The following is a 144,179-nucleotide window of genomic DNA, read 5'->3' on the forward strand; positions in this document are numbered from 1 at the left end:
AGGTTACGAAATTTTATTTATTTTGAGGTCAACTTAAACTTTATAGTTAATTTTGAAACTAGTGTACGGTGTGAAATGGTGGTAGTCGAGTTGTGTGGACTGCTGACTCTGAATCGGAAGGTTGCAGGTTCAAATCCCACAGTGTATTTTTAAGTTACAAATTTTTTTTTTATTTTGAAGTCAACTTAAATTTTATAGTTAAATTCTAAACTAGTGTACAGTGTGAAATGGTGGTAGTCGAGAGGTGTGGACTGCTAACTCTGAATCGGCAGGTTCAAATCCCAAAGCGTATTTTTAGGTTACAAAATTTTATTAATTTTGAAGTCAACTTAAATTTTATATTTAAATTTGAAACTAGTGTACGGTGTGAAATGGTGGTAGTCGAGAGGTGTGGACTGCTAACTCTGAATCGGAAGGTTGCAGGTTCAAATCCCACAGCGTATTTTTAGGTTACGAAATTTTATTAATTTTGAGGTCAACTTAAACTTTATAGTTAATTTCGAAACTAGTGTACGGTGTGAAATGGTGGTAGTCGAGTAGTGTGGACTGCTGACTCTGAATCGGAAGGTTGCAGGTTCAAATCCCACAGCATATTTTTAAGTTACAAAATTTTATTAATTTTGAGGTCAACTTAAACTTTATAGTTAATTTCAAAACTAGTGTATGGTGTGAAATGGTGGTAGTCGAGTAGTGTGGACTGCTGACTCTGAATCGGAAGGTTGCAGGTTCAAATCCCACAGCGTATTTTTAAGTTACAAAATTTTATTATTTTGAAGTCAACTTAAATTTTATAGTTTATTTCGAAACTAGTGTACGGTGTGAAATGGTGGTAGTCGAGAGGTGTGGACTGCTAACTCTGAATCGGAAGGTTGCAGGTTCAAATCCCACAGCGTATTTTTTAGGTTACGAAATTTTATTAATTTTGAGGTCAACTTAAACTTGATAGTTAATTTTGAAACTAGTGTACGGTGTGAAATGGTGGTAGTCGAGAGTCAAAATTTCTTGAAAAGGGCACTTGCACATCGTGCTGAAATGTAGACATGTTTTTTTTTCCGGACATTAATCCGATGATTATGCACACTAACGGACAATATATGGTCCTTTTCAGGACAATACATGCGTGAAGTAAAAAAAAGGCACCCGGAATGGCCGCAGGCACATGGAAGGGCACGACATCTTTTTCAAAAGGGCATTTGTTCAGAAAAAAAGGGCACTTTGCAAAAAAGGACACTCTTTACAACAAAATGAGGAAGGGGTAAGCACTGGTGAAAAAGCATTTGAATGGAAAAGGGCAGTCTTGACACAAATATTGGGGGTAAAATACCTCCCCCCCCCCCCCTTGCTACGCTGATGGACACTACATGTATATATTATGCTTGTTAGTTTGTACCCACATTGGGGAGTTGTACGTTCTTAATAAGCCGAGTGTGCAATTTGTTTGCACTGTTGGGAATGAGTCCCACAGAGTTGGTAGGCTGCGGGCGTCCTCGTCTCCTCGTCACCGTCAATAAAACACAGACCAGGTTATTTGCCATAACCTGTAAGTACTATTATTGCTTTGCAGATTCCAAAGTAACATTTCAAAGTGCAAATTGATATTGGTATAACTGTTGTAAAACATTGTAAATGTGCCTTGGCAATAACTAGTTGTTTGGGTTTTTGTGTATAAAATGTACCTTGCATTTTATGGTATGTTAAATGATATTGAGCTGCTATGGACGATGCATGTAATAATCTTGTGTAGGAGATGCATTACTGGTGACAATTTGTACTTAATTTTAAACCAGGGTTTTTGGGTGTAACGTCTGGTGTGACAAACTCCGCAGTGAGACAGACATCCTCGGCCGACCGAAGTTAAGTCCACCATTGACCAGTCGGATTGCCAGACAGGTCACGCATGCTATTCATTGTGTAGAATAGTCACTTCAGGTTCTGGCACTCACGCCGTATATCCAACCCTTATTCGTCTTCCATTGCTTACGGTATTTACTTACATAGTTTGGCTTAGTTTGCGTAATGTCGACAGAGGCAGACCACTCCACGAATCCTGATCCGTCGGCGTTTATGTTCGACAAATGTAAAGATTACTTTGACAAGAAGTTTAACGCTATCTCTGCACCGAAAGAGGACTCCACCTCCATTCGGGAACTCAAGAATAAACTGGACTCCAAAGAGTTAACAAAACCAGGCAACTTGGCCCGATTTGAGTTTTGTGGGAAACTTCAAATTGCCCTTGGCGACATCAAGACGGCAATTATCGTTAAAGGCGATACAGACCAAGCCAGCTGCTGGCAGAACACAGATTAAGATCGCCAACTCGAGCAAGGCAGGGTGGATGACCGTCTCGTATATGGACAAACAAAAAGGAACAGGCAACTTGTCTCCAGATCAACAGAAAATCATATAACAGCGGAGAAAGAAGTTTTTAAGGACACTGAAGCCCGAAAAAGAAGAAAGCGAGACTACCAGCATGGCCCAGTCGGTTAAGATGCTGCTGATCGTCGCCTTTTTTGAGGTACATGTATTGACCCTATTATCTCTCCCCCTTGCATACTTTGTTATTTCAGCCTGCATGCCTGTGTGCAGGCCAGCACCCATCATGTATAATAATAAAATTCTGAATATGAACAAATTGTGTCCTCCTTTTCCTTTATAACGTTCTGTAAAACCTAACTGTTTTTCATGCGTATGAGCGAAGCGAAGTAGCATGAAAATGTGTTCGTATGTTACTTACAAGCTTGATGCTTGAGTGATCATGATAAAGAATAGGTTAAATTTGAATAGAATGTCATTGAGGACGTAATTGAGTAAATTAAAGGGAAAATACAACATTTGCAAACATCGAACAACAAAACTACCAAGTTTTTACGAAATACACAACAGGATGTTGGTAAATGACAGTCTAAAGCATCCTGTAAAATTATGGCACCTGGTGTGAAGTCACTTTCAAGAAAATGGTAATTTTGTATACATTTCCAACGGTGGTCGGCTGACCACCGTTGGAAAAACCTAACTGTTTTTCAACTACTGCTCCAAATGTACAATTTTTTTTCAGTCCAAATTTTGTTTGCTATTGGTTGCATGTTCTGAATAGGTGCAGGCCAGCTAGACTGGTTCCCTAATCGTACAATTTTCCGGCATCTATAAATTAATCCATTTAATCTTCAGTGGAGTCAGGGAACCAGAATACTCAAACATTTTTGTTTTTCTTAGTTTTTCCAGCAATTTCCAACACAAAACTTCAGACATGTCAGTGTAACAATAATTTGATATATTATACTAACCCCTCAAGTAGTTCATTTCTGAAAACTAATGCAAATGCCAATGATGTACATGTACATGTACATTCCCTTGAGTGATCATGATAAAGAATAGGTTAAATTTGAATAGAATGTCATTGAGGACGTAATCGAGTAAATTAAGGGCGTGTGTGGCTGTAGTATGGCCATTCTAGCCTGTGTTCACCACGTCGCTAGGTCAGTAATTTTCATAATGACCACAATACATCGTATATTTTAATTTAAAAGAAGAGGAGAAACTCGGAGTATGTAAGTATTAAAGTTAATGTATAAGGGATCGGCCACAAGGTTTTCCAGAGTTTTTACCTCATAAGTTTTACCTCTGGTGTTTCACTCTGGGCACTTGACAAGTAATAGAATGAAATCATAGATCTATACAAATTCAGTATTAATTAAAATTTTAATTTACAGCAAACATAAATGAAAGCAGTGGCGGTTCTACCGGGGGGGGGGGGGCAACAATTTGGCAAGCCCCCCCCCCCAAAAAAAATTCCATACAAAAAAAAAAAGCACTAGCAAAGTGTAAGAATTTGATGTACAGGGGAACGGTCTCCCCCTAAATGAGAAGGGTGCATTTGTACACTTTTAGTTAATAGGCCTACAACATGTATAGTGTGCCTGATTGTAGGATTTTATCAGCGCTCCCCATAGAAAATATGGCACGAGCCCCCCCCCCCCCCCCCCCCCCCCATCTTTCGAGACAATTATTTCTTCTTTCTTAATTATGAAAACATAATTCCTAGTTTCAGGGGCAAACATAAGTAACTCTACTGCCATGATTCTCCCACTTATGAAGTATGCAGACTAATAAAACGCCGGGAGATGATGACTTGCCCAAAGAATTCTACGTTCAATTTTGGGATCTTTTATGCTCAGACTAGATCTTCTGAAAGTGTATCATAGATCTTTTGACGATAACATCTCGCCAACTTTCAAACACAGAAGTATGATAACTTTGCTTGAAAAAGCTGGAGATCAGCTGAATCCTCAGAAAAAAAGACTAATTTGGTTACTCAACGTAGATTACAAGATTGTCTCTAAAGCTATTTACCTTCGTCTGGGCAAAGTTATCCCTTTTGTTTAATATTAATCCTTTCCAGACCTGCAGGATCAAAAGGCAGAAGTATTCACAATAACGCCAGATTTGGTCGACTATATGAGCTCCATGCGCTACCAAAAGAGGGCGCCCTTTTACCTAGCAACGACGTCCCATGGGCGGTACATTTCGCTGGTTGACGCGCACCGTTCCTTGTGTGTGACACGCGTACACCAGGGGATTTGTTCTATGTACACGCAGTGGCCGCGCACCCCCAACTGTACTTCCTTTGCCGGTGAGGGGGTACTTGTGAACGGAGCGGATAAGTTCAAAGGGTATTAATTCCTTGGTCATTTCATATCAATTTGTTAGCGCTCCTTTTCAAGCGCCCACACAGTCCCTGATATTCCGCTATGGGAGTTGCCATCAAAAACTGTGCCTCGATGTCTCTTTTTGTACACCATTGAAAAACGGAACAACGCTTTCACTTCTTAAAAGAATACAAGACAGACAATAATATTCTACATCATACTGATAAGAAATATTGAATTTATATTAACAGGAAAGCCTGTACTTTTCAGGATTTATATTGTTGTTTTAGCAGAATTTAACACGATTATGTGTAAATCATAGTTTTCAGTAAAACCTGCACCATTTCAACTCGCCGTAAATACAAACAGCGCCACCGTATGGCCTTCTTAAAAAAAGCATTGTTAGGGAAGGTTCTGGTCTAACTAACTATGTATTCTGATTAGACCTTGTTAAGACCTGTACTTTTAGGATTGAAGAAGATGATCGCCAATCATAACCCCGCTCACATAAGCCATGGGCATTGCATTTTGTGTGTGCGTGCGTGCTATTCGATAATCAGGTCCAAAGATATAGCGCACAAAGTACATTCACTTCCACACACATGCGTGCGCGCATTTGTCTTACATTTTGTTAAAATTGAGCAATGCGCAAAATCGAGTTGAATCAAATAAGATAAATAGGAGTGCGGTTTCGGCCATAAACAAATTGATATGCCTTATCAATAAAAAACTTTTGAAGGGTTAATTAGAATTTTCATTTTAAAGCTTTGGAACCTGTTTCGGCCCTGTTTTTATTCATTATATTAAGGGTTTTAATTAATGGTTTTATGTCCGACCCCTTTCAATTTTCAAAGGTGCTAAGCAGGGGTGTACATTATCCCCACTTTTGTTGAGAATTGAGATTTGAAGTTGTTGCTGATATTTTTAAACTGATAGTTACAGTAATGTCTTTTTATACTAGTGGGAAAAGCAAATGAAAAGTACCAAGCCTATTGCGTTCTACTTTAAGTTGCGCATAATCAGAAACTAAAACCAGTGATTTATTTCATTTCACAATTCTTCTTTTTGAATTGTTTGAATTAAGAGTTCATAACTTAGAAATATACCGCGTTTATTTTGCGATATACCTTTATTGTTTTCCACCTTCCTAGTGATTCGGAGCACTGCATAAGTTGACGTACATATGTATAAAGTTTGACAACAGATCTTTTTATGACTTAATAATAATTGTAAATACTGCAAGTGGAAGAATTAGACTTGCAAATTATATTGCACATAATAACGTGTACATAGAACTGAACTTGTCCAATATTTGGTTTTTGTATTCTGATCGTCTTGATCTTTTCAAGCTCCACTGATGTGCTACTCTCTGGCATTCATGCAGAGTCAAAACAGATCAACCTAAAATCATCATATCATGCCTAGCTGTATTGACAGGCAATTATGACAAGCTCACTACACCCCATCTGCAAGTTATCCAGTTATTCAGGGTATCTACGTGACATGGTATCATCACCCTGTTCCTCATTGGTGTTTGTCAGCAAAATACATTGTAAACTTCACCAAGACCTCATGGGCTGCAACTACAATATAGTGTCCCTGCTTAAGAGGGCTACACACGTAGTTCTCATGTTGCTATACAAGAAAGTAATTATTTCAAAGGATTAGGCCTATATTTTCAGGTTCTGCAAAAAAAAATACTGGCAGTGCAGAGCAAAAATAAGCATTCTGCACACAATACAAAATTGGTGAAAACTTATCAAAATAACACAGCATTGTTGGCATAATGATGCAGCGTCCCCTTTTGTTTCCTGTGGGGATACATGTGTTGGCCCTGTCACGATTAATTCCAGAATAAGAATTATCTTTGCCTGCGTTACAGTTGTATAGCAGGCAAATGTGTCTAATCGGTTGAGGAATGAATTCTGGGAGGCGGAGTTACATAAGGGTAGAAAGGGTGTGTCAAATTTGCATAGGAAAGAACGTGCGTTTAACATAGAACGTACGTAGAACGTACGAGGCGAAGGTGTGGTGGGATCATTCTAGCTTGCGACTTCAGTTCAGTTAAGGACAAACTGAGAATGGATCAGCTTTAAAAATAGCTTTGTGTAAACGTGCGAAATGTTTTGTTTTGCTGGCAACCACAAGGTTTTCCAGAGTTTTTGCTCATTGAGTTTTATCTCTGGTTTTTAATCCAGTGGGTTTCTTCGGGAGTTTGTAACAGTGTTTAAAAAATTCAATTACATGGAATTTGTATAATTAGGCCTATTGTTTGTATTTAAACAATTAAAAATCCAGCACCAACTGGTTGACTGCCCCTTGGCAAGCCGTACCCTATATGGTGATATATGTCGTATATTAATTTGGTGTTGTGTTCATAGGAAAGGATGTATCATTAGAATAGACTGGCAAGAGCAGTCTTGTCTGCTCAAAGAACAAGAGATATATGATTGTAGACATCATCAAAGCAAGTCTTACCCTGTCCAGATTTTGTATCAGAGGCTTTGTTGAAGTTAAGGAGAGCAAAGAAAATGCAAGAGGCAACGTGAAAGATATCACAAAGGGTTCAACTGCACTTCCTCGGAATCTGAACATGAACCAGCCAAGAATATCTTGAAGGGTATCTGCTAATAGCTCAATGTAATTAGCTTTCATAATGGTCAAGTGGACAAGATTTCTTTGGCCAAGAGTTTGCCATGGAATCGTTCATTATGAACAACAGAATATTAAATATATTTAAGACTATTTCAGTACCTGTTACGCGAACGACCTTAAATATTGCAAGGGACAATATTCAACGGATGCGAAAGGTGATTCAAAGGATTGAATGATGAAGACCTGATTTATGATTGGATAGTTTGTCATTGTGGGTATATGTACATGTACAGGTACACCAGTGCTTTCTAAGAGCTCGGTAGGAAAAAAATCACAAGCTTAGTCAGCTTTTAGTGAACAAATGACCTCCTGTTTATATTCAAATATATTTAGCTCAAATAATTAGGAAATTTGGATTGCCCCAAAAGACAAAATTGCAAATACCTAATGTTAATATTTACAGTGACTTGACACAAAAGTTCATCTAGGAAATCAGCTGACTAATTTTGTATCAAAGAAAATGACAGTATTTTATGCATTCCTTCCTGGTCATATTTTAAATAAATGTTAATTCCATCAGCACTTGTACTACATTGTGTATTTTGTAATCAATAAACAATTAATCAATAAAACCATGGAGTGCACAGGCTGTTTCAGGCGCTACAGTGATTAGGCATTGCAGTTTTGGACACTACAGTGATTATATAGTGTCCAAAACTGCCATGCCTAATCACTATAGTGTCCAAAACTGCCATGCCTAATATTAGGCATGGCAGTTTTGGACACTACAGTGAATAGGCATTGCAGTTTTGGACACTACAGTAATTAGGCATGGCAGTTTTGGACACTACAGTGATTAGGCATGGCAGTTTTGGACACTTCAGTGCCTATGAAAGGGTTGGGTAATTAATTCTTTAAGTAATGAAGGCTAATCCTTCTTATGGATGTACATGTAAAGTTTACATGTACATCCATAAGAAGGATTAGCCTTCATTACTTAAAGAATTTTTAATGTAAACCCCATTCACACTTTTATCAATAAAATGCTAGACTATGGAAAACTAACATTAACTTTAAAAGCCCTTGAACTCATTACTGTAATGAGTGAGGTACACGGTCAGAAAAAATATGGCTTTACTTTGCCTTCAAATAAGGTACCGGTACATGTAAAGCTTTAATAAGCAACAGATGAAAAGCATGAGTTTAATGAAGAGTAAAAACAGTCAACAAGAGGCTCCTAAACCGAAGTGTAGGGTCATCGACGCCTTCACCGACAGCTGGAGATACCCCCAGTGTCACCCTGATGTTGGGTTATTCCGAGGATTGGGCGCCTATTCCTTATTTCCACATACCACACAAAAATGTTGTAGAAAATGGCATCATATTCATGGAAAGCACATTCACAGGCAACACAAACCACATTGGCATGATGAACTTTCATGTTCAATTTCATGAGTTTATGTTTTCTGTGTTGTTTCTAGATGGTTTGTAGCCCACACATTTTAGGGGCCTTGGCTTTATGGTTGGGCTATACAACAAACCACCACCTCGGCTTGTGTTTCCCACTAAAACTGAAAGGAATATTTAGTTAAAAATATTTTTAAAAAAATTGGTTGTTATCAAAAATGAATCTTCAGGTACATGTAGGTTGGCAGGCACAAGTGAATTAAATTAATTAATGAACACAAATTAGTTAACATGTTTGAATGTAATCAGTAGCATAGCTTTTTGTGGCGGGGGGGGGGGTGTCTGAACTATCTTAAAAGCTCTTAAAAAGATTGTTCTTTTATGACACCATTAAATGCTGCCAGGGGCCTTCCCCCCACCAATACCACCATCCAGCTAAATAAAGGCCACTGTACTTTTTATGCATCAAATTAGTTTTTACAAAGGCATTTGGTCTGAACACCTTCATATATTTAAGCCAATATTTCACTTGGTTTTGCCCTCACCTGCCGTAATCAGTGAAGGGCAAATTCAACATTTAACCCTCCTATGCAAACATACATTCTGTTTAAAGTTGTCCTTTCAGTCTAATTCTCACAAGTGACTGTTTTCAACAGTTAAGAGCTCCCAGCCCTTATAAAGCAGGATTGACTGGCTGTGACTGTTTATGTAACTTGATACAGCTTTACTTTGACTGTAGATGATTGATAAGACAGCTGTGCCTACTTCCTGCCTGCTGTTGTCTGATGACTGAATTTGACTAGTCACTTGCTAGCTTGCTTGAAATATGATCTGACTGTTGGTGACTAGCTTAGGTAAAAAGCATGGCAGAGGAAGAGGATTTTTTTTTTTACTGTCTGTGACCGTTGAAACAGCAGGAGGGTTAAAATTGAGAAATCGTGTCATTGTGAAAAACCTTACATTAAAATTACACCAACCTGACGCAATTTCCATCAAAAGTCTCTACTACGTAAACTATCAATTAAAAAGAATTCATCACAATGAAAAGTGACCACAAAAATATACAATTGCTAAAATTATAACAGCTTTTAAATGCTTTGTTTCATAAAGTATAAAAAGCAATACATTTAAATGTTGCTGGATCAAATATTAAACTGTCACTTTCAAGAATCTAATTTTTTCGTTCTAATAAAACAACGGATGAATTATGCATATCATGTGATACTTCAGTCTCAAACGACAGTATGGATTACGCCTTCACCGACAGCCAGATACTGATACCCCACTGTCACCCTGATGTTGGGTTATTCCAAGGATCAGGCACCTCCTCTTTTTAACTCTACGCTGATTACAAGCATCTCGCTTTTATGCCAAGTGCCACTGCATTGTTTAAGGGTCTTGATCCAGCCGAGTCTCTGTACTGCTGAAGAGTTCATCAGAAAATATCATTATCAGAGCTGAATCCTTGATCATCTATGCCAAGTCCTGCTGCAAAGTTTCAGGTTCGGCGGATTTCTGCAGAGTGACCCAGACCCACAGCTCAAATGAACCTAGGACATGCACAAAGCTGCTGTATCAGATGTCCCGCTGCAATACTTGAGGATAATGAGCCAAAACACTGCCTTCACCGACAGCCAGATACTGATACCCCACTGTCACCCTGATGTTGGGTTATTCCAAGGATCAGGCACCTCCTCTTTTAAACTCTCTGCTAATTACAAGCATCTCGCCTTTATGCCAAGTGCCACTGCATTGCTTAAGGATCTAGCTGAGTCTCTGTAATGCTGAAGAGCTCATCAGAAAATATCACTATCACAGCTGAATCCTTGATCATCTATGCCAAGTCCTGCTGCAAAGTTTCAGGTTCAGCGGATTTATGCAGGGTGACCCACAGCTCAAACTAACCCAGGACATACACAAAGCTGCTGTATCAGATGTCCCGCTGCAATACTTGAGGATAATGAGCCGAGCCACTGCCATGCAAACGAGCTCAGAAAACATCAGAACAAAATCATCGACATGCAGGTATTCCATGTTCTGCTGCAAAGTTTCCAGTTTTAAGCAGAGTCTCTGCAACATCTCTACAGCTCAAGAAAACATGTCCACGTACAGTTTTTATTAAGCTACTTCAATGGCAGAATCTCTGATGTACAAGCACAGCTCCGATTTACATCATCTCTGGCTTTGAAGTACATGTATCCTAGGATACAGACATCTTTAAACGGCCAACTAGATGCAGTGTTACACCGTTAGTGGAGGTTTGGCAGGATTACCGATGTGACAACTCGGGGAAAACAACCATCTCACTAGGCGTATGTACAGTTAGGCCTACCCAATTAGCTGTAAGCAAGGGGCAGCTTGTACTACTTGCAATCACTTCAGGCCTAGTTGAGTCTGCAGGTGTTTATGCCAAGTTTCTTGCATATCATCCAGTAAGGCTTATCCTGGATTTCTAATACTGCAGGTGTTCTGCTGCATAATACGGGTAAAAGTCGACCAGGATCTGATGAGCTGTCACTGTCATTTCCCTGCTAACTTAAACTGTACGTGAACAGCTCTGCTGTGTTTCTTTAGAGACAAATATTCCACCGTGCATCAATGCCTCGTGTTGATCAGGGATGGCGCAAAGTTCACCTATGATCGTTTCCACTGCACTGTAAACTTGTCACCCTGAGATCGAGACCCTTTTTATTATCAGGTACTAGCGACTGAGTCAGTTGGACCTGGGGATCGGCACGGGAAGGGTCCAAACTCCCTGAAGAAGCAATTGCAATGACACAGCTGCATTCACTGCTTATTAAATTACTCTTTAGAATCCTTGCCGGATCATACATGTTCACATTTGCATTTATTTATAAATCTGATAAATTTGGCTTTAACCAAGGGTAAAGTTTTTACTTTACACCGAAATAAACGCACAGTCATATCATGTCTTGGCACCAAGATGCAGGAAGTAGTGGCTTACTTTTGGCACAAAAGCCATCTTGCCAACAAATAAATAAATGTACGGCATTGCACATCAATAATGTGTAATAATTGTATCTTGCACACACCAAGGAGGTCATCCTCTTAAATATGACTTGGGTGCCAATGCTATCTCACTTTTATTTTCAATGTACCCTGCATTGATCACGGTATAACGTGTACAAGCAGTGAATGGGCAGATGGCCTCTGGTACAAAATTGGATCAATATTGTAGTGTGTGTGTTTTACCAAGACCAAGTGCTCCATGGTACCTTCAGCTTTGTGTTTGAGTGCCATGCATCTTGAGCAATAAATGCCCCACATGAGTAAATACACAGTATTGCATTGACATGCTGAGCTATACTGGTCAACATACAGTTTGAACAATTTCCCTATTTTTAGACATATTTGTAAAAGCAGACTACTGTATGTTAGCATACTTTTCATTGAAGAGTTTTGTCATTACTTTTTGTCCTGTAAAACTGACACCAGGAATTCTGGTGCAATCCACTTCTAACATTCTAACTGCAACATACCCAAGGGCTGTTACAATTACAAGACCATACTCTTACACCAAGCCACTACAATTGCAAACATGTGGGCTCTCTTTCCATTCATCATTAGAAAAATTACACTTTGTCAGTATTTGACTTTTGATGGAATTTGCATCAGGATAATTTATATTTTACAAATAATGAATGTTTCACGTTCGTGCAATGGTAAGAATAATTCCATTCGGTGACAGATGAAAAGTTCCATTCCACTATTGAAATTATTCTTACCATTGCACTCACAAACATTCATTATTTGTATACTATAATTACTGGCACTGTATAATCAGTGCTTTTCAACAGAAATTAAAACCAATAGCAAAAGCTATCTTGAAAGGCCAATAGCATCATTTGCAATTACAGAAATGTAAATAAAATGGCTGACTTTTCAGCTCAAGTGTCATGTATCTTTTAAAAAGATCATGAACACAATTTGTGCTTTTATTTAACAGGTTATTTCAAAAGGCAGATTTTTGAGTACTTGCAAATGATCCTGTCAAGCCATGTTACTTCCAACCTACATGTAGGCCAATGAGGCCTTTACTTTTAAAAGATATGCCAGGCCTGTACAGAGCATTTTCAAATGAGTGTCATGTATCGTTTCTATCAGAGAGTGTTCATATCAAGTAGCAAAGACTATTCATAAGATAGAATTTGCATCAATATTAGGTTTTGTCCTTCATCGACGTACAAACACTGTATACTCAGTGTGTTCAACCTGAGTGAAAGTCAGCAAAAGCACTCGGGTGGGAATCGAACCCACAACCTTCTGCTTTGTTGAGCAGACGTCTTACCACTCGACCACCAAGCACGTGAGGTTGTTTAACTTTCACTCGGGTGTAACACACCGAGTAGACAGTGGTTATATGTCGGTGAAGGGCAAAACCTAATTATTGCAAATTGTAAAGACTTAAATTGTGGAAGCAAAATGTATGCAAGATATAAATCACACAACAAAAATATGATTTAGCTAAATAACACTTTTCAAAGGTACATGTATTAGCACCCATCTCTGGTGCAGGCCTGCATATTTTATTTAACTTTTAGTCACTGTAGCGCCCAAAACTGCCCTGCCTGTTACTCACTGTAGCACCAAAACTGCCCTAGCACTCTTAGGGTACATTCGAGTACAATGTACATGTAGCTCACCCGGATCGATGTCTCAGGTTAGCCCCTTGCCGTTCAATTCGCTCCAACGTCTCGAGTCAGCCACCACAGAAACTGCTCAAGGACCAAACTCAGTGGTGGAAACAGGTCCCATGCATACAAGTGTTGTTCATTTCAAGAAACGAACAAATTTGGCGGCTAGACAGCGAAAAATGTCGAGCGGACCCAAAAATCAACTTATTTCAAGCAAAAGGGTAATTATTTATTTAGTTAATTTCAACTTTAGAGGCTGTAATTCCAGCCCAACATTTTACTTTTGCAACTCTCTAAAAAGCAGTAAATCTCAAACTTAACACCCAGTCTGAAATGGGCATTTTGTACGGACATCACGTGAGGATCGTGATGGCCCACGGTTGAATGTTTGATTAGTCCGGCTGTCATAGCTAACGTCTCCCTTTACAGAGTCGATCCCAGTGAGCTACTTAAAGGCACCCTATGATTAATTTTTTTTCAGTGAATAAATACACTGTAATAAAATACAGACCAAGATGCTAATGGGTTAATTATATTGAATGACAGATATAAAAATCATCAGTTAAAAAAAGATTGCTCAGCCATTCGGAAGAACATAAATTGCAATTGGTCTCAAATTAAAGCTGATGGTCAAGTGCATTACACACTACCAAAGCTTATATCATCATAGTTCCTTGATTGTTTATTTAAGCACAGTTTTGTAACTGATGCATTTTTTTATGCACACCCTGTGTAACAGCTATATTTAAAGTGCTTTTGGGCAGCCAGGGGAGAGTAGGATTCTCAAAGGGAAGAAAATGGCGTATATCGCATTTTGGAAATACACTCTTCATATGTTCATACATACACCACACAACAAACATTTCATATTACAGCTTTAGCTAGAAAATATTCTCACTAATAGGAAATTAGATCTTCATCATTCAATCCTAACTATGAGGTGTTTTACGTGAAAAATAGGGAGGGGGACTTCCACAAATGACTTCTTTTATCAAGTGACTTTTCTTTCATTTTGTTTTTAAGTTGTGCACCATGTTACACAATTGTTAAAAACCCGATTAAAAACTCTTTTCTTTTTACATTCTTGCAATGGTTGACATGTACATAGAACTCTCTGAGAAGTTGCAGTTGTATAAAAGAGAAGAGATATAAGCCACAGAAAAATCACTATCTGATAATGCTTGTCCAGTAACTTTACAGAAAACGTTGTTGCTGACCAAGATTTGGTCAGTGACGGATGACATAGTTTGGTTTGAATTAGCATTTTAAAGAGATTTTACACTTCAGATCAAACGTTTGTTTGAAAGTGATATTTATGGGAGTATGCACTCTGTATGCCTAACAGCAACAGTGACACCTTCCCTTGAATATGGCCACATTTGGTCATTTTGTCAGGCAACACAACCTACATAATGACACACTAGCAGGGCAAATTCATCAAGGCAACAGAAAGGGACACAGGGGAAAAAAGTGGCCTGAGTGAATCAAAGAGGACCAAGCTCTCGGTGAAAGATTGATTCAAACAGGAAAGAGGTACAAGCATATAAGGGCAGCCAACTTCCAGACTGGACAAAGTGCTGGGTGGAAAGGTACATAGTTTACGATGGAAAAAATATCATGTTTTCACTACTGTTTACATGCCAACTTAGTTGGACGGAAAATGAACGAACATAGATATTGACTAGATGCGTATTGTGATTTGCAATGTTTCAAAGTCACGACCAAGACAATTAATCCACAAGACAAAAAGAAAAGTAGAGGCCAACAAGCACTGTGTTATTCAGATGAGTTTTCACCATGGGAATTACACATTTTTCTTTCGAGATATTTTCTTTTAAGAATGATTAAAAAGTATGGCACAGTCTTACCTAGCAACTGCAATTGGGACAAGCTCGTGTTTCCATGACTCCTGGTCTCCATTCTGTGCATCATCAGTGACAGGAGATGCTAATGAGACGAGAGAAGCTGGGGCTATCCTTGAGGGCTGGATGACTCCTGACTCCTTGGCTATGGAGATGCTCCTCACAGAGTACAGTCAATCATTACTGCTCCTCCAGTGAAGGTAAACGAAGCAGGTCTATTGTCCCTGGGCCCAGCACAGGAGTAAGATGCCATGGGTATAGAAGACCCGTAGGCTTGCTAAAGTGGGGAAACATTGCTATGGGTGCCGAGTCCTTGGGTATAGGTGACCCATCGGACTGTCCAGTGGGGATGGGCCAAAACAGGGATCTTTATTCACTGAGTCCCGTAGGTGATGTCTTGCACTTCACCACATTCGCAGCAGATTCTCAAAGTCTGCACTTCAGGTCCTGCTTGTCCTTGTGGGATTGTAAAAGGCTGTGAATACTGATTAGTGTGCCCTTGTAAAATAATATAGCAAACCACCAAACAACTGGCCAGTGGTAAGGTGGTCTTCCAACTGACATTCAATTTGGCACTATGCTGAAGTTTCATTGGAGTCAACATTGATTTGAATTTGTTGACTCTCAAGCAATTTGATCGTCAGAGAAAGCAAATCCCAACTTAAGTGTCCTACATGTATATATTAAGACCTGTTCTGTATACCAATACTCTAATATAGTAAAATGCCATTTTTAATATATTTTCAAAGAGTATGGTGGCATATTGATCTCATCTAATCAATGTTCGCAGTAGCGTTAATCCTTCATCATTGCCTTCAGTATTATTCCCATGCAATATTCACATGCAACTAAACTTTCAAAGTTAAGCTGATGAGTATAAAGTATTGACTCAGACATATTCAAGTTGACTATGAAAGGACAATAAATATTACCATATTATGCTATGAATTATCAATAACATATATGCGTACGAGTAATAACTTGAGTACTATATTATTCAAACATTTCCAGAGTTTTCTAATTTAAAAGAATAATTTCACATTTTACTGGTATTTTCAATGGTTTTTGATAGTCGGTAATTGAAGAAAGTAAAATATTTATGGTTAGAAAGTTGGCACATGATCCATATGTGAGAAGAATTAGATTACCATTTTTATTTGTCAAGGTAGGTCTATATCGTGTTTAAATGAAATAATCAGAGAACAGTTTCCAAATTACATTTTGATGAAACACTGAGGCACACAGAGTATGGTGGCATTAATGTTAAATCTATTTTTGCAGTAACATTACCCCCCCCCCTTCATTGCCAAAGGAATTATTCCAACGAAATTTTCACATCCATTTTTTTTATTTGCAAAGTTAAGCTGGTGAGTATACAGTATACATGTAGATTCCGACATATTAGAGTTGACAACTATAAAGCATGTGAAGTGCTGCTATGAAGCGCGTCACCTTTTCAGTTTGGTAGCGCACGATCATTGAGGGCGTACTTGTGGGAAAAAGAGGCGTTGCGCATTAGTCTGTTGCTAGCCAGGGAACAGAGTGCTGCATAGACTCAAATCGGGGTAATAGCACACCAGGCCCGTCATTTTTAATCCTTGTTCTGTTCTTTCAGTAAATTTTACTTTATCAAGAATGTGGTGATTTTGTGATGTGAACATGTTTTTTTTTCTTGTTTTGTTTTGTATTATAGTGCAATATTGTGGCACATGTATCTTCTGTGCATAATTCTTATAATTTACTATTTCACTGTATTGATGTCCTTTATATTATTATATTGTTATTGTAACATGTGTGTGTCACTATTTATAGCTATAGCTTCCTATGGTTGTGAGTCCAAGGGCAGACTAGCGTAGAGTGGATGCCTTTGAGATCTGGGCATACAGACGCGTTCTCCGAGTGTCGTGGATGGAGAGGAGGACCAACCGCTGGGTATTGGATACCACAGGGAGTGAGTTGATGCTGAGACAACAGATGGCTGTGCGGAAGATGCATTTCTTTGGCCACGTCATGCGCCGCGAAGGAATCGACAAAGAAATAATCCAGGGATTGGTCTATGGGAAGAGACGTCATCCAACAACATCATGGAACCAACGACATAAAGCAGTGGACCAGACAGGGACTTGCAGCAGCATCAAGATCAGCAGTGGATCAAGATTGTTGGCGTAGACTAGTAATGGCCACTGAGCGCAAATTGCGCCATCGGACTGAAGAGAGAGGGAGGTACTTGACCGTGATTCATTCATGTGGTATCCCCCATTCAACATGTGGTATCCCCCCTTCGGCCACTACGTTCACTGTTTAACCAAGAAGAATCGTGATTTCATATGGGACGAGTAGTGTGACAGCTCTTTCAACACCCTCAAGACAGGATTGCAGGAGGTCACTATCCTGGGTTACTCTCAACTGGAGGGCCAATACATACTCGATCTGATGCCAGCAGGGATGGGATCAGTCAGTTCTCTCGCAAATTTAGGAAGGGAAAGAAAGAGTTATCACCTATGCAAGTCTGGCATTGTCCGAACCAGGTGCCTACCTATGTTGCCCAATACCTACATGTTCCACAACCCTAACCCTGGAAGCATCTGCATCTGAGGCCTTTACTTTTAAAAGATATGCCAGGCCTGTACAGAGGATTTTCAAATGAGTGTCATGTATCGTTTCTATCGGGGAGTGTTCATATCAAGTAGCAAAGACTATTCATAAGATAGAATTTGCATCAATATTAGGTTTTGTCCTTCATCGACGTACAAACACTGTATACTCAGTGTGTTCAACCTGAGTGAAAGTCAGCAAAAGCACTCGGGTGGGAATCGAACCCACAACCTTCTGCTTTGTTGAGCAGACGTCTTACCACTCGACCACCAAGCACGTGAGGTTGTTTAACTTTTACTCGGGTGTAACACACCGAGTAGACAGTGGTTATATGTCGGTGAAGGGCAAAACCTAATTATTGCAAATTGTAAAGACTTAAATTGTGGAAGCAAAGTGTCTGCAAGATATAAATCACACAACAAAAATATGATTTAGCTAAATAACACTTTTCAACGGTACATGTATTAGTACCCGTCTCTGGTGCAGGCCTGCAATGGTGATTCATTCATGTGGTATCCCCCATTCAACTACTATAGTGGCATGGTGGCAACGTTGGAAACATTTCCATGCACTTTTCAGCTCATAAAAGGACTGGTCACAACAAACCGCCGACTTTGAGTGCTACATTTGGACTTCCGACCCGGTGCATCATTCACAAACAGGTGAACAGCTAGCCAGCTGATACTACAGCTGCGTAATAACACTAACTTTCAGTTTTTACCAACAAGAGTGTCCTTACCCTTCCAATCACCATGGCCAGTTCACATCGAGCACCAAAACAATGGTGTTTGGACAAGAATGAAACTGTCAACTCCTTCGACATCTGGAAACACAACCTACAATACATATCATTTCAAATATTTCAAGCTTCCTTGTAAAGTTCACATGGAACTCCACCGAGTAAATAAAACCCAATCCCGAGCTTATTTGGCCAAAAACAAAAACAATGAACACGTTATATTCAACCTATCATAAGCTATCCATCTCCACATCAGAGAAAACAGCCCTGAGTAAAGATTTAAACTTTGTTCCCACTCCGGCCAAACCACTACCAAAGACGAATGAGAATTGCATACCTCATGCAAAACAAACCCTTCAAACATACAAAGACCATTCAAACCTTTGTGAGGAACTTTTCAAAGTCTTCTTCCTACTGGAAGAACGAGATACACTCACTACAAGCACGGCCACTACGTACACTGTTTAACCAAGAAGAATCGTGATTTCATATGGGACGAGTAGTGTGACAGCTCTTTCAACACCCTCAAGACAGGATTGCAGGAGGCCCCTATCCTGGGTTACTCTCAATTGGAGGGCCAATACATACTCGATCTGATGCCAGCAGGGATGGGATCAGTCAGTTCTCTCGCAAGTTTAGGAAGGGAAACAAAGAGTTATCACCTATGCAAGTCTGGCATTGTCCGAACCAGGTGCCTACCTATGTTGCCCAATACCTACATGTTCCACAACCCTGACCCTGGAAGCATCTGCATGTAACCCTAAGCATCTAACCCTAAGCATCTAACCCTAAGCATCTAACCCTAAGCATCTAACCCTAAGCATCTAACCCTAAGCATCTAACCCTAACCTAAACCCTAACCATCTAACCCTAACCATCTAACCCTAACCATCTAAACCTAACCATCTAAACCTAACCATCTAAACCTAACCATCTAACCCTAACCATCTAAACCTAACCCTAACCCTAAGCCTAACCCTGAGGATTTTGGGGAACATATATAGGTATTGGGGAACAGGTATTGGGGAACATCGGGTAGACCCCGTCCAAACCCAAACCTAATTACTGTGTAACAAGGCGTAAATTGCTAGCTGTTGTCCAGCTTCCTCAAGCATCGAACGCAACACCTCTAGGGCCGAGTCACCAGTAGAAGAAGCCATGCAGGCGGGATCTCTACATGCAGAGCCAATCAAAACAAGTGAGGCCCAACTAAAGAACGACACCATAACCTGGGTTCTGAAGGAGAAAAATGCAGCAGTCGACCATACCAGAGTGCCGTATCAATAAATGGTCCAGCATCAAAAACTTACTGGTCCAACTGGGACCAGTTCGAGTGAGCTGGTGCCAGACATCGATCTTGAGGAGACATTGAGCTGGACTGCTACCAAGAAGGTAACTTTTCATGTTGGCAAAATTGTTATTTTTTATTAATGTAATTTGTGAGTTATTGTGTATAAGCTTTCAGGTCGGGACACCCTGGCTTAATTAAAGAGGGCCCATTGTAATGCAAATCATACATCGCTACGAGTGTTGCTATGAAGCACGTCACGTGAACAGTTGCATAGTGCGCTTTCATTGAGGGCATACTTGCATGAAGAGGCGCAGCACATCAGTCTGTTGCTAGCCAAGGCACGGAGCACACGAACAGTTTACCCGATGGTAAGTCTACACTACACTATGCTACTGTCAGAATTCCCCTTAGATTTGAAGTGTTTTATATATTTCCAAATGTGCTTGTAGACTTCTTCATGTTTATTCATTAACTTCTGACTCTTATTTACACAGGGCCATGGATTTCTTTGCCAACATGTAAATAACCTACTATTTTGTTTAGCAATACAGGACTGACAGGAGCAGTAGAATTCTCTTCCTTTGTGTTACCCATACCAATAGCATGTAATGCCTTTTGTGTTTAATTGAATAAGCTTATCCAATTCGTCCTCAATCTTTGTGTTTGAATTCCTTGAGGTTGTAATGAATGAAGCGGAATGTTAGGTATCACGGTTGGTTTGCAGTGATTGCTGGTATAAGAGAGATTTTTGGGTGTGCCACGGCAGAGCACATTTGATTTTTGATAGACATGGATGTCAATGTCATGCTTTGATCCTCTGAGCCGCGCGCTTTCTTGCAAGCCGGTATAGCTGCCGCATTTGCTGCAACTTGCAGAAGCAGATATTACAGACTGCTTAAGGGCAAATAGTGGTGTGGAGCTGAGACCAAGAGCGGCTGGATCAGCGAATCCAAGATCGTGAATGACAAGGAAACCATGGCCCTTGGCCCTTGTAGCCTGTAGTGCAAATTTGAGGTAGATGGTTGATGAGCCGGGATGCTCAAGACGTGGATTAAGCAGTAGCAACCGTCGAGTTTGAGGTAGAGTCGCAGAGACGACAGAGGACACCGGAAGGGCTGTCATCTCTAGTGTAACACCACTGAGAGGCTGAAATCAGCAGCAGAACACCAAAGGTTTAAAATACGGTGAACTGTATTTCTTATTATTTGCAATAACATTTAATTGTTATTGAAATCTATTTAGATAGATTTGTTTGATCATCTTGATTTACAAGACATGTTTTTTTGTGATTTATAAATTGAAGAGGTATTTTTTGGCAAATTTGACTGGAAATTGAATTTGGAAGTAGTAGTTAACTGGTCATTGTTGTTTTTTAATAGATCCTTTGGAAAACATCCAAAGTTAGTATACATTGCTTTTTTTATGACTTAGTGGACAAACGTAGAAGTGGTTTTGAAAGTATCCACACCTAGCGTTCTTGTTTGAGTTTAATTTGTTCAGAAAGTAAAAACAGATATTCCTTTAATTACTATTTTTTTGGTTGAGTTGTGTTTCAAGTTAAGAGTTTAAAACTGAGAAGAAAGAATACTTATAGTTTATTTTGTGAGATATTTTTGTTGTTTTCCGCATTAATCATCCATTTTATGACTTAAGAGAAATTTATAATCCTTTTTATGACTTAAGGAGAAATATTGTAAATACTGCAAGAAGAAGTGGACCTATAAATTAAATTGTAAATAATAATTGTGTAAATAGAACTGATCTTGTCCATTGTTGTGATTATTTGGTGTTTGCAATCTAATCATTTTATCTTTCCAGCCACAGTCCCTAAAACAAAAGGGTAACTGTGACAGCTACGAGTCATACGCTGCACTGTGTACAGCTGGAGGTCCAGACTGCACCGCCATATCAGTGTGACGAGCCGACATGCTTATTGGTTGGGCCTGTGACTACACATTTTCATTATTTAATGCGTGGCTTGGATGCGCTGCATAGCGAGCGCTGCATTGACTCAAACTAGGGTAGAAGCACATACTGTGGAGGCATGCAATCGTTTTTTTGGCGTTCATTATTAATAAATGTGTTGAATCTAGTAACTGCTGTCACTGTCTCTTTACTGCATTGTCCACTGACTCATTCAGTTTTCTTGCCTATAGATGGGGATATGTTTTCTCTAAACGGTGAGGATTACTGGTGACCAACTTAAAAATACTAGTTTCCTAATTCATGTAACTGGAGGAACATAGGGAGCAAATTGCTAGTTCAGGAATATTTTTCAAGCAAAATAATTAATTGAAATAAATCATATTACAGCCTAACATTGTACTGAATCATTTCTAAAAAGTCAAACAAACCCTTTTGAAATACTGTGTGCCTCAGTGTTTTATCAAAAGATATTTGGAAACTTTTTTTCTAATGATAATGATTATTCAAATGCTTATGTACATTACTGTTTTCAGGCATGCAACTGGCATTTTAGGGGAAAAAAAGAAACTCCAAAACCACACAAGACTTTGTATGGTATTTTCAATTTGTAATAGCATTCACGAAAAGTTAAAAACAAGGAAATCAGCAGATCCGAGGAAAAGTTGCATGCCTGAATTTTGACTTAGTTTAATTTGGTTTTTCTTGATTTTTAATACCAAAATAAAACGTAAGACAAAGTAAAGTAATAAACTGCTGACAATTATTTAAATTCGGTCATTACTGTTAAGTAGACTTCAACACTAACTTTTGTTTGATCGGTCACAGACAGTCAAAATTTCAATTCTTTTCCCCTGCCATGCCTTTTACACAGGCTAGTCAACAACAGTCAGATCTTGTTTATAGGCACTGTGTGTGACAGTCCATTCCATCAACAGACAAAAGCAGGAGATTCAAAGGTGTTCAAGTTTTTTGTAAAAAAACTGATGGAAATACCAAAAAAATATTTAAATCAGAAATCATGATTTGGTTTCGACATTTATGCCCTCGCACTTACTACGTGGACAAGCCCAAAGCTTAGACTTGAGTAGGCCTACTTGAGGCAACACTCACACTCAATTAATAAGCTAGTGAAAACACCATAATTCTTGTTACATGTAGATGGGTTTGCCTTCTCTGACCCCAAATTCTTTAAAAGATCAAGAAATGTCAAATGACACCAACAAATTGCCTATCAAAAAGAATCAACAATAAAAAGTAACACAAATTTGAAGTTATAACAAAAAAGGATTGAAAACGTTGAATGTATTTAAAAAGTAGAAGTAATTTTTTATCAAGTATCAAAGATTTAACAAGTGTTGCCATGCTGAGTCACAAAGTCATGGTTAGGATAAGGGTAGGGGTGTTTTGGGGGAGGGGGGTTTCATAGACTTTTTTTTTTTTTTTCAAACAATTTCTAATTCAAGGGCTCTGGTGAACATGTTTTCAAAGGAAGTGACAAAATTAAGTGGTTACTCACCATATGCATGCATGTGCATTACTTGTGTGGTCGTCCACATAAAAGACAACTGGTGCCAATGGTTTGGCTTTGCATGATTTACCTAATGTGGGTGATGACCTGCTTGCAACAGCAATACTAGCATCCAGTACAATTAATTGAAATAAAACAACGTAAAGGGCTGTGGCTTTCAGTGTGAACTTTTACCCAATTTTCTGTATGACTAAACAAATTAGCAAGGGATTACTTTGAATTAATCTTAACCTAAAAAAACCTAATGAACTAGACCTTCAATCCAGCCATTGACTTGAAGTTGAAGGCAACTAACTGAGGTTAGAACTAGAATTGTGTGTCTAGAATGGGAGTGTACATGCCTGGCAAGGAGGGTTGATGCATGGCAGCTTTGATTGGAATAACATTTTGCACGTAGGACAGTATCGGTAAAGAAGGGATGTAATTATGGCAAGTGATGGCAATAGGCCTAGAGACATTAGACAACATGGCAAGAATTATCACTTTAGGCAAGAATTAATTGGCACTTTAGGCGAGAATTGGCACTTGAGGCAAGAGTTAGCACTTTAGGCGAGAGATGGCACTTTAGGCGAGAGATGGCACTTGAGGCTAGAGATGGCACTTTAGGCAAGAGATGGCACTTTAGACAAGGATTGGCACTTTAGGCAAGAATTAATTGGCACTTTAGGCAAGAATTAATTGGCACTTTTGGCAAGAAATAGTTGGCACTTTTGGCAAGAAATAGTTGGCACTTTAGGTAAGAATTAAGTGGCACTTTAGGCAAATATTGGCACTTTAGGCAAGAAAGTGGCAGGCAAGACAGGACAATTAACATAAGGCAAGAAAGGGCAATTTTTGTTCACTATAGAATGTCAAGTGAGTACATGTACATGAATGTTACTTACAGAGCTGAGTTTTGAGGACAGACACCCACAGACAAGCTAAAAGGGGAACTAGATGTTAACTATTGGTGGAGTGAGTATTGGAGGCCTGTGGAATATTGAGATGCTAGCACAGCAAAGGACTCCAGATATCACTGATGATGGAACTGATGTCCTGCAGAAAAATCCTGTGCCAGACATCCAAGGCCTTTCAGACTCGGCAAGGATTGTGGCACTCAATACTTATGATGAGGTGCTACCGATCGGTAAAATGCTGAATTATCAAAAATTTCCTGCAATCTCCCCAAAGAACCATGCGCCTTGTGTTCATGGAGTCCAGCGCTAAGATCCTCACCGATGTACCCAATGCAGACCTTTCTGTATTCACAGGTGTTACATCAGGTTAGGTCTCAGAGTCTTACTCATCCTTGTAGGCTATTGCAGATCATGTTAGGCATGGAAAACCTAGATGCCAGTGTCATTCAGGAAGGACTAAATGCAATAAGAGCTGCCTATGAAGGGAAGTGTAATGGACCAGATGAACCTGATGGGTAGACTTTGAGTATACGAAACACTTTAGTCAGTGAAAGACTTCGGATCAAGTGTCTCAACTTGATGTACCCCAAATCGGTCGTGTTGGATTGTTGCCTTGACATAGCAAAGTTGTCGCAGCAAAGGATCGTGGTCAATGATGAAGGATTGCCAGACAAGGGTGCCAATGACTGATGAATAGATCCCAGGGCACTGGACAGATTGATTGTGGAGATGCCTATCAATGTGTGGCTCTCTGATAGACAAAAGGGCTGAGAATACTGCCAGACTGCCTGGAGGCCTCAATATCCAGGAAGAAGATTCGATCCAAGGTGAGCCAGATGCTGCTGTGTGTGAACCAGCTGAAGTGTCTCAGGAACTGCTGGAGGTACTGTGCTGTGTGATAAAATGATGAAAGTGTCATCCACAAACTGAAGATAACTGTTGCTCTCAAATCCACGAAAGCTGTACAGAACTATATGATGATATTGGCCAGAACTGGAGATGGGGTTAATCCTGTGGAAGTTCCAGCTGACTGCTTGAAGAATTGACCTGTCCACTGGATGAAGGACGGCAGGATGTAGATGGGTAGGAGATCACAAACCTAATCCAGAGAGAGGGTTTCACACTCACACAGCTTGTCTTCATGAAGGTTTCCTGACCGAGACCTTGAGACATGCCTCACCCATGGGATTGGTGATGAATACCTGGAGTCTCCACTGAAGCTGCACATGGCTTTGTTGGGATCACAAGTAAAGGTTTTCGCAGCAGCAGCAGCAGCGCAGCGCAGCGCAGCGCAGCGCAGCGCAGTGCAGCAGCAGCAGCATGATGATGATGGTGATGGTGGTGGTGAGGGTGAGGGGGGTGGTGGCGGCCGCCAGTGGGGGTGATGGGGATGGTGAGGGTGATGATCCCAATGACACCATGAGCGCAACCTCACAGTGTTCCCAACGACACCATGGTCAACCCCGATGAAGGCTACCAGATATTCACTGCCATCCCCACAGGCTACTCATGCCTCGGTGCCAAGGGGGACTCCGACTTGACTACGCCCTGCAGAAATATGAAGCCCCACACTCCAAACCAGGTTCATGATCTGCGACCCACCTACATCCTGCTGTCTTTCTTCCAATGAACAGCCAGTTGTCCAAGCAGCCTTCTGGAACTTCCACAGGATCAACTCTATCCCCAGTTTTAGTCAATGCCTTCATATAGGAGTACTGCCTTCGTAGATCTGAGACCAAGAGTTTGTCTTCAGTACATGGATGAGACTCTCATCACTTCATCATACAGCATGGGACCTCCAGCAGGTCCTGAAAGACTTCAACTGGATTTACAGCAGCATCTGGCGCAGTGAGGATCAGGCGCCTTGAATCTCATCCCCGGATGCTAAGGTCTGAAAACAGTCTGACAACACCCTCGACCCCTGAGTCTATTAGAGATGACCGACAGACACTGACTGGCAACATCGACAACCAATCCTTCCTGCACCCGGAAATCCAAACACCAGTCAAAGAGCAACCTTGTCCGGGAAGCCTGCATCAGCAACCACAATCCTGGCCGGCAACAACTTTACCATATCAAGACAGCACTACAACACAACAGATTCAAGGCTCATCCAGTCAAGACGCAAGATCCAAAGTCTTTCACCTACCAAAGGGTCCCCTACACCCAAGGTCGAACCCACTAGGCTCACCCCGCCTATTACACAGCCCAACACAGGCAGTTCTCATCACATCCAGTACTTCCTAAATGACAAAGGTATCCGGGCTTTCCACACCCACAAGATCCACAATAGCCCACAGGACAAGCAAGCCTCCAAGACCGAACCTGATGCATCCCCTGCGAATGCAGAAGGTGTACACTGGGTACACCAGCAAGAGAACTCAACGCCAGACAGCACAAACACAGAGCACATGGCAGATGGGGAGAATTACAGGAAATCAATGAACACCCAGCACTCACCAAAAGGGACACCATCATCATGAGTATCAAGCAGCTACATCCATGCTCTGTCCGTCTAGCAATGAAGGTCAGCAAACAGACGATAGCTCTGCAAAACTTCAGCATCACCATCAGAGACATCTGTTACCCTCTACATGTACGTAGTAGCTCAACATCCACAGACCTCCAATTGCCTTCCTCCTCCAATTTCTTAGACCTCCTCCTCCAATGTCTTCTAAGGATGTGACGTTTCATTTTGTAAATGTTTAGCAAACATTTAAAGAACCATCTCAATGTTGAGCCCTTTCACAAAGACTGACGACTGCCCATTGTGCAGACCAACATGATCGACACAACAAATAATAAATGAGTAACATAATAAAAAGAGGGCTGTCATTGAAAACAATAAAAAGATGAGCACGTAGCCTGAAAGTAATCTAGTACTGCAGTTCTCCTTAGCTTTTAGCAAATTGAATAGGTTTGGATTATTTTTGTTATGCATGCTCAACTCAAAGGAAGATAGCGGAAAATAGGTTCCTGTTTTTAAAATTTGAGTTTTGTTAAAACTTTTGGAAAAATACGATTTAGAATTTTGTTTATTATTTTAAATGTTTAAATGTGTAAATGTCACATCCATAATTTCCTCACTCCACCAATACATAGTTCCCCTTTTGCCTGTGGATTTCAGTTTAATGTTTACACTCAGCCTGCAGAGGACAAAAATACTTTTTGATATCAGATTTTATATATTTATTGAATTTGTTAAAAGCACAAGTAAATTAATATGCACAGTTTAAGTAGCTAAATTAAATTTATGATATACATCTTTTTTCAAAGTGGATTTTTGTTAATTTTCACCTACTGCTTCTAATTGTTTCAGCTTCTTTTCAAAAAATTAAATGTACCCACTGACACCCTATAGTGAACATAGTTAAACAGTACAACTGCCAATGCATCAACCTTACGCTAGAATCATTCGTGGGTTTATCTCTATCCTAAATGCTGGAGATAGTTTATCATGAATTTCTTCCCGCATGTACACTCCCAGCAAGTTTTTATTAAAAAGGGGCCTATGGGTCATTCTTCAGTATCAAGTGTCTACTTTCATGTCCCGACACTTTAAGGCACTATAATTCGAAAAAATATAGAATGAAAATTAGATTTTTGAGCAGTGAAATTAACTTAACACGACTCCTATTATGTGCAGTGTTAAAAACTCTTTAACATAATGGACAAGATGCTCATTCTTTACAATACTCCCTCAAAACCCCCTCAAAATGCATGTCCCCATGTATTTCTCAATATGTACCTACTGCCATAATTTGTAAAGTAAACAACTTGAAAAGGTAATTATACTTCCAAAAGCCAAGTAATATAATAATTGTCATTTCCGTCACAAAAGGTGTGACGGATATGACTTTTGCATTCTTTTCACAATCAATATTTCTTTGGGTCCTATTGAAAATAAAGGAACCCAGCATTAATTAGTTCCTGTAGAAAACTACTTCACATCACCACTCCAATACAATAGAGACTAAAATAACAGAGAGAGATATGTTGCAAGGATGAATGAAGTCCCTGAAAGCCATCAGCCCTGTTTTTGGTACATAATAATTGTCAATTATCAGATTGATCTTCGATCAGGCCAATTAAATATGTTGAACACTTCAAGTTATTCAACATGGGAAAATGCACATGACGAACGTGAGAAACCACTAGCTTAACTGTCACTTCCTTAACATGCTCAAAATCCAAAATGTTTAAATAGGATTATGTGAAAATTTTAGATCTACGGTTTACGGAAAATTGTACGTTGATTCGATTGCAAACCCCGCGCTTTGTGAATGCACATCGCCATGATCGCAACCTTGGTAATACGATTCTTTCCCCGTTAAATACTCACGACCAGGCCATGAACTTCTTGCAGTTTTTCAGGGGTTAAGAAAATCGAGTTGACGGCGGACGCACTGAACCAAGTACCTCACAAATTAGCAGAGAAACAACCATAAAAACATCCGGAGAAAGTGACCCAACATGGCGACGACACTTGCGAGACGGGCTTGAGTACAGGGTCTTTTCATTGTGACATGTGCATGCAGCACTGACATGACAACAAACCGCCACGTGTGAATTCTAACCATTCATTTTGCACCTGTCAGTGTCACAAAACAACACCACCTGTATGCGCCCTCACGTGGGCAATACGTCATACCTTGGGAATTTTCGTAAACATTGGTTTCGTTTGAAAGATTTAGCTTTGACTTCCAGCGATGTTATTTTGTCACTTTCGGGATATACTGGTATCGGTCTTTGTTTTGCTTTGAACATTTCTTGTTGTTGACAGCCCAAATGTTATGACATGCTTGTATCGGACATGTAATTAGTTGTGGAAATGATTACGACACTGAGCCGAAGCTAGTCCGAAATTTCAAAAACGCCACTCTCAAAGATTTGTTTAGAGGGCGCTGTTAAAGTTACCGGTAGAAACTTTTTAACATAGACTTGGTGGCAGGATTACCCCCAGAGAGATTGACCCCTGAATACCAAAAATGCTACCTCAAAATGAAAAGAGTTCGAACAAAGTTCCTTAAGAACGGTGTAAAGATTATGTATTTTTTTTGTGTTTACTTATAATATATGTATAATATCCTGGGCAAATGGCAGAGCTGCAGCTCAGTTCATTATTTTTTACCAGATTGGGGTAAACGCAAGAAATGTGGCCTACTGAACCGAGATGGGCTAAGAGTCATTTGAGGGTACTCACCCTCAGATGCAATTCTACCGGGGGGGGGGGGGGGGGGGGGCAGGAGCGCCCAAACTTTTGACGAGACCCCCCCCCATTAAAAAAAAAGAAATTCCTTAAAAAAAAAAAACGGTAGCAAATGGTAGAATTAAGGTGATGTCACATTCGAACGGTCTCCCCCCCCCCCCCCCCCCTAAAAGAAATAGTTGTGAGCAGGGGCCATGAATTGTACCGTACACTATTAGGTAATGTGCACGATTGTAGGATTTTATCAACACTCCCCTGGGCACTCCCCATTGAATATATGTACAAGCAAAGGAAGATACTTATTATTAAATTTGGGTTTTATTATTTTGCTTGAGTATTTTCCATTAGCCATGATATCTACTTGAAAACATTGGGATTCTGTAACCAAGAAATTAAGCGTAACACAATGAAATAAGCCAGAGGAAAAAAATGGTCAATCTTTCACACACAATAATTTGACTAATTAATTAAGTAAATTGGGTCAGATCTACATGTATTTAATATAAAATTTGCCAATGAAAATACAATTTTATTAAAAGTTCAAAAGAGTTAATTTCTAACATCATGTTGCCAGAAAACTAGAACATTTACAAAATAAAAAGTCTGATTCACTTTAAACACCGCATCCACTTTAATAATTTGCCATTGGAAATATAGTTTTTTGAAATATGAAAGAAGTGACGGTTAATTTTTAAAGCAAGTCACAAAAATCCAAAATTTACAGCACAGTTTAATAACTATATGGTGTACATGTATTATAAATGACAAACACAATTACATGTACATTAAAGTAGGTGAATCATATCCACATCATCTACGTTCATACCAACATCCATGACAGAAAACCTTATCGCATTTGCATAAATAATCTCAACAAGGCAAATTTGCACTTCACTGTAACACACATTGTTTTGATGTTCAAATGTATTTCACTCTCGAAGGTTATACGAAATGACAAAAACACTTCTAAATTGTATATAAATTCTTTGGAAGATTTGGCAACTTAAAACAAAGGGAATACAAATTCATCTTGATGTTTTCTAATTACACATTGCACTCAGATGAATACATGCCTTTCATGATTGCATGTGCTGTCCAAATCTGGTCTCAGATTATCATGATCATGACTAATCCTACACATGCAAGAGTCATTTGACCAACTATTGAAAATGTTCACATTTGATGTTTCCCATTTACCATCAGAAGCAATGAAATACACTTCTTGAATAATCCTAATGACTGCAACTTTCTTAAAAGGTACATATGATTATTTGCTTCTTGTGCCTTTACTTCATTTGAAGCAACAAAATTGCTAAAAGTCTGAAGCAGGGTGCATGACAACTAACCTGTTGAAGGCTGATTGGATAGTATACGATTTAAGAAAATTGAGAAAATACATTCACTTTTTTGGGGTGTCTTGTAACTGGATTCCATTGCTAATGCATAATGTGCCGTGGACACCCTCTTTCAACACCACCTCAGTTTTCATCCACACGAAACAATTTCAGCTAGAATATTTTCAAAGGGTATTTGGTACCACTCCTATCTTGACTTTGAGCAGAGTTTTGTCATTAAATCAATGCTTCTCCAGGTCATTGCAAATGATGCACATGGCTTTGAGTTAACAGTGTTTCAATTTTATCTGTGAATGTACATTGGTCCAGTAAAATCATACTTTCAGGTACTGTAGTCCAAAAATTTTCACACAAAATTTGAGCCCTGCTAACGAACTCATTGCACACAGTAAGATGTGACAATAGCTTGTAGATTGACAGCTAGTCTCTGTGGTTTCAGTAAAATATATAAAAAACATGTTTACATAATAAAAATGTATATTGCATTATTAATTAAGAGCACAAAATTGCATCATGACAAGTTCCAATTTAAGAGTACTGATTTCAACAATGAATTAATCATTATTTTTTTTTTTAAATATAACACTGTCTCGTTATTTTGTTCCAATTGTTATATTATGATAATGCAATATATTTCATAATGCACTAATAGTCGGTTTCCCTTTTTGGTTTATTGGAACATTTGTTTGTTTATTTGAACAATCCTTTGTACTGATCCAGTGTAACCGGCACAAATTTGGACACCATGTATTGGTTCAGTTGAGCTTGCCATTTGGGGTCGAGATGCATGTTGAGAAGATGCCTGGTGATAGATGTCTTGAGATCCTATGAGGAAAAAATGACTAAAGAATATTCAAAATGAGACAAGCAAAATGGTGGTTAATCTAAACGCAGACTCAAAACGGCAGGTTCTTGCAGGCCGTTTAAAGTCTGATACTGGCAAGCGTGTAGATTGTCAGATCGACCTATGATGCAGGGTTCAACAATATTTAAATATCTAAAAGCGTACTAAATATCAGAATCATGAGGCCCTTGTATGTCCTCATGTACACGTGTCAGGTCAGATCTTCTGTTTAACGGTGGTCTGACTGTCTGAGGTACTTTCCTCTTCCACACAACAAATATCTTTACGCAAAGTATGTAAATGTGTATCACTAATTTTATTCAGTATTCATAAGATTGAATTTTGCGTTGAGGTGATGTAAATTAAATTAGGTTTTGCCCCTCACCGAAGTATAAACGGTTGGTATAAACGGTCAGTGTGTTACCTCCCGAGTGAAAGTTGGAACAAAATCACTCGGGTGGGACTCGAACCCAAGACCTCCTACTTTCTAGTGCAGATGTCTTACCACTCAACCACTGAGCTAAGGGAATCAGTTGGCTGGTTCGAATCTGATGTACATAGCAGCAGGTATAGCATTAACTGTTCATAAGATGGAATTTTAAGTTGGGGTTATGTAAATCAATTTAGGTTTTGCCCCTCGCCAACATTTTTTTCCAACTTTCACTCAGGAGGTAACACACTCATACTGTGTTTATACATGTAGTTCGGGGAGGGCAAAACCTAATTTGATTAGAGTTTTATTCAGCATGCCGAGTCCTGTGTTCAAAAGGTTCCTGTGTTTGACTCATGCACGATGTTATGTTGAGTCAATCTTGACAGGGGACACGGTGCTAGTGTTCTTGGGCAAGATACATTACTACAACTGCCTCCATTGAGTACATGTGGGGGGGGGGGGTGCAGACCACATAGGGCTGATCTCGAGCTTATAGCAGGAAAGTGTTCTCATGGCCTGATGAACAGGGGTAATAAGTGTGAGCAATCTGAGAGTGTTGTATAAGAGTGCTATATGAACACTGCACTATGATCATCAAATATCTTAACATCAGCACAAGGTGTTGGGCGACAGTGCGTTCAAGAGTTCCACCTAAACCTTTTCTTAAGAGGGATTACTGGGCAGTGTTGTAGGACTCGAGTCTAGGACTCGGACTTGAGTTGGACTCTAGTCACATTGGAAAATGACTCGGACTTGACCATGACTCCTCGAACTCGATGACTCGCGACTCGAGTCACATAATTTCAACAAAAGTAAAAACCTAACGTAGGGATGGGAAAGGATCATTGAGGAATACTGTTTGGATGATCAAACATGGAGGGAAGGGTTGGAGGAAGATTTTTTAGGGATGGGAATTAAAAAGAAAACACATTTTGGCTCTAAACAACATGTATCACACAACTATATACACGGGATTTACTTAAAAGGCAGAATAAAGGATTAAAAAATAATTTTAAAAAACGATTAGTTCGGTGAACAACTAAGAACAAGTGACTTGTGACTCGGACTCGGAATCGAGGCTTGTGACTCGAGACTTGGACTCGGACTCGACGTTGGTAACTCGACTACAACACTGGTACTTGGTCACAGAGTCCACTGTACCTACCAGGTAATTCTGAGTTGACCACCCCAGGGTAGACAGGCAAAGGCCCCAAGAGGTGACGACATGAAGCTTGTCCCTCAGCTCAGGATGGCCCTTCATCTGTAAGGCCAGGGTGTTGGAGTTGATGCCTGTACCGTCTGCTGTCTTATTAAGGATCATCTGGATGGACTTCAGATGGGAACCTGGGCAGGAAAAAAAACATTTATGAGATGTAAATTAACCTTTTTTATATTTGATTTTTGTTTGCCCTTCGCTGACATATTTTGTAAACACTGTGCACTTAGTGTTGTCCGAAGGCTTAGGTGGGACTCAAACTAATGACCTCCTACACAAACAAAGTTGGGTTAAGCGCTGCTTCATCAGACTCCAAACGGCCAGCTTGCCACAGCAAGCTCAGTGGTCGAGTGGTTAATGCGTCTGCACTAGGAAGCAGAAGGTTGGGGGTTCGTGTCCAACCAGAAGTAAGCTTGTTGATTTTTTTCTTGCAAACCCTCGGAAAAAACTCAATGTTTACAGTGTTTGTAAAATACTTCAGGGAAGGGCAACAAAAAAAATACATATATGAAAAAGAAGATCAAATATTATATGGATGAAATCGAATACAGTTGATTCCTACTTTCTAATTCACAATTTCGAATTTCACAACTATGATCTATCCATATAGATTTGAGATGCAGACCAATGCAAATGAGTCTTCACAGATGTTTGTCTTACCTGACTGGATAATTTTACCGAAGAAACTGGCCTTGTTCTTCCTATCTTTTCGAGTCCTCGATGGGTAATCCCAAATCCGCTCAGTGAATGGACGTAGTTGTAGGCCCAAACAGATCCAGGTAGGTCCTCAAACATTTGATATCTATCATTGAAATATCATCAATACAATTATGATTAGCATTGAAATATTTACATAGAATCAGGGGGGGGGGGGGGGGGGGGGGGGGGAGGGATGTCAGGGGAAGAAAAGGGGTTGGGGATTATATCCCCCCCCCCCAAACAAAAATGGACAAACACACTTTCCCCTTCCCAATTGTCACATTTATGGAAGACAGTGTTCTAGTGAAGGTTTGCAGTTTGCAGTAACACCATGTAGGCATGCAGAGTCTCTTTTGGGAAGATGTGTGGATCTGAAAAGAACCACACATCTTCCCAAAAGAGACTTCTACATGGTGGCATCGCAAACCTTTACTAAACCATGCCACTACGTAGTTAAACCAAGTAGTTAGCTCTTGCAAATTGTCTTGCAAAGATGTTCCATCAACACAACTGAGAATATGACAACATCAACTTGATCGTCAGGCAAGGCAGAGACTGATTGCGAATGACAACCCCAGAAAGTGAAGAAGAAACTCTGATCAGATGACAACCAACATTTGCCCAGGAAAGAAAAAAAAGGCAACTGATGAACAGAAATCAAATTGTGATTTGTGAATAAAAACTTCCATTTGACATCATTCCTTATCAGATCAAATTGAATATCAAACAGAAGGGAAGTACAGAATTGTTGTATGGGTAAATAAATCAACATCCAGGGGAAGAACACAATTCATTTTGGGGAAAAAAATAACAAGGATTGATAGAAAAGAAAATCTCCTCTTTTTTTGCTGTTGTTTACATCTACATATACCTTTGTACAAAGTAATATTAGTGCTTAAAGATGATTTGAGTGAATGTTACTTTCCGTCTTCAGTAACATGACCAAATTGAAACCAACTACATGTACCAACTACCTGCTCCTCCTTCCAATCACATCCATATACTGTCACTATCCCCAAAGGCATTTTCAGGATGTATTCATCAAGTTTATTCCCACGTGACCGGTTGAACCAACTACAGGATGAGTCAAAAAGAAAGTGACCGAATTTGAAAAAAATGTTTAAAATATTTGGCTCGTTCTATCTTAATAAAAAAAAGAAGATAAAGTACATCTGATCAGACTTGTATGACTCGTGACTCGGACTCGAGTCCGACTCGAGTCACATTTTTAATGACTCGGACTGGGACTCGAGTCACTTTGACTTACGACTCGGACTCAGACTCGGGGCTACGGACTCGGACTTGGACTTGAACTGACTTGTGACTCGACGGAAATTACCGCACTGCACACGCGCACATACCGGTATATAATTCGATCGTTTTCTTTACTGTGCAATACATGTACAGGGCGCTCGATGTGGTGCGTGCGTGGCCGTGGCCGGTTACCGATATACAATGTACATGTATTGACTTATAGAAATCAATGTACTGAAACTTGTACCCTGCCATCAACACGCAATACTGCATTGGTGCAAGATTGATAGGATAAGGTACCAGACTTTTCTTGTCAGACGTCCTGTCGTTCACACGCATATTGCTGTCGCATCGCGATAACGCGATATGAATAGTCTGCTGATCTGCCCGTTTCGGTAACGTTACATGAAGGTCCGTCTACATGAAGGTCCGTCTAGCAATGAAGGTCAGCAAACAGACGATAGCTCCGCAAAACTTCAGCATCACCATCAGAGACATCTGTTACCCTCTACATGTACGTAGTAGCTCAAACATCCACAGACCTCCAATTGCCTTCCTCCTCCAATTTCTTAGACCTCCTCCTCCAATGTCTTCTAAGGATGTGACGTTTCATTTTGTAAATGTTTAGCAAACATTTAAAGAACCATCTCAATGTTGAGCCCTTTCACAAAGACTGACGACTGCCCATTGTGCAGACCAACATGATCGACACAACAAATAATAAATGAGTAACATAATAAAAAGAGGGCTGTCATTGAAAACAATAAAAAGATGAGCACGTAGCCTGAAAGTAATCTAGTACTGCAGTTCTCCTTAGCTTTTAGCAAATTGAATAGGTTTGGATTATTTTTGTTATGCATGCTCAACTCAAAGGAAGATAGCGGAAAATAGGTTCCTGTTTTTAAAATTTGAGTTTTGTTAAAACTTTTGGAAAAATACGATTTAGAATTTTGTTTATTATTTTAAATGTTTAAATGTGTAAATGTCACATCCACAATTTCCTCACTCCATCAATACATAGTTCCCCTTTTGCCTGTGGATTTCAGTTTAATGTTTACACTCAGCCTGCAGAGGACAAAAATACTTTTTGATATCAGATTTTATATATTTATTGAATTTGTTAAAAGCACAAGTAAATTAATGTGCACAGTTTAACTAGCTAAATTAAATTTATGATATACATCTTTTTTCAAAGTGGATTTTTGTTAATTTTCACCTACTGCTTCTAATTGTTTCAGCTTCTTTTCAAAAAATTCAATGTACCCACTGACACCCTATAGTGAACAAAGTTAAAGAGTACAACTGCCAATGCATCAACCTTACGCTAGAATCATTCGTGGGTTTATCTCTATCCTAAATGCTGGAGATGTTTATCGTGAATTTCTTCCTGCATGTACACTCCCAGCAAGTTCTTATTAAAAAGGGGCCTATGGGTCATTCTTCAGTATCAAGTGTCTACTTTCATGTCCCGACACTTTAAGGCACTATAAATCGAAAAATATAGAATGAAAATTAGATTTTTGAGCAGTGAAATTAACTTCAACACGACTCCTATTATGTGCAGTGTTAAAAACTCTTTAACATAATGGACAAGATGCTCATTCTTTACAATACTCCCTCAAAACCCCCTCAAAATGCATGTCCCAGTGTATTTCTCAATGTACCTACTGCCATAATTTGTAAAGTAAACAACTTGAAAAGGTAATTAAACCTCCAAAAGCCAAGTACTATAATAATTGTCATTTCCGTCACAAAAGGTGTGACGGATATGACTTTTGCATTCTTTTCACAATCAATATTTCTTTGGGCCCTATTGAAAATAAAGGAACCCAGCATTATTTCCTGTAGAAAACTACTTCACATCACCACTTCAATACAATAGAGACTTAAATAACAGAGAGAGAGATATGTTGCAAGGATGAATGAAGTCCCTGAAAGCCATCAGCCCTGTTTTTGGTACATAATAATTGTCAATTATCAGATTGATCTTCGATCAGGCCAATCAAATATGTTGAACACTTTCAAGTGCTTCAACATGGGGGGGATGCACATATTGTGACGTACGTGAGTAACCACTAGCTTAATTGTCACTTCCTAACATGCTCAAAATCCAAAATGTTTAAATAGGATTATGTGAAAATCTTAGATCTGCGGTTTATGCAACAGGATTGGCACAATTGCGAATCCCACGCTTTGTGAATGCAAATCGCCATGATCGCAACCTTGGTATAGGCCTATGATTCTTTCCCTGCTAAATACTCACGACCGGACCATGAACGTCTTGCAGTTTTTCAGGTTTTTAAGAAAATCGAGTTGACGACGGACACACTGAAACCACCTCACAAGTAGAGATACAACACGTTCCTCGACAACGAATCTGGAGAAAGTTGCATGACCCAACATGGCAACGACATCATAGGGCAAGGGACACACCAACTTTTGCGAGACGGGCATTGTTACATTTTTGTAACACGCAGACAACAAACCACCACGTGTGAATATTATCCATCCATTTTGCACCTGTCAGTATCACAAAACACCACCACCTGTGCGCGCCATCACGTGGGCATACGTCATACCAAGCGCATACCTTGGGATTTTTGTCAATTTTTGTATATATTGGTAACGGTATTGTTCTGCATTGAAAACATCGATTGTCAACAGATCTAATGTTACAGTTGTTATGCTTGCATTAGACTGTTTAATTAGTTGTTAAAATGATTACGTAGACAGTTATGACTCTAAGGCGAAGCTTAATCCGAAATTTCAGAAACGTCACTGTCAAAAAATTTGTTTAGAGGGCGCTGTACCGGCGGCAGATCCAAGAATCAAGATGACGTCCCATGTCACCGATGTTCTGCTCGCAAACACGGGTAAAACTCAGCTGTTTTCCAATAATACTAACCTTTCAGACAAAGGTTCTCTCAAAAAAGTTCCAGAGATTATTGTAGGAAAAATAAAAAACTTAGTGCATTTAATTCCTATGTAGGCCGAGTATTTGAAACGCTTTTTGGTTGGTAAGTATTCGATCTTTATCGTTGCATCGGTTGCGTGATACAACGTATGAGAACGGGTGTCGGTCACTAAGCTTCGCCCGGTAATCCTTACTAGTATTATGACTACTCCAAGAACTATGAGGCTCTCCAGTGAGCCTCATAGACACAGAACCCCGCAAAATTGTTGTCAGCACAAAACACTAATTAAGTACAAAAACGTCCATCCCAACCAAGCTTTTTCCCACAGAACCGCTGCACAGTTTGCCCCTAAACTCCGTACAATACCTCATGACATACTCACGTTATGTGCACCCAACAAACATCGGTGGATTATGTCTGTTTTCGGCAAAAATGATGAAAAATATGCCCTTTCCGCACTGAGCCAACCTAACACTTGAAACGAGCACGCGCCCTGAATGATCGCAGTCATTTTCGGTTCGATCGCTCGGAGCGCGCCGCGGGGGTATGGTGTAGGAGCGGAACGATAGTATGCGCATGCATACAAGTGCAAGTATGTACCCCCCGCGGCGGGCTCCTAGCGATTGAACCCGAAAATGACTGCGATCATTCTGCGCGCGTGCTCGTTTCAAGTGTTAGGTTGGCTCAGTGTAGTCCGAGTAACTTGGACCCAACTTATCGCCTTTTTAAAAATTTGGACATGGTCTGGCGATAGTAGGGTCCAAGCTCATTCCTCGACCTAGACAACACAGTCACTGACAGTCCCAAAAACCAACATTTTCCAACAAAAAACATCAGATTTCACCTTCAAAACGGCCTCCAAATTACTAGATATGTCACCTGAGGTACAAGTAGACATAGATGATTAAGATGGTTGTACTTAAGTTTACTTACGATCCGGAAAAAAAGTGAAATTTTCCGTTCAATTCTGGAGACCCCCTCTGCCTAGGTTGTCGTTGTTGTGCTCACGTTCAAAACTGCATGATAATGGCGTCTGACCTCGACCTCATGCAAATGTGGTGCGGCGCGCTTGCGCATAATGCACTGCATGCATACCCGGCAGATTCCCCTGCGCCGCGCCGACGACTGTTTCCTGATGTAGAGCGCTGTGTAAGTTCGCGGTACGCCTGGCTAGCCAGCGCGACTCCCAGGCGTACCGCGAACTTACACAGCGCTCTACATCAGGAAACAGTCGTCGGCGATGCATCGCGCGCGCTCGGTAACAGAATCGCACTCGGGATACGGGGACCATCGAATGTACGCTGGGCATGAAGAAGAAATCGTGTCGTTCAAACATAACAACACGAGTCGGAAATTTAACGTGTTCAAGATCGCGAGGGGAGCTCTCAGAATTGAACTGGAAATTTCAAAGATATAAATTGTCTCTACAGTGTCTCTCTACAATTGTCTCTACCTTTTCAAATATATAAAAAAAACCCAATAATTATGGACAAAAAACGTACAAAATGAAAAGGAAAAAACATCGTTCGCCTTTGAGTTTGGTTCACACATTTGGACAATTTGCCGGGTTTACCTTAGATCAGCCGTAGTTCCATCGGAAAGGATGATAGATTATTTTCATTTTACATGTGATTTAATGTAAGAGGAAACCTGTAGCTTATAAAAATCGTCATTTTTCGAGTAAACCCATTTTGAAAGCTTCGTGCCCTCTATGATTGTACTTAACTGCATTTCTGGGCCGGGAACCAGTCAGTTGTAAATCGTTTCAGTTAAATGTATACATTTCCAACGCATCGAAAGATTACAAATGGAGCGCCGCAGCACGTGGCGCGTGGCTAGCCATGTTAACGGGCCAAATTCCAGGGTCTGTGTACAGGTACGTGCACACTAACGTTACATTCAACAACAAAAACGTATAACGTGAGACCTTACTTTTCTCATTGAAACGGTTTCCGACTTAAATGATATTTAAACTTTTCGTGGCATTCTTGACCCTTTTCAGTGAAGACAAGTTTACAATTACTCGGCAAAACTGCAAAAATTATCCCCTAAACTGTCGCCTGTTTTGAATTTGTGACCCAATACTTTCCTACTACACGACACGGAAAAACAAAAAAAATGCAACAAATACTCTCTGTTTTTTAGCGCTAAGGTTTGCAAAAGTGACTTTGATTGCCTTAAATTCCTGTCTACGTGGAAAGACAAATTTATTTAAGTACTTTGAGCGTGATGTTGACCGATACTTCAGTGGCTCAAACTGCCACTGCAGGCATCCATGTTTGCTGATTATCAGTATTTCATATTTTGAGTGCACATGCGCGCAAACTAAATGAGCGGCTGAAACATACGTGCCTTATTAACCGTTACAAGTCCACTAGCTTATTGATTGGGTTTTTATATCCTAGAGTTTAAAAGTGCTACAGGCAAAACTTCATTCGAAAGTTGGTCCTGCTATTTGGGTTTTGGTGTTTTTTACTCACCCAATATTTTGTAATTCTTTGCCCAGATCTGTTGGAAAAGGAAGACCTGGGGACGCGCATCGGCAAATTATCAACTCACATTGATGAGATCAAGGGTGAAATCTACCACGCCGTACACGAGAAGTATGCCAACTACAGACCCACCAGGGACTCCACCCAGGAGCTACACAACAAGGTGCAGACACTGTCCACTGAGATGCAGACTCTCAGCAATAAGATCAAGGTATGTCATAGTCTTAAGGCCCTAGTAACACATTCACGGTTGGACCTACGAATATCCACCGTTTACCAAGAATCAATTGATCACTATGAACCGTCAAGACTCATGGAGAAATTGACTTTCTAAGAATGCACTAGGGTTTCAGGACGGATAGCCACAACTTTCGGAGGTTTCTCTAGGAATACACCACGGTTTCTTGAATGGATTGTTTACGAATATTGACAGTATTACCAAGAATAATGATGTTAATGCCACAGTTGTCTGCGATTGGGCCACGGATGACCAAGGTTCTCCTACAAATAAAGCATAGTCATATTCGTAGTACAACCTTAGCAGAATTCAAGCATATCTGGGCATAACCGTAGGACATTTGTAGTGAATTCGTAGAGAATAGATTTCCACCACGAATGAGCTACAAATCTCCAAGAGTATGTACGAATAGCTACAAATAACACTACGAATTAGTACAGTTGTTCTATGGATGTCCCCGGGTTTCACTGCGCATTGATTTTCATGGCGATTCACCACGGACGTTTGGAACAGTTTAAAAGTTCCGTAGCGCCTCCACGAATACCAAAGGAAGATGACTGATAACCACGCAGATATTTAGGATGAATACAGTACTCCCACGGTTATCACAATTCACAACTGTGGATAGCTGTAGCTCCAAACAGTGAATGTATGACTGAGGCTTAACGGCTAGACATTGTTATGGTTTGATATGCGATAACCTGCTGCAGTGATAAACCCACACCCACTGACCAACCAATATCACCCACGAACCCGTCGGAACAACGTATAGGCCAATTCCTACTGGTTGTGTAATGTGCGCGCACCTTTGGCCTAATATATGCAGCGCGCATTCAAAAACAATTCACAGTAGTTCCCAAGAAAACGTAAAAAGTAACGTAAAAGATGCAGCAAGACGTTTGTGCAACTTCACTGGTCAGCACTTTTGTTGTGTGTAGTTTGTGTGGGACTGAAAATGAACAGTAATTGCCTGCGGAAGTAGCGCATGCGCACTTCCCCCATTTTTTTTGGGGGGGGGGAGAGATTTTATGAGTTGGCCTAGACGTTCCGATGGTGGGGGATATTGGTTGGTTTTGATAGCCACCTCTTGCGACGGCGGGTCATCGCTGTAGCATGTAATTGCGTATCTGACCATAACATCGTCTAGCCCCTAGACTAGGTATGTGAGGCTGTGTCTGATGAGACAGGCATTGTTGTCTGTGGCAATAGCTTTTGACTTAATGCACTATCAGGGTTCGACCTTAGCGGTGGTCCGCTGGCCAAACGCCAGTTGAATTGCCGGCGGACCAGCTGAAACACCTTGCCAAGTGGTCCGGCTGGCCAGCTGAAAAAATCTGTGTCAAAAAAATGCTTGTTGTATTTATTTGGTTTCTTACTTATATGTACATTCGCTATTTTTTCAAAAGAAACCTCCGTTATTTTTACAAATTCGCTTCGCGATATGACTACTTCGCAATTCGATGTCACGGTGACTATAATCATGTGCGTAATCCGGTAACCCGTAATCCAGCCCAATGCGGCGATGACTGGTTCCCGCCACGCCAATTTAGAAGACATCATGATGAAAATGCGGTAACTAGTCTGTGCACGGCTATGCGATCGATAGCGCTAGAGCATTGCTGCTATGCATCGTGCAGGCGCCTGGCACGTGCTCTGTCAACTGGTCGGATTCGACATCGTAAAAATGCCAAGAAGACACCAATGGAGAAAGAACATTTTTGCAAGTTAATTTTATACAGAATTGATATAGCTTGTCTGTGTATGTATTTTCTGTGTTCAAGAGTTCATTTTGAGAACGCACTACTCGTATTTGGAGTGATACATGCCGTGTGTTTCCTGAAATTTTTGACCGTGAAAACGGGTCTGTCGGCCCATGGTGGGCCGCTCGCCACACACGCACGCATCACACACCTCAGAGTTTTGGCAAGCTCCCCACGTCTTGACTAGCATTGTGCATATGGTGCGAACGACCTGAATTTTCCATTAATTTTGGGGTAATCCTTATTTTTAGGACCCCTTTCCTATATAAGGTTAAAAGACTCACCAAAACAGCTGACTAAATGACACTCAAAAGTGACATTCTGGTATTTCTTGGCACATTTGAACAGTTGGCAATGACACCTCTTGAATATCAGCAGGTTTGATTTTGTAGAAAGAGGGCAGGGTTTTGATTTATGAGGGGACGATGACAAACAGAAAATAGATTTAAAAAGCAAGATGGCGAACTGCCAAAAAAGGTAGGAAAGTCACTTTTTCTTTGAAAGTGCTTTCAAAAACTAACATGAGTTTGTCTGAAGAAAAAAGACTTCTTTAGCCTGCAAAAGTCACTTTGGTACTGGACAGTCATCAGCAAAAGTCAGTTTTGAACAGAACTCGTACAAAATAGAGGTGTCCTATAAGGATTATAATTTTTTGAAATTATCGAACGTAAATATATTGACAATAATTAAAGGTAAGTTTTATTCACTTTTTGTCGCTATTTCGTGTATAGCTTTCGTAGTGCAATGAAAATAGTTCAGGCTAATACTTCGCATATAAAAAATTGAATACCCCATTCACTCTACATAAAAAAAATTGGCAAAAAAAGAATTTCCGACCGACCGACCCTATTTTTGAAAGGCATGTAATCGGAAGCAGAACTATTTTTTTGGCCTAATTAAGGTAGGTTTTATTCACTTTTTGTGGCCATCATTTTGTGTATAGCTTTCGTAGTCAAGGGCGGATCCAGGGGGGGGGGCCAAAGGGGGCCATGGCCCCCCCCCCAAAAAAAATGTCGCACGATTCACGCTCGCACAGCCCCTCGAGTTGCGTCATTGTGGCGCCTTGGCCAGAGCGCAGAGGTGTTGCAATTGTTTTGGGCATGTTCAAAGATCTTGGCGCTCATCGGAGACCATTAAGACCCTCCGGCGCCCATCTGGCAACCTATGTAGTTGTCGCTGCAATCTTGTAGTTGTTGTTGAGCCCCAGCTATTTTTCAAGGATGCAGTAAGAGCGCACATAAGATCGCAGACAGTGTGACAGGGGCTTTACCTCCCGAGAGAAAGTTGTCTCATACACGAATATCAATGCATTGTGTACCGCGTGTGCAAGCACTGAGAAAAAGGAACATTGTTCTTGACAGCTTTCCAGTGACTGCTGACTCGCTGTGTGTTGTGCATGCCCTTGGCTTGGTGGCTTGCTGATGCTTGGCCTGGCAGCATGGTGCTCTTGGTCATTTTCTGCCTGCATGTGGAATCACATGAAGCTCAATCTTCTTCCCTGGCTGCAATGGTTGGCTGGGATTCCATCTTGGGAAGCAACGACAGCACATGTCTTACCACTCGACCACCGAGCTAACGGGATTGGATGGCTGGTTCGAACGGAAAATTCCATCTTATAATAGTTTATGCGGTACCCGCCGCTATGTACATCAGATTCGAACCGGCCACCCGATCCCGTTAGCTCGGTGGTCGAGTGGTAAGACATCTGCACTAGAAAGCAGGAGGTCCTGGGTTTGAGTCCCACCCGAGTGATTTTTTCCAACTTTCACTCGGGAGGTAATACACTGAGTATACAGTTTTTAAAAACGTTGGTGCAGGGCAAAACTTAATTTGATTTATATCACCCCGACGCAAAAATTCCATCTTATAACGACAGCACAATTTGACGAATGAGAAAGCCTTGATTACAGCTGCACAATAGTCAGCGTTAGTCAGCACTGTAGACGAGGGAATTAATTGAGCTATTGATAAGTCTGAAGATTTTCTGCAAGTTCTAGATATTCAATAGCTTGGGCAGGCAAAGTATAAGTTGTTCCCAGAGTATAAATAATTGCAGCTGAAACATTCAGTGAGTTCAGAATGAAACAAAATGGCAGTATTGATGATAACCATACAGAGGACCTTGCCTGCTTGCTGGGACAATTTGGCAACTGTGCTGATTGCTTGCACACTTTAACTACTACCAAGATGTACAAAGCAAGAGTGGCTACTAAACAGGTAGTGTTGGTAACGAAATTAATCCAAAACATGATGTCTTTAAAGACAGTCTCTGGCAAGAATATCGGAATCACACCAACAATAATTGTTGGCACCCAGACTCCTGCTGATATCTTTGCTGCTCGAGATTTAGAGGCTTTTTCCTTGTACTTGAATCCCAGGATATACCGTTATTTTGTTTTACCGTTTTGGATTTCCTCAAAAACAAAAACCGTGAACGAATTTTGACCGTTTTGTCATTTTACACTTTTGTAAAACGGTCAAACGGTATTAAGTCACACACAAAAAATACTTTTTGTTGTTGTTTTTTATTGTAGAAAGCGTTAAACGGCTAGTTGCTTCATTTTTAGAGTGTTGTTTTACAAAATCATGACAATGACAAAACGGTCAATAGTCTTGCCGACCATTTTTTTGATTTAGGTTCGGCAATTAAGCAATGCACCTAGGAATGTTAATGCGTCCTAGGGATCGAGTCATTGCCTGGGCCCTCCTTACATTTTCGTACTCAGGACAGAAATTGCGAATTAGCTATTGAAGAGCCGCGTCGACTTAAACTCCAATTTCCTTCAAAATATCTGCAACTTCATCAAACGTCTTACCATCCTGTATCCATTGTGAAAAGTAATGCCCTCCCTTGCAGTTTTCCAGCGCCATTTTTGCTTGCAATTATTTAAGCCCCACCAACTGAATGGCATGAGAAGGGGGTCAGGGTCTGCGCCAGGAATCACACCACGCATTAATTATGCCGAGCCAACACTCGTGTAAAGCAGGGTCCCCCTCCACCCCCTTGCCCACCTTCACAAAATGCACCACGGACTGTTAACTATGACACTACAATAAAAAAAACAGTGTGTATTCAATACTGACCGTTTTGCTGTTTTTCTAAGTTATTTGTGTAAAACTGTAAAACAAAAATAATCGATTGTGATAAAGTTCTCAAGGTGCTTTTCAACTTCATCATTCTCCATATCCAACATTTTATTCAGATGTAACAGCGAATATAAGACCTGGAGCAATGTGTAGTTGAAACAAAAAGCTTCTGCATTTTTTCCCCTTAGTGTTTTTTTATCTCTAAGATTTGTAAGGATTAGTTCTTTGTTCCTTGTTTTGAATGCATACTAAACCAAAGTAGACAATAGAGTTTCACAGTTGACTTTGGCACAGATGTGCTTCAGAATAACTTTTTATTTTCTCTTCAAGACTTTTTTTACATGTACATTGTGTAATCCGTCGTAAAGGTTTTGCTCATATCTAGGTTACTTTAATAAGAAAAAGTGAAATGGCACTCTGCACTTTTTACAGAGTTTTACAGCTTATAAAAGATCACAGACATAACGTAACCCTTGCATTATCTATAACTGAATAAAATTAGATGCAGATCAAAAAATGACACAAAATCTTTCAGGTCGTAATTTTGCTTACAACATATTTATTTATATCTCACATATAGAAACTTGACACAAGCTTTAGATTTGGTGTTTGGATAATCAAGAAAGACATTTAAAATACAGATACAAATAGTCACTGCATCAACAAAGATTTGAAACCATGGAATTCCTACACTCTCTTGCTTGAAATTGAAAGTGTACTTAGACTTCTGCTATCAAATGTTATACTAAGAAATTACCCATGAACTTTTCTTTTTGTTCTTGGCCCAAACTGATGACCAGCTTTGCCAACAGATTGGCTCCCGTCCGTACATTATTGATACTGATTGGGGGGGGGGGGAACCAGCCTATCCAGCAAGAACAGAAATAATGTTTGGCAGCCAATAATTTGGAATTGTAAAGTAATAATTCAATAACTGAACGTGAGCTTTTTTGTGTTTGGTGTTTCATTCAAAAGTGAATAACTTTTGCATTGCTTGAAAAATAGCAGATTGGTAAAGAAATCTGTTTTTCGTGATGAAACTCGAAAATAGCACAGAACTTTAAGTAAATTCAGTACCTCATCTGGCATTTGTTGAGCAAAACTGTTATGTGGACAGTTTTCCTTGTTTTTTTCCTAGAAGGTACAGCATTAACCCTAACCCCCCTAGGCCCAATCACCATTCATCTTCAATCCTTCAAAATCCTCATGTGCTTCAATCACCATTCATCCTCAATCCTCCAGAATCCTCATTTGATTCAATCACCATTCATCCTCAATCCTCTAGAATCCTCCAAAACCGCTAGGAGGATTTTGGAGGAGTGAGGTGGGTTAGGGTTAAAGGTTGCATGTCTGTGTAGAGTGTGTGTGCGATTCACAGTTTCAGATGATTCTTATTTTATCTGATAAACTGTCTAAGTTGAACACATTACCCTCATTGTTTCAAGCTTAATCTTTAATTTGCTCATGCACTACCAGAACTATGAACTGTAGTTAGGAGAATGGTTGTATGTAGAAAGATGACAAGTTCCACACACAATCCATTACCCTTTGGAGATACGGTGGACACAATACGAGGGCGCTATTTGGTTTGGGTCTAGTCTTTTGCATAAGTTACCCCAATATACCCAAATCAAATAACACCCTTGTATTGTGTCTGCCATATCGAAAAAGGCTTAGAGCAGTTGAGCTATTCACTTTTTCCAAAATTTGTTAAGACTCTGAAATACTGAACGTGCTTTTCACATCTTTTCCCAATCTGCAGGTTAAACAACACGGTGACTCCACTGTGGAACCAGCCGTATGAGGACCAGCTATCCACCAAACAGACTAACACCAGGGAGTTTCTGAGGAATTTATCCAAGATGCTGCAACGGAACATTGGGGAGATGCCTCCCTGGCTGAAGCAAGAAAGGTGAGCTACTCGCCAAAGACACGGGATGGTTGTGGGCCAGAATGGAAATGTGATCTTCGTTGACAAAAAACTGTTTCCAGACACAGTTTTCTGGCAAGTGGACTTACATGTACAGCTGCCCTGAAATTTCATTAAAAGTCCAGAAAAATGATGCCTCATTTTTCTTGAGAATCAATTAAAACTCAGCAAACCTTGGGCCAACTTCTGAAATAAACTTCCTTTCCACACACAAAAGTCCCAAAGATTAAAAGGGGGGAGTTGGTAAAAAAAATGTTTACAAACAAAAAGCAGAAAAATGAACACAAAACCAAACTTCACAATTCATAAGCTGCTCGAATGAGACTCGCACCAACAATCTCCTGCTTCCTAGTGCAGATGTCTCAACTACTTGACCACCAGGCTTGCTGGGGTTGGCTGGCTGGTCCCAATCTGATATAACAGGTGCCACAATCAATGAGTTTAATTAATTGTTTACGTAGGGGAGTTGTGAATGTGAATACCTGGTTTTGACCTTCACCAATGTAAATTTGAATGCACTGTATATTCAGTGCTGTCTGAGAGCTTACAAGCAAAGATTCTGCAAGCTTGCTTGGGTGGGATATGAACCCATGACCTCCTGCTTACTAGTGCAGACATCTTAACCACTCAATAACAGAGCTTGCAAATAGTGGGCCAGTTTGAATCTTGTGCATATATAGCTTTGGTTACCACAAGAAATTCACAAGCCTGTTGGAGTGGGATTCGAACCCACACCCTCATGTTTAATAGTGCACTCTTCATTTGATTGACAGGAAGAACCACAGTGGGATGGAATGTGAGTTGGAGCCAATTAAGCCATCGGTGAGTAAGCTAGGTGACAAATATTTGTTGATAGAAATGCAGATTTTTAAAAAATTTATTTGTAGTTTGTAAATGATTTTATGAATTATAATCTCAATGATAGTTCACATTGGCACATAGTGTTAGGTTAGCTTGACTGGTGTGATCTTTGAACTCGGGTAGATAGATAGAGTCACCTTACTTGTACTAAATTTATATTTCAACCTGAATTTCTTGTTAGATAAACTATACAGCATGTGAATCTTTTGTGGGGTAAATATTCCTGACATTGGAGATGTCTGATTTGTTCCTTTCATTTTCATTGTTTGTTTGCACACTTACAGCCAGAATTAGAGAGCTATCGCAACAAGTGTGAGTTTACCATCGGCAAGAGTGTAGATGGCATCGGTGAGTGAAACTGGCAGTCATTTTTATTTATGCAATCTCTTCATTTTTTGTATGTATGCGCCCCGTTCACAAGTACCCCCTCGCCTGGATATAAAGTGTGCACACATGTACTTAATGCACCTGTTATGAAAGCTGAACAGAAAGTTCCAGGATTTTTTCTCAGTTATTCCCCACATTTGTTGTCAGGTCTTCATGAAACTTGGCCCTGGATAAATTGTGCAATAGTTTCAGTATCATGTCTTCTTATTTTCATTGACAGATAACACTGTTGGTTTCCGGCTTGGCGCTTACAAAGGTAAGTATTTCCTCTGAAGTTCCATTTTGGTAAAAGACGTAGATCAGCTTTCATGTTTGATTGGATCGGCTGTCGAGGGGCGTGGCCTATTAGTAGCTACTGCTGATCAATTCCAACCAATCAGAATGCAACACACAGAAAGATTGACAGGTGTACATATTGTGCACTGTCTATTATGTCTGTCAGGAATTAATTATTGAAAAGAAAGAAACAAGCCACAAAAGACTTAAACCCTTGCCATCCCCTTTGCTGACCAATATGTTGGCTTACTTTTGTGGCATGAATATTGAGGGTATATGTTTGTACTTTCAACATTGACCAGCAAGCTCTTTTACTCAATAGGGATTTTTCAACAATTACATTTGTACAAGCAAGAATTAGGTTTTCAATACAAAATTCAGGAAAATCACTGTTTGTTTAAATGTTGCTAGTGTACAATTTTATTATTTTATCACTGCTCTTGCTTTTACACGCAAATTTGCTTGTCCTATAAAAAGTATGTGACTTTTAGAAACATGGTTTGCCCTGAAACTTTTTTTTCCAAATATTACTAGGTATCAGAAAGACGTAAGAGCTCAAACACCGATTTGGTGATAGTACATTTCTGTATTATTTGTGTTTAGAGTGTTAAATTACACAAGGAAATAGCAGCTTTAATGAACATATAAAAAGCAGCAATTCCTCGGATACTGTGCAAATTAAGATACATCTTGTATGATGCTAACTTTACAACGACATTCATATTTTACAGCATTGTTTTTTCAATTACCCAAATTCGAAGTACCCTTGAGTCCATCTAAAAGAAATATTTGAATATTGCTTTGCATTTAAACATCTTACAGACATGGAGCTCATAATGTAATACAACAGACTAGTGGTGCTACACAGATTATGTACAATTATAGAGCATGCAAATCTCGCCAGTTCACATTCACTTTTCATGTGAACATCTTGGTACCAAACACTGACTAGTCTAGCCACAGACTCCCGTGTTTGAATTCACCCAATTCACCCAATGAACGGAAGTGGAAGTCAACATTTTTTTCAATTTACTATAGTAATCAACTTGCAATATTTTTTGAATGTGTTGTAAATTGGAATGATTTTTTTCTTGTTCAGAACCCATTCTTTGCCCTTGACTGGATAAACCTAGTAAAATCACCTAGGTTTTTGAGGTCAACTTGCACGCTCTATTGACAGAAGTGGGGAACACGTTGCTGACTTCAACTATCAACTACATTTTTTTCCAGCTAGTAGCTGTGTAGACACCTTTAATTCACCATACTTAAATCCCAAACTGTACATCTAAAGCCTACAATGGTCTCGTATAGTTTATATCTGTGCTCTGCAGCAAAAAGTCTATACAATGGATTTCTCCTTGCTTAAGATAAAATGGTCTTCAAAAAGCATTTTCCACGTTGTGCAACATGTCGTCGCTTTTCTCACGAAGTGATAAAAACCTCAAAATTGGACAAAAGTTCATCCTGAGATAATCGCATTTGAAGTTATTCATTTTTTCAAAAGACATTTTCGGCCACTTTGCAGTAACAGAATTCGGAATTTGTTGCATTGTCCGATAGGATATGATTTGCTCTTTGTTAATTCATAGTTGTTTGTTAAAAACAGTTCGTAATTAAACAGTAATTCATTTATAAACTTTTTTGCACTTCGTGAGAACATCAATACTTTGGCTCCCATATTTTGCCGATTACTTTGTACACCCTTTTTGTCACTTCGTGGGATCATGAATCGCGGAGGCTTTACTTATTTGTACTTTTTTTCAATGCAACAAACTTGTTACTTTTGCGCATCAGGACAGTTGAGCGCGCGCGCGTCTTTTCTTTTTCAACATCGTTCCCGCGCGCGTGTATGCTCCCATCCTGCCGCGTGTAGACCAATGTATAATTCCCTTGGCCCTGCTCAAGAGGTGACTTTTTGTCACTTCGTGAGAACATTTTACACTTTTTTTACACTTCGTAAAAATGAAAATCACCGATTTTAGACTTTTTGTCAATTGTTTGTTTACAATAATTACGGAAGTAAACAACATTTTGCCTTGAAACTTGGTCAAATTGTTCCTTATTTGACAATCAAATAATTATCGATTTTCGAGGTTTTTGTCACTTCGTGAGCAAAGCGACGATGTGTGCACAAAGATTTGTGTAATGTATTTGGAATTAGATGCTCCTAATGCATAACTTGCAGCTTTGTTGATCTGTTACTTAGGCTGTGTCTGAAACGGGCTTCTAGAGCTATGGCTACGGCTATTGTCAGATTGTTCCCATGTAATTATAATGGGTGAACACCTAGACTATAGCCATAGACATCTCACTTGCCCATATTAGACTTTAATATACCTAAAAAAATAACAATTTAATCTTTTTTTTCTTCTCTAATTGGAGTTGGTCTTTTAATCTGTTCATTTGTCCATCAGGTCTTGACCCACAAGATAACCATTCCACCAGCACCTCTGACGTACCAGTGACTGGTACTGCCATAATGGATCCTTATCACTATCTGACACAACAGCACTTCACCTCAGAGATCTTCAAGATTGAGATCCTAAACCTCCCAAGACATGTTGGATTTGTGGTGAGTTTGCTCCCTTAACATTGAACCCTCAATAACAATAACCATACAGTTTGTGCCTTTTTAGGAATATGTATGTATTGTGCTCCATGCTTGGGATTTGTCAAGGTCTGTTAATAACAGAATCAAAAGGCTGTCAAATGAATTTCACTAAAACATGAAATATCCTAGCCCTGTGTTTGTATGAAAGTAATGACCACATTTTACGCACACCGTTTTGCAATGCCCGTGCGCATGTTCGCAATTGTTTCTAATGTTGCTGTGATGTCGATTTAGGTATTTTACACTTCACAGCTTTGGGATTTTCTGTATAATTTATGAACCTAAAATTCATTGCATTGTACATGTGTAAAGGTTTGTACATTTAAGTATCTCATTGGCTGCATGCTATGTGCTAATGAACGCAACAGTCACATCAAACTTGATCAAAACACTTTTGTTACATTTTGTCCCCTCAAGCAGCAGTGACACTGAAGTTCCAGCTCATTACATTGCTGTATTGCTCGTGAATACGGAATATTTTAAAGCCTGAAACATCCAAAGACTTGGAATATAGTTCCTAAAATAAAACCTATTTACAGTGGAAAAATTCAGGGTTATCGATATGTTAGTACCATTACTTGTATATTTTCACACTGAAAAAAGTAACAAACTTGCTCATTTAAAGGAAGGGTAGATCATTTGTCATTTGTGCATTTTGTTTTCGTTTGAAGCAACAAAAGTGCTCAAAATATAAAAACAGGTGCTTAACAACTAACACGATGAAGTTTTAGCTCTGTGAATGCAGTATATTCCAAAACTATATTCAAGGATCTCAGGTTCAATTCAAAAGTTGCTGAGTCATGTTTTATATTGCGTCCGAATTCAGCCCCAGGGACACATTCTCATTCAGTCAATTGCAGCTACGCGATGTCATGCACTGAACTGACGAATAATAGCAACCTAGTGTGCGTGTGCGTCGTGTCGACGCTTGCGCGCACATATTCATGGATTCACCAAATTTACAAATCAACTACATGAACTAACATGATGCATCGTTGAAAATGGCTTTCTTTCATTGTTTCCTTTAAAATGACAGCATGCCAGAAAGAACGATTTCACAGGGAGTTTAGTGCCATTAAAACCAAAAGCCTTTTAACAATAATTTTGTCAGTTACTTTTTGGATAGCTGCAAATGATCTACTTTACCTTTAAACACGAACAAAAGTTTGATTCAAATAATTAAACTATTTAGGATTTGTTAATTTCTGAACCTTTTACATACATACATTGCATGAATACCAGCTGTTCCCTTTACTGATAGTTGGTTGCAATCTGCTCTGGGCAGGCCTGCACATTACTGATGTCATGGTGCGTACATGTATTGGCAATTCGCTGAAGTAAAATACATTTCAACTCCAGCATATTGTGTTGTTAATGTTTCTCGATGTTTCTCGATCTACTTCCTTGGCATTCCAATGAAGAAGATGTATGAAACGGCCTTAAATCTGCTCTACACTTTGAACACAGCAAGTTCAAAAGCAGCACTCACTCTACACACTGCTGCCCTTAAAGACAGCTTGCACTTATCAGGTACCAGTGAACATTGTTCTTGACAACTTTCCAAAGATTAAATCCCTTCTGGTTCTGGATGTGCATACTGCTGCCCTTGTGCTGATGGTTCGGTGCCAGTCAGCCCAGGACATTGTTCCTGAGTACTTGCAAGTGACTGCTGGCTCTCTGCTGGTTCTGGATGTTCACACTGTTCCCCTTGCATGGATGGCTTGCAGTCAGTCAGACTAGAGCATTGTTCCTAATGAGAACTTGCAAGGGCTCTGGGGTCCCTGCTGGTTCTGCATGTACCTCAACATGCACTTGAACATGCTGCTGACTGTGCATGGATGCCTTGCTGCTGCTTGGCCTGGAACATTGTTCTTGAAAGCTGTCCAGTGACTGCTGACTTGCTGTGTGTTGTGCATGCCCTTGGCTTGGTGGCTTGCTGCTGCTTGGCCTGGCAGCATGGTGCTCTTGGTCATTTTCTGCCTGTGGAATCACACAAAGCTCAATCTGCTTCTCTGGCTGCGATGGTCGGCTGGGATTCCGTCTTGGGCAGCAACGACAGCACAGTTTCAGGAATGAGAAAGCCTTGACTACAGCTTCACGAAAGTCAGCGTTTGTGACACTGTAGACTAGGGAATTAATTGAGCTATTGGTCAGTTGCAAAATTTCAATGTATATAGTCAGAATATTTATTGTCTCTGCAAGTTCCAGATTGGCAACAATCTGAGCAGTTGAAGTAACCTTTGATGCCACTACAAGTACATGAATTGTCATAATTGTAGCTGCAGTGCACAGTGAGTTCAGAATGAAGAAAACAGCAGTGTTGATGATAACCATGCAGAGGACCTTGCCTGCTCGCTTGGGACGGTTTGGCAACAGGGCTGATTGCTTGCATACTTTCCATACTACATAAATGTACAAAGCAAGAGTTGCTATCAAAGAGGCAATGTTGATAATGGAAAGAATCCCAAAGTAGACTTTAGTGAAGACAACATCTGTTAATGGTAAGAAAATCAGAATCACACCAACAATAATTGTTGGCACCCAGAGTCCTGCTGATATCTTTGCTGCTCGAGATTTAGAGGCTTTTTCTTTGAACGTTATAGGATTGCGCACTGCAGAGAATCTCTCAGCTGCTATGGTAACCACAAAGAAATTAGAGGTAGCGAGGAACGTGTATCTGACAATGTATGTTGCCTTTTTGACCAATAAGTTGTACTCTATAGGTGAAAACAATGCAAATATGAATTGAGTCATAAGGTAGAGGGTGTCAGCCACAGCCAGATTGGATAAGTAGATGTTGATGATTGTACGCATGGAATTCACTCGAATGACTGTGAAGAGAAAGACAAAGTTTAAGCAGAGGCCGATTGGTGCAATGATTTCAGCACTTAACCATATTATTTGCTCAGTTCTTTCTCTACTCATGTAAAAGTTCTCAAGATGCTTTTCAACTTCAGTTTTGCACCCAGTTGATGGAGTGGAGCTGTTTTGGTAGCCATCACCCATAGTTCATGCACAATGTAGCATTGAGCTCCGTGAGCCACATGTTGTTCAGATGCAGCAAAGAATGTTCTTCTCTATTTCAAGATCACTCCAGATTTATACTTACAGGGATTGTAAGACCTTGAGCAAAGTGTAATTGAAACAGAAAGTTTCTTGTTCTTTTCCATCTTTTCCCCCCAACATTTCTGTCCGATTTTAATGCATGTGACTATCTTGTGGTATCAGTTCCTGTAACCAAAGCATATGCATGTGAGTCAGTTTCACTACTTGCACTGACATGAAATCTGAGAATTGAATTTGTTTCAGTTTTAATGATTGGCTCCAGATTAAACATGCGTATTGTGTACATGTAATTGTTTTTTTAATGCAAGTCGTTCCTTCACAAGGCATAAATGCCACTCAATGTGAGGGCTACCGCACAAGAAGAAAAGACAGAAAAAAAGAGGATGATAGAAAATGAAGACAATTAAGTTTAGTGTGTATGAGAGATGCATGTTCACATTGTGTTTATACAGGGTGATTAAAAAAAAAAGTGACCCGCACTCAAGATTTTTTTTTTATTTTTAAGCAATCAAATTAGATACACCGAAGAAGTATGTCTTAAAAGAGCATGTTTTTCCAGACATCTGAAGAAACACAATTACTAACATTGATCCATGCCATCTGAAGTTATGCATGTTTTACTAAAATGAAACCATTTGTGAAGCTGTGCAAGGAATGCGATAATAATGAAAGCTAAATGAGCTAAGTGAGAATTACAGATTACACACAAGCATTCAAATACAAGTGAGAGTTTAATGATTGAAATCAAGACAATTTTCACTATCAGATTGTGTGTTTTGAATATGCGAGACAAGTCCACTCTGTTTTTTTTTCTTCGAAATATGGAAGGTGATTTTTGTATCTTTTCCTTTGCAAGTTCTTTTTCATTCATGGAAGTGGGAAAACGATGGATTTTTCATTGTCCTCAATGGGTACATGTATTATTAGTTCGCAATATGGTCATTGATAAGTGGTGGACAGCTAAGTTTTGTGATCATTTTATAGAAATAGACATGAATTGGAAATAGAGTATGCAATTTAAGTGAAATTTTCACAGTTAAAAGTCAATAAGATACATGTACTTTACCAGTATTTTATTGAAATGGAACAAGCTAAATATTTTAAACATTTTTTTTCAAATTCTGTCACTTTCTTTTTGACTCATCCTGTAGTTGGTTCAACCGGTCACGTGGGAATAAACTTGATGAATACATCCTGAAAATGGCTTTGGGGATAATGACAGTATATGGATGTGATTGGACGGAGGAGCAGGTAGTTGGTAGTTGGTTTAAATTTGGTCATGTTACTGACGACGGAAAGTAACATTCACTCAAAACATCTTTAAGCACAAATTTGACTTTGTTCAAAGGTACATACCGGTAGATGTAGACAACAGCGAAAAAGAGGAAATTTTGTTTTATAAGATGGAATTTTTGCGCCGAGGTGATGTAAGTCAAATTAGGTTTTGCCCTTCACCGACGTATGTACTCAGTGTTACCTTCCGAGTGAAAGTTGGAAAAAATCACTCGGGTGGGACTCGAACCCACGACCTCCTGCTCTCTAGTGCAGATGTCTTACCACTCGACCATGGAGCTAACGGGATCGGTTGGCTGGTTCGAATCTGATGTACATAGCAGAGGTTACTGCATGATCTCCATTCCAAACACCGGCACTGCAACTCTCCACTTGTTACTTGTTAGGGTCTCCCCATATGCAAGGGCGGATCCAGAACACAATTTTGGGGGGGGCCAAAAAAAAAAATTTGGTCCCCCCAAAAAGTGGGTCGAAAAATTACGGCGTGGGGTTCGGGGCCCGTAAGGGCCCCGAAATTTTTTTGGATTTTAGATGCTCTGTGGTGCGATCTGAGGCAATTTCTGACCACTTTAACCAATGTTTTTTGAGGAAAAGATGGTGGTGTACTCATTGCCTGCCTTTATTGCGATGTCACATAAAAAAAAAAAAAAATTGGTTTCGTTTTGGGGGGGGCCATGGCCCCCTTTGGCCCCCCCCTGGATCCGCCCTTGCCCATATGAGGTCTTTAAATACATGAGTGCCTCTTCAGCAGTCTTACCAGAGGACAGTAAAGAGCGGACTGTCCACTACCTTCTGACTTCAGCGGAGTGAGTCCAGCAAAACCTGGCCACGCTGGTCCTCCGGATTGTGATAACCGTCATACGCATGATTCAAAGCTGTTACAAAGTCATCTACCGGTACGGACTTTGCATCGTCCCATCCCTCGAATGTGGGGAGTTTGCGTTATGGTGCCATCACATCTTGAGGTGGCAGGCCACAAACACCCGCAGGAGCTCCTTGAGGGGAACCCGGTATTGGTCGGTTCTGTCTTGATCTGGACTCTGGTAAGCGGTGTGTACTCTCCTCCCACTTCCCATCCTCCTTCTGGAGGGAGAATGGCTCAATTCAAAATCGGCAGAAGTAGTTCATTGTCCTGGTCAGTTCTGTGAATCAGCCCGGTGGCATTCACGTAGTACCCCTTCAGGCTTTGAAGGGGCAAACGCCCATCAACCAAGGAAAACTTCCTCGTTTTCTCCTCTGCTAGAGACTGTACTTTGACGTAGGTTGTCATCTTGACGACTATGATGTGACAGACGGATCCTCAAGCCCCCGCTACTGGTTGGTTGGCTGAAAGTACAGATCCCACTTCTGACACTTGTGAGGGGGGGGGGGGATGGGTGTCAAGGGTGTTCAACAAGAATGCACATCGGACACCCAAGGTTCAGATCTCTGAAGTTTGTGCGAAGCACACAGGCCAACAGTGGAGGCGATGGCAACATGAGGAATCAAGATAGAGAGAAGGAGAATGCAAAATAATCAATTGTTCCCTAAAGTTTAACTGAGACCCAAAAAAAAATAAGAATAAAAAATACTAAGAAAAAAAATCACATAGGGTTGTGTGTGAATTGTTTTCTTTTTGCTGAAAGAACGCAAGTCAGTAATTTTATATTAAATACATGTAGATCTGAGCAAAATTATTTGTTTCAGTCAAATTTTTCTGTGTGAAAGAATGACAATTTTTTCATCTGGCTTATTTCATTGTGTCACGCTTAATTCTTGGTTACGTAATCCCAGTGTTTCCAAGTAAATGTCATGGCCAATGACAGCACTCAAGGAACTTAATCTGAAGACAAATTTAAATAAGCATCTTCCCTTTGCTTGTACATGTTGTCAGTTATGAGCCTCAATAAAATTCTACAATCGTGCACACTAATGTAAAGTGACAAAATAACATCGCTGGAAGTGAAAGCTATATCTTTCAAACAAAACCCATGTTTACTAAAATTCCCAACGTATGACGTATGCCCACGTGATGGCACATACAGGTGGTGTTTTGTGGCACTGACAGGTGCAAAATGAATGTTTCTTCTTTTTTTTTAAAAATAATCCAGTCAGGTAAGACAAACATCTGTGAAGACTCATTTGCATTGGTCAGCATCTCAATTCTATTTGGATGATTGTGAAATTTGAAATTGTGAATCAGAAAGTAGGAATCAACTTTAGTACAATTGGTTTTCAATTTCATCCATATAATTATTGATCTTCTTTTTTATATGTGTAATTTTTATGTTGCCCTTCGCTGAAGTATTTTACAAACACTGTACACTCGAGTGTTGTCTGAGGGCTTGCTAGAAAAAAAACACAAGCTTTCTTCGGGTTGGACACGAACCCCCAACCTTCTGCTTCCTAGTGCAGACACATTAACCACTCGACCACTGAGCTTGCTGTGGCAAGCTGGCCGTTCTGAGTCTGATGTAGCAGTGCTTAACCCAACTTTGTTTGTGTTGGAGGTCATTAGTTTGAGTCCCACCTAAGCCTTCTGGACAACACTAACTGTACAGTGTTTGCTAAATATATCGGCCAAAGGCAAACAAAAATCCAATATAAAAAAGGATAATTTCCATCTCATAATTTTTTTTTCCCCGCCCAGGTTCCCTGAAGTCCATCCAGATGATCCCTAATAAGACAGCAGACGGTACAGGCATCAACTCCGACACCCTGGCCTTACAGGTGAAGACCCATCCTGAGCTGAGGGACTAGCTTCATGTCGTCACCTCTTGGGGGCCTTTGCCTGTCTACCCTGGGGTGGTCAACTCAGAATTACCTGGTAGGTACAGTGGACTCTGTGACCAAGTACCAGTGTTGTAGTCAAGTCACCGTCCAACGTCGAGTCCAAGTCCCGAGTCCAAGTCCAAGTCTCGAGTTACAAGCCTCGAGTCCGAGTCACGAGTCACTTGTTCTTAGTTGTTCACCAAACCAATCATATTTTTTTTACATTATTTTTAATCAGCCATTCTGTCTTTTCAGTAAATCCCAGTGTATAATGTTGTGTGTACATGTTGTTTAGACCCAAAATGTGTTTTCCTTTTAACTCCCATCCCTACAAAAATCCTCCTCCATCCCTTCCCTCCATGTTTTATCATCCAAACATTATTCCTCAATGATCCTTTCCCATCCCTGCGTTAGGTTTTTTCTTTTGATGAAATTACGTGACTCGAGTCATAAGTCACCAAGCTCGAGTTCGAGGAGTCATGGTCGAGTCCGAGTCAGTCATTTTCCAATGTGACTAAATTGAGATGCGCTTGCAGATCTCGGCAACTTTAGTGGTAAAAGGAGTGTTGAGTGAACTAGGGGCAAGTTGGATCTAGGACCAATGGTTGAATAGTGGTTGGTTGGTGACGTACGTAGCACATGCGCACTGAAATTAAAGTGGGTACAACTCTAGTCAAACTATTGACATGTCAACAGCCGTGAGAAGATGGTGCTCGCACATTCGCTGAAGATTTGTTCAACACTTGATGTTTCTGTTTTATTTACACAAATAATAGCTTTTAACTCTTTCGCTACGGATTTTAATTTACCTTTTTTGTCCCAACTGGACGTAATTAAAAGCTGAAAATTCCGCCGAGCGTCGATGTGGGCGCCGCCATCTTTAAATGTATCTCCGTAAACAAACTGCTCACAATAACCAAAAGCGCACCCCAGCCAGACGGAGAGCCGCTGGCAGCGGCTCAAACTAGGGTCAGAGGTTATACGATATAAATTATGTAGATATGGCCCACGTCATGGGGATACCCTGTTTATTCATAGTGACGCAACCGAACCGCTGCGACCTGTACAATTTGTATGTGCCGCTGTCAGCGGCTCGCCGTAGCGAAAGAGTTAAGCTCGGTGGTTGAATGGTAAGACATCTGCACGAGAAAGCAGGAGGTCATGGGTTCGAGTCCCACCCGAATGATTTTTTCACTTTCGCTGGGGGGGGGGGGGGGGGGGGAGGGGGACGGGACCCACTGAGTAAACAGTGTTTATACATCGGTGAAGGGCAGAGCCTAATATTGAAATAGTGATTGCGTAGTTTATTATTTTATTGTACAGTGGTGACAGTAGTGATAGAATCCTAAACTAACAAAGAAAAACTATGCCATGAAAGTGGAATTTAGTACTCACAATTTTTGTTTTTCTGCCGTTTTGTTCGATATCGTAGTTGATCCCCTCTGCCCAATGTTATGACAAATTGCTATTGATAACCAGCTATAAATTGTGGCCCGACCAGCCGCGGTAGGCTGGTCCTGAATAGTCTACTAGACTAGTCCAACCATCTTCGACTAGCGTGCGTTCCATCAGAGTTTGTCAAACTATAATTAATTACAATACCTCACCCAGAGATTCTGTGTCTAGATTGGCCGAGAGCGAGTCACATGGTACTTTCTATTTTTGCTATCTTTCAGAGCACAGCCAAAAGTACTATACCCATAGCAACCAAAGTACTATACCACTAGCAACCAAAGTACTATGCCCATGGTGCGGTTTTTGTGTGCATATGCATGCTGGCGTGCGCGTAGCGCCGTATTGTTTCCAAGAGAGCGCGCCACAGAGTTGGATTCAAGCATTTTGTGAAGGGGTGGTTTGGAAGAGTTCCCACCAATTTTGTATTGAAATAGAAGTTAATTTTAACTGTGTTCAGATTTATGTAATTTAAGGTATTAAAAACCTAGCAGAATCTGTGGGTGAAGTGTTATGAAACAAATATTGAATGCCTTATCTCGTGGTGAAGTAAAACTAGCCTCCGTCGATGATCCACGGAGCATTTAATTTTCCCTTTGCTTCCCCTCAGGGAAATAGATGTCCATTGATAACCTGAGGCGGCTAGGTTTACTACACCACTCCAAGCATTCCATATTTGTATACTATGGTCCTTGATTGAACCTGGTTCCATCTAATGGCCCCCAGTTTAGCCAAATTTGTGCGTACTGAATATTTCTTGTATTTATTCCCTCCACAGAGGAAGTACGTTACCTGTCTTCACGGAGGCTACGGTCTCGGACTGGACGATTCTTGACCTGGATCCTAAACCACATGCATATCAGGGACGTCTGCTTCTACCCACGCTTCATAAAACGATGCATGCCATAGATGCGTCAACATGTCGCCTTCAATTCTTGATTCTAAGCATTGCTTAATATTTAGTGTGGGAAATCAAGATAAATAAGGGGTGGGGCTAGGTTGATCAAGTGGGGGGGGGGGTTGATTGTATGCCCTAAGACCAAATTTCTAGAGATAATTATGCCATTGTATTGTAAGGTATTTCTTCAAGGTGCAGTTTTAAACTTTCTTCACAGTTCGCTCTTTTAGTTTCAAGTAGTTTTGGTTTTTTTTTACCAAAACTCATAACAAATTGCAAGGGTTCAACCTAACATTTCTTATGAAATTTGGCCAAATCAGGACTTGCCTCCAAATGACTCAGAAATTCCCTACGATGTAAGATGAGTTTCAATCAGTGTTCAAAAATCCATTTTTATGAAGATTTGAGCAAAAATTACCGGTTTATTGATTGGAAAGAAGTTATCTTTTGTGACCACAATTTCTCCCACATTTCTGATGTGATTATCTGTTGCATGGAATATCTGACCAGAAATCGTGTTGGAATTGGGCCTCAAGTACTTTAGGCCCCCCCCCCCCCCAAAAGGCTCCAGTTTCTGGTATGCGCGCGTGTCACTGTAGCCATGCGCGACAGCCAACTTAAAAAGTGTTTTCATTGTAAGATTATGTCTCAAAACCGCCCAACTCACTGGTTTGACTGGAATCCTGCTGCTACACAAGTTTAATGTGTTTTTAGATGGGGTTACTATCGAGCAAAAGCTTTATGTGGCCTCTGCAGGCTCACATATATTTTGCACTAAATTTAGTCGGTCACCATTTGCAGTCATCACCGACATTTGAAGAAAATTTTTTTTTTTTAAATGCTGCGTCGCTGCACCAATTTTTGGGCAAGCTCCGTACCAGAAACCGAAGACTTATTTTTTTGGCCTCAGACAAGTATCCTGTAAGTTTAAAGCAATTTAAACAATTTTGCCAGAATTAAAATAGAATACATTTTTAATAAAATTTTCCCAAAAGACGATTTCTCTAAAACAAAAGTCCTTTCTTAGAACTTTATCATGTTTTGTTAAGAAATCCTTCTAAAATATCCTCAATAACATGTACTTGTAATCAAGTGCTGAATAGTTACTTTCATTTCTCATTAAGCTGCACTATTTGTCAAATATTATCATATATCACTTCAAGTATCTTTCTTTCCTTTCAACTGGGTATGTAACTGTCTAAAACAAAAACATTCAAATGCAAAACATGTTTTTCTCCTCATAATGAAAAGAAAATTGAAAAATTATGTTCAAATTATCCGTTATTTCCCCACTGATAAAAATCCATGTTCAAAGATTTAGAGACATATTTTTTATTTCAGTACTCAGAATTGACATTGTTGACCTGCTTTTTCAGAAATGTCTACCAGCCTGCGGTTTATTGATGCAACATGTACTCTTAAACTGGACTTGAAAAATACAAGTAGACGAGAAATCTATTGGAACAGACTTGCCATGCGTCCGATTTAGTAACTGCAAAACTTAGACGTTATTGCCCTCTTTAATATCAATAGATCTGCTCAAAGTATGTACAAGTATGTTCAGTCAAAGTTACGAAAGGAAATTTGAACTGCATGTGACAGTATAATTTGTTTTAACATTGTTTCATTTTGTCTAACAAATATTGGTGTCCAAATTCACGCTCTGGTTTTTGGAAATGATTGCATTTTCTCAGTGATTGTTACAAGGTTAACACTGGATTTCTTTGTCTTGTTGTTTTATTTCTTGCTATGATTCAAATGATTTTCTAGTTTAAGGTTTCTGGAATGAATAGATTGAATAAAATTGCAGAGTGCAACTACTAAGCTCTGTGTATAAGGTGTGACATTTGAAATATTTAACTTTTATTATTTTGTTTCTCTCAAATGCGTGGCCAAAAAAAAGAAAGACTTTTCTCCAAACGACTCCGAAACCTCTTTCGATATCAGATGAGTATCTATCAACATTCAAGCACATTATTTTGAAGATTTGGGCAAAAAATCACCGACTAATTGATAAAAAAAATATCATTTTTAGCCAATCTTTCAATAGAGGGCGCGCCACATGCACAGTGGTCGCTACTCGTACCGCGTCAACACAGATGTCCGACTTTTGAGTAAAAAGAAGACATCTATCTCAAATATTGAGTAATGCATTAAATTGAACGGTGGCCAGATGGTTTATCATGAAAAATAGACAAACTAGACAGAAGATTAAAACAAAATATTGTTTTTCTCTCCCTCAACAGTTTCTGGTGTCAACGCAGAGAAAAACTTGGAGATAGGATGCAGTCCCAGTCCAAACACTTTTTTTCTCACTTTTTGCTCGAAAACGATAGTCCTGTTCGACAAACTATCTCAAAAATTGAGTAATGCATTAAATTGAACGGTGGCCAGGTGATTTATCATGAAAAATCGACAAACTAGACAGAAGATTTAGACAAAATATTGTTTTTCTCTCCCTCAACAGTGTCTGGTGTCAACGCAGAGAAAAACTTGGAGATAGGATGCAGTCCCAGTCCAAACATACTATTTTTCTCACTTTTTGCTCGAAAACGATAGTCCTGGTCGACAAACTCTCTCAAAAATTGAGTAATGCATTAAATTGAACGGTGGTCAGGTGATTTATCATGAAAAAAAGACAAACTAGACAGAAGATTTAGACAAAATATTGTTGTTTTCTTCCTCAACAGTGTCTTGTGTCAACGCAGAGAAAAACTTGGCGATAGGATGCAGTCCCAGTCCAAACATACTATTTTCCTCACTTTTAGCTCGAAAACGATAGTCCTTGACGACAAACTCTCTCAAAACTTGAGTAATGCATTGAATTGAACAGTGGCCAGGTGATTTATCATCAAAAATAGACAAACTAGACAGAAGATTTAGACAAAATATTGTTGTTCTCTTCCTCAACAGTGTCTTGTACAACACTGAGAAAAAGTTGGCGATATGATGCAGTCCTAGTCCAAACATACCATTTTCCTCACTTTTTGCTCGAAAACGATAGTCCTTGACGACAAACTATCTCAAAAATTAAGTAACGCATTAAATTGAACGGTGGTCAGGTGATTTATCATGAAAAATAGACAAACTAGACAGAAGATTTAGACAAAATATACTTGTTCTCTTCCTCAACAGTGTCTTGTGTCAACGCAGAGACAAACTTGGCGATAGGATGCAGTCCCAGTCCAAACATACTATTTTCCTCACTTTTAGCTCGAAAACGATAGTCCTTGACGACAAACTATCTCAAAAATTAAGTAATGCATTAAATTGAACGAATGTCAGATGATTTATCATGAAAAATAGACAAACTAGACAGAAGATGTAGACAAAATATTGTTTTTCTCTCCCTCAACAGTGTCTTGTGTCAACGCAGAGAAAAACTTGGCGATAGGATGCAGTCCCAGTCCAAACATACTATTTTTCTCACTTTTTGCTCGAAAACGATAGTCCTGGTCGACAAACTCTCTCAAAAATTAAGTAATGCATTAAATTGAACGAATGTCAGATGATTTATCATGAAAAATAGACAAACTAGACAGAAGATGTAGACAAAATATTGTTTTTCTCTCCCTCAACAGTGTCTTGTGTCAACGCAGAGAAAAACTTGGCGATATGATGCAGTCCTAGTCCAAACATACCATTTTCCTCACTTTTTGCTCGAAAACGATAGTCCTTGACGACAAACTATCTCAAAAATTAAGTAACGCATTAAATTGAACGGTGGTCAGGTGATTTATCATGAAAAATAGACAAACTAGACAGAAGATTTAGACAAAATATACTTGTTCTCTTCCTCAACAGTGTCTTGTGTCAACGCAGAGACAAACTTGGCGATAGGATGCAGTCCCAGTCCAAACATACTATTTTCCTCACTTTTAGCTCGAAAACGATAGTCCTTGACGACAAACTATCTCAAAAATTAAGTAATGCATTAAATTGAACGAATGTCAGATGATTTATCATGAAAAATAGACAAACTAGACAGAAGATGTAGACAAAATATTGTTTTTCTCTCCCTCAACAGTGTCTTGTGTCAACGCAGAGAAAAACTTGGCGATAGGATGCAGTCCCAGTCCAAACATACTATTTTTCTCACTTTTTGCTCGAAAACGATAGTCCTGGTCGACAAACTCTCTCAAAAATTGAGTAATGCATTAAATTGAACAGTGGCCAGGTGATTTATCATGACAAATAGACACACTAGACAGAAGATTTAGACTAAATATTGTTTTTCTCTCCCTCAACAGTTTCTGGTGTCAACGCAGAGAAAAACTTGGAGATAGGATGCAGTCCCAGTCCAAACATACTATTTTCCTCACTTTTAGCTCGAAAACGATAGTCCCTGACGACAAACTATCTCAAAAGTTAAGTAATGCATTAAATTGAACTGTGGCCAGGTGATTTATCCTGAAAAAAAAGACAAACTAGACAGACGATTTAGACAAAATATTGTTATTCTCTTCCTCAACAGTGTCTTGTATCAACACGGAGAAAAACTTGGCGATAGGATGCAGTCTCAGTCCAAACATACTATTTTCCTCACTTTTTGCTCGAAAACGATAGTCCTTGACGACAAACTATCTCAAAAATTAAGTAACGCATTAAATTGAACGGTGGTCAGGTGATTTATCATGAAAAATAGACAAACTAGACAGAAGATTTAGACAAAATATTGTTTTTCTCTCCCTTAACAGTGTCTTGTGTCAACGCAGAGAAAAAACTTGGAGATAGGATGCAGTCCCAGTCCAAACATACTATTTTTCTCACTTTTTGCTCGAAAACGATAGTCCTGGTCGACAAACTCTCTCAAAAATTTAATAATGCATTAAATTGAACGGTGGTCAGGTGATTTATCATCAAAAATAGACAAACTAGACAGAAGATTTAGACAAATATTGTTGTTCTCTTCCTCAACAGTGTCTGGTGTCAACGCAGAGAAAAACTTGGCGATAGGATGCAGTCCCAGTCCAAACATACTATTTTCCTCACTTTTAGCTCGAAAACGATAGTCCTGGTCGACAAACTCTCTCAAAAATTTAGTAATGCATTGAATTGAACAGTGGCCAGGTGATTTATCATGACAAATAGACACACTAGACAGAAGATTTAGACAAAATATACTTGTTCTTTTCATCAACAGTGTCTTGTGTCAACGCAGAGAAAAACGTGGCGATAGGATGCAGTCCCAGTCCAAACATACTATTTTCCTCACTTTTTGACCGAAAACGATAGTTCTTGACAACAAACTATCTCAAAAATTGAGTAATGCATTAAATTGAACGGTGGTCAGGTGATTTATCCTGAAAAATAGACAAACTAGACAGAAGATTTAGACAAAATATTGTTTTTCTTTCCCTTAACAGTGTCTTGTGTCAACGCAGAGAAAAACTTGGAGATAGGATGCAGTCCCAGTCCAAACATACTATTTTTCTCACTTTTTGCTCGAAAAAACGATAGTCCTGGCCGACAAACTATCTCAAAAATTAAGTAACGCATTAAATTGAACGGTGGCCAGGTGATTTATCATGAAAAATAGACAAATTAGGCCTATATCATTGGTTTTTAAAACTCTACGCTTGCAGTACTGACATGCGTGAAATGTTTTGGTTAAATATGTTTTATTTTGTGTAATGCTCTGCAACTAGTTCGAGAATAATACCATAGTCAGTGATAACTCTGTGTTAAGTTTCATATAAACTGTTAAACGAAGTTGAAAAATCTAAATTTCAAATGCTTTTCAGGAAACACTGTGTTATTTCCAAACTTGTCTCTCCTATAGTTTTCAATTCTTGGTCCAATCATGGAGGAATATTCATAAAAAAAGAATATTTATATTTTTAATTATATTTGATTCTGAAAACAACAGTTCAATTTTTCTAACATAAGTTCAGTCAATTTATGTCTCGGGAATGTAAAAAAAAAAAAGGGAAGAAAATTAAGTAACAATAAAATAATGGTGGGACTCGAACCTGAGTCGCCTGATCGGGAGTCATATGCCAGTCCACAAGACGAGTCCACGAGCTCAATGCTCGACTAGTTCTGCTTAAATATAACTGTAAGATAGGCTTATCGTGGCTTTTCACATTGCGCCCATGCACGCTTAGACGTAAAACACAGTCTGACGATGTAAAACATTCGTTTGATTTTGGGTGTAGCTGTTCAAGTTGATCTAAATTTATTTGGAAAAGGGTGTAGGGTGTCAACTGAACTAAACTCCTGAAATTCAATGAAATAAAACTCGTACAATCTTTGGTTTCAGTACGAAACACACGTGTTCAACGGATGCAGAGAAGCCCATTTCTTTTGTTAAATTCCTTTGTTGAATCTGGCGTTAACAATAAAATGTTTCCATTGAAGCGAAAGGATTAAACGCCGCGATCTTTTTTCACGCTTGAGTGCATCTGAATGGGGAATATTGAAGCGGAAAATCACGAATTACAGCACTTAGGCAGCATTTTATCCTACATAATGATACTTTTTGAAGAGGAAATTGCATACTGAATACAACTATAGTTTCAAAATTCAAAAATTCGCCGTATTTAAAGAGTCGAGGTAATTTTTTAGGAAAAATTTCACCAAAACTTTCCTCATCTTAACGTAGGCGGCGCTATATATATTCATTCCCGCACGTGCACCGTATCCAGAGTTGGCTAGCGCATTAGCGTGTGTGTGTTATGGCATTGCAAGGGGATGGGGGCGGGGCTGGCTTCCTTTTTTGAATACATATACAGTTTATAGCCCTTTTATTTAAAAAACATTTCTCCACTTACGACTTCAAGTTTAATAAATATATTTCGCTTGTTCCCCCCCCCCATCTCACACGACAAAAAAAATCCCGCCTCCCTCTTGCTCATGTGTATACCGGAGCCCTTTAATTAATATCCTGATACGCGTCACTTTTGTTCCATTAAAGTTGACTTTTATTCGGATTGCATTTTTTCACTGACCTTAATTATGTATTATTTTAGTTTTAGACCTATTCAACTTTTATTCGTGAGATAAATTGAAATTGTGATGCTAAAATGAGATTGGGTAAACAGGTGATACACAGATCGGGCGGCGGCTATCGCGCGCACTGAGAAGGAAATATATATATAGCGCCGCCTACGTTAGGATGAGGAAAGTTTTGGTGAAATTTTTCCAAAAAAATTTCCTGGACTTTTTAAATACCGCGAATTTTTGAATTTTGAAACTATAGATGTATTCAGTATGCAATTTCCTCTTCAAAAAGTATCATTATGTGGGATAAAATGCTGCCTAAGTGCTGTAAATCGTGATTTTCCGCTTCAATATTCCCCATTCAGATGCACTCAAGCGTGAAAAAAGATCGCGGCGTTTAATCCTTTTCCCTCAATGGAAACATTTTATTGTTAACGCCAGATTCAACAAAGGAATTTAACAAAAGAAATAGGCTTCTCTGCATCCGTTGAACACGTGTGTTTCGTACTGAAACCAAGGATTGTACGAGTTTTATTTCATTGAATTTCAGGAGTTTAGTTCAGTTGACACCCTTTACCATTTTCCAATTACATTTAGATCAATTAGAACAGCTACACCCAAAATCAAACGAATGTTTTACATCGTCAGACTGTGTTTTACGTCTAAGCGTGCACGGGCGTCAACGTGAAAAGCCACGATAAGCCTATCTTACAATTGTAATTAAGCAGAACTAGTATAACATTTGAGTGCCTTAATGGTCTTGTGGACCGGCGTAGGACTCTCAATCAGGCGACTCAGGTTCGAGTCCCACCATAATTATATTATTCTTTTTTTTTCTTACCTTCCCAACTTTTTATAGCTCCATGCCCAAACATAAATTTACTGAACTTATCTTTTAAATAAACTGAAATTTTGTTTTCAGAATCCCAAACAAACTTCCAAGAAAACAAACAAAACAATAACAAACAGGTATTTTTTTTCACTTTCATTTATTGTGATGATTTAATATCCTTTATTCAAAGAACTATGCACAGCATTCCAACAATATTTTAAGTACACATTTACTTTTAAAATTCACCTACACAATATTTACACTGCAAGAAAATATTTATCAGACTTAAAGGGCATGTACAACATTTGCTTCGCTGCAATTTTCAGAAATAAATGGATTTGGAGGATTAGTATGTTTTAGCAAATATTGTTAAAATGACTTTTTTCACGTTTGGGCTTGTAGATGCTGGAAAAGCCAAGAAAATCAGTCATGTATTTGCAGTCTGGTGACCCCACTTATAAGATAAAACGGAGCAACTAATAGACTTTGGGGAATCAAAAAGTCAGAGAATCAGTCTAGCAGACTTATACCTCTTCACAGGTGTGTAATCAATTGCAAAGAAAATAACTAATTATAAAAAAATTGGGAGCAATTTTTGAAAAATTGCCAGTTTTCTCCAATGCTGGTCGGCCGACCAGCGTTGGAAAAGTACCATTTTTCTTTAAAATGTCAGCACATCAGGAGCCACAATTTTACAGGATGCTTTAGACTGTCATTCCCCAACAATCCAGTAAGGTATTTCGTGATAATTTGATCATTTCGTTTTGTGATGTTTGCAAATGTTGTATCTTCCCTTTAAAGAAAGGCAGTAAACATTTAATGTTTTTACAGATGAAATAAAGAAATGAAGTCAGAATATCACACAATATTGGCAAAGAATGTTGCAACCTGACGCCACTTCAGCGGCGTTAAGTATGGAGCGTCAAGAAAATGTTCTCTTAAGTATTTCTCAGTCCCAGATTCATGTCTATTATCATCATTTTTGCAATGAATGACTTCACTGACATGATATGAAGAAAAAGCAGCATCAGGTTGCAACATTCTTTCCCAATATTGTACATGAAAAAAATATAGTATTTACAATGTGATAGATTGCCTTTGAGAAAGATTCTGTTGGATTGAAATTTCTGAAACTGACTTGGGACATGGATGACAAGATTGACTTTCAAGGATTTGTGTGGACTCGGGACTTGAATACAATCTGGGCCCAATTTTATGGCGCTGCTTAACAGTTACCAGATTGAGATCTACATGTACATTGTCACGTCAAAAGCTAAGCAAATTGTTCCTCTGAGGTATACATGCCTTTTGCTGTGTTTACTGCTTACGGCAAGTTAAGCAAATTGTTCCTCTGAGGTATATTAGCATGCCTTTTGCTGTGTTTACTGCTTACGGTAAGTTAAGCAAATTGTCTCTGAGGTATATTAGCATGCCTTTTGCTGTGTTTATTGCTTACGGTAAGTTAAATTGTTCCTCTGAGGTATTAGCGTGCCTTTTGCTGTGTTTACTGCTTACGATCTCCGTAATATAGACAGAGAGGCTCTGCTGGCAGAAATTGTGTGCTTAGCAGCGCTATGAAATTGGGCCCAGTACAAATCACTTATTTTCAATTTGTTTCATGCCTTCTGGACCTTACACCCAAATTGCTTGACAAACGTGCTCTGAAAACTTGTACATGTATATTTATATAAATATAAACCATTATTTAGTATAATTACATTACATACAGGCATGCAACTGGGAAATCATAAAAAAGAGGAAATTCAAATTTTTCCCAGACTTTGTACAGTGTTTTTCTATTTTCAATGGCACACATGGGAAGTAAAAAAAGAGGAAATCAGCTGATCCGAGGAAAAGTTGCATGCCTGTACATACAGATGACTACCCCCTCCTTGAATAACCATTCCTGGCCCATTCTCATGCCGTTGGGTTGTCTCTAAACAGGCCCAAGAAACTCCAAGATACAAACTTGCAGAGTTGTCCTACATGTAAGCAACATTTGTGACGTGAACATTCACAATTATGATGAACATTTCAATGCTGCCTGACTGACTGTCCGACCGAGTCACTGAGTATTAACTGATCGAGTCAGTCACTATTATCACTGACTGACCGAGTCACTGACCGAATCACTGACTGCGCGATGAGACACTGACCGAGTCACTGAGTCACTGCATGACTGAGTCACTGAGTCACTCAATGAGGCACTGACCGAGTCACTGACCGAATCAGTGACTGCGGGATGAGACACTGACCGAGTCACCGAGTCACTGCATGACTGAGTCACTGAGTCACTCAATGAGGCACTGACCGAGTCACTGACCGAATCACTGACTGCGGGATGAGACACTGACCGAGTCACCGAGTCACTGCATGACTGAGTCACTGAGTCGCTCAATGAGGCACTGACGGAGTCACTGACCAAGTCACTGAGTTGATGACAGCCACCACGTTGCTCAATGAGTCACTGAGTGATTCACTAACCAAGACATTGACCGAATCACTGACGAGTCACTGACGAGTCACTGACCGAGTCACTGACCGAGTCACTGACTGAATCTGACTGAATCACTGAGTTGCTGATCGAGTCACTGAGTTGTTGACTGAGTCACTGACCGAGTCACACAGTCCAGCTTAACCAGGCAAGCCTACTTTGTTTATGCCATGAGAGACTTAAGCCTCTCTCCAGAACTGTTGTTTTCTCCTGCATAACCATCTTGCCAAAGCTAAATAGAGAAATATTTCAAGGCAAATTTCCCAATGTGAAGAACAAATACTTTGGAAAATCCCTTTGCGAAGCAGGACATTTGGGATGTACAAATCTAAACAATCTCAAGACTAGGATAGGGACCACCTCAGGAAACTGGTACCCTGTTGTCCTTGGCCCACTTCTTCATGACACGGATGATGTATTCCACCTGCGGGTTACTGGTGTTGCGCAAGATTTGGAGGATGTCTCACAGAGTGTTTCTCTGTAGAGGAAAAAAAATGACAAAAATCTAGTGGCTTGAACTTCACTGGGTTTTGTGCACATAAAAATGAAAGCTATTAACAAGATGGACTTTGCGTCGGGATGATGCATTTCAATATTAAGATTTGCCCTTCAAAAAATCACTCGGGTGGGATTTGAACCCATGACTCGACCACCGAGTTTACGAGATTGGTGGTCCAGTGGTAAGATGTCTGCACTAGAAAGCAGGAGGTCATGGGTTCGAGTCCCAACCGAGTGATTTTTTTCCAACTTTCACTCGGGAGGTAACGCACTGAGTAAACAGTGTTTATAAGTCGGTGAAGGGCAAAACCTAATAGTGAAAATGAAAGCTGTTCATAGAATATGGGGACAAAGGAAAAATCCATAAAGATCAATGAATTTAAACTAAAGGGGTAAGAAGTTGAAAAGTATTCATGAAAATTTGTAATAAAAAGCCGTATCCTCTCTGAGTGATCCCTGTTTTATATTTCCCAGGTCTGCATCGTGACTCTGGGCGTGATCCCTGGCTGCATGGCATATGCGGGTTGAGGGCTTCTGACTAGCGCCCCTTTGACAGAGACATTGACAATTAGGGAACCGCCAACATTGGGCTGGATAGCTCAGTTGGTAGAGCACCGGAGTGATATACTAATTGAGATGTAATTGGTCAGTACGCACTGTTTGATTGATGAACTGTGGTCACCTGACTGTCACCTGACCAAAGGTTGAGATCTGATTGGTCAGTGTGCACTGTTTGATTGATGTACTGTAGTCACCTGACCAGAATTTGAGATCTAATTGGTCAGTGTGCACTGCTGATTGACAGAGATGACACCCACCTTGGTTCATGACCAGCAATGATCTGCTGGAATACGCCCACGCACGCCCCTCGCTTGCCTTCCCAGTATTCAGGATTGGGGTCCAATCTTTCCAGGACATCGAAAGCATAGTAGAACTGGCCCATCTACCGACAGAAAAGTTGGAATATGAAAATTGAGAGGAGACCTTGACAATTCCAATTTGAGGTCGAGCAAAAAAACCAGAAGTTTGAATGAAAAGCCTGAATTTTTCGATCATATCCCACCGTGTTGAAATTGTCCAAAAATCAATATTTTAAGCAGTTTGGGATTTTTGGCTATTCTAATATTTTATGATGCCCTCTACATGCTTACCAAAGTTGGGACACAAAAGTGCATCCTTCATTATTCAAGCTAATGACACAAAGTGGTAAATGTGCAATGAATCATTTTTTTCTTTTTTTGACGGGGATTCGTATTCTCGTTGATTTTACACGTGGGAAACAATGTTGCAACCTGACGCCACTTTTGTCTTCACACATCATCTCAATAAAGATCAGTCATTGCAAAAATGTTTCACAAACATGAATCTGGGACTGAGAAACACTTCCAATTTGGTTCAGAAATACTTGGAAAGTTTTCTTGACTCTCCATAGACTTTGTACACAACCGCTGAAGTAGCGTCTGGATACTGCATTCTTTTCTACACATGCGTTATATTTAGATTTATGTCTCCTCTACCATTTGCGCTTGGACGAAGTGACCAATCTGTTTTGTGAAATCGGCTGCAGGTTGAGATTGAGTGACTGGATACTAATTTGGGGCTAATGCCAAAATCTTGACCAAACATCCAACGGACTAAAATAGGGGATGATGATTTACCTTGTAGCCGTCGTTGGCAATGAGCTGCAGCAGGCTGAACGATTCGCCAGACGTCTCCATCTTAAGGTACAACTCCCAGGCTAGTCTGGCCTTACGATTCATGATGTCTGAACAACGAAAACAACACAAAGAAAGGTTATAAATACATAGGATACTGCTGTAAGAAAACACATTGGGGTCCACAAAAGATGGTTCGGTTCAGTGGATGCTCATTTCAGCAATTTTCGGCCAGCAATGCTCAGTGTAACTGTGTACAATATTTGGGAGCCAAGAGGGATGTTCAATGTAGCAAATTTCTGTCGTACAATCTGCTTGAAATGTGATAGAACAAATCCAACATGGCAAATATAGGATTAAGATGTGACGTTTACACGTATGAAACAAACAAACTTCTTACTCCGTTTACTAATTTTTCAAAACATTTAAACAAAACCCGAATTATATAAAAGGGACCTCCGTTCACGCGATCTTCCTTTGAGACAGCCACACATACATGTAGCACAAATAATTAACGTTGTTTTCAAACCTACTTAATTTACAAAACCTTAGAAGCACCTCATAATTGATTACATTTGGGGAACAGGTAGAACATGTTTACTTTATCAACGACTGCCCGCTATTTACTATGTCAACCATTGTTGATTTATCATGTCAATCACCCCGGTCTGCAGATCAGACAAAATGGGTAGGCAAAAGCCACTGTCAATGGCTAAACGTTTAAAACAGTTCGTAAAATATTTGCTCAAGGTTTACAAAATAAAACGCCAAGTCACATCCTTAATATACGATCAGAGCAAGTGCATGCTGGTTATGTCACTGTTAGAGACACGTCAGTCTACCTCACACATGGGCAACATGTGCATCTCCCTAATGCCACTCTGGATTTTCCAGTAGTACATGAAATGCATGCACGCGATGTGTCGTGACTTTAGTTGGACATTTGCTTGTGCAGTCACAATTGTGAGTGCATGGTCAATACATTATGAGTTGAGGCTTAACAGGTAGATTCATTCCCATAATTAGCAACTTTGAAGTTGGAAGAAGAAACGTCATTAACAACTGACGGTAATACTCACAGCATCTTGCCAACCAGAGACACGTGTAGTCATTCTTGATCTTCTCACTCTGAATGAGCATATAAATCTGGAAAACAAGAGAAACGATTAACCCACTCCAATTAATTCATGGTAAAACCAAGTGTTCCCCACCAAAACAGTGGTCTAGGAGGCACAGAAAGATCCCCATCTGGATTTTAGACTTGTTTTTTTTATGCCTATTCGCCCTGAACAAGGCTAAAAGCCACTCCAGATATACAGGGCTACAAGTCAGAGCAAAGCAGCTAAATCAACCACACCATCTCTGCCCTCATAGGTACCCACTTATAAGCCATCAGTGTGGGGGTTTGGTCAGTATCAAATGAGGGGAATAATGCTCATTGTGATTTTTGGCAAGGAATGCACCCCTCTAGTCAAAAAATATGCGACAGCATTGCAGTGGTGGCAGCTTTTTGGGTGCTATCCCTCGTTTTCTTTTTTAAAATGGAGGCCAAAACATGCTTGTAATTACCACATATAATTTATTTGGTTCAAGCATATTGACGTACGGCCATTTTGAATGAAAACACAAATCAAAAGTGATAACACCCAAAAAACTGCCACCACTCACACTGCAAAGCTATCACGCATTCTCCAACTCTAGATATGCCTTTCAAAAAATCGCTATGAGCATTGCTCTTTTCAATCGTCTGGTACCGGTGGCCCATTTTTTGGACCAAAGCTGAGAGCCTATTACTCCTGGGTAGGGACAAGCAATGAGTAAAAAGTGCCTTGCCCAGGGGCACACGCACCACAACCCCAGGCTGGACTCGAACCCACAACCTGCAGCTTTACCCGCAGACCACGAATCCAACGCCCTTAACCACGAGGCCACAGCACTCCACACTCCTCTTGAAGCAGGACAGATCATAGGTTGGAGGGAAATAAGCACCAGGCAAGGAATTCCAAAGAGATGCAGCACGTGGGAAAAAAAGCTATTGCAATATATCTTTTTGTTCTACATCTAGGTATACGGCAACAGTAGATGGATGGGAACAGACAGAAAGTCAAGCTTCTCTCTCAAACAGGGCTGACCATCGGTGGAAATTGATACAAAATCCCACTTTTCTTGAAAATGACAGCACACCAGGTGCCGTTATTTCACAGGATGCTTGAGACTATTATTCACTAACAGTCAAGATAATTCATAATAACTTGGCAGTTTTGGTTTTTGATGTTTGCAAATGAAAGGCGCCATGACTAGTTCCTGATTGGTCGATCCATGGCAACAATGTGGTATTATTAGTTATCCCGCGAGTGCGAGTGGAACACGGAATAATGCAGTGTGTCTGTGTCCCACATTCGGCTGAGTGGTATGTGGGACACAGACGCACTGCATTTTTTGTGTTCCACAAGCGTGAGCGCGATAACAAATTTATCTTTCAGCAAACTTGAGGCACAGTAAGATGAAACACACATGCCGCTGTTCATGTTCGTATGGAATGGCGCGCGCATCTTAGAATAGTGCAATATGCGGAGTGCAGTATGGACTGTGGCCGTGCTACATTGTTATATGTAGCACGGCTTGTTGCCATGGATTCACCAATCAGGATCGAGGATTCAAGTTTATTTGAAGATAATATCTCATATACCATGGTCCATATCACACTCTGCCTATCATACGGACCCAACCATCGCTGAGAACAGACAGTTATCTAAAATACTACATCTGTTAAACAGCTGTGAGTTGGCTGTTGACTTCATGCATATACTTGGGTACACTACATATATCTGTGCATTACTTTCCCCTGACAGAGCTGGCACTCAGGCACTCCCTGTGACCTATGGGTTCTATGCATGACAGATTCTACAAACTGCACTTTGAGGGATGAAAAAGAACAGCTTTTTTTTCGTGGTTTTTCAGCATGGAGACACAATACATTGAACAGCTCAGTGGAACGACGTCAGCTATAAATTATTAGCCCTTAAATTTGGTCCAGTTCATGAAATGATGGCAAATGATCCTATATGCCTTGAACTCAGCTTACTTTCCCGGCTGGTCCTATCTGATTTTGGCGAGCGCTGTGGCTCGTCTGTCGGTGTTCTGGAAGATGGCCTGTATCAGGCTCTTCACGTCACTGGCGCTGAACACCATAGCGAGTGGTCCCTGGAATGACGGAGAGAATCACAGTCTCAAATGTTTAAAGAGAAACTAGACAAGAAGAGGAGTTCCCAACATAAACAATGTTTTTAATTTTAAAGTTGAGCAAAGAGCAGGGGTTGAACCTGTGACCTTCGGATTGCCGTTCCGGTGCTCTACCAACTGAGCTATCCAGCCCAATGTTGGTGGTTTGTCAATGTCTTTGTTCAAGGGGCGCTAGTCAGAAGCCATAATCCTACATATGCCATGTAGCCAGGGATCACGCCCTAAGTCACGATGCTAGCAACATCAGCAATGCTGCAAACCTACAAATACCAAACGGGGATCACTCAGACAAGAAACAACTTTTTTTATTACAAATGGGGAACTGCCAGCATAGGGCTAGATAGTTCAGTTGATCGAGCACTGGAACGACAATCCGGAGGTCATTGGTCCAAACCCCACTCCAGTCAATTTCTTTGTTCAACCTGAAAGAATTTTCCAGCTTATAATTTGAATCTGATTTGTGTTGTATCTCACCTTGCCCTCCGCCCACCTGTCAACAATATCTTGCATGCTGGCATCTAGCATAAACAGCATCTCGCTGAATGACATCCACTGATCAACGGTACTCTGCACCAAAACTGGTTCCTACGCATCAATCAAAATACGAACAGTCAACCTCCTTTACAATAAGGAATACACTTCTACATGGGCGTCGCTAGGATTTTTCTAGAGGGGGGCAACATTTTTTTTGCCCAAAAATACTTGTATTTCTCAACACATTCTCGCTTTATCAGTTTTAGAGGGGGGGCAGGGACATTTTGCCCCCCCCCCAACTCATTAAATTTACACAACACTTTGTCTTCGCGCCTCTTTTTCTTTCTTTCTTTTTTTTTCCTTCTTTTTTTTGTTTTTTTTGGCTTTTCCCCTTGCCCCCCCCCCTCGCGACGCCCATGCACTTCTAGTTGTTTGAAAAGTGGATTTGTGGGCAATTTATGAGCAAATGAAGCATAAGCTTGCAATGGTAATCACGTATCGTTCAAGCGATGCATTATCGGTCGTGTCCATCCTCTGCAACAATATATACAGAGATCATACACTTTTCTAAGCTATGGAGTAGTCTGCTACACACCTAACAAAAACCAAAGTGATTCATTTTTTTAATGTGAACTAATGCACCTCTCAACGGTAATGTGTGGTTTGCATTCAACAGAATGTGCTTGTTAAAAACAAACAACCAACATTTGTGTTTATGTTTGGTATGCACAAAGCAACACACTGTGCATTATTCAACACATGATATACATCACTTTGTGGGCCACCTAACATCTTATCAACAAATTCTGCAACAACAAACAAATTAGATTCAGGAATTGCTTTCTTACCTCATCTTCTCCTGGTTTGATCAAGTGTGGAATTCTGTCTTGCAGTCCCGAGAGTAATGAATGTAACTGCTGCGCATCATCAGCTGAGATGTCCTGTCAAGTTGAGCAATCAAAAAAAATGTTCTAACCAATTAGTGGCAGTATTCCACAAGGATATCACAGACGAAACAAGTGTGAATGCACAATAAGCTCTGGTCACCTTGCATGAAATGATTGTGCATAAAAACAAGCCCGGGCAGCCGTCTCACGTGAAAATCACGAGCTGAAAATTGACCAAAATAAGCCCCCTAAGTTTCCCATCAATATAGCGGGCTACACACTACGTGACTATTAACATTATTAAGCATTATCTTGCCTCCATTTACAAAATTTTCATAAACAACTTTACAAAATGTTACAAACAATTTTTGTTAACTATATCACTGTTTTTGATTGCGAAAATGTTGTAGTTACATTATATTGGAAACTTAGGGAGCTAGCTTTTGCTCAATTTTCCGAGGACAGACATATGCAAAATAGATGCGCATACGCATCGATCAAGACAAATCTCGTTTTCCGATAACTTTCGTCAAGAGTGCATTTACTGACAACGGCATGGCATTTTGTCAATTTTTGGTCAAATAGTTTTGGTCAATTTTTTGGGGACAGACAGACAGACTGACCAACTGACCACCAAGTGACATGTAAAAGCTCCTGCCACAGCTTAACAATAGTCCCTAAGACATGCTGAGTTAGGAATTTGTTGGCAGCCTATGCACTCCATGCACAAGTACCACCTCCACACTTTCAAAAGGAGAGTTCAGGGAGACCACTGGGAGGGACAATCTAATGCATTGCCAACGGCGCCTGACGCCCATGCCAAGACGCCAGAGGTTTGCACAGAATTCAATCAGTTGTGTGTTCTTTACGGCATACCTGCATGAAACAGTCAAATACTTTAGGGATCTTCTCACCTCAAGTGACGAGACTTTCTCCACGATGTGCATGAGTACCACGTTGATTGTAGACATGGCCTTGGTGAAGATGTTACTGGGGAGGATGTCGGTCCAGACTCGCTGGAGGTGACCCAACTGATGGACAACCTGCATTGGGATAAAGACAGGGATGAGATTGCCTCTGAAAGATGCATTCCTTTCGAGACCGGTAATGTCTTTCTCTCAGATTCAAAAGGTCTGATTTCAGACAAAATCGTGCCTGTTAAAGGCTTAATATACAACATTTGCTTTTGCTGTAATTTTCAGAAATGCAAAATGGAGGATTTCTTTAAAGGATTTGGGAAGATTCCTAGCCAAAAAGGCAGAGGTGAAACTTTACTTTGACTTCATTTTTATCAACAAAATTGAATATTTGAATATTCTTATGTGAAAATCCAAGTCCAAGATAAGGCCGAGTAAACCCCCCCCCCCCCAAGATGGTTGATTTTCCAAGATGATGAATTGATCGATGCATTCTCTCGACTCTTTTGCTGGTACAAAATTGTGTCGGAAGGAGCTGTCACCCCTTCTACAAAGGTACAATTTCATTAGAAACAAATACATTGACAATACATTTGTAAATTATTTTGTAAATATATGAATAAAAACAACACAACAAAGGAAGCGAGCAGGAAAAACCCAAGTGGGCCATGGCAAGAAACTGGTTTATTTTTCACTTGGCCTAAAATTTTGGATTGTTGCCGAACCTACTTGTTTAATGGCCCTCTCACACGCCAAGAAGTTGTCGTCAGTCGCTACTTGGTCAAAGCCCTCAGCACCAGACAGACTCTCCACTAATTGATCTCGCTGAATTCTCTGCAACATAGAAGCGGTAACAATAACACAATGAGGAAGGTTATTTTGCTTGAATGTGCACATTTGACATCACATAACATTCAAAGCCAAATTCGCTGCAGGTGACTTGATCTGCAACTCCTGCGATCTGCAGCAAGAATACCTGCTGTGATGTCAAAACTTAGGATTGGTGAATCCAAGAAAGATACACTGGCCTTAACCCTAACCCTCCAGGGTATTCAGGCTAGAAACCCTGCTAAATGCAGCAATGTGTAACACTTGTCAAAATGACATGTCTGCTCTTTCAGCAAGATCTATCAGGTCAAAAATCTCCAGTCAAAACTGCCTCCGAGTCTGTGGTCACTGAATGCAGCAGGATACAACTGTGGCATTTTTCAATGAGACTAGCTTCGATTGTTTTAGAATTGGCCGTCTATGCAATGGTGTTGGTGGCTCAGTGCAGCAAGGTCCCACAGAGGATTACACCTGATGTACAGTGTTAGGGTTAACAAGCGGCTAAGTTCTACATCAATAATTAAACAAGCTCGATCGGATCTTGGAGGCTGCGGGCCAACAAATGCATGTGCAACTTATTTTGACGTTTAACCCCATAGCTGTAGGTCAGATGAAGAGGACACCAGTGACATGTTTTAATGTTTGACCCACAACCAACATGTTGACAGCGCTACTTTTGTCATTTGAGCTTATTTGGAATTTGACAATATCTTAACCTTGACCCCATGATGACCTTTAACCCCAGTTTGGTCATGTGACATGGTGGGGCTGGGCTACTGATACTTTTGACAAAGTTGGGTTAAAATCTGTCAAAGTATGTAGGAGCAACAGACAATGTCAACGTTTGTTACTAACTGACTAACGAACGAACTAACTAGCGAACGGACTAACGGAGAGACATGATGATTTGTTGAGCTGCTAGCCGCTGCTAAAAACTCAGTGCTGAAGATTAGTCCGACTGAAATATTGGGAGGTACAGTAGAAACCCAACATGTGTTGACTGGGTACAAATGAGAAAAAATAGGCTGCTATTTTTTTTACCATTTGAGCCAAGAAACATTCGGATGCCAGCTTCCTGAAGACAGAAATTAGGTCGACAAACATGGACGTGCCATCACAGAGGGGCGGGGGTAAGGATTGACGATACTGATGGCCCAGCGTCAACAGGTGATGGGCGATGTACATGCAGTTGTTGTGGTGGAGAGCGCACACCTGGGGTAGCTTTTGCTGTTTCACAGGAAAAATGAGAAAAAATAATGCAGAATTCAAGATTTCTGTAAAGCAATTGTAAGACAATATCAATATTACTTTGGTTGTTGATTTCATCCTTGCTTTAACAAGTTCAAGTTGAGATTATTTTGACAAGAACGGAACGAAGAGCGGGATATATTTTCACTCGACCTCAAGCCAGGCGGGTTGAAGCCATCACCCACGGGCAGCACACTCATATTTCCAGCCTCGCTTGCTGCAAGCGGGTCGCTGACAGATATTTCCGGCCTTGCTCCCTGTGTGTTTATCTGTCATCTTTGCGTGTATACATGGCGTCCGGCATGAACTGGTTTAAGGAACATGGGAATATTTGCCTTTGGTGGAATTTTTTTTTGGGGGGGGGGGGCTCAATATTGCTCAAAATCTTAAGAAGGGTGCATAACAACTAACTTGTTGACATTTCAGCTCAGTGGTTACTATACATTTTGAGAAAACAGAGAAAATGTTTGCACAATTTTAGGGGTCTCATAACTGGATTTCATTGCTAACACATGAAAAATATGTGCCAGCGGGCACACTTTCTAAAAGCACCTTCACTGATTATTTTCTTCTGAATGATACCAGGCAGAATAGTTTCAATCATAAGTTATTTGTTACCGGTCCTATCTTCACTTTGAGCTAGGATTTTCTCGTTAAATCAATAGGTATGTTTCGGGATAATTGCAAATGTCCCTATGTGCCATTAACAACCCAAGTTAGCAATTCGTCATGTTCGTGCAACAAGGTCGTATCTCCTAAAATGGGCCGTACGAAAAACGCGAGTTTCAGAACGTCAAAAGGTCGTATCTTACTTAAAATAACCCGGATGTAACACACAAAGTCAACAGACGTTGAGATACAACGTTTTTACACTGAGTTTATTCGTGCAAGATACAACTTTTTTGCCGAATGGAGTTACGACCTTATTGCACTGACACGACAAATTCATATTTTGTTAGTGTATTTTAAACACGGGTAGCATTTGCTTTTGCAAAGTTTGGATCTTCATTGGATCACAGTTGACAGGTTGAGATTTTCAACCCGGGTTGAGAGGCTCTAGTGTAAAAAGGCCTTTAGTGACTACTCATGTTCACTTCTGACTCATGTTCACTACATGTTCACATTTTCATGACACAGACTTGGACTCTATTTATTCGTGCATTTGTTGAAAATAAACTGGCCAAATTATTTACAAAAATTAGGCCTACTCGGTGAAAAATTAGTAATGGTACAAAATCTTCCCATAAAATGTGTCAGTTGCCCCACAAAGTGATATATCGTGTGCACGAGGTCCATAGATGATCTGTCACTTTGTGGTGCACCTGAAAAATTGTTACATCTGACATAATATCATTTTGAAGAAAAACTGCATATTGAAAAAGTCTTCTTTTTTCCAATGGTCTTTTGACTAATCTCCAAGACAATCTTTGAGCACCTATCTCTGCATTTCGGACAGTTTGTTTTTAGCAACTATGACATTTAGCACATGACAGTGAAATTCAGAAGTACCGAATGACCGTTTAAAGAAGTCTAGAAGTTGACTCACCAGACTATCTCTGTGGTATGTGGGTACGACATCACAAAATATCTCAAACATGTTTCGCACTGTGTAGAACAGCTGGATGGCACTGCAAACATACAAATAAGACATTAGCAAAAATCCTTTACACTATGTGGGTTAATGTTGAATATATTGCGTACACTGACCTACAAAATGTTCAACACAATTCAATTTGCCTGGACAAAAGGCAAGAGGGTTGTGGGTTTGAATTCAGTCGCTGGTCATATGTTGGGCAAGCCACTTCATCCCCACTTGACTCTCTTAAACCAGGAGTACAAATGGGTACCGGCATTAGCTGAGGAGTAACTAAAGATGGACCAGCATCCCATCCAGGGTGAATAGAAATATTCCCGGTCATTTCATGCAAAGGAAACCATAGATAAATGGTGGCCTGATGGGCCATATTGGCTCACGACAGACTTTACTTTACTATAAACACATCAGATCAGGCAGTTGACATGGGTGGCGCAGTGCGTAAAGCACTTGCCTCTCACCGCTGTGGCCTGGGTTCGATTCCCGGATCGGGTAATATGTGAGTAGAGTTGCTCATTAATTCTCTCCTGTGCCACGAGGGTCATACGATGACTGCTTGAGGCCCTTGTACATAACATGCCTTCGGCTCAACCACGTTGCAGCCGTGTCCTTCACAATTCAGCTTCTGCTGCGAGTAAGGATGATTAGCCCCCTAAATTAATCTATGTCCAACTCACCATTGTGGTGTGTTACTAGCAGCTTCTTGTAATGTCTGGTAGGCTAGATTAACAAGACACTCTATGCTTTCACTGACTGCACACTCAGGCAGTGCAAAGATACCCTCGCTGACGTGGCACTTGTCCTGAAAGAAGTAAAAAAATATGCATTGCAAGTGTCCTCAAGTGAAATTGAATATTTAAAGGGAATATACAACATTTGCAAACATCGAAAAACAAAACTAGCATTTTTTACGCAACACCTTACTAGGATGTTGGTAAATGACAGTCTAAAGCATCCTGTAAAATTATGGCACCTGGTGTCAAGTCATTTTCAAGAAAATGGTATTTTTGTACACATTTCCAACGGTGGTCGGCCGACCACCGTTGGAAAAACCTAACTATTTTTCAACTACTGCTCCAAATTTACTATTTTTTTCAGTCCAAATTTTGTTTGCTATTGGTTACATGTTCATGAACGGATGCAGGCCAGCTAGACTGGTTCCCTTACCTTACAATTTCCGACATCTATAAATTGATCCATTTTATCTTTAGCGGAGTCAGGGAACCAGACTACTTAAACAATATTTGTTTTTCTTGGTTTTTCAAGCATTTTCGAACACAAAACTTCAAACATGTCACTTAAACAATAATGGATCTATTATACTAACCCCTCAAATAGTTCATTTCTGAAAATTACAGCAAAAGCCAATGATGTACATTCCCTTTAATATGATAAGTTCATTCAACACATTTCAACAAAAAATATTTCAATTAATGTTTTAAACTTGCAAGAACTCTTAAAGGCTGATTAGAATGACAAAATCAAATCCAGTTTAGTCTTGAAGCGCACAATTTCCAACAAATTCTAACCTTGGCATCTTGTATTTGATCTTTGACGTTCTTGTTGTCAACCTTCATTGTACCGACTCTCTTTGTATTGTGCAGCTCTCTCTTCATCAGCTTGCGGGCTTCAACTATCAGCTCTTGACACTTGCAAAAAGGAAATAAACCAAACATAAACAATGTCAGGGATGTAGTCAAGTACATCACAAGTCCAGTCACAAGTCCAGTCACAAGTAAATCACAAGTCCAGTCACAAGTAAATCACAAGTCCAGTCACAAGTCCAGTCACAAGTCCAGTCACAAGTCCATCACAAGTCCATCACAAGTCCAGTCACAAGTCCAAACAAACTGAATGTTGCTATTAAAGAAATGTTGCCACAACATATTGAGAAGTACCTTAAAAAAAATAATTCACCTTTTTGTTAGCAAAGTGGACATTGACATCTCTGGCGTAGGTCAGCAGTGGAGAAGCAGTTTCTGCAATAAACCCTGAATAAGAGAAATTCTCTGCTATTTCAAATATTCAGCTTCAAGGCAGTGTTTATTTCATTATTTATATGAGGCTTCCAGCGGTCAAAAATAAATCAGCGTATTGTATGCTTTTGTGAAACGAACCAAGATAGCAATCATTTGGAAATTCTCCGGCGCGCCCTCATCCAGGCATTTTTGCTGGAAACTCACAGTTGTCAACCACTCAACAGAGCGTAGTGCGCGGTACCGTTGAACAAAGACGCCCACGCAGCGAGCATGCAGCGCGCAGCAGGCCAGATATATGCGCACTGTTGTAAACAATTACAATGGCAGCTTCCAATAGTCTGACGAAAAAGGAGAAATGAAGACAGTGTCTTGAATTGTATTTCTAGCGAATTAAGTCAGCTCGATATAAAAAATAATAATATAGGATGGCTTTTTTGGGGGGGGATACAAGAATATATTGTCTTCGACTCGTGCAATATTGTCATAGCTCATGCAATATATTCTTGTATCCACCTCAAAGCCATCCAATATTATATAAATATTCTGTATGATTATTTGTTTTGGTTTGCTGTGTAACTGCTGACTAACCTGTTTTCCGTAGAGAAGCTTCAAATCCCTTGGTAGCCGTGATGACAGCTTTGTATTCATTGAGCTAAAATGGTGAATATGATAAAATAAACAAATTAACAAATGTTATCATACACTATTTCTGTAAATACATTTTCAAACATGAATATTCACTTCACAGCATTAAATGTGCAGACTTCTTTTTTTTTTTATTCACATACACCACAAAATCACAAGTGAATTTTATTGTTTCTACCAAATTGGCACAATTCCATCACTGAAAACCTCCCGGTTCGATTTTCAGTGTTTTAATTTCTAGAATAATTTTTTACCCTCAAATTTTCCATTTAAGATTTTCAAATAATATTCTAATAAAATAAACTTTAAAGGGGCACTAGGTCCTGAAATCCCCGAAAATTTCAGGTTTTGGATTGTTTACTTATCCTACAATAAACTCCAGCTAAGACGGCACTCTCGGGACCAGAGAATTTGTGACGACTTACGCGAATGTCGGCTTCTGCTGCAAGTCGTCATTTTGCCGACTTACACAAATACACAAATTAAATCACAAATACACAAATTAAATAGATCGCGAGGGGAGCTCTCGGAATTGAACGGGAAATTTCACTTTTCATCCGACTCGTAAGCAAACTTCAGCACCTTGATTTTAATCATCGATCTCTCCTTGTACCTCAGGTGGCGTATCTAGTAATTTGAAGGCTGTTTTGAGGTAAATCTGATGTTTTTATTTGCCAAAGTTGTGTTTTTTGGGGGGTCAACGGCGGTCGGCAGAATAGTGCCGCGCAACTTTTCTCATGGTTTCTAGAGAATCGCCACCAAAATCATTGAAAAATTTATACGATAAAAAGTCGATTTATACTAGCTTCGTAAATGCCTGTTGCATCGTATGAGGTATGAATTATGGAATCTGGGTCGGGATAATATAGGGAAAAGGGACCGTTTTTGTAATGCACTGGGGATACAGAGTCCGGGATTTCGGGACTCTTACGACCCGGTACTTTTAACGTAGTTGTGACTCCAGGGGGGTCAGACAAGTCGACCGTTGAGACAACTCGACTCGGGACAAGTCGACCGTTGAGACAACTCGACCATTGAGACAACTCGACCGTATGTGTGATAAATGGAAAGACAAATCGACCGCTGAGACAAGTCGACCGTTGAGTCAAGTCGACTCACTTGTTTTGGGGCCTAGTTTTGGGGATAGTACTGGGGATTTTGACGGCAGCTGATCGCCGATTTGGAGTTATGACACATGAGTTTTTTTGTTGCATCTCAAAAAAAAAAACTGAGCCGATATAGCGCAGTGAATTGACCGTGCACATCGTCCGTTTTTCCGGGCCACGCGCATCCCCGGTCAACGTGGCCGTACCGTGCATGGTGACGTCGTTTTTGCCGGGCCTGTGCGCGCACTTATCCCTGGTCAATGTGGCCGTGCCGTGCACGGTGGCATTGTTTTTGCCGGGCCTGTAAGCCCACTTGCCGCGCCGGTCAATGTGCCCGCGTGCCGGGCCGGGCCCGGTCCTCGCATGCAGGGCGCGCCGGCCCAACGCGCCGGCCACCGGATCGGAGCGCGCCTCTGTGCATCGAGTATGCCCGTGCTGTGCCCGAGTTCTGCCACAGATGGCAACTTTTTCCGCTCCACGTGTATACATTTTCATTGAGTCGAGCTGTCTCAACGGTCGAGTTGTCCCGAGTTGAGTTGTCAAACCGGGCGACTTGTCTCAAGGGTCGAGTTGTCTCAACGGTCGACTTGTCCCGAGTCGAGTTGTCTCAACGGTCGACTTGCCCGACATTCGACTCCAGCTCTAATGCGATAGGCATTAGGGCTGAAGTTACTCAAGCTAAGTTACATCATGGGACTATGTCATTGCCAATTACCCCTAGAACTTAGCTGGAGTAACTCCAGCTGACATGCTCATAATATTCATTCACATGTATCGCTGGAGTGTGGTAGCAAGAGACCCTAAAAAAATGGCCTCTCAAAAATTGTTCATTTTCACCTCTAATATCCCACCTCGGATTTCATTTACATACCTCGTAGATTCAGCAGTCATTCACAGAGCCTAATGATCGACTTGAAACGACCATACAAAAAAACGTCTGGTGAGGTCAGGAAGATCACTGGTGGAGCTGTTGAGCTGGGAACTGATGTCTCCCTGAATACCAACAAAAAATAAAGATACCAAATTGACTTCTTTTGACAATAAAAAATAACATCTTAACCAGTTTGCATCAGAGGACGTGATAAGACGTACTGGCTGTTTTTATGCACAGGCAGGGCTGATGGATTTTCTAGGGTTAAAAGGTCAAAATTGCCTCCACTCACCTCCGGGTAACATTCTGCTTTTGCACACACACAAAAGTCTGAGAAGTCATACAGGCCAGACTGTGTGTTGATCTTGAATTGGCCGTTGTGCATGGCCAATTGTTTGACAATTTACGTTCCAGTGCACACCTCAAAGTATTGAACCATATGAGGTTTCGGCACAAAGTGGGACGCTTGGGTAAAAAGAACCCCTATGCCAAATATCAGGCCAAAATATTTTCATGAAAAAAATGCATCATTTTACCAACTTGCTGTGCTCACATTTGTATGGCCCTTAGCACAGAGATTACTCCAGTGTGTGGCCATAGAATAGGCTAGGTTTTTACCAATGGTGCAATAAGTGATAACTACAGACACCAATGCCTGTCTCATCAGACAGCCCCACATACCTAGTCTAGGGGCTAGACGTTATTATGGTTTGATACGCGATAACCCCTGCAGCGATAACCCGCCGCAAGAGGGAGCTCTCACTCATGACCAACCAATATCACCCACCATCAAAACTTTCTACATGCAGTTTACCATTACTTTTATATAGACATGAGGCTAGGATATTTCCAGGTTTTAGTGAAATTCATCCAATTGCCTTTAAATTCTGTTATACAAAATTACATAAAGACCCTGAGAAATCTTCACCATGGAGAACATCGTGAACTCTTAATAGAGCACAAACTGTATTATCATTATCGAGAGTTGAATGCTTAGAGAGCAAACTCACCACAAATCCAAAATGTCTTGGGAGGTTTTGGATCTCAATCTTGAAGATCTCTGAGGTGAAGTGCTGTTGTGTCCGATAGTGATAAGGATCCGTTATAGCAGCGCCAGTCACTGGTACGTCAGAGGTGCTGGTGGAATGGTTATCTTGTGGGTCAAGACCTGATAGACAAAAACGAACAATTAAAAAACCAACTCCAATCAGAGAAAATAAATTTACTTTGATTTTTTTTAAGCATGAGATATTTGTAAGTTTAATTATGAGTTTTCAAGTGAGACACTGCACAACAAAATCAGTTCACACTGACAAACAGATCAATGAATTGCAAATTTTGAATAAAAACATCCCAAAGTTGAATACTGTTAATATAGATGTACAACAATTGTACACAGTACCTGAAAAAAAAATTAATGCTTTAAAATATGAACCTCTTTGTAAAGTTAGAGATAAACCTATATATAAATATCTTAATTTGGACGGTTCCCAAAAATGACCAATTTCTACAAGCTGCTGTTGTGTGCGCAATTCAAAACTGCCAAGCACAAATAATGCTACGTACTATCACCATTCTGGTATTTGAACTAGTATGCTTTTCTGATACTTGATACTTTATTGATGCCTCATAATATTTTGATATTTTTATTTGCCTTTTTTAATGGGCTTTGTATTAATCAACAAAAGAATGAATCAAATTAGGTTTTGCCCTTCACCGATGTATAATCACTGTATACTCAGTGTGGTACCTCCTGAGTAAAAGTTGGAAAAAAATCACTCGGGTGGGACTCAAACCCACAACCTCCTACTTTCTAGTGCAGACATCTTACCACTCGACCACCGAGCTGGTTGGTTCAAATCTGATGTACATAGCAGCGGGTACTGCATTAACTATTCATAAAATGGATAGTCGGTGAAGGGCAAAACCCAATTTGATTTACATCACCCCGATGCAAAATTCCATCTTAAGCCGTGTCCGCACTGGACTTTTTTTTTGGAAGGTTTTACCGAGATGATGGTAAAATGAGAAATGGTCAAATGTGACCACATCCGCACTTGGACTTTCGACATGGGAAATTTTACCCAGACCGCGTGGGAGAAGTGGCCGAGCTGTCACAGTCACGTGCACAGGAAAAATAATATGCCGATCACATTTTTTTTCAGCCCCCGATACGCACAGTATAATATTACACACACCATTAAAATGCACAATATAATCGTAACATACGATGTTATTTCATCTTGACACGATAAATCTTGACGAAAATGCCTACTATTCTGACGCATTAGTGATGGACGACATCGAAGCCATACGGCAGCAGTTCCATTGGTAATTGCTGGTTCCCACCGCATGCTAACAGAATCAAAGCTATGATGTAGGACCGGAACCAGGGACTGCGGCCTACGTACGGTGCCATGCAGACTGCACGGCGTAACAGGACGAATTTGGATCGTAGAAAATACAAAACAAACATTGGCGGAGAAAAAGAATAACTGCAAAGTATTTCCCAGAACGTGATCTTGATATTTTCTGTGAATGTATTCTCCGTTAAAATATATTTATAACGAGATTTTACCGCTCGGACTTGACACACCGCAGCGTACCGGTACGTGTTTCCACAAAATGTTGGGCCACATCACGTGTGGGATCGTGCGGTCTCTGTATGCATGATACTCGCGCTCGGGCCGGATCTCACTTTCCTGAGCGGCTTTTACCGACTCGCACTGTCCGCACTGGACTTATCGTCTCAGGAAAAGTGACCTGGTCAATTTTCCTGGGTGCGTGGTCAGTTTTGGCCAGTAAAAGTAACCGCTGGACTCAGGAAAAGTAACTGAGAGGAAAACGTCCTAGGCTGTCCGCACTGGACTTAAAATGGGAAAAGTACCCATAGTCTCGGTAAGTTTGACCAAAAAAAGTCCAGTGCGGACAAGGTTTTATAAAAGAATGAATGTTTTAAGATATGAATGGCTTTGTAAACTTTGCATTCATTCATCAAAAATTCACAAGTTTGTCAAGCCCCCTAGGACCATCTTCAAGTGGAATGACGTGGATGAATCCAAGCTGAAAAAATCTGTCCTCGAGCTTAAGACTGAATTCATGCAGTCATCTCCAGAAACCAGAACAGTTGAGGCAAATTGGAGTATTTTTAGGGACAGGCTGAAAACTAACGAATTAGTACCACAAAAACCAGTCCAGGGACATTCTAGACCCTCATGGCTCACTACTGTCCTAATCCGTTGCTGCAGGAAGAAAGAGCGCAGCTATGTGAAGGCAGTAACAAGCGGTCTACATTCAAACTTTTGCAAAAGCAAGTGAACAGCGAAATCCGAAGGGCTAAACGCACACATTTACAAGAAACTACATCTACAGATAACCCCCAGAAATTTTGGCGATACGTAAACAGCACTCGCAAAGACAACACAGGGGTTCAGGTTCTAAAACTCAACGGGAAAAATATCACATCTGACCAAGAAAAAGCTGAAACCCTACAAGACCAATTCTGTAGTGTTTTCAGCAGGGATGACACCGATGTGCAGCCAGTTCTACCACCGAGTCCCTACTCAGACTTGACAAACATCACCGTGTCTGTTAGCGGAGTCCTCAAGTTACTGACGTCGCTCAACTTGAAACTAGCTGCCAATGAAGTTGCCCCAGTACTCGCATTCATATTCCAACAATCACTTGACCTGGGTTCTCTACCATCTGACTGGAAGAAAGCCAACGTAACACCCATTTTTAAGAAAGGCTCTCGTGCAGACCCGGCAAACTACAGACCTGTGTCGTTGACCTCTGTTTGCTTTAAGTTATTAGTGCACATCATTGATAGCCAATAAATGAAACACCTCCAGGAACACGACATCCTGAATGAAAACCAACATGCTTTTCGTAAAGGCCTGTCCTGCAAATCCCAACTCGTAACAACTCTGGATGACATCTCCTACAATTACAATAATCAAATCACCACAGAAATGGCAGTACTTGACTTCTCGAAAGCATTCAACATAGTTTCTCATCAAAAACTGGTCCAAACATTAGACTACTACGGGATAAGTACTGACCATCGGTTAGTAATCTGCAACCTGAAGTGGAAATTCCGTCGTCATGCTACTGTACGTGGACTACGACCTCAACATCCAAACGTTGAAGCCCTGAAGTCGGAACAATCGTCTGAAGTCTTTCGGCAGCTGGTTCGATCCCGTGTTACTCAAGGTGACTCTCTTGAAGCTGTCGCATGTGTCATACACGAAGCATCTCTTGGGACCTGTGGTACACAAACATCCCAGAAGAAACAGCCGTACCTGTCTGAATTAACTCTTCATCTGATTCAGCGCAAGAGGAAGGCTGTAGGCACTCAAGAATTCACAGCTCTGAGGAATGAGGTCAAACATGCATAACAGAAAGATCTCAACGAATGGTTGGTAACTAATATCAACACATTGAACCAAGCATACCAGAATCACAATTGCAGAACTCTGTTCAAAACTGCTGATGTTCTCCTTCAGAAAACGGTCTGGTATTGGAGACAGCTGAAGAAGAAATACAGCATTGGCATCAGTATGCTGTAGATCTATTTGAGTCCAATCGGCCACGTCCACCCCATCACACAACTGAGGTTGAACGAAACCTGCCGACACCGGAAGAGACCAAGAAAGCCATACAGGCACTGAAAAACCACAAGGCTCCTGGAGTTGATTGCGTCACATCTGAAGCTCTTAAAGCTGCGACACAGGACCCAGAGATATTCAAAACCCTTCATGGGGCCGTGTGTAACATCTGGAACTCTGGAAAGTGGCCACAGTCGATGACCAAGTCAGTGTACATCCCGTTGCACAAAAAGAGTGACCGAGGCTTGTGCAACAACTACAGAACACTTGCACTAATCAGTCATGCCAGCAAAATTGTTCTGAATGTGATACAACGCAGACTGGAAAGAACCGCTAACATCGAAGTGAGTGACACCCAATGTGGCTTTGTAAGCGGTAAAGGCACAACTGATGGAATCTACCTCCTGAAAGGTGTGGCGGAATCGCACTACGCAGGAAAACGCCCTCTCCATCTGGTCTTTGTTGACTATAAGAAGGCATTTGATTCAGTTAATCATGCACTTCTGTTTGCAAAGCTACGATATCTTGGCGTGGAGGAGGATGTGATGCGGCTACTTGAGGATCTTTACATCAACTCAAATGGCAAGCTCCGGTGGAAAGGTCAGATGACAGACGAGTTTGAGACACCAGTCGGAGTACGCCAAGGCTGTCCATTGTCACCAACACTCTTCAGCCTCTACACTGAGTGTCTCATGTGAGAGTGGTACAATCGCACAGCACACCTAACGGCTCCAGATGTCAGTGGTATCCCCCTAAAGGAGATCAGATATGCTGACGACCTGGTACTGATGGCGCTGTGCAGAGCTGATGCTGAAGAGATGCTTACTACCCTGGGTGATATATCTGACGGGTATGGGTTAGCCATCCACCCTAGTAAGACTGTATATATGATCATCCAGCCAACAACCGATGACAGCACCATCACATACCGCTCGGCACAAATACCTCGTGTCACATCTTTCAAGTATCTAGGAGTGTTGATCGACCACACACTAGACGACAGCAAGGAGGTTCGGATGCGGTTAGGTATGGGCAGATCCACTCTTCCGCAGTGCAAGTATCTGCGCTCCCCCCGCATCAGCCTTGAGGTAAAGGTACAGCTTGCTCGGGCCCTAGTCATATCAAGGGTACTGTATGGTGCCACCACCCTGTCGTTGGAGGCAGCTGACATCAAACGCCTAGACAGTTTTGGCCGAACCATTTGGCGTCACCTGCTCAACATCAAGTGGCAAGATCATGTGACAAATGAAAGACTGATGGAGGTGATCGGCGACCGGTGGTGCTTCAGCAGTGATGGAACGAAAGGCAGCATGGTTGGGCCATGTGGTCCGGCATGGCGGCATCTGTTGTGGATGGGATGCCAGTGGGATGTCGTCGCTCCGTGGGCCGGCCAAAGATGCGCTGGGTGGACAACATCCGTGAATGGTCTGGGTGTGACACCAACGAACTGAAAGCAGCAGCACTGGAAAGACAGGCTGTGGTGGGAGCGGCGCCAGTGATCCCAACTGTGTATAATTTGAGGAGGAGACCACGGGCAAATGCCTATGTCTAACGAATGAATGAATGGGATAAGGGGAAAAACACATGGCACAACTCTCCTTTTCGCTGACGACTGCCTGTTATATCGGAAGATCTGCTCATCAACTGATGAACTGATGTTCCAAAAAGACCTGGACAACTTGGCTCACTGGGCGAAAACCTGGGGAATGAAATTTAACTCCAGCAAATGTAACATCATGCGAATCTCCGGGAAGCGGGACCCCGGCAAAACTAACTACACCATGTTAGGATCCAACCTCGTAGAGAAAACCAACATCACATATTTGGGAATAATCATTCAGAATAACCTAAGTTGGAATCACCAAACAGCACATGCCACTTCCAAAGCAAGTCGTATATTGAACTTCATCAAAATAAATTTTCATTCTGCATCCAGATCAGTCAAAGAAAAGCTGTACTTAGCAGTAGTCAGACCACACCTAGAATATGGCAGCATTGCTTGGAACCCTCACATACATGTAGCTAAGAACATAACATCCCTGGAAAAAGTGCAACTGATGAGGGCTGCTCGTTTCGTAATGCGAGATTATTCCAGACTGAGCAGTGTGACCGACATGTTGACAACCCTAGGCTGGTCTTCACTGGAAGAGAGAAGGAAAGTTAACCAACTTACCTACTAACATAATACACAACATAGTTCACATTAACTCATCATCCATAGTCCCCAAACCAGCACCGGCTCATAGAATTCACAACCACCAGTTCACAGAAATTGCAGCAAGGACAGACATCTATATGCAGTCATTCCTACCCAGAACTATCCGGAAATGGAACAAGCTCCCTCAAGACACCACAGACGCCCCAAACCACAACACCTTTAAGGATTTAATTTAGTTCCACTTCCCCAAGGCCTCCTTGATAGACTTCCACGTGGAGTATTCAGGATAACCACCAAGTACCAAGTACAGGTGCAATATTTTTATGAAATTGAACCCTCATTCCCCGAATTTATTAAAATTACCTGGAAAGCAACAAAACTATCTTGCAGCAAAATTAATTTCACTGGGTTAAAGTATTAAGTTTCCAATAAGCAAGAATGGACAAAATAACATGAATGAGATTACACTTAGCTGACCTGGCAAAGGAGCAAACGTCCTCACCAAGTAAAAGAATAACAAGTTACCTTTGGATTTGTCCTCCTCATCTTCATTGGGAATAGCATCCATAGTGATGGCCACATCTGTTGGCATCTTGACAACATCACCCTCTGTAACTGTGGTTGACGTTACCTCCCCAGTTGGGACATCATCAGAAGTTGGTCCCTGCTTCTCATCCATTTTGGTGTTATTACGTTGGACCAAAAACACACTGGAAATATAAAGAAACTGCACATAAAGCAGTTGTATACTATTGAAAGCCATGACCAGTGGGATATCTAGGGGGAGGGGTCAAAATTTGTCCCTGCTAATTTTGACTTTTTAGGACATATCATTTTCTGATGGCTGATAGGTCATTTAAGGGAAAAATTACGGCGATCGTGAAGTGTAGGGCCCCCGTTTTGTTTTGATCAAATTAGAATCGAAAATGTTTTTTATTGCTCAAAACTCACCTTTACAATCAAAAGCAGCCTTTTCTCAATTCTAATAACACCCATTTTACAATTTTGAACAGATTCTTGGGGTAGAAATCACGGTTTTCCTGCGCGGTTTGTACCTTGGGATTCAGCGCGCCTTGCATGCTCACGGAACATCGCGCGGTGATTGCAATCTCAAATTTCGGGTCGCATGTTGTCGCCGCGCCGTCATTGTCATTTTACCCCCAAATTTCCCTCAAAACATCAAAACCTAGCCCGACTGCGTCTGGCCGTACAGTACTATCGCAAGCTCTGTAGTACGGCCAGACGCCCGATGCTTCCAAAAAGACTGAATTTTGTTGGCCGCCGATGTAGCGATTTTGCTACATCTTTCGATCGCGATTATCTTTTCATCCAGGACACAAATTTCCAAAGTTAAGGTTCGTAGTCGTAGAGCAACTCATACCTTTTCGAAAAAACGTTCTTTGGTCTCAATATTTTCATCCATCTGGCCACAAGACGAATTTCAGTCATTAGATTCCACAAATATCGTCCCCCATGCGATCCCCCATGCGATTTCAAAATGGCGGCCGCGCTGTAATGTATGCAATATGCAGGCGCGCCCGCGCAAATCATGAATATATGCATAAACAGTCTGTGACGTATGACCTCGTGACGTATGGCCCCGCACGGGGCCGCACGCACGTCCAAAAACACGAGGTCATACGTCACAGACTGTTTATGCATATTCATGATTTGCGCGGGCGCGCCTGCATATTGCATACATTACAGCGCGGCCGCCATTTTGAAATCGCATGGGGGATCGCATGGGGGACGATATTTGTGGAATCTGATGACTGAAATTCGTCTTGTGGCCAGATGGATGAAAATATTGAGACCAAAGAACGTTTTTTCGAAAAGGTATGAGTTGCTCTACGACTACGAACCTTAACTTTGGAAATTTGTGTCCTGGATGAAAAGATAATCGCGATCGAAAGATGTAGCAAAATCGCTACATCGGCGGCCAACAAAATTCAGTCTTTTTGGAAGCATCGGGCGTCTGGCCGTACTACAGAGCTTGCGATAGTACTGTACGGCCAGACGCAGTCGGGCTAATCAAAACCCTGCCCTCTATCTATGACAAACCTGTTTATTGAGAATGTTGCAAACTATTATGGTAGGTCAAATAATTTTTAAGTGGATTTTGTTCCCCAAGTTATAGGAACCGGGCCCTGCACTTCACGATGGCCGAAGTATTAACTTAACTGTAGCTGGAGTTACCCAGCCCTAAATTTTATCATTGGGTTGTCATCTAGATGACAACCCAATGATACCCAATTGGGTGCTGGGTAACTCCAGCTAACTCAACTGAGAAAACACTTAAAAATTTTCAGACCAGTCTCAAAGGGTTTGTGCACAGGGTGGCAAGTGATGGCCAGATATGGGAATCTTTCCTTTAATGTTAATTGTTATTGTTAATTAAGCATCTCAAACTTTTCACGGTAATCCTTACTTTTAGGACACCTCTATTTTGTACGAGTTCTGTTCAAAACTGACTTTTGCAGATGACTGTCCAGTACCAAAGTGACTTTTGCAGGCTAAAGAAGTCTTTTTTCTTCAGACAAACTCATGTTAGTTATAATTTTGAAAGCACTTTCAAAGAAAATGTGACTTTCCTACCTTTTTTTGCAGTTCGCCATCTTGCTTTTTAAATTTATTTTCTGTTTGTCATCGTCGTCTTTAACCCCTCATAAATCAAAACCCTGCCCTCTTTCTACAAAATTAAATCTGCTGATATTCAAGAGGTGTCATTGCCAAATGTTCAAATGTGTCAATAAATATCAGAATGTCACTTTTGTGTGTCATAGTCAGCTGTTTTGGTGAGTCTTTTAACCTTATAGGAAAGGGGTCCTAAAAGTAAGGATTACCATTTTCACGAATGAGATACCACGCTATTGAATACAAATAATAAACGCAGTACGTCTATCAAACTCAAAGTATCATGTCCGATATGGCCACTTTTTGCAGTACGTTTCAGTTTCACTAAATAAAATAATGCAGATTTCACCAATAGCTAATATAAACAACTAAATTAATGTTATCATTTATTAAATGGTTAGATAAAATTATCTACTGATACTGACCAAGAAAGTGACACAGGCAACAGGTTTCGGCCACTCGGAAGACAGCGCCAGATTTACAGTCGCGTGTTTATGTTGTTGAATGCTGCCCTCATGTTTCGTTCGATTGGCATGCAAGCTCTTTCGAAACATCGGCCTCCATCGCAGGTCCCTACTGCTTCAGCTTCATATATTGAACTGGTATCCTCTTTTTTTAACGAGACGCATACGTCTTCCATAACGGAAGCTCAACAATATTTATTTGTCTATTATTATTTGACAACTCACGCTTTCTGGGTAGCTGTGTGGAAATTTCATAATCTTCTTAAATTTTTATAGTAGACGAAGCCGCAGCTGGGAATGAATCGAATTTTTAAAAACTCTTTAAACCCATGTTCTCTTTTTTTTCTGGAGGGCTAGGCCGGCGCTGTTTACGCAACTCAAGTAAGTTTCCACAGGGAGAAATGGCTTTAAGGGAAATAAATAAGCTGTTTACGCTGAACACTAGTTTTTCAGTTTTTCCCCTTGACCAGTTTGAGTGGCTCTTCACCAAGGTAATGAAAGTCGAAGGAGCGTCAATAGAGTTAGAGAGGGGCTATGTGCAAATATTATGTTGGACATTTTACAAATCCCCGGGAGCATCAAACTAGGCCTATATCTATACTAATAAAAAAGTAATAATATAGCAGTGTTGAACCCCACCGTACAGGAGCGACACAAAATATTGAATTCTACTTCGAATGCTGGAGGGAACTATATGCTTAAATGTTTCCAGTGACGGGTGCATATGTAAGTAAACACTAAATGAAATGTTTTTTGTGGCTATAACTTTGCCAATAGAAATAATTATTAACAGACTTTTGTCTAAAAACTGTTGAGATACTTTGGACAGTATTTTTACCTATGAAATATAAATGAGGTTGATATTTGTTTCACACAAGTAAAGAATAATAAAAAAAGACTGCCGAAAAATTTAAATTGATTAAACACAGCGTCACTGTAGCTCACCTATTATTACTGCATTTCACTGCCAACCTGGTTCGCTACAGTGGTGAAGCAACAACTCACAAATAATTAAGATACCTGAAGTAGTCAAAACAAAACTAGATAGACACAACATTTTTTAATCATCCTTTTTATACAACTCGGCAGAAAGTCCTTAATGCCTGGTGAACTGGATAAAAATTGCCACTTGAAGGAGTTTAGGCAACACAAAAAGAGAAATTTCCCATTCCGCGATAATAGGGATGCTGCGATAATAGGGAGTCCGACTAAACTTTAAAAATATAGCAACGGCATACTAAAGTTATATTGCAAATGTTTCTATTTTGGGAGAATCTGTATACATTTGTAAAATGTTATGTAATTGGCACACGGAAGATTTTCAGCAAAACATTCTCGGAACTCTTTCCATGCATAGGATTTAACTAAGCTTCTTAGACTTTCGACAAAAGTATATTATAATATTTGTGGATTTATTTTATTTACCTCCTATTTTCAATTATGATATGATTTTAAATATTATGCATGCAGTTGTTTTTACCAAAGTGGAAAGAAATTCATTTATTTCATATATAAACAAACGCGCATTTAATAACAATGTCGGATGACAAATCCACATTGGTTTAGGAAGTAGGACACAATGGAGACTTTCGTGGCAGCCAATTTGACTCATCTGCAGACGATGACGTTCTTGGTGCTTCCTTGACGTTCGATATTGTTCAAATTATTTTTCTATGTAGTTAATATTAGTCATTCTTTCAATGTTAAAGTCCACAACTGTGTAGAATTTAGTTTATGCAAGAAAAAAATTGGTCCAAGTACTAAGTGCGCAAAAAATGGCCAATGTTTTTCTACATCACTACCTCGTGTTGGTTCAGCATCAGAGGTGACGGAATGTTGCCACCTAACGCTGCTTTTTCCTTCGTATATCATCTCAATGAAGGTCAGTTATTGCAAAAATGATGATATATTGATAAGACATGAATCTTGGACTGAGAAACATTTCCAATTTTGTTAGGAAATACTTAAAAAATTCTTGACTCTCCATAGACTTTGTACACAACTGCAGAAGTAGCATCAGGTTGCAACATTCTTTCCGAGGTGACTGTTGGCTCCCCAAGAAAGCCTTCTAAAACCTCTTCCACCGCCTCAAAAGAGATCCCATCTGCGAGTGGTTTCTTTGTTAAATGTTTTATGCCTGGTTTTTATGAACTACCACTTTGAAAACTGCTGTGAAGATTTGGATTCGAGTAGAAAATGAGATTTTCTACTGATTTTATTGGCGTAGCCGTTTTATACATTCACATTTTTTTTACATCACACATGTTTACTTGACAGTTTTTCTCATGTTTTTTTTTTCGCAACTGTAGGCGCATCCATCAGTGCGGATGAAAGGCGCTGAGGCAGACTGGACGCCCATACAATGCACAGACAGGGAGTGTAGCCACTCCTTGATGAAGGCTCCGCATCTGCACTGTCCATTCTGCTCCCAGGACAGTCTCTTCACTGATGAGATTCTCCTCAAGGCGCACTACAGGGTCAAGCACGTGGATAAAGGCATCAACTTTGGGGGTGAGTTTGCATTTGGGAACAAGACCAAGCGCTCGCATACATGTGACTGGATCCCAAGAAATATGTTTTAGGTTAAGCCAAAGGACAATGTTTTTCACTTTCTCTTCACAGGTCATGCTACAAGATGACTTTTAAGGTCCATGTGAGTTGAATGCAACACTTGTCTAAGTGACAAGCCTGCCGAGTGCAGCAAGATCCATCAGGTCAAAAGTCTGAAGGCCAAATTGCCTCCGAGTCTGTGGTCCTCGAACGCAGCAGGAACCAACTGAGGCATTGTTCAATGGGATTAGCTCTCATTGTTTCAGAACTGGCCGTTAATGCACTGGTGTTGATAGCTGAAATGCAGCAAAGTGCACCAGACTTTTCCACCTGATGCACTGTGCTGCATGTGGCTAGGGTTAATTAAGATAAGTTGAAGGTAGTGGACAGCAGGACAAGAAAGTGGAATTTGTGGAAGTTTTATGAAATTGACAGATACATGTACCTGGGCTGGTTATTCTTAGCAGATACCAGTGTTTGATAAACTCAATTGTCACAGGCCATGCCCAAGCGCCGGCTGTGTCTCAGGAAAAACTTTGCATCCGGCCTGCCTGAACAAGAGTCCTAACTCAGGCCAATAGCTTACTTGTGCCTGTTACAGCAAGAGAACCATATAAAAAGATCCATAGTTCATGTTTTGTCAAAGTGCATATAGCTGTCAGCTTTTGTCAAAATTGCCAAACCAATCCTCTACTGTATCCCTCCCCAGGTCTTAAAATGTTGCGGTGTTGTAGATCCTGCATCGTCCACGGCATCATTCACGAGCAGAAATACTTCAAGGGTGCCCACTAGCACTGCTACCACTGTCGCAACGGGTTCAGCAAGAGGGACGAGGCTATGAAGCACTACCAGCAACACTTCCGTAATCCAGAGACCACAATACAGATAGTTATTACTCGGGTACAGTATGTCATGGTCAATTTTACAATCATGTACTTCATTTTATCCCAGTGGGCACATCAGACTGCACGTACAATACATGTAAACCACAATTCATAAATACCTATGGCAGTTTATCCATTCCTATTGGTCGAGAAGCCGCCATGTGGCCGGTCTAAAACGGATGATAAAGACATGGCTGGCTGGTCTTCAACTCTTTTCCAGTCTCACTTGAAATTTTGGCTCCTATGAAATCCAGTGCCTCTTCCATTTTATTGGTCCTCACGTAGGCATGCGCAATGCTACCAGTGAGTCAGTATTTCATAGTCCTAAATTCACAACGCAACGCCCCAGGTGCGTTTTGCATGACATCGCGCAGTATGTGCGACGCATGTGCCAATCTCCAAAAAAGGAGTTGTTAACATCTTACTCGCAAGCTGGACACTTCATTATTTAGCTAAAGAGGGGTGTTAAAAAAACATGAAGTGAACTTGTTGAGCAAAATCAGGTTTTTATGCCCCGCGGCGAAGCCGAAGGGGCATACTGTTTCCGCCTTGTCCTTCCGTGGGTGGGTGGGTGTGTGGGTGTGTGTGTGGGTGGGTGGGTGAGTTTGTCTTACATACGCAGTGTGGACTTCCGAACAAAAGACGTCCACATAATGTAGGTAGCACCGACGTTGTGTGGACTTACCCCACGTCCACACAGTGTTTCCCCATTTCTGGAAAACAGGTTTAGAGGCATTTTTGGGTTAGGTTTATCTGTAGCAGAATGAAGAGAAACACTAAAGGGAATCATAGAAAAAAAATTGGGTTGAAAGAGTTTTCACAGTTTGAGAAAAATGAGTTTTTTCACTGGTTTTTCTTAACTACACGAAAGCAATGGAAAGTCCACACTAGTCATGTGAAACAAGTATGGGTGTGTGGGTGTGTGTGTCCGGACAAATCTTGTCAGCGCGATAACTTGAGAAATACTTTACATATGAACTTCAAATTTGGTTTGTGGATTGTCCTTGGTAATCCTAAGAAGCCTTTTGCATTTGGGGCCGAAAGGTCAAGGGTCAAGGTCACAGTGGCTAAAACAATAGAAATTTTGTCAGCGCGATAACTTGAGAAATACTTTACATATGAACTTCAAATTTGGTTTGTGGATTGTCCTTGGCAATTCTAAGAAGCCTTTTGCATTTGGGGCCGAAAGGTCAAGGGTCAAGGTCACAGTGGCTGAAACAATAGAAATTTTGTCAGCGCGATAACTTGAGAAATACTTTACATATGAACTTCAAATTTGGTTTGTGGATTGTCCTTGGCAATTCTAAGAAGCCTTTTGCATTTGGGGCCAAAAGGTCAAGGGTCAAGGTCACAGTGACTAAAACAAAAGAAATTTTGTCAGCGCGATAACTTGAGTAATACTTTACATATGAACTTCAAATTTGGTTTGTATATTGTTCTTGGTAATCCTAAGAAGCCTATTGCATTTGGGGCCGAAAGGTCAAGGGTCAAGGTCACAGTGGCTGAAACAATAGAAATTTTGTCAGCGCGATAACTTGAGAAATACTTTACATATGAACTTCAAATTTGGTGTGTGGATTGTCCTTGGCAATCCTAAGAAGCCTTTTGCATTTGGGGCCAAAAGGTCAAGGGTCAAGGTCACGTGTAGTTAAGAAAAACCAGTGAAAAAACTCATTTTTATGCCCCGCGGCGAAGCCGAAGGGGCATACTGTTTCCGCCTTGTCCTTCCGTGGGTGGGTGGGTGTGTGGGTGTGTGTGTGGGTGGGTGGGTGTGTGGGTGTGTGTGTCCGGACAAATCTTGTCAGCGCGATAACTTGAGAAATACTTTACATATGAACTTCAAATTTGGTTTGTGGATTGTCCTTGGTAATCCTAAGAAGCCTTTTGCATTTGGGGCCGAAAGGTCAAGGGTCAAGGTCACAGTGGCTAAAACAATAGAAATTTTGTCAGCGCGATAACTTGAGAAATACTTTACATATGAACTTCAAATTTGGTTTGTGGATTGTCCTTGGCAATTCTAAGAAGCCTTTTGCATTTGGGGCCGAAAGGTCAAGGGTCAAGGTCACAGTGGCTGAAACAATAGAAATTTTGTCAGCGCGATAACTTGAGAAATACTTTACATATGAACTTCAAATTTGGTTTGTGGATTGTCCTTGGCAATTCTAAGAAGCCTTTTGCATTTGGGGCCAAAAGGTCAAGGGTCAAGGTCACAGTGACTAAAACAAAAGAAATTTTGTCAGCGCGATAACTTGAGTAATACTTTACATATGAACTTCAAATTTGGTTTGTATATTGTTCTTGGTAATCCTAAGAAGCCTTTTGCATTTGGGGCCAAAAGGTCAAGGGTCAAGGTCACAGTGACAAAAACAATAGAAATTTTGTCAGCGCGATAACTTGAGAAATACTTTACATATGAACTTCAAATTTGGTGTGTGGATTGTCCTTGGCAATCCTAAGAAGCCTTTTGCATTTGGGGCCAAAAGGTCAAGGGTCAAGGTCACAGTGACAAAAACAAAAGAAATTTCGTCAGCGTGATAACTTGAGATATACTTTACATATGAATTTCAAATTTGGTTTGTGGATTGTCCTTGGCAATCCTAAGAAGCCTATCGCATTGGGGGTCGAAAGGTCAAGGGTCAAGGTCACAGTGGCTAAAACAATAGAAATCTTGTATTTATTCTGAGATCATAGGGATTAGGGATTAATTCATATAAAACCTACAGAAGACACTAATGCTGTCAATGAACGTTCCATTTGACCAAGGTACATGTAAGTTGATGTTAGAGTGGTGTTATGTCATGGAAACAGTCACGGTTGCGGGGCATTTGTGTTTGTAAACACACCTGACTTGTTTACCAAAAGGTTTGGATTTTTTTGACCGAATAGGTATTTATGAATGGGAATAAATATGTGCTTGGTCGGTATTTAAGTTTAAGACCGCTTGGAGTCTGGGTGCTGATAAATACCATCGCCTTCGACTCCAAGCGGTTTTAAACGGAGTGATTAAGACCTTCCAAGCATACTTTTATTCCCTTTAAACTGCATCAACAGTGATAAGCTATTAAACATTGGCACAGGTGGGTAAACTACCATGGTTCACTCAGAAAATGTTGTAAATTCCTGATGCTTGAATTCCGGAGCTCATGGGACTTATTTATAGCTTTAAAGACTCTCTGAAATAAATTTCACAATCAAGTATTTATTCTTTTGAGAATGATTAGAGACACCTTTTTGGCTTAAACTGTTTGAAAATGCACTTATTTTTTTAACCTTCGCAGTTTCAGTGCTGTTTCAAGACAACTGAGTATGCCGTTGCTGTAATGTAATGGTCCTCTTTAATCTGCATGAAAAAAAAAAAAAACAATGAAATAAATTTAATCAGTTGAAATTGATGTACCTTGTGAGCAGGTATGGTGGTTTACAAGGATTTTGGTGGATTTTATCAAATGCCAACACTTAGGGTCTTTTAAAATAATTAAGTTAAAACTTTAAATTTTTCCTTGTACATTTGCGGTGTAAATTGAATCTTTTGCAACCCTGCAGGTTTTGTCTCATTTTATCATCCTCAACCACTTCACTCCACCAGTTTTACCCAGGATGTCAACCAGATCTTCACCACATACACTGACCCAGCACCCAACAGTACTAGCCTGGTAACACACCTCATAGTCCCCCAGTCACAGCAGCCATCAGAGACGGACACATCATCCCCGGGGCTATGAGCAGACTGACGGGCAGCAGCCGCAGATCGAGTACCAGTACGCCTGCATCAATGATCCGAGCCAGAGCACTGCCAATGGGGAAGGTAAGATGGTAAGAATAATAACCCTGACCCTCCAAGAATCCTTCAGCATCTACCCAGAGGTTAAGGTGGATAATGCCACCAGCAGTGAAGGATAATTAGAAGAAGCTGACCAAAAAGCCAAGGGGGAGGCATTTGATACAAGGAAGCACTCTTCCCCCCCCCCAACCCATCCCCCCCACTTTGTTTTCAATTGATATATATCGTAAATTCATATGAAAGAAGGGAATGGGTAGACAACAGCATGTTTAATACAGTTGTCTTCACTCCTGCACTTGTTTAAAAATAAATAAAACAACCACCAAAAATTCAGCATTTTTTTAAGGGGGTTGGGGTGGGTGAGGGCCAATATTGCCAGTGGATTTTACAAATTGGAATTTAAAGTTGCAAAGAGTGTGCCACTGGTGTTATTTTAAGTTGATTGAATTTTGGAAGACTCGAAGGTTTTAAGCAAAAAAAAAATATAATAAGTCAGGGTGGCAATACATTTTGAAAGCTGACTTCAACAGTTAATTAAATATTGGAATTTGTCCTTCACCTTGCCCACCTAATGTTAGGAATAAGGTTAAAAAATGAGTGATTGCTTACACCCACTTACATGAAATTATGTGTTCTTGACACGCACGGCATCTCTTGGGACTTCCTTGCCTGTATCCTGTGTTTAAGGCTACAGATTATCTGTCCCATTGAAGCGCAACATACATGTCGACATTTCTACTCCATAAACTCCTGTCTTTCCCCTCTGTGTAGCCCTCACCCGGAGTGGCCTGAGGGACTTTCTGTAATACAGGAATTAGTATCCAGGATAATTACTCAACCTATCCCTCGACCATTCTGTCCTCTCGTAAACAGTTGTCCTTATTGAGATACCAGACGAAGGAAGTGTAGTAATTCGTGTTTTCTCCCGAAATGAGTTCTACTACTGTTTATCAAGCCTCGTGTCTGTTCTTACAAGTCGTGAAAAACGGCACACAAAATGTTGGTTGTTTACAAGTTTTAATGCTCTCAAAACTCACAAGTTCGTCATGCACCTGCTATCCAATGATTAACAAACTTCTGGAAAGTCAGTAGGTTTAAGCACACATCAATTGACTGAATAAAACTTGGTTGAGGAAACTTTCAACGTTGGAATAAGACTTGTACAAAGCAGAATGAAAACGATAAGTGAAAGGTCACCAACATGTCACACTGCGCAAACGCAGCACAGCGAGAGTGAACTCCGGTGCCTATGGCAACCAAAACTTATTAACATACTTATTTGTATGGAACGCCTGTTGGAGCTAAAAGAACAAACACTTAATTATATACACATGTACATGTCACTACAGAAGCAAAGGGGATTTGGAGGACGAGACTTGCTACACAGAGCACAACTTGTCGCTGCTGCTGCAGGAGAAGGAACGTCTGGAGAAGACTCTTGAGGAGGAGCGGACCACGTGGGCCCAGACAGAGCACAGGATGAAAGGCACTATAGAAAGGCTTCGTACAAAGGTGAGTGGGCATTCCATCTAGTCTTGGTCTAAGAATGAGTTTGGATCTTGTTCCCTGCATGCAACAGGTACCAAGGGCGTCAATCGCTTCTCAAAAGTGGGAGGGGGGACATACCTTGATCAGAACTAATGCAGGCACACTAATGCGACTGCGTTCTTTCAGTGGTCAGATTTCTGTCAGGATGCCAGCTGTCATGGCTGTGGACGATCATGGTGTGCACTGTTGTTGTCATTGCTCTACATTTTCTACACGTTCTACGCTACACGTTCTACGTTATTTTATGCGCTGACGCTGCTTATGATAAATGCAGACAAACCGTTGCACACATTTTGTACACAAGCTCAGATGTGTCGTTTATCCTTGTGTAGAGGATTCGTGGTTTCACTCAAACTCTAGTTGCACTAAATAACTGGGTAACAACACATGTGCCTTCTTAAGCATTCATGCTCCAACTGCACACATCATGAAGTGCATAAATGTCAGACTTTGGTGTGCGCTGTCATGGTTGTGATTGGTTACACATCATGGGGCAGAGCCTAATGGATTGGTCTATTAAAATTCCATCTGTAAACAAATAATTTCTCTGCCCATCCGTCTTGCCCTCCAGGTTGAGTATTTGTCCAACACAAACATGTCACTCAAGCAGCAGCTGTCCATGATTCACACGTCCAGTTTGAAACATCTAACCAACGACAGCGAAAACCAGTCCATTTTGCAAGAGTTACTGCAACACATGTCTGAGGAGCACACCCAGCTGCTGCACCACCATCTAGCACAGCTACGACTGTACGCTCAGGCCTGCGCATTATCCAAATCAGCCCCCGAGGAATCTGCAGCTGAATCTACAGTCTTGGTACCAGACCTGGCTGACCAATCACAGGACATCTCACACATGGCCATGATGTCGTCCTCGGAGGGCACCCTTGGGAACATGGAGCAGACAGTCGTCATGACGATAACGTCTGAGGAGGATTCGGAGCCGCTCGGCAACATCGTGGATAACCCCGGAGATACTGTGGGACATTACTCCTTGACTTTGGATAAGGACGTTCACTTGTCACCAAATGACATTCCATACCAGCTGACAAGCGAGGGACTGTCACCAAGACATGCCACCTCTGAGTCGGGTCACGTTTATCAATCAGGTAGAACTCATTCACATCACAACACAGGCTGTGATGTCACGCAACAGGATTTTCACAAGAACAAAAGTTGAAAATTGGTTCTTTCCAACAGCATGCCAAAAATATTCTGCCCCGATGGCTTTGACAAAAGAACGTTTGATGACAACATGTCAAATGAGGGACCACCATTAAAATGTGGGAGAACTAACAGCCTGAAAGCCACTTAACTAAATAAAACCGGACATATTTTGTAAATAGTGTACACTCAGTGTTGTCTTAGGGCTTAGTTGGGGGGGGGGGAATTGAACTAATGAGTTGAGTCTTCATGGAAGTTTGTCTTACCTGAATGAAAAATTTTACCAAAGCAACTGGCCTTGGTCTCTCCTATCTTTTCGAGTTCTCGATGGGCAAATCCCGAATCCGCTCAGTGAATGGGCGTCGTTGTAGGCCCAAACAGATCCATGTAGGTCCTCAAATCTATTACTGAAACATAAACGATGCAATTATGATTAACATTGAAACATTTGGTCGTATGTATAAAAACTAGCATTTGCTTTTTTTTTTACTACATATTTTTAAGCATAACTTTTATTTGCATGAATAAAAATGAGAGCAAATGCTTTCACTATTTGCTTCAAGCTAGAAGTATTTGCTTTTTTACTTTTTGGCTTTTGCTAGACTAGAAGTGTGGACTGGTTTCAAACTTGAAAAAAATATAAATTTCAATTGACCTCAAAATTAATAAAATTTTAAAATCTAAAACTCCAACTGTGGGACTTGAACCAGCAACCTTCAGAAGTTCAGATTTAGGGTCATCAGTCCGTATTACTTTATTAAGCACAACTTCACACTATTTTGTGGTTACAAAATTAACTGTAAAGTTTCAATTGACCTGAAAGGTAGTAAAATTTTGAAATCTAAAATTCCCAGCGTGGGGATGAACCTGCAACCTTTAGATTTATAGTCAGCAGTCTGAACCACTGCACTAAGCATAATTTCATGCTTTTTAGTGGTTACGAAATTAACTATCAAATTTCAATTTACCCAAAAGAAATAAAATTTTAAAATCTAAAATTTCCACCCTGGATTTGAACCCACAACCTTAACATTTAAAGTCAGCAGTCCGTACCATTGTACTTAGCATAATTCTACTGTTTTAATTGGTTAAAAAATTAACTAAAAAGTTTTAATTTACCCAAAAAGTAATAAAATTTGAAAATCTAAAATTTCCACCCTGGATTTGAACCCACAACCTTCAGATTTTGAGTCAGCAGTCCGTACCATTGGACTAAGCATAATTTTACACTTTTAAAGGTTACGAAATTAACTATCAAGTTTAAATTTACCCAAAAAGAAATAATATTTTAAAATCCTAAACTCCCCCCATTGGAATTGAACCTGCAACCCTCAGATTTCGAGTCGGTAGTCCATACCATTGGACTAAGCCTAATTTCACACTTGTTAAAGGTTACGAAATTAACTATAATGTTTTAATTTACCCAAAAAAGTAATAAAATTTTTAAATCTAAAATTCCCACCCTGGAATTGAACCCACAACCTTCAGATTTAGAGTCAGTAGTCCATACCATTGGACTTAGCATAATTTCACACTTTTTAGTGGTTACGAAATTAACGATAAAGTTTAAATTTACCCAAAAAGAAATAAATTTTAAAATCTAAAATCCCCCCCCCCCCTGGAATTGAATCCGCAACCTTCTGATTTCGAGTCAATAGTCCATACCATTGGACTAAACCTAATTTCACACTTGTTAAAGGTTACGAAATTAACTATAATGTTTTAATTTACCCAAAAAGTAACAAAATTTTAAAATCTAAAATTCCCACCCTGGAATTGAACCCACAACCTTCAGTTTCGAGTCAGAAGTCCATCCCATTGGACTAAGTGTAATTTCACATTTTTTAAAGGTTACGAAATTAACTATAATGTTTTAATTTACCCAAAAAAGTAATAAAATTTTTAAATCTAAAATTCCCACCCTGGAATTGAACCCACAACCTTCAGATTTAGAGTCGGCAGTCCATACCATTGGACTAAGCATAATTTCACACTTTTTTGTGGTTACGAAATTAACTATGAAGTTTAAATTTACCCAAAAAGAAATAAAATTTTAAAATCTAAACTTTCCACCCTGGATTTGAACCCACAACCTTCAGATTTTGAGTCAGCAGTCCGTACCATTGGACTAAGCATAATTTTACACTTTTAAAGGTTACGAAATTAACTATCAAGTTTAAATTTACCCAAAAAGAAATAAAATTTTAAAATCTAAACTTCCCCCATTGGAATTGAACCTGCAACCCTCAGATTTCGAGTCGGTAGTCCATACCATTGGACTAAGCCTAATTTCACACTTGTTAAAGGTTACGAAATTAACTATAATGTTTTAATTTACCCAAAAAAGTAATAAAATTTTTAAATCTAAAATTCCCACCCTGGAATTGAACCCACAACCTTCAGATTTAGAGTCAGTAGTCCATACCATTGGACTTAGCATAATTTCACACTTTTTAGTGGTTACGAAATTAACGATAAAGTTTAAATTTACCCAAAAAGAAATAAATTTTAAAATCTAAAATCCCCCCCTCGGAATTGAATCCGCAACCTTCTGATTTCGAGTCAATAGTCCATACCATTGGACTAAACCTAATTTCACACTTGTTAAAGGTTACGAAATTAACTATAATGTTTTAATTTACCCAAAAAGTAACAAAATTTTAAAATCTAAAATTCCCACCCTGGAATTGAACCCACAACCTTCAGTTTCGAGTCAGAAGTCCATCCCATTGGACTAAGTGTAATTTCACATTTTTTAAAGGTTACGAAATTAACTATAATGTTTTAATTTACCCAAAAAAGTAATAAAATTTTTAAATCTAAAATTCCCACCCTGGAATTGAACCCACAACCTTCAGATTTAGAGTCGGCAGTCCATACCATTGGACTAAGCATAATTTCACACTTTTTTGTGGTTACGAAATTAACTATGAAGTTTAAATTTACCCAAAAAGAAATAAAATTTTAAAATCTAAACTTTCCACCCTGGATTTGAACCCACAACCTTCAGATTTAGAGTCAGTAGTCCATACCATTGGACTAAGTGTAATTTCACAATTTTTAAAGGTTACGAAATTAACTATAATGATTTAATTTACCCAAAAAAGTAATAAAATTTTAAAATCTAAAATTCCCACCCTGGAATTGAACCCACAACCTTCAGATTTCGAGTCAGTAGTCCATACCATTGGACTAAGTGTAATTTCACAATTTTTAAATGTTACGAAATTAACTATGAAGTTTCAATTTACCAAAAAATAAATAAAATCTAAAATTCCCCCCCTGGAATTGAACCCCCAACCTTCAGATTTCATGTCAGTAGTCCATACCATTAGACTAAGCCTAATTTCACACTTTTTAAAGGTTACGAAATTAACTATAATGATTTAATTTACCCAAAAAAGTAATACAATTTTAAAATCTAAAATTCCCACCCTGGAATTGAACCCACAACCTTCAGATTTCAAGTCAGCAGTCCATACCATTGGACTAAGCTAATTTCACACTTTTTAGTGGTTACAAAATTAACTATGAAGTTAAATTTACCCCAAAAGTCTTAAAATTTCAAAAACCAAAACTCCACCCCTGGATTTGAACCCACAACCTTCAGATTTCAAGTCAGCCGTCCGTACCATTGGACTAAGTGTAATTTCACACTTTCTAGTGGTTAACTATCTATCAAGTTTAATGAACTATCAAGTTTAAATTTACCCAAAAAGAACTAAATTTTAAAATCTTACATTCCCCCTCTTGAATTGAACCCGCAACCTTCAGATTTCAAGTTGGTAGTCCATACCATTGGACTAAGCCTAATTTCACACTTTTTAAAGGTTACGAAATTAACTATAATGTTTTAATTTACCCAAAAAAGTAATACAATTTTAAAATCTAAAATTCCCACCCTGGATTTGAACCCACAACCTTCAGATTTCGAGTCAGTAGTCCATACCATTGGACTAAGCCTAATTTCACACTTTTTAAAGGTTACGAAATTAACTATGAAGTTTAAATTTACCCAAAAAGAAATAAAATTTTAAAATCTAAACTTTCCACCCTGGATTTGAACCCACAACCTTCAGATTTAGAGTCAGTAGTCCATACCATTGGACTAAGTGTAATTTCACAATTTTTAAAGGTTACGAAATTAACTATAATGATTTAATTTACCCAAAAAAGTAATAAAATTTTAAAATCTAAAATTCCCACCCTGGAATTGAACCCACAACCTTCAGATTTCGAGTCAGTAGTCCATACCATTGGACTAAGTGTAATTTCACAATTTTTAAATGTTACGAAATTAACTATGAAGTTTCAATTTACCAAAAAATAAATAAAATCTAAAATTCCCCCCCTGGAATTGAACCCCCAACCTTCAGATTTCGTGTCAGTAGTCCATACCATTAGACTAAGCCTAATTTCACACTTTTTAAAGGTTACGAAATTAACTATAATGATTTAATTTACCCAAAAAAGTAATACAATTTTAAAATCTAAAATTCCCACCCTGGAATTGAACCCACAACCTTCAGATTTCAAGTCAGCAGTCCATACCATTGGACTAAGCTAATTTCACACTTTTTAAAGGTTACGAAATTAACTATAATGTTTTAATTTACCCAAAAAAGTATTACAATTTTAAAATCTAAAATTCCCACCCTGGAATTGAACCCACAAAATTCAGATTTCGAGTCAGTAGTCCATACCATTGGACTAAGTGTAATTTCACAATTTTTAGTGGTTACGAAATTAACTATAATGTTTTAATTTACCCCAAAAAGTAATACAATTTTAAAATCTAAAATTTCCACCCTGGAATTGAACCCACAACCTTCAGATTTCAAGTCAGTAGTCCATACCATTGGACTAAGTGTAATTTCACAATTTTTTGTGGTTACGAAATTAACTATAAAATTTAAATTTACCCTAAAAGACATAAAATTTTAAAATCTAAAATTTCCACCCTGGATTTGAACCCACAACCTTCAGATTTAGAGTCAGTAGTCCATACCATTGGACTAAGTGTAATTTCACAATTTTTAAAGGTTACGAAATTAACTATAATGATTTAATTTACCCAAAAAAGTAATAAAATTTTAAAATCTAAAATTCCCAGCCTGGAATTGAACCCACAACCTTCAGACTTCAAGTCAGCAGTCCATACCATTGGACTAAGCATAATTTCACACTTTTTAGTGGTTACGAAATTAACTATGAAGTTAAATTTACCCCAAAAGTCTTAAAATTTCAAAAACCCAAACTCCACCCCTGGATTTGAACCCACAACCTTCAGATTTCAAGTCAGCCGTCCGTACCATTGGACTAAGTGTAATTTCACACTTTCTAGTGGTTAACTATCTATCAAGTTTAATGAACTATCAAGTTTAAATTTACCCAAAAAGAACTAAATTTTAAAATCTAACATTCCCCCTCTGGAATTGAACCCGCAACCTTCAGATTTCGAGTTGGTAGTCCATACCATTGGACTAAGCCTAATTTCACACTTTTTAAAGGTTACAAAATTAACTATAATGTTTTAATTTACCCAAAAAAGTAATACAATTTTAAAATCTAAAATTCCCACCCTGGATTTGAACCCACAACCTTCAGATTTCGAGTCAGTAGTCCATACCATTGGACTAAGCCTAATTTCACACTTTTTAAAGGTTACGAAATTAACTATAATGTTTTAATTTACCCAAAAAAGTAATACAATTTTAAAATCTAAAATTCCCACCCTGGAATTGAACCCACAAAATTCAGATTTCGAGTCAGTAGTCCATACCATTGGACTAAGTGTAATTTCACAATTTTTAGTGGTTACGAAATTAACTATAATGTTTTAATTTACCCCAAAAAGTAATACAATTTTAAAATCTAAAATTTCCACCCTGGAATTGAACCCACAACCTTCAGATTTCAAGTCAGTAGTCCATACCATTGGACTAAGTGTAATTTCACAATTTTTAAGTATTACGATATTAACTATGAAGTTTCAATTTACCCAAAAATAAATAAAATCTAAAATCTAAAATTTCCAACCTGGATTTGAACACGCAACCTTCAGATTTAGAGTCGGCAGTCCATACCATTGGACTACGAAATTAACTATAAAATTTAAATTTACCCTAAACGACATAAAATTTTAAAATCTAAAATTTCCACCCTGGATTTGAACCCACAACCTTCAGATTTAGAGTCAGTAGTCCATACCATTGGACTAAGCATAATTTCACACTTTTTAGTGGTTACGAAATTAACTATGAAGTTTAAATTTACCCAAAAAGACATAAAATTTTAAAATCTAAAATTCCCACCCTGGAATTGAACCCACAAAATTCAGATTTCGAGTCAGTAGTCCATACCATTGGACTAAGTGTAATTTCACAATTTTTAGTGGTTACGAAATTAACTATAATGATTTAATTTACCCAAAAAAGTAATACAATTTTAAAATCTAAAATTCCCAGCCTGGAATTGAACCCACAACCTTCAGACTTCAAGTCAGCAGTCCATACCATTGGACTAAGCATAATTTCACACTTTTTAGTGGTTACGAAATTAACTATGAAGTTAAATTTACCCCAAAAGACATAAAATTTCAAAAACCCAAACTCGACCCCTGGATTTGAACCCACAACCTTCAGATTTCAAGTCAGCCGTCCGTACCATTGGACTAAGCATAATTTCACACTTTTTAGTGGTTACAAAATTAACTATCAAGTTTAAATTTACCCAAAAAGAACTAAATTTTAAAATCTAAAATTCCCCACCTGGAATTGAACCCGCAACCTTCAGATTTCGAGTCGGTAGTCCATACCATTAGATTAAGCCTAATTTCACACTTTTTAAAGGTTACGAAATTAACTATAATGTTTTAATTTACCCAAAAAAGTAATACAATTTTAAAATCTAAAATTCCCACCCTGGATTTGAACCCACAACCTTCAGATTTCGAGTCAGTAGTCCATACCATTGGACTAAGCCTAATTTCACACTTTTTAAAGGTTACGAAATTAACTATAATGTTTTAATTTACCCAAAAAAGTAATACAATTTTAAAATCTAAAATTCCCACCCTGGAATTGAACCCACAACCTTCAGATTTTGAGTCAGTAGTCCATACCATTGGACTAAGTGTAATTTCACAATTTTTAAATGTTACGATATTAACTATGAAGTTTCAATTTACCAAAAAATAAATAAAATCTAAAATCAAAAATTTCCAACCTGGATTTGAACACGCAACCTTCAGATTTAGAGTCGGCAGTCCATACCATTGGACTAAGCATAATTTCACACTTTTTTGTGGTTACGAAATTAACTATAAAATTTAAATTTACCCTACAAGACATAAAATTTTAATATCTAAAATTTCCACCCTGGATTTGAACCCACAACCTTCAGATTCAGAAGTCCATACCATTGGACTAAGTGTAATTTCACAATTTTTAATGGTTACGAAATTAACTATAATGATTTAATTTACCCCAAAAAGTAATAAAATTTTAAAATCTAAAATTCCCACCCTGCAATTGAACCCACAACCTTCAGATTTCAAGTCAGCAGTCCATACCATTGGACTAAGCATAATTTCACACTTTTTAGTGGTTACGAAATTAACTATGAAGTTAAATTTACCCCAAAAGACATAAAATTTCAAAAACCGAAACTCCACCCCTGGATTTGAACCCACAACCTTCAGATTTCAAGTCAGCCGTCCATACCATTGGACTAAGCATAATTTCACACTTTTTAGTGGTTACAAAATTAAATATCAAGTTTAAATTTACCCAAAAAGAACTAAATTTTAAAATCTAAAATTCCACCCCTGGAATTGAACCCGCAACCTTCAGATTTCGAGTCGGTAGTCCATACCATTGGACTAAGTGTTATTTCACAATTTTGTAAGTGTTACGATATTAACTATGAAGTTTCAATTTACCCAAAAATAAATAAAATCTAAAATTTCCAACCTGGATTTGAACCCGCAACCTTCAGATTTAGAGTCGGCAGTCCATACCATTGGACTCAGCCTAATTTCACACTTTTTAGTGGTTACAAATTTAACTATAAAATTTAAATTTACCCTAAAAGACATAAAATTTTAAAATCTAAAATTTCCACCCTGGATTTGAACCCACAACCTTCAGATTTAGAGTCAGTAGTGCATACCATTGGACTAAGTGTAATTTCACATTTTTTAAAGGTTACGAAATTAACTATAATGTTTTAATTTACACAAAAAAGTAATAAAATTTTAAAATCTAAAATTCCCACCCTGGAATTGAACCCACAACCTTCAGATAATGTTTTAATTTACCCAAAAAAAAAATGTTTTAATTTACCCAAAAAAGTAATAAATTTTAAAATCTAAAATTCCCACCCTGGAATTGAACCCACAACCTTCAGATTTCGAGTCAGTAGTCCATACCATTGGACTAAGTGTAATTTCACACTTTTTAAAGGTTACAAAATTAACTATAATGTTTTAATTTACCCAAAGAAGTAATACAATTTTAAAATCTAAAATTCCCACCCTGGAACTGAACCCACAACCTTCAGATTTCGAGTCAGTAGTCCATACCATTTGACTAAGTGTAATTTCACAATTTTTAAATGTTACGAAATTAACTATGAAGTTTCAATTTACCCAAATATAAAAAAAATCTAAAATTTCCACCCTGGATTTGAACCCGCAACCTTCAGATTTAGAGTTGGCAGTCCATACCATTGGACTAAGCCTAATTTCACACTTTTTAAAGGTTACGAAATTAACTATAATGTTTTAATTTACCCAAAGAAGTAATACAATTTTAAAATCTAAAATTCCCACCCTGGAATTGAACCCACAACCTTCAGATTTCAAGTCAGTAGTCCATACCATTGGACTAAGTGTAATTTCACAATTTTGTAAGTGTTACGATATTAACTATGAAGTTTCAATTTACCCAAAAATAAATAAAATCTAAAATCTAAAATTTCCAACCTGGATTGGAACCCACAACCTTCAGATTTAGAGTCAGTAGTCCATACCATTGGACTAAGCATAATTTCACACTTTTTAGTGGTTACGAAATTAACTATAAAATTTAAATTTACCCTAAAAGACATAAAATTTTAAAATCTAAAATGTCCACCCTGGATTTGAACCCACAACCTTCAGACTTAGAGTCAGTAGTCCATACCATTGGACTAAGTGTAATTTCACATTTTTTAAAGGTTACGAAATTAACTATAATGTTTTAATTTACCCAAAAAAGTAATAAAATTTTAAAATCTAAAATTCCCACCCTGGAATAGAACCCGCAACCTTCAGATTTCGAGTCAGTAGTCCATACCATTGGACTAAGTGTAATTTCACAATTTTTAAATGTTACGAAATTAACTATGAAGTTTCAATTTACCCAAATATAAATAAAATCTAAAATTTCCACCCTGGATTTGAACCCGCAACCTTCAGATTTAGAGTCGGCAGTCCATACCATTGGACTAAGCATAATTTCACACTTTTTTGTGGTTACGAAATTAACTATAAAGTTTCAACTGACGTAAATTAAAAAATTTTAAAATCTAAATTTCCCACTGTGGAAATGAACCTACAACCTCCGGATTTAGAGTCAGCATTCCGTGCCACTAGACTAAGCACAACTTCACACTTTTTAGCTGTTACGAAATTAACTATAAAGTTTCAACTGACCTAAAAATTAATAAAATTTAAAAAATCTAACTTTCCCACTTTGGGATTGAACCTGCAACCTCCAGATTTAGAGTGAGCAGTACATACCACTCGACTAAGCACAACTCCTCACTTTTTAGCTAGTACGGAATTATATATGAAGTTTCAATTGACCTAAAAAATAATAAAAATTTTAAAATTCCCACTGTGGGATTGAACCTGCAACCTCCAGATTTAGAGTCAGCAGTCCATACCACAAGACTAAGCACAACTTCACACTTTTTAGCTGTTACGAAATTAACTATAAAGTTTCAATTGACCTAAAAAGTAAAAACATTTTAAAATATAAATTTCCCACCCTGGGATTGAACCTGCAACCTCTGGATTTAGAGTCAGCAGTCTGTACCACTCAACTAAGCACAACTTCACACTTTTCAGCTGTTACAAAATTAACTATAAAGTTTCAATTGACCTCAAAAGTAATACAATTTTAAAAACTAAATTTCCCACTGTGGGATTGAACCTGCAACCTCCAGATTTAGAATGAGCAGTACGTACCACTCAACTAAGCACAACTTCATACTTTTTAGCTGTTACGGAATTAACTATAAAGTTTCAATTGACCTAAAAAGTAATTAAATCTTAAAATTTAAATTTCCCACCTTCGAAATGAACCTGCATCCTTCAGACTGCACAGGTCTGAACTACTGAAATTTTATTAATTTTGAGGTTAACGTAAACTTTATAGTTAATTTCGAAACTAGTGTATGGTGTGAAATGGTGGTAGTCGAGTAGTGTGGACTGCTGACTCTGAATCGGAAGGTTGCAGGTTCAAATCCCACAGCGTATTTTTAAGTTACAAAATTGTATTAATTTTGAGTCAACTTAAATTTTGTAGTTAATTCGAAACTAGTGTACAGTGTGAAATGGTGGTAGTCGAGTAGTGTGGACTGCTGACTCTGAATCGGAAGGTTGCAGGTTCAAATCCCACAGCGTATTTTTAGATTACAAAATTTTATTAATTTTGAGTCAACTTAAACTTCATACTTAATTTCGAAACTAGTGTACAGTGTGAAATGGTGGTAGTTGAGTGGTGTGGACTGCTGACTCTGAATCGGAAGGTTGCAGGTTCAAATCCCACAGCATATTTTTAGGTTACAAAATTTTATAAATTTTGAGGTTAATTTAAACTTTATAGTTAATTTCGAAACTAGTGTAAGGTGTGAAATGGTGGTTGTCGAGTAGTGTGGACCTCTGAATCGGAAGGTTGAAGGTTCAAATCCCACAGCGTATTTTTAAGTTACAAAATTTTATTAATTTTGAAGTCAACTTAAATTTTATAGTTAAATTCGAAACTAGTGTACAGTGTGAAATGGTGGTAGTCGAGAGGTGTGGACTGCAAACTCTGGATCGGAAGGTTGCAGGTTCAAATCCCACAGCGTATTTTTAGGTTACGAAATTTTATTAATTTTGAGGTCAACCTAAACTTTATAGTTAATTTCGAAACTAGTGTACGGTGTGAAATGGTGGTAGTTGAGTAGTGTGGACTGCTGACTCTGAATCGGAAGGTTGCAGGTTCAAATCCCACAGCGTATTTTTAGGTTACGAAATTTTATTAATTTTGAGGTCAACCTAAACTTTATAGTTAATTTCGAAACTAGTGTAAGGTGTGAAATGGTGGTAGTTGAGTGGTGTGGACTGCTGACTCTGAATTGGAAGGTTGCAGGTTCAAATCCCACAGCGTATTTTTAGGTTACGAAATTTTATTAATTTTGAGGTCAACCTAAACTTTATAGTTAATTTCGAAACTAGTGTACAGTGTGAAATGGTGGTAGTCGAGAGGTGTGGACTGCAAACTCTGGATCGGAAGGTTGCAGGTTCAAATCCCACAGCGTATTTTTAGGTTACGAAATTTTATTAATTTTGAGGTCAACCTAAACTTTATAGTTAATTTCGAAACTAGTGTACGGTGTGAAATGGTGGTAGTCGAGTAGTGTGGACTGATGACTCTGAAGCGGAAGGTTGCAGGTTCAAATCCCACAGCGTATTTTTAAGTTACAAAATTTTATTAATTTTAAGTCAACTTAAACTTCATACTTAATTTCGTAACTAGTTTACAGTGTGAAATGGTGGTAGTTGAGTGGTGTGGACTGCTGACTCTGAATTGGAAGGTTGCAGGTTCAAATCCCACAGCGTATTTTTAGGTTACGAAATTTTATTAATTTTGAGGTCAACCTAAACTTTATACTTAATTTCGAAACTAGTGTACGGTGTGAAATGGTGGTAGTTGAGTAGTGTGGACTGCTGACTCTGAATCGGAAGGTTGCAGGTTCAAATCCCACAGCGTATTTTTAAGTTACAAAATTTTATTAATTTTGAGGTCAACCTAAACTTTATAGTTAATTTCGAAACTAGTGTAAGGTGTGAAATGGTGGTAGTTGAGTAGTGTGGACTGCTGACTCTGAATCGGAAGGTTGCAGGTTCAAATCCCACAGCGTATTTTTAGGTTACGAAATTTTATTAATTTTGAAGTCAACCTAAACTTTAAAGTTAATTTCGAAACTAGTGTAAGGTGTGAAATGGTGGTAGTTGAGTAGTGTGGACTGCTGACTCTGAAGCGGAAGGTTGCAGGTTCAACTCCCACAGCGTATTTTTAAGTTACAAACTTTTAGTAATTTTGAGTCAACTTAAACTTCATACTTAATTTCGAAACTAGTTTACAGTGTGAAATGGTGGTAGTTGAGTGGTGTGGACTGCTGACTCTGAATCGGAAGGTTGCAGGTTCAAATCCCACAGCGTATTTTTAAGTTACAAAATTCTATTAATTTTGAGGTTAACTAAAACTTTATAGTTAATTTCGAAACTAGTGTACGGTGTGAAATGGTGGTAGTCGAGTAGTGTGGACTGCTGACTCTGAATCGGAAGGTTGCAGGTTCAAATCCCACAGCGTATTTTTAAGTTACAAAATTTCATTAATTTTGAAGTCAACTTAAATTTTATAGTTAATTCGAAACTAGTGTACGGTGTGAAATGGTGGTAGTCGAGAGGTGTGGACTGCTAACTCTGAATCGGAAGGTTGCAGGTTCAAATCCCACAGCGTTTTTTTTAAGTTACAAAATTCTATTAATTTTGAGTCAACTTAAACTTCATAGTTAATTTCGAAACTAGTGTACAGTGTGAAATGGTGGTAGTTGAGTGGTGTGGACTGCTGACTCTGAATCGGAAGGTTGCAGGTTCAAATCCCACAGCGTATTTTTAGGTTACGAAATTTTATTAATTTTGAGTTTAACTTAAACTTCATAGTTAATTTCGAAAATAGTGTATGGTGTGAAATGTTGGTAGTCGAGAGGTGTGGACTGCTGACTCTGAATCGGAAGGTTGCAGGTTCAAATCCCACAGCATATGTTTAAGTTACAAAATTTTATTAATTTTGAGGTTAACTAAAACTTTATAGTTAATTTCGAAACTATCGTATGGTGTGAAATGGTGGTAGTCGAGTAGTGTGGACTGCTGACTCTGAATCGGAAGGTTGCAGGTTCAAATCCCACAGCGTATCTTTAAGTTACAAAATTTTATTAATTTTGAGTCAACTTAAACTTCATACTTAATTTCGAAACTAGTGTATGGTGTGAAATGGTGGTAGTCGAGTAGTGTGGATTGCTGACTCTGAATTGGAAGGTTGCAGGTTCAAATCCCACAGAGTATTTTTAAGTTACAAAATTTTATTAATTTTGAGGTTAACTAAAACTTTATAGTTAATTTCGAAACTAGTGTACGGTGTGAAATGGTGGTAGTCGAGTAGTGTGGACTGCTGACTCTGAATCGGAAGGTTGCAGGTTCAAATCTCACAGCGTATTTTTTTTGTTCAGAAAAAAAGGGCACTTTGCAAAAAAGGACACTCTTTACAACAAAATGAGGAAGGGGGTAAGCACTGGTGAAAAAGGGCATTTGAATGGAAAAGGGCAGTCTTCACACAAATATTGGGGGTAAAATACCCCCCCCCCCCTTGCTACGCTGATGGACACTACATGTATATATTATGCTTGTTAGTTTGTACCCACATTGGGGAGTTGTATGTTCTTAATAAGCCGAGTGTGCAATTTGTTTGCGCTGTTGGGAATGAGTCCCACAGAGTTGGTAGGCTGTGGCCGTCCTCGTCTCCTCGTCACCGTCAATAAAACACAGACCAGGTTATTTGCCATAAAACCTGTAAGTACTATTATTGCTTTGCAGATTCCAAAGTAACATTTCAAAGTGCAAATTGACATTTGTATAACTGTTGTAAAACATTGTAAATGTGCCTTGGCAATAACTACCCAGCTAACACATCACGTTGCCACAACGTTGTGCAAAGTTGTGAAAATGTTGTCATTTGGTAACGTGTCACGATGACATTCAAGCAACGTTGACACAACGTTTGACTGTATAATTGTTGGTTGTAAAAATGTTGTATATTGGTAATTTGTACAACGTTGTACGAAAGTCATCATATGACATTGTATTGACGTTGTATGGTGGTCGTTTCACAATCGTTGCAATAAAGTAGTAAATATAACGTTGTGGTTACGTTAAATGTAGGTGTTTTCATGACGTTGTTTTTAAGTTGTCAATGTTACGTTGTCAGAACGTTGTAATTTAGAATGTTTACAACGTTGCTGTGAGGTTATAATCATGACGTTGAGTTAACGTTCCATCTACGTTATTTTATAACGTTTTTTTTCAGTTGTGAAAATCACATTGTCACGACGTTGTAGTTTAGTATTTCAAAACGTTGCGGTGATGTAAAAATCATGACGTTGTTGTAACATTGTACGTGGGTACTTTCACAACGTTGTTGGTATGTTGTTATTCTCACGTTGTCATGACGTTGTAGATAACAATTTACACCACGTTGCTGTGTTCATGACGTTATGATGACGTTGCATAAAAGTCTCATCATAATGTTGTTGTTAAGTTGTAATTAAATATCATGTTGTCGTGACATTGCAGTTTGGTATTTTCACAGCATGGCTGCTATGTTGAGAGCTCACGTTGCTGTAACGTTTTATAAAAGTGTTTTGACACTGAATTTAAGTTGCAATTATGCTGTGCGTTATTACGATCCATGCTGTTGTGGTGTTGACAAAAACATTGTGATTACGATTTAGCCTACTGAATGTGAAGTGAACATAATATGTTTTAATTAATGATGTTTTATTTGATAATAATTATTAATTGGGTGCCGCCTTGCATTAATAATGTAACTCATGAAATTTCGAACATCATCATGTTTGTTTTGTCGTAGTAGGAATATAATGTTTCCAGATATTTTTCTAATGGTCTAAGATGGATGAGATCGTGGTCATAGCGTGACTGTTTCCCGCTCATATTCATTGTTGAATACTCAATGTATACATGTACTTTATTGCACACACCAACGTTACTAGAAATATGATTCCCGTTCTCAAAGAAAATATTACCATGGCGCATGCGCATCAGCAGAAATTCCACGTCCAGACCGCGTGATAGCTCATTTGAATTGCTCTGCTCAGTCGAGTCAGCAATCGAGCAGCAGCAGCTCACTATAACGGTCGCCGACTCGCCGTCCAGTTGATGTGAAGTATGGTCGCCTAACAAGTTATTTTCACTACAGCATTTCTTAGAAGGTAGGAATGAAATTTTCTGTATCTTGACTTCATTCTTGTGTCGAACACATTGTCTAAAAATCTGATGAAAGGATCAAATTGAAGTAAAACAACTTTTCGAACAAAGTCGCTGTCAAAAAATGAAGATTTTCCTATGCCTATCATCTTTGTTTTCAAGTTTTAATAAATGTTGAAAATGTTCTTCAGACTCGATCAGAATAAATGTAGATTAATTAAGAGTGAAAATATGTGCCTCAATTGAGATTGGAGGCTCGTCAATGCGAACAGTTTTGGAGGATCATACACTGAAAGAAACGTTCAAGTCATCTGGTTTTCAATTTAATAATAAAATCTTGGTAATATTTCTAGGAAATAATATACATGTGGATCAGATTTACTCGAATTCGTGTGCGACATGTTAGACCTTTTTAACAACGTTATTTGTTCGATAGTTATAATTTTACATAAAACAGATATTAGCAAATGGCCAAAATGGCAAAAGTGTATACATTATATCGAGAAGACTTTTGTTTTGTGTACTATAGTATATGCCTATGTTTGTATTTTTTTTCTTCAAATTGATGAATTAATCAAAATGTAACAATATTGTATTGAGATACCCATGATACCCGAGCCACTGGGGTATCTCTTAATTTATAGATCTGAGTTGATTTTCTCTCAACTAAAACTAGCGCAAATTTGAGCATAAACAGTCCGTTATAAAATTCCCGCTCAAAGACACAGTGTACGGTTGTAATAGCAACGCGCATTAGCATTTCAGTCTCAAGGGTCAGGCCTAAAGTTCACGTACCAGGACCGTACACGTATAAACGGTCATCTGGCTTTCGTTGGCTTGTACATAACAAGTGTAAACAGTTTCAATCCGGGCTTTCGGGCCGTATAGCTCCCAGGGTTTGGCGTGATTTATGGGAGTTTGACCAAAGTGTGCGGAGTAGGGTTCAGGGCCAGGTCAGCACTGTTACAAGATCAATGAAAAATACGCGAACTATAAAAGCCTTTTCTAAAAAGGGTCATTATTTTGTAGACTTTTTTTCGTGAAAATAAGACATTATGTGGGTTGAGGAGCACGGGGACATCATATTTACACTGTGTTCAAACTTGATTAGTTTTATATATTTCTCAACCTTAAAAACATCGTTTCTTTCTCCAGGTAGGCAGTATACAGGTATGCTATACGTCAGTGTACTGGCTGCAGGATGTGGCATGTTTAAACTTTTAACTTCAGCAGTCTTCGAGGGAGGAAGTTTCTAATTATTTTGAAAACCACCCCATACATCTCTTCAAGGTTGTTGCTGTAAGTAATTCAACATACACTGACCTTCTATACATGTATATCTGTAAGATGGTGAAATTAACTTTTAAAATGTGTTGAAAATACACCTTGGTCGAAATTTGTTAAGAGATAACCTGACGTTCACCAGACACCTATACTAATTAAATTTATGTATTCATGAAATGTATCTATACTATAACATTCAAGAACGTGAACCCAATGCATGCATATCCAAATCCTTCCAACTCAAAATTTTCATACTACCACGTCCGCCTTAACAAAGTCATTCTTGTCGAGTCATGCGCCAGAAAAGATGCGTGCCCAATGCTCTCTAAAAATAACCCCCAAAAAACCACACAATTTGCGTGAACCTCCCTGGCGAGAGCTGATTAATTTTCTAGCAGGTATTAACTTCAATGTTGTGAAAAAAATGCAATGAAGTTTATAATTTTTATCGTTAGATGTCTTTCAAAAATGAATAACTTGTATTTCGCAGGAAAATAGCAGTTGAAAAAAAGTAAATAAACTTTCGGGGTGAAACTCGAAAGTAGCGTAGGCAACGGATCTTTAATCAAAATAATTATGAATCAAATTAGGTTTTGCCCTTCACAGACGTATAAACACTGTGTACCCAGTGTGTATTCGCATAAAATAATTATGCGCATATCAAAACTGCTACTGGACGGTTCTTCTTAACATTTAATGAAATTATTTCGTGTGAAATTTAAATTACTTAAAAAAAGCTTGAGCTCTTTGGTAATCAAATATTTTCTGTATTATATTCAGGTGCCTGCATGACATGACATCGCATGAATTTTTAGAAATGGCAGCCGATTGTGCTTGGTTATCCAGAAGGGCCAAGATTCAAGGTACGTGTATTAAGAAACTAACCATCGCAGTCACTAAATTGATTGGTCAAAAGGTATCAGCGACAAACACCTTAAATACACTTCTGAAACGAGCACCATAGACCTAATGCAATGCCGACTACCAAGACCATAAACTTGCGGAAGAACCAACATTTTGATCGTTACGTACATACATTTGAACATGAAGTTGTTTAGATTACATAAAAATGCGTAAAACAGGCTGGCGCTTAACTCTCAACCAGGGTTTTTGGTTACCCTTTAAATTTGAGAAATATCCTGGACTTCAGGGTCAACTTGAAACAAGAGGCTCATTTATTTTATCCCTGTCTCTCGTGGGTTACAGATTGTACATGTAGAAACACAGGCACAGTTCTGCTTGAAGTACATGTATTGAGAAGACAGACATTATCTGGATATACATGTAGTTTTAAATTTCACATCTGGTGAGCCAGCGTGACACGCAGTGAGTGTTTTAAGCCTAAGGCAGCAAGCATTAAAAAGTTCATAATGTTTAAATAATTGATACATTGTTTTTTTTTTGTTTTCCTTATTTTCTTGTCAGATTCGTGTCTTTGGAGAAGTGCCATATTGACAACCTTGCTGAACAAGGAATCCACTTTTTTTTCTACATCAGGATAATCTTTTGTTAAAGGTTCCATTAAATGAATGTTACTCTAAAACATAGATTGGGCAATTAGCCAATCTGCATGGAGGTATTCAAAGAAAATCATGTTGAAATGTCAATATTTTAAAATGCAGGTTTTTTGCGAGTTCCCTGCATATATTCACGAACAAACGCTATTCAAGTGTCCCTTTCAAGTGTTATTCTTTTTCATAGACTCTGTAGCTACAAAAAGACCAAAACAATTCCTTTGAGTTTTCTTTTGAAGATGTTCCATGGGAGAGAAAGAAAATGAAGGATCTAGATAGAGGACAGATTTAAAAAGCATGTGATTCAGTACATTAAAAGTTGTCGGATCTATTTTATTTGTTCGATGTGAAAGTCGCCTTCCTATACTATATTTCTCATCACGGACAGTTGAAAACACTAATGTTCAAATACTATTTGAAACCATACTTTTGCTGGAATGTACGTTACGTATAGCACTGTGTAAAACCGGTGAGTGGCTAGGTCGCCGATAATAGCCCTTGCATTCCGGCTCTGGCTATATTATTGGCGACCAGACCCTTTATCTTCTAATTGCTCAGTAACAACGTTATTGTCTTGTTAAAAGGTCGGTTCATACTCTGTGAAGTTACGGCAATTCACTTTGTGAAGTTACGGCAATCATTAACGCCAACGCTAAAAAATTGGGGGGGGGGAAAGAGTGAACCACATTTAACTCTGGGCAATTTTGAGTCAAATGGTTTCGATGTCAACATTTCAAAATTTGCTTTCACTTGAAGTATGAACCGATCGTTAGAGCTCAGCCCAGTCACTAAGGCGTGAATTCCGTAATGTGGATTCAAGTAAAAGACTTTAATTTTATACCATTCACGAAATGGACACTGTAGTAATATGTGCATATTGATGTGTCCAAATAATCGCAGTGAGTATTAATTACACTTACCGTTTTAGTGATTGCATTTTAGTAATGTTTTTACATGCTGTTGTTTCTGAACACTCTTTGTAATAAAATTAGAGAAACATGAATTACATGTATGTTGAATTGTTTTGTTATCGTTTTCAGAAACATTTCCCCATAAATGCCCAGTAGGTTGCAGTAAGGTGGCCACCATGTTGCAGCAACGTGCCTTTAAAGTTGCAGAAACGTCCCATTTAGCTGCAATAACGTGCCCACAAAGTTGCAGCAATGTCCTCATAAAGTTGCAGTAACGTCCCCATTAAGTTGCAGTAACGTGCCCATAAAGTTGCTTAAACGTGTCTAATACGTTGCTTTAACGTGTACAATAAGTTGCATCAACGTGTCCAGTAAGTTGCAGTGACGTCCCAAATTAGGTTGCAGTAACGTGCTAATCAAGTGGTAATCATGTCGCCAAAAGGTTGTAGAAACGTGCGTAGAAGTTGCTGTTATGTGTCAATTTGGGCGCAAATAACGTGGCGTCAAGGTGGTAATCATGTGCAATCACGACCAAAAAAAGTTGTGATGTATGTTGCGTTTACGTTGTGGAAACGTCATTGTAACGTTGCGTGATAACGTTGTAGCAACGCGCACGCGAGTCGACATTTTTACGTTGCCGCAACGTCATTTTCCTCACGTTGCAGCAACGAAAACCTGACATTCTGGCAACGTTGCCACAACGTAAATGTGTTAGCTGGGTAGTTGTTTGGGTTTTTGTGTATAAAATGTACCTTGCATTTTATGGTATGTTAAATGATATTGAGCTGCTATGGACGATGCATGTAATAATCTTGTGTAGGAGATGCATTACTGGTGACAATTTGTACTTAATTTTAAACCAGGGTTTTTGGGTGTAACGTCTGGTGTGACAAACTCCGCAGTGAGACAGACATCCTCGGCCGGCCCAAGTTAAGTCCACCATTGACCAGTCGGATTGCCAGACAGGTCACGCATGCTATTCATTGTGTAGAATACTCACTTCAGGTTCTGGCACTCACGCCGTATATCCAACCCTTATTCGTCTTCCATTGCTTACGGTATTTACTTACATAGTTTGGCTTAGTTTGCGTAATGTCGACAGAGGCAGACCGCTCCAAGAATCCTGATCCGTCGGCATTTATTTTCGACAAATGTAAAGATTATTTTGACAAGAAGTTTAACGCTATCTCCGCACCGAAAGAGGACTCCACCTCCATTCAGGAACTCAAGAATAAACTGGACTCCAAAGAGTTAACAAAACCAGGCAACGTGGCCCGATTTGAGTTTTGTGTGAAACTTCAAATTGCCCTTGATGAGATCAAGACGGCAATTATCGTTAAAGGCGATACAGACCAAGCCATCGATACCATTCAACGTGCCGAGCAGCTGCTGGCAGGACGCAAGAACAAGATTAAGATCGCCGACTCGAGCAAGGCAGGGTGGATGACCGTCTCGTTTATGGACAAAACAAAGGAACAGGCAACCTGTCTCCAGATCAACAGAAAATCATATAACAGCGGAGGAAGAAGTTTTTAAGGACACTGAAGCCCGAAAAAGAAGAAAGCGAGACTACCAGCATGGCCCAGTCGGTTAAGATGCTGCTGATCGTCGCCTTTTTTGAGGTACATGTATTGACCCTATTATCTCTCCCCCTTGCATACTTTGTTATTTCAGCCTGCATGCCTGTGTGCAGGCCAGCCCCCATCATGTATAATAATAAAATTCTGAATATGAACATATTGTGTCCTCCTTTTCCTTTATAACGTTCTGTAAAACCTAACTGTTTTTCATGCGTATGAGCGAAGCGAGGTAGAATGAAAATATGTCTGTATGTTACTTACAAGCTTGATGCTTGAGTGATCATGATAAAGAATAGGTTAAATTTGAATAGAATGTCATTGAGGACGTAATCGAGTAAATTAAGGGCGTGTGTGGCTGTAGTATGGCCATTCTAGCCTGTGTTCACCACGTCGCTAGGTCAGTAATTTTCATAATGACCACAATACATCGTATATTTTAATTTAAAAGAAGAGGAGAAACTCGGAGTTTGTAAGTATTAAAGTTAATGTATAAGGGATCGGCCACAAGGTTTTCCAGAGTTTTTACCTCATAGAGTTTTACCTCTGTTGTTTCACTCTGGGCACTTGACAAGTAATAGAATGAAATCATAGATCTATACAAATTCAGTATTAATTAAAATTTGAATTTACAGCAAACATAAGTGGCGGTTCTTAGGGGGGGGGGGGCTGGGGGGGCAACATTTTGGCTACCCCCCCCCCAAAAAAATTCCATACAAAAAAAGCAATGCACTATCAAAGTGTAAGAATTTGATGTACAGGGGAACAGTCTCTCCCTAAATGAGAATTAAGGGTGCATTTGTACACTTTTAGTTAATAGGCCTATAGTGTGCCTGATTGTAGGATTTTATCAGCGCTCCCCATTGAAAATATGGCACGAGCCCCCCCCCCCCCCCCCCCCCCCCCCCCAGTCTTCCGAGACAATTCACAGGGAACAATTTCTTCTTTCTTAATGATGAAAACATAATTCCTAGTTTCAGGGGCAAACATAAGTAACTCTACTGTCATGATTCTCCCACTTATGAAGTATGCAGACTAATAAAATGCCGGGAGATGATGACTTGCCCAAAGAATTCTACGTTCAATTTTGGGATCTTTTAGGCCCAGACTAGATCTTCTTAAGTAGGCCTATCATAGATCTTTTGACGATAACATCTCGCTAACTTCCAAACACAGAAGTATGATAACTTTGCTTGAAAAACCTGGAGATCAGCTTAATCCTCACAAAGAAAGACTAATTTGGTTACTCAACCTAGATTACAAGATTGTCTCTAAAGCTATTTACCTTCGTCTGGGCAAAGTTATCCCTTTTGTTTAATATTAATCCTTTCCAGACCTGCAGGATCAAAAGGCAGAAGTATTCACAATAACGCCAGACTTTTGAGAGATTTGGTTGACTATATGAGCTCCATGCGCTACCAAAAGAGGGCGCCCTTTTACTTAGCAACGACGTCCCATGGGCGGTACATTTGGCTGGTTGACGCGCACCGTTCCTTGTGTGTGACACATGTACACCAGGGGTTCTGTTCTATGTACACGCAGTGGCCGCGCACCCCCAACTGTACTTCCTTTGCCGGTGAGGGGGTACTTGTGAACGGAGCGGATAAGTTCAAAGGGTATTAATTCCTTGGTCATTTCATATCAATTTGTTAGCGCTCCTTTTCAAGCGCCCACACAGTCCCTGATTTTCCGCTATGGGAGTTGCCATCAAAAACTGTGCCTCGATGTCTCTTTTTGTACACCATTGAAAAACGGAACAACGCTTTCACTTCTTAAAAGAATACAAGACAGACAATAATATTCTACATGTACATCATACTGATAAGAAATATTGAATTTATATTAACAGGAAAGCCTGTACTTTTCAGGATATATATTGTTGTTTTAGCAGAATTTCACACGATTATGTGTAAATCATAGTTTTCAGTAAAACCTGCACCATTTCAACTCGCCGTAAATACAAACAGTGCCACCGTATGGCCTTCCTAAAAAAAGCATTGTTAGGGAAGGTTCTGGTCTAACTATCTATGTATTCTGATTAGACCTTGTTAAGACCTGTACTTTTAGGATTGAAGAAGCTGATCGCCAATCATAACCCCGCTCACATACGCCATGGGCATTGCATTTTGTGTGTGCGTGCGTGCTATTCGATAATCAGGTCCAAAGATATAGCACACAAAGTACATTCACTTCCACACACACGCGTGCACGCATTTGTCTTACATTTTGTTAAAATTGAGCAATGCGCAAAATCGAGTTGAATCAAATAAGATAAATAGGAGTGCGGTTTCGGCCATAAACAAATTGATATGCCTTATCAATAAAAAACTTTTGAAGGGTTAATTAGAATTTTCATTTTAAAGCTTTGGAACCTGTTTCGGCCCTGTTTTTATTCCTTATATTAAGGGTTCTAATTAATGGTTTTATGTCCGACCCCTTTCAATTTTCAAAGGTGCTAAGCAGGGGTGTACATTATCTTCACTTTTGTTGAGAATTGAAATTTGAAGTTGTTGCTGATATTTTTAAACTGATAGTTACAGTAATGTCTTTTTATACTAGTGGGAAAAGCAAATAAAAAGTACCAAGCCTATTGCGTTCTACTTTATGTTGCGCATAATCAGAAACTAAAACCAGTGATTTATTTCGTTTCACAATTCTCCTTTTTGAATTGTTTGAATTAAGAGTTCATAACTTAGAAATATACTGCGTTTATTTTGCGATATACCTTTATTGTTTTCCACCTTCCTAGTGATTCGGAGCACTGTATAAGTTGATGTACATATGTATAAAGTTTGACAACAGATCTTTTTATGACTTAATAATAATTGTAAATACTGCAAGTGGAAGAATTAGACTTGCAAATTATATTGCACATAATAACGTGTACATAGAACTGAACTTGTCCAATATTTGGTTTTTGTATTCTGATCGTCTTGATCTTTTCAAGCTCCACTGATGTGCTACTCTTTAAGTGGCATTCATGCAGAGTCAAAACGGATCAACCTAAAATCATCATATCATGCCTAGCTGTATTGACAGGCAATTATTAGAAGCTCACTACACCCCATCTGCAAGTTATCCAGTTATTCAGAGTATCTACGTGACATGGTATCATCACCCTGTTCCTCATTGGTGTTTGTCAGCAAAATACATTGTAAATTTCACCAAGACCTCATGGGCTGCAACTACAATATAGTGTCCCTGCTTAAGAGGGCTATACACGTAGTTCTCATGTTGCTATACAAGAAAGTAATTAATTCAAAGGATTAGGCCTATATTTTCAGGTTCTGTAAAAACAAAAATACTGGCAGTGCAGAGCAAATATAAGCATTCTGCACACAACACAAAATTGGTGAAAACTTATCAAAATAACACAGCATTGTTGGCATAATGATGCAGCATCCCCTTTTGTTTCCTGTGGGGATACATGTGTTGACCCTGTCACGATTAATTCCAGAATAAGAGTTATCTTTGCCTGCGTTACAGTTGTATAGCAGGCAAATGTGTCTAATCGGTTGAGGAATAAATTCTGGGAGGCGGAGTTACATAAGGGTAGAAAAGGTGTGTCAAATTTGCATAGGAAAGAACGTGCGTTTAACATAGAACGTACATTGTACGTAGAAAGGTGTGGTGGGATCATTCTAGCTTGCGACTTCAGTTAAGGACAAACTGAGAATGGATCAGCTTTAAAAATAGCTTTGTGTAAACGTGCGAAATGTTTTGTTTTGCTGGCAACCACAAGGTTTTCCAGAGTTTTTGCTCATTGAGTTTTATCTCTGGTTTTTAATCCAGTGGGTTTCTTCGGGAGTTTGTAACAGTGTTTAAAAATTCAATTACATGGAATTTGTATAATTAGGCCTATTGTTTGTAATTAAACAATTAAAACCAATTAAGCACCAACTGGTTGACTGCCCCTTGGCAAGCCGTACCCTATATGGTGATATATGTCGTATATTAATTTGGTGTTGTGTTCATAGGAAAGGATGTATCATAAGAATAGAGTGGCAAGAGCAGTCTTGTCTGCTCAAAGAACAGGAGATATATGATTGTAGACATCATCAAAGCAAGTCTTACCCTGTCCAGATTTTGTATCAGAGATCAGAGACTTTGTTGAAGTTAAGGAGAGCACGGAAAATGCAAGAGGCAACGTGAAAGATATCATAAAGGGTTCAACTGCACTTCCTCGGTATCTGAACATGAACCAGCCAAGAATATCTTGAAGGGTATCTGCTAATAGCTCAATGTAATTAGCTTTCATAATGGTCAAGTGGACAAGAGTTTGCCATGGAATCGTTCATTATGAACAACAGAATATTCAATATATTTAAGACTATTTCAGTACCTGTTAGTACCTATTACGCAAACGACCTTAAATATTGCAAGGGACAATATTCAACGGATGCGAAAGGTGATTCAAAGGATTGAATGATGAAGACCTGATTTATGATTGGATAGTTTGTCATTGTGGGTATATGTACATGTACAGGTACACCAGTGCTTTCTAAGAGCTCGGTAGGAAAAAAAAATCACAAGCTTAGTCAGCTTTTAGTGAACAAATGACCTTCTGTTTATATTCAAAAATATTTAGCTCAAATAATTAGGAAATTTGGATTGCCCCAAAAGACAAAAATGCAAATACCTAATGTTAATATTTACAGTGACTTGACACAAAAGTTCATCTAGGAAAACAGCATCAGCTGAATAATTTAGTATCAAAGAAAATGACAGTATTTTATGCATTCCTTCCTGGTCATATTTTAAATAAATGTTAATTCCATCAGCACTTGTACTACATTGTGTATTTTGTAATCAATAAACAATTAATCAATAAATCCATGGAGTGCACAGGCTGTTTCAGGCACTACAGTGATTAGGCATTGCAGTTTTGGACACTACAGTGATTATATAGTGTCCAAAACTGCCATGCCTAATCACTATAGTGTCCAAAACTGCCATGCCTAATATTAGGCACGGCAGTTTTGGACGCTACAGTGAATAGGCATTGCAGTTTTGGACACTACAGTAAATAGGCATGGCAGTTTTGGACACTACAGTGATTAGGCATGGCAGTTTTGGACACTTCAGTTCCTATGAAAGGGTTGGGTAATTAATTCTTTAAGTAATGAAGGCTAATCCTTCTTCTGGATGTACATGTAAAGTTTACATGTACATCCATAAGAAGGATTAGCCTTCATTACTTAAAGAATTTTTATTGTAAACCCCATTCACACTTTTATCAATAAAATGCTAGACTATGGAAAACTAACATTAACTTTAAAAGCCCTTGAACTCATTACTGTAATGAGTGAGGTACACGGTCAGAAAAAAATATGGCTTTGCTTTGCCTTCAAATAAGGTACCGGTACATGTATAGCTTTAATAAGCAACAGATGAAAAGCATGAGTTTAATGAAGAGTAAAAACAGTCAACAAGAGGCTCCTAAACCGAAGTGTAGGGTCATCGACGCCTTCACCGACAGCTGGAGATACCCCCAGTGTCACCCTGATGTTGGGTTATTCCGAGGATTGGGCGCCTATTCCTTATTTCCACATACCACACAAAAATGTTGTAGAAAATGGCACCATATTCATGGAAAGCACATTCACAGGCAACACAAACCACATTGGCATGATGAACGATTATGTTCAATTTCATGAGTTTATGTTTTCTGTGTTGTCTCCAGATGGTTTTTAGCCCACACATTTAAGGGGCCTTGGCTTTATGGTTGGGCTATACAACAAACCACCACCTCGGCTTGTGTTTCCCATTAAAACTGAAAGGAATAGGCCTATTTAGTTAAAAATATAAAACAAAAAAAATTGGTTGTTATCAAAAATGAATCTTCAGGTACATGTAGGTTGGCAGGCACAAGTGAATTAAATTAATTAATGAACACAAATTAGTTAACATGTTTGAATGTAATCAGTAGCATAGCTTTTTGTGGCGGGGGGGGGGGGTGTCTGAACTATCTTAAAAGCTCTTAAAAAGATTGTTCTTTTATGACACCATTAAATGCTGCCCCCACCAATACCACCATCCAGCTAAATAAAGGCCACTGTACTTTTTATGCATCAAATTAGTTTTTACAAAGGCATTTGGTCTGAACACCTTCATATATTTAAGCCAATATTTCACTTGGTTTTGCCCTCACCTGCCGTAATCAGTGAAGGGCAAATTCAACATTTAACCCTCCTATACAAACATACATTCTGTTTAAAGTTGTCCTTTCAGTCTAATTCTCGCAAGTGACTGTTTTCAACAGTTAAGAGCTCCCAGCCCTTATAAAGCAGGATTGACTGGCTGTGACTGTTTATGTAACTTGATACAGCTATACTTTGACTGTACATGATTGATAAGACAGCTGTGCCTTCTTCCTGCCTGCTGTTGTCTGATGACTGAGTTTGACTAGTCACTTGCTAGCTTGCTTGAAATATGATCTGACTGTTGGTGACTAGCTTAGGTAAAAAGCATGGCAGAGGAAGAGGATTATTTTTTTTTTACTGTCTGTGACCGTTGAAGCAGCAGGAGGGTTAAAATTGAGAAATCGTGTCATTGTGAAAACCTTACATTAAAATTACACCAACCTGACGCAATTTCCATCAAAAGTCTCTACTACGTAAACTATCAATTAAAAAGAATTCATCACAATGAAAAGTGACCACAAAAATATAGAATTGCTAACATTATAACAGCTTTTAAATGCTTTGTTTCATAAAGTATAAAAAGCAATACATTTAAATGTTGCTGGATCAAATATTACACTGTCACTTTCAAGAATCTAAATTTTTCGTTCTCATAAAACAACGGATGAATTATACATATCATGAGATACTTCAGTCTCAAACGACAGTATGAATTACGCCTTCACCGACAGCCAGATACTGATACCCCACTGTCACCCTGATGTTGGGTTATTCCAAGGATCAGGCACCTCCTCTTTTTAACTCTACACTGATTACAAGCATCTCGCTTTTATGCCAAATGCCACTGCATTGTTTAAGGGTCTCGATCCAGCTGAGTCTCTGTACTGCTGAAGAGTTCATCAGAAAATCATTATCAGAGCTGAATCCTTGATCATCTATGCCAAGTCCTGCTGCAAAGTTTCAGGTTCGGCGGATTTCTGCAGAGTGACCCAGACCCACAGCTCAAATGAACCTAGGACATGCACAAAGCTGCTGTATCAGATGTCACGCTGCAATACTTGAGGATAATGAGCCAAAACACTGCCTTCACCGACAGTCAGATACTGATACCCCACTGTCACCCTGATGTTGGGTTATTCCAAGGATCAGGCACCTCCTCTTTTAAACTCTCTGCTAATTACAAGCATCTCGCCTTTATGCCAAGTGCCACTGCATTGCTTAAGGGTCTCGATCTAGCTGAGTCTCTGTAATGCTGAAGAGCTCATCAGAAAATATCACTATCAGAGCTGAATCCTTGATCATCTATGCCAAGTCCTGCTGCAAAGTTTCAGGTTCAGCGGATTTATGCAGGGTGACCCACAGCTCAAACTAACCCAGGACATACACAAAGCTGCTGTATCAGATGTCCCACTGCAGTACTTGAGGATAATGAGCCGAGCCACTGCCATGCAAACGAGTTCAGAAAACATTATCAGAACAAAATCATCAACATGCAGGTATTCCATGTTCTGCTGCAAAGTTTCCAGTTTTAAGCAGAGTCTCTGCAACATCTCTACAGCTCAAGAAAACATGTCCACGTACAGTTTTTATTAAGCTACATGTACTTCAATGGCAGAATCTCTGATGAACATCATCTCCGGCTTTGAAGTACATGTATCCTAGGATACAGACATCTTTAGACGGCCAACTAGATGCTTATCTGTTACACCGTTAGTGGAAGTTCGGCAGGATTACCGATGTGACAACTCGGGGAAAAACAACCATCTCACTAGGCGTATGTACAGTTAGGCCTACCCAGTTTGCTTTAAGCAAGGGGCAGCTTGTACTACTTGCAATCACTTCAGGCCTAGTTGAGTCTGCAGGTGTTTATGCCAAGTTTCTTGCATATAAGATTTATCCTGGATTTCTAATACTGCAGGTGTTCTGCTGCATAATACAGGTAAAAGTCGACCAGGATCTGATGAGCTGTCACTGTCATTTCCCTGCTAACTTAAACTGTACGTGAACAGCTCTGCTGTGTTTCTTTAGAGACAAATATTCCACCGTGCATCAATGCCTCGTGTTGATCAGGGATGTCGCAAAGTTCACCTATGATCGTTTCCACTGCACTGTAAACTTGTCACCCTGAGATCGAGACCCTTTTTATTATCAGGTACTAGCGACTGAGTCAGTTGGACCTGGGGATTGGCACGGGAAGGGTCCAAACTCCCTGAAGAAGCAATTGCAATGACACAGCTGCATTCACTGCTTATTAAATTACTCTTTAGAATCCTTGCCGGATCATACATGTTCACATTTGCATTTATTTATAAATCTGATAAATTTGGCTTTAACCAAGGGTAAAGTTTTTACTTTTCACCGAAATAAACGCACAGTCATATCATGTCTTGGCACCAAGATGCAGGAAGTAGTGGCTTACTTTTGGCACAAAAGCCATCTTGCCAATAAATAAATAAATGTACGGCATTGCACATCAATAATGTGTAATAATTGTATCTTGCACACACCAAGGAGGTCATCCTCTTAAATATGACTTGGGTGCCACTGCTATCTCACTTTTATTTTCAATGTACCCTGCATTGATCACGGTATAACGTGTACAAGCAGTGAATGGGCAGATTGCCTCTGGTACAAAATTGGATCAATATTGTAAGACTCCTGTGGTGTGGGGCGTGGTGTTTTACCAAGACCAAGTGCTCCATGGTACCTTCAGCTTTGTGTTTGAGTGCCATGCATCTTGAGCAATAAATGCCCCACATGAGTAAATACACAGTATGGCATTGACATGCTGAGCTATACTGGACAACATACAGTTTGTTTCCCTATTTTTAGACATATTTGTAAAAATAGACTACTGTATGTTAGCATACTTTTCATTGAAGAGTTCTGTCATTACTTTTTGTCCTGTAAAACTGACACCAGGAATTCTGGTGCAATTCACTTCTAACATTCTAACTGCAACATACCCAAGGGCTGTTACAATTACAAGACCATACTCTTACACCAAGCCACTACAATTGCAAACATGTGGGCTCTCTTTCCATTCATCATTAGAAAAATTACACTTTGTCAGTATTTGACTTTTGATGGAATTTGCATCAGGATAATTTATATTTTACAAATAATGAATGTTTCACGTTCGTGCAATGGTAAGAATAATTCCATTCAGTGACAGATGAAAAGTTCCATTCCACTATTGAAATTATTCTTACCATTGCACTCACAAACATTCATTATTTGTATACTTTAATTACTGGCACTGTATAATCAGTGCTTTTCAACAGAAATTAAAACCAATAGCAAAAGCTATCTTGAAAGGCCAATAGTATCATTTGCAATTACAGAAATGTAAATAAAATGGCTGACTTTTCAGCTCAAGTGTCAAGTATCTTTTAAAGATCATGAACACAATTTGTGCTTTTATTTATCAGGTTATTTCAATAGGCAAATTTTTGAGTACTTGCAAATGATCCTATCAAGCCATGTTACTTCCAACCTACATGTAGGCCAATGAGGCCTTTACTTTTAAAAGATATGCCAGGCCTGTACAGAGGATTTTCAAATGAGTGTCATGTATCCTTTCTATCGGGGAGTGTTTATATGAAGTAGCAAAGACTATTCATAAGAATTTGCATCAATATTAGGTTTTGTCCTTCATCGACGTACAAACACTGTATACTCAGTGTGTTCAACCTGAGTGAAAGTCAGCAAAAGCACTCGGGTGGGAATCGAACCCACAACCTTCTGCTTTGTTGAGCAGACGTCTTACCACTCGACCACCAAGCACGTGAGGTTGTTAACTTTCACTCGGGTGTAACACACCGAGTAGACAGTGGTTAGATGTCGGTGAAGGGCAAAACCTAATTATTGCAAATTGTAAAGACTTAAATTGTGGAAGCAAAATGTATGCAAGATATAAATCACACAACAAAAATATGATTTAGCTAAGTAACACTTTTCAAAGGTACATGTATTAGAACCCATCTCTGGTGCAGGCCTGCATATTTTATTTTAACTTTTAGTCACTGTGGCGCCCAAAACTGCCCTGCCTGTTACTCACTGTAGCACCAAAACTGCCCTAGCACTCTCAGGGTACATTCGAGTACAATGTACATGTAGCTCACCCGGATCGATGTCTCAGGTTAGCCCCTTGCCGTTCAATTCACTCCAACGTCTCGAGTCAGCCACCACAGAAACTGCTCAAGGACCAAACTCAGTGGTGGAAACAGGTCCCATGCATTCAAGTGTTGTTCATTTCAAGAAACGAACAAATTTGGCGGCTAGACAGCGAAAATGTCGAGCGGACCCAAAAATCAACTTATTTCAAGCAAAAGGGTAATTATTTATTTAGGTAATTTCAACTTGAGAGGCTGTAATTCCAGCCCAACATTTTACTTTTTCAACTCTCTAAAAAGCAGTAAATCTCAAACTTAACACCCAGTCTGAAATGGGCATTTTGTACGGACATCACGTGAGGATCGTGATGGCCCATGGTTGAATATTTGATTAGTCCGGCTGTCATAGCTAACGTCTCCCTTTACAGAGTCGATCCCAGTGAGCTACTTAAAGGCACCCTATGATTAATTGTTTTCAGCGAATAAATACACTGTAATAAAATACAGACCAAGATGCTAATGGGTTAATTATATTGAATGACAGATATAAAAATCAACAGTTAACAAAAAATTGCTCAGCCATTCGGAAGAACATAAATTGCAATTGGTCTCAAATTAAAGCTGATGGTCAAGTGCAATACACACTACCAAAGCTTGTATCATCATAGTTCCTTGATTGTTTATTTAAGCAAAGTTTTGTAACTGATGCATTTTTTATGCACACCCTTTGTAACAGCTATTTAAACTGCTTTTGGGCAGCCAGGAAAGAGTAGGATTCTCAAAGGGAAGAAAATGGCGTATATCGCATTTTGGAAATACACTCTTCATATGTTCATACATGTACACCACACAACAAACATTTCATATTACAGCTTTAGCTAGAAAATATTCTCACTAATAGGAAATTAGAGATTCATCATTCAATCCTAACTATGAGGTGTTTTACGTGAAAAATAGGGAGGGGGACTTCCACAAATGACTTCTTTTATCAAGTGATACTAACTTTTCTTTCATTTTGTTTTTAAGTTGTGCACCATGTTACACAATTGTTAAAAACCCGATTAAAAACTCTTTTCTTTTTACATTCTTGCAATGGTTGACATGTACATAGAACTCTCTGAGAAGTTGCAGTTGTATAAAAGAGAAGAGATATAAGCCACAGAAAAATCACTATCTGATAATGCTTGTCCAGTAACTTTACAGAAAACGTTGTTGCTGACCAAGATTTGGTCAGTGACGGATGACATAGTTTGGTTTAATTAGCATTTTAAAGAGATTTTACACTTCAGATCAAACGTTTGTTTGAAAGTGATATTTATGGGAGTATGCACTCTGTATGCCTAACAGCAACAGTGACACCTTCCCTTGAATATGGCCACATTTGGTCATTTTGTCAGGCAACACAACCTACATAATGACACACTAGCAGGGCAAATTCATCAAGGCAACAGAAAGGGACACAGGGGGAAAAAGTGGCCTGAGTGAATCAAAGAGGACCAAGCTCTCGGTGAAAGATTGATTCAAACAGGAAAGAGGTACAAGCATATAAGGGCAGCCAACCTCCAGACTGGACAAAGTGCTGGGTGGAAAGGTACATGTACATAGTTTACGATGGAAAAAATATCATGTTTTTACTGTTTACATGCCAACTTAGTTGGACGGAAAATGAACGAACATAGATATTGACTAGATGCGTATTGTGATTTGCAATGTTTTAAAGTCACGACAAGTAATCCACAGGACCAAGACAATTAATCCACAGGACAAAAACAACTTTATATGAGGGCATTCAAAAGTAGAGGCCAACAAGCACTGTATTATTCAGATAAGTTTTCACCATGGGAATTACACATTTTTCTTTTGAGATATTTTCTTTTAAGAATGATTAAAAAGTATGGCACAGTCTTACCTAGCAACTGCAATTGGGACGAGCTCGTGTTTCCATGACTCCTGGTCTCCATTCTGTGCATCATCAGTGACAGGAGATGCTAATGAGACGAGAGAAGCTGGGGCTATCCTTGAGGGCTGGATGAGTCCTGACTCCTTGGCTATGGAGATGCTCCTCACAGAGTACAGGCAATCATTACTGCTCCTCCAGTGAAGGTAAATGAAGCAGGTCTATTGTCCCTGGGCCCAGCACAGGAGTAAGATGCCATGGGTATAGAAGACCCGTAGGCTTGCTAAAGTCAGGACACATTGCTATGGGTGCCGAGTCCTTGGGTATAGGTGACCCATCGGACTGTCCAGTGAGGATGGGCTAAAACATGTCACCACCAGATGTCGATATCTTAGTGGTGGCTCAGCCATAGGAACCAGTGTCAGCTTGCTGCCAATAGATCCTTGCTGGTGCCAGGTTGGGCAGTTTATCACTATCCCATATTTGCCAAGGGATCTTTATTCACAGAGTCCCGTAGGTGATGTCTTGCACTTCACCACATTCGCAGCAGATTCTCCAAGTCTGCACTTCAGGTCCTGCTTGTCCTTGTGGGATTGTAAAAGGCTGTGAATACTGATTAGTGTGCCCTTGTAAAATAATATAGCAACCGCCAAACAACTGGCCAGTGGTAAGGTGGTCTTCCAACTGACATTCAATTTGGCGTTTGGCACTATGCTGAAGTTTCATTGGAGTCAACATTGATTTGAATTTGTTGACTCTCAAGCAATTTGATCGTCAGAGAAAGCAAATCCCAACTTAAGTGTCCTACATGTATATATTAAGACCTGTTCTGTATACCAATACTCTAATATAGTAAAATGCCATTTTTAATATATTTTCAAAGAGTATGGTGGCATATTGATCTCATCTAATCAATGCTCGCAGTAGCGTTAATCCTTCATCATTACCTTCAGCATTATTCCCATGCAATATTCACATGCAACTAAACTTTCAAAGTTAAGCTGATGAGTATAAAGTATTGACTCGGACATATTCAAGTTGACTATGAAAGGACAATAAATATTACCATATTATGCTATGAATTATCAATAACATATATGCGTACGAGTAATAACTTGAGTACTATATTATTCAAACATTTCCAGAGTTTTCTAATTTAAAAGAATAATTTCATATTTTACTGGTATTTTCAATGGTTTTTGATAGTCGGTAATTGAAGAAAGTAAAATATTTATGGTTAGAAAGTTGGCACATGATCCATATGTGAGAAGAATTAGATTACCATTTTTATTTGTCAAGGTAGGTCTATATCGTGTTTAAATGAAATAATCAGAGAACAGTTTCCAAATTACATTTTGATGAAACACTGAGGCACACAGAGTATGGTGGCATTAATGTTAAATCTATTTTTGCAGTAACATTACCCCCCCCCCTTCATTGCCAAAGGAATTATTCCAACGAAATTTTTACATCCATTTTTTTTATTTGCAAAGTTAAGCTGGTGAGTATACAGTATACATGTAGATTCCGACATATTAGAGTTGACAACTACATTTGTATAAAGCATGTGAAGTGCTGCTATGAAGCGCGTCACCTTTTCAGTTTGGTAGCGCACGATCATTGAGGGCGTACTTGTGGGAAAAAGAGGCGTTGCGCATTAGTCTGTTGCTAGCCAGGGAACAGAGTGCTGCATAGACTCAAATCGGGGTAATAGCACACCAGGCCCGTCATTTTTAATCCTTGTTCTGTTCTTTCAGTAAATTTTACTTTATCAAGAATGTGGTGATTTTGTGATGTGAACATGTTTTTTTTTCTTGTTTTGTTTTGTATTATAGTGCAATATTGTGGCACATGTATCTTCTGTGCATAGTTCTTATAATTTACTATTTCACTGTATTGATGTCCTTTATATTATTATATTGTTATTGTTACGTGTGTGTCACTATTTATAGCTATAGCTTCCTACGGTTGTGAGTCCAAGGGCAGACTAGCGTAGAGTGGATGCCTTTGAGATCTGGGCATACAGACGCGTTCTCCGAGTGTCGTGGATGGAGAGGAGGACCAACCGCTGGGTATTGGATAGCACAGGGAGTGAGTTGATGCTGAGACAACAGATGGCTGTGCGGAAGATGCATTTCTTTGGCCATGTCATGCGCCGCGAAGGAATCGACAAAGAAATAATCCAGGGATTGGTCTATGGGAAGGGACGTCATCCAACAACATCATGGAACCAACATAAAGCAGTGGACCAGACAGGGACTTGCAGCAGCATCAAGATCAGCAGTGGATCAAGATTGTTGGCGTAGACTAGTAATGGCCACTGAGCGCAAATTGCGCCATCGGACTGAAGAGAGAGGGAGGTACTTGACCGTGATTCATTCATGTGGTATCCCCCATTCAACATGTGGTATCCCCCCTTCGGCCACTACGTTCACTGTTTAACCAAGAAGAATCGTGATTTCATATGGGACGAGTAGTGTGACAGCTCTTTCAACACCCTCAAGACAGGATTGCAGGAGGTCACTATCCTGGGTTACTCTCAACTGGAGGGCCAATACATACTCGATCTGATGCCAGCAGGGATGGGATCAGTCAGTTCTCTCGCAAATTTAGGAAGGGAAAGAAAGAGTTATCACCTATGCAAGTCTGGCATTGTCCGAACCAGGTGCCTACCTATGTTGCCCAATACCTACATGTTCCACAACCCTATCCCTGGAAGCATCTGCATCTGAGGCCTTTACTTTTAAAAGATATGCCAGGCCTGTACAGAGGATTTTCAAATGAGTGTCATGTATCGTTTCTATCGGGGAGTGTTCATATCAAGTAGCAAAGACTATTCATAAGATAGAATTTGCATCAATATTAGGTTTTGTCCTTCATCGACGTACAAACGCTGTATACTCAGTGTGTTCAACCCGAGTGAAAGTCAGCAAAAGCACTCGGGTGGGAATCGAACCCACAACCTTCTGCTTTGTTGAGCAGACGTCTTACCACTCGACCACCAAGCACGTGAGGTTGTTTAACTTTTACTCGGGTGTAACACACCGAGTAGACAGTGGTTATATGTCGGTGAAGGGCAAAACCTAATTATTGCAAATTGTAAAGACTTAAATTGTGGAAGCAAAGTGTCTGCAAGATATAAATCACACAACAAAAATATGATTTAGCTAAATAACACTTTTCAACGGTACATGTATTAGTACCCGTCTCTGGTGCAGGCCTGCAATGGTGATTCATTCATGTGGTATCCCCCATTCAACTACTATAGTGGCATGGTGGCAACGTTGGAAACATTTCCATGCACTTTTCAGCTCATAAAAGGACTGGTCACAACAAACCGCCGACTTTGAGTGCTACATTTGGACTTCCGACCCGGTGCATCATTCACATACAGGTGAACAGCTAGCCAGCTGATACTACAGCTGCGTAATAACACTAACTTTCAGTTTTTACCAACAAGAGTGTCCTTACCCTTCCAATCACCATGGCCAGTTCACATCGAGCAACAAAACAATGGTGTTTGGACAAGAATGAAACTGTCAAATCCTTCGACATCTGGAAACACAACCTACAATACATATCATTTCAAATATTTCAAGCTTCCTTGTAAAGTTCACATGGAACTCCACCGAGTAAATAAAACCCAATCCTGAGCTTATTTGGCCAAAAACAAAAACAATGAACACGTTATATTCAACCTATCATAAGCTATCCATCTCCACATCAGAGAAAACAGCCCTGAGTAAAGATTTAAACTTTGTTCCCACTCCGGCCAAACCACTACCAAAGACGAATGAGAATTGCATACCTCATGCAAAACAAACCCTTCAAACATACAAAGACCATTCAAACCTTTGTGAGGAACTTTTCGAAGTCTTCTTCCTACTGGAAGAACGAGATACACTCACTACAAGCACGGCCACTACGTTCACTGTTTAACCAAGAAGAATCGTGATTTCATATGGGACGAGTAGTGTGACAGCTCTTTCAACACCCTCAAGACAGGATTGCAGGAAGCCCCTATCCTGGGTTACTCTCAACTGGAGGGCCAATACATACTCGATCTGATGCCAGCAGGGATGGGATCAGTCAGTTCTCTCGCAAATTTAGGAAGGGAAAGAAAGAGTTATCACCTATGCAAGTCTGGCATTGTCCGAACCAGGTGCCTACCTATGTTGCCCAATACCTACATGTTCCACAACCCTAACCCTGGAAGCATCTGCATGTAACCCTAAGCATCTAACCCTAAGCA

The 144,179-nt window shown here is 39.5% G+C and overlaps 3 protein-coding genes, 2 long non-coding RNA genes and 1 pseudogene across 12 annotated transcripts; 3 read left to right on the forward strand and 3 right to left on the reverse strand.

Annotated features, from left to right (window-relative positions):
- Positions 1-31,439: 31,439 nt before the first annotated feature.
- On the reverse strand, positions 31,440-33,187 carry LOC119743466. Its single transcript, XR_005273033.1, has 2 exons — positions 33,147-33,187; positions 31,440-31,529 (listed from the first exon to the last, which is right to left on the reverse strand). It is a non-coding gene; the product is annotated as an uncharacterized LOC119743466 (long non-coding RNA).
- A 4,731-nt stretch (positions 33,188-37,918) lies between these two features.
- Positions 37,919-61,501, forward strand: LOC119743124. 2 transcript variants are annotated; one of them, XR_005272975.1, is made up of 8 exons: positions 37,919-38,023; positions 40,572-40,768; positions 47,405-47,554; positions 48,346-48,394; positions 48,718-48,781; positions 51,511-51,668; positions 58,696-58,872; positions 61,048-61,501. XR_005272975.1 is itself a non-coding variant. In XM_038219483.1 (7 exons), the coding sequence occupies exons 1-7, from the start codon at positions 37,994-37,996 to the stop codon at positions 55,949-55,951; spliced, it is 675 nt and encodes a 224-aa protein (XP_038075411.1). In that variant the 5' UTR covers positions 37,919-37,993; the 3' UTR covers positions 55,952-56,194. The 2 variants fall into 2 exon arrangements, 1 of the variants encoding a protein (XP_038075411.1); XM_038219483.1 differs by lacking the exons at positions 58,696-58,872; positions 61,048-61,501 and adding an exon at positions 55,925-56,194.
- Positions 61,502-71,234: 9,733 nt separating this feature from the next.
- Positions 71,235-76,687, reverse strand: LOC119742859 (intraflagellar transport protein 56-like). Its single transcript, XM_038219080.1, has 4 exons — positions 76,674-76,687; positions 74,668-74,734; positions 72,752-72,876; positions 71,235-71,913 (listed from the first exon to the last, which is right to left on the reverse strand). The coding sequence occupies exons 2-4, from the start codon at positions 74,698-74,700 to the stop codon at positions 71,835-71,837; spliced, it is 237 nt and encodes a 78-aa protein (XP_038075008.1). The 5' UTR covers positions 74,701-74,734; positions 76,674-76,687; the 3' UTR covers positions 71,235-71,834.
- Positions 76,679-104,388, reverse strand: LOC119742858 (centromere/kinetochore protein zw10 homolog). 7 transcript variants are annotated; one of them, XM_038219077.1, is made up of 14 exons: positions 97,205-97,303; positions 94,671-94,855; positions 87,381-87,502; positions 85,347-85,410; positions 84,697-84,770; positions 84,309-84,428; positions 83,457-83,581; positions 82,732-82,813; positions 80,979-81,164; positions 79,839-79,943; positions 79,107-79,235; positions 78,154-78,246; positions 77,306-77,416; positions 76,679-76,792 (listed from the first exon to the last, which is right to left on the reverse strand). In XM_038219077.1, the coding sequence occupies exons 6-14, from the start codon at positions 84,393-84,395 to the stop codon at positions 76,688-76,690; spliced, it is 1,023 nt and encodes a 340-aa protein (XP_038075005.1). In that variant the 5' UTR covers positions 84,396-84,428; positions 84,697-84,770; positions 85,347-85,410; positions 87,381-87,502; positions 94,671-94,855; positions 97,205-97,303; the 3' UTR covers positions 76,679-76,687. The 7 variants fall into 7 exon arrangements, with proteins under 7 accessions (XP_038075005.1, XP_038075001.1, XP_038075002.1 ...); XM_038219073.1 differs by lacking the exons at positions 87,381-87,502; positions 97,205-97,303 and adding an exon at positions 104,340-104,388; XM_038219074.1 differs by lacking the exons at positions 87,381-87,502; positions 97,205-97,303 and adding an exon at positions 103,948-103,972.
- Positions 97,631-107,369, forward strand: LOC119742857 (annotated as a pseudogene).
- A 16,193-nt stretch (positions 107,370-123,562) lies between these two features.
- Positions 123,563-125,950, forward strand: LOC119742460. Its single transcript, XR_005272855.1, has 3 exons — positions 123,563-123,785; positions 124,551-124,633; positions 125,196-125,950. It is a non-coding gene; the product is annotated as an uncharacterized LOC119742460 (long non-coding RNA).
- Positions 125,951-144,179: the final 18,229 nt, after the last annotated feature.

This window comes from Patiria miniata, unplaced genomic scaffold, assembly GCF_015706575.1.
Source record: "Patiria miniata isolate m_02_andy unplaced genomic scaffold, ASM1570657v1 HiC_scaffold_6, whole genome shotgun sequence".
NCBI classification, from domain to species: Eukaryota; Metazoa; Echinodermata; class Asteroidea; order Valvatida; family Asterinidae; genus Patiria; species Patiria miniata.

Excerpts from the sequence above, each read along its gene's own strand:
- LOC119743124 (XM_038219483.1), top strand. The coding sequence starts at position 37,994 with ATGTCACCGATGTTCTGCTCGCAAACACGG. Across the intron at positions 40,769-47,404 it reads CTCTCAGCAATAAGATCAAG|GTTAAACAACACGGTGACTC; the intron begins GTATGTCATAGT and ends CCCAATCTGCAG. Across the intron at positions 47,555-48,345 it reads CCCTGGCTGAAGCAAGAAAG|GAAGAACCACAGTGGGATGG; the intron begins GTGAGCTACTCG and ends TTTGATTGACAG.
- LOC119742859 (XM_038219080.1), bottom strand. The coding sequence starts at position 74,700 with ATGACTACACGTGTCTCTGGTTGGCAAGATGCT. Across the intron at positions 72,877-74,667 it reads TCTCTGGTTGGCAAGATGCT|ATGGGCCAGTTCTACTATGC; the intron begins GTGAGTATTACC and ends TTCTGTCGGTAG. Across the intron at positions 71,914-72,751 it reads ATTGCTGGTCATGAACCAAG|AGAAACACTCTGTGAGACAT; the intron begins GTGGGTGTCATC and ends TTTCCTCTACAG.
- LOC119742858 (XM_038219073.1), bottom strand. The coding sequence starts at position 94,748 with ATGTTGTCAAGATGCCAACAGATGTGGCCATCACTATGGATGCTATTC. Across the intron at positions 79,236-79,838 it reads GTGAGAGGGCCATTAAACAA|GTTGTCCATCAGTTGGGTCA; the intron begins GTAGGTTCGGCA and ends ATCCCAATGCAG. Across the intron at positions 78,247-79,106 it reads AGAAAGTCTCGTCACTTGAG|GACATCTCAGCTGATGATGC; the intron begins GTGAGAAGATCC and ends TCAACTTGACAG.